At 38.8% G+C, this 121020-nt stretch overlaps 3 protein-coding genes and 1 long non-coding RNA gene across 6 annotated transcripts; 1 reads left to right on the top strand and 3 right to left on the bottom strand.

The window, feature by feature from the left end:
- Positions 1-2028: 2028 nt before the first annotated feature.
- On the bottom strand, positions 2029-62465 carry gsk3ba (glycogen synthase kinase 3 beta, genome duplicate a). 2 transcript variants are annotated; one of them, XM_077216744.1, is made up of 11 exons: positions 61613-62465; positions 37469-37662; positions 25494-25577; positions 14109-14219; positions 12100-12230; positions 10994-11100; positions 8933-9030; positions 7416-7523; positions 4194-4380; positions 3996-4094; positions 2029-2618 (listed from the first exon to the last, which is right to left on the bottom strand). In XM_077216744.1, exons 1-11 carry the CDS (start codon positions 61698-61700, stop codon positions 2551-2553), a joined length of 1275 nt encoding a protein of 424 aa, XP_077072859.1. In that variant the 5' UTR covers positions 61701-62465; the 3' UTR covers positions 2029-2550. The 2 variants fall into 2 exon arrangements, with proteins under 2 accessions (XP_077072859.1, XP_077072860.1); XM_077216745.1 differs by having other exon boundaries at positions 7428-7523.
- A 9972-nt stretch (positions 62466-72437) lies between these two features.
- Positions 72438-81232, bottom strand: gpr156 (G protein-coupled receptor 156). The gene is made up of 9 exons (XM_077216659.1): positions 81108-81232; positions 80308-80435; positions 80045-80168; positions 77467-77577; positions 77254-77379; positions 76814-76909; positions 75523-75759; positions 74777-74938; positions 72438-73935 (listed from the first exon to the last, which is right to left on the bottom strand). The coding sequence occupies exons 1-9, from the start codon at positions 81222-81224 to the stop codon at positions 72646-72648; spliced, it is 2391 nt and encodes a 796-aa protein (XP_077072774.1). The 5' UTR covers positions 81225-81232; the 3' UTR covers positions 72438-72645.
- LOC143723844 (uncharacterized) lies at positions 75330-80535 on the top strand. 2 transcript variants are annotated; one of them, XR_013197179.1, is made up of 3 exons: positions 75330-75701; positions 80056-80179; positions 80328-80535. It is a non-coding gene; the product is annotated as an uncharacterized LOC143723844 (long non-coding RNA). The 2 variants fall into 2 exon arrangements; XR_013197180.1 differs by having other exon boundaries at positions 80052-80179.
- A 21430-nt stretch (positions 81233-102662) lies between the features above and the next one.
- Positions 102663-111120, bottom strand: lrrc58b (leucine rich repeat containing 58b). Its single transcript, XM_077217121.1, has 4 exons — positions 110413-111120; positions 105964-106092; positions 105342-105619; positions 102663-104006 (listed from the first exon to the last, which is right to left on the bottom strand). Exons 1-4 carry the CDS (start codon positions 110865-110867, stop codon positions 103813-103815), a joined length of 1056 nt encoding a protein of 351 aa, XP_077073236.1. The 5' UTR covers positions 110868-111120; the 3' UTR covers positions 102663-103812.
- Positions 111121-121020: the final 9900 nt, after the last annotated feature.

Here is a 121020-nt window from a genome sequence, read left to right as displayed (position 1 = left end):
AGGTAACTAGTCTCTGAATCCAAGTCACACCAAGGACCAAAACGGACATATTTACAAGGAGAGGAGACATTTAGCATACCTTCACAGAAAAAGAATATATTTCAAATAAAATAAAAATTTCAGTCACAAACAGAGGCATTCAAGTAATATTAATGTTATACAGGTTGCTTTTTTTTCTTTTTCATTTTAAACCAAGACAACTTTTTTTCCCCAATAAGTGTATTTAATGCGATAGTCTGTAGCCCGCAGTCCATAAAACATTTTTTTTTTGTCTTTTGGTAATTGTTTTTAACCCTTGTGTCTTTACATTTTTACTCTAACTTTAGTCACGAGAAGTGGTCACACCATTTGTGGAAAGCAACACATCTATGAATGCGTATCTTACAAGCAAAGCTTTACATTGAGGGTGCGGGGATGAGGGTCCGGCGGCTGCTACGGGACATCTCTACTGCGTACTGTCAGCTGGCCAACGAGCCAAAACACCGAAGAAATCATTATTGCCCCTGGGATGTGTCGCAGTTACGTCACAACACGCTCATAGTTGGTTCGCTTTGGTAGTGGAACGAGTGTAAGAACGTACATTGTGATTGGCTCCACAGGAACGTGACTTCCTCCACACACAAAAACATCTTTGTGCCAATAAGTGAGTGAATCCAAAGCAAAAAACAAGGAAAAACATGACAGAAATGCCATCGAGTGTGGTTTGTGACGGAAAATGAAGTCGGCTGTCAGTCATTCTGACTTGACCAATCAACAGCACCTGCAGAGGGTCACAGGAAGGGGTGTGGCCTGTCTTGAGTGTAGACAGAAAGGGGGTGTGGCCTAGGGACAGGAAGTGTGTGGAAGCAAAGGCACTCCAAACTATAGATACACTATACATTACTAGATATAGTTACAATAATATAGCTGGCACCTACTGTACAGATAAGATTGAACTATATGGCTGGAGAAAGCTCCTTGTCTACAGTATCCAACAAACAGGTCATTCTTACCCTGATCTTTTAAATCTGTTTTTAAATGTTTTTTTGTTTTTTCTTTGATCCATTTTTCATTTAATCCCTCGTCTTTGTTTCCGCTCATTAACAGTTCTCAGGTCAGCATATATATGTACATAGCAGAACACACGCATGTACACATTCACTCACACATGCTTACAAATTATACAAAAGTAAAATAAAAGTGTAAAAGCCAGAATTTGGTGAGGAGCAACATTTCTGTACTGTATATACATGTCTGCCATTTTCATGTAATGCTATACTTTGCGTATTAAGACATTCCGGATAAAGAAAAAGTACATTTTTCTGTAAGCATGTTGAAACGTAAATAGTGGTTGAACCAACACAGCCACTTCAGTTTAACATCACGAGGGTCGTCTCTGTGAAGTCTGCGTCACGTCGATGAGTTGTCTTCATCTATTCTTTATGTTTAGCTGTAACTCGCAGTGTGAACATGAACAATTAATCTGAGCGTTACAACACTGACCCACACGCGACAATAAATAACGGGAGGAAATCAGGACAGAAGGTGAGTGTAATTCTACCACGCGAACAGAAAACAGCACAAAAGAGCCAAACGCTTGCAAGAAAGGAGCTCCAGCAAAATGTGTCCAAGTTCTTAGTCATAAACATACTATTATTTTGGTCAGCGGCAAAATTTGCCACTGTCCTGGCAATCCGTGATGGATTCTGGACCGATGATGCTAGATATAGATCTATATATAACTATATATATATATTTATTTTACATAATGCAAAGTAATATATAAACTGTGTATGTATATATCATACAAGAACACAGAGATGGAGACGCACGTCTCACTTGCCAATCAAAAAGTCTGCACTTCCCCTTAGACCGCCCATTTTATAAAACAAAATAAAACATTCAGCAGACTTAAAAGTCCAAGATCATCTGCAACAGAGAATTTCTGTTAGCTTTGTGGTTGGAACATGCGGTTTTTACATTTATACCTCTTGTATACAGCTTTGTGAGTTTTTTTAGGATACAATTTTTTTAGGATATTTCCTTTAGTTTTGAATGCTGCATCATTTTCACCCAATACATACATATATACATAAATATATATATATATATATTGGGTAGCCATGCGCTATATAAGAGACCCAGAAAAGTAAAAAGGGACAGAACGTGTAGCTAGAGACAGTCCAGGTGAGAGAAGGGGAGTCCAAATGGAAACGGAAGTGGATGGATCTGGCTACCGGATTGCTTAAATAAGATTGTCCTCTGAGAATGAAAAAGAAAAAAAAAGTTCCGGCTGGTCACAGACCAGGTTTTATGGTTCAAACCCCTCTCCCTCCCTCCCATCCTCACTGATTTCTCTGTCGCTCTTGTGAATTACACCCGACAAGGCTTTTCCAAGTATCATTTTGAACTCTTTCTGAACTCCGTTAAAAAAAAGACGTAAATGAAGGTTGGCTCTTCTAGTCTGAATAAGAGTGGTGGTTACAAGACTCAAATCCTGCCCAATAAGCTGGTGAGCAGTGGGGTGGGCGTGGCCCTGGAGGCCAGGTCAGTTCCGATTGGCTGGGGCTCTCAGGTTGAGGTGTTGGAGGCGGAGGCAGAGGCTGCAGTTGTGGTCTGACTGCGATCACTATTGGCATCTGCACACAAAGAGAACAAATTTTCATTTTTATTAGTATATATTGTATGTTATGTACTGTCTTGATGTCATAATAAAATAATAATAAGTCACATTAAAAGAATTCCATTTTAATCAGTAGTAATGAGTAAAATAAATAACTTATACATTTATATTTGTAAAACATCCATAAAATCTAAATCATGTGATTCAACCAAGTCATGTTGTCTTTGGACAACATGCTGTAAAAAATGAACTAGGAGTGTGTGATTGTAATTGTTATTTTAACAACGTGGAAGCTGACATTATCGTGTACGTCACTTACTATGCAATAACCAAACGGAAAATGCCTTGAGAGTCCACTTATTCATGATGTTGCCTAGTAGAATACTTAGTATGCCTGCAAAATTCAGTATATGAAGGCTAAAAGGCCCCTGAATGAGTTTTTGTTTTATATTTCTTTGTGATATAGTTAAGCAGTATCATGAGTTAGAGTGCTGTTTTCCCCAAAAATCGCATTTTTGTGTACAAAATGTACAATCGCAAATGTGATATTGATTTTATACAACAGATCTACAAACAAGAAGTTAATATAGTGAGTTACATTTTGGACACAAAATTGTCAACATTGTCTCTTTTTGTTCTATTTTGCCAATGGAAATATTCCCAAACAAAGCTGCAGCAAAAAGGTGGGTGTTTCAACCCTGACTTAATCAGTGTTGCTGATGATCCGTTCATAAAGAATGGAATTTGACATAAAAGATGATGCACACATCTAGTAAGGTAAGAAAAAAGACCTAAACCAGTCATGGTACCAGCACAAGCACATTTAACCAGTCCTACTCAAACCGTTTTGACCGGGATTCGAACCGGCGTCTCCAGCATAGGATGTGGGCGCCCTAACAAGGCCACACTCTTAAGATCACACTCTCTAGCATCAGTCGCTAGTGCGCCTTTTGAGGCCTGGAGAAGTGAGTTTTACTCACACAGCTCTTACAAGCTGGCCTCCGTTACACTCACCCCCCTAAACCTCACTCCCACACGGGTCACGGCACCAAATGTAACCAGTCCTAACCGAATCGGCGTCTCCAACTTGGAAGGCAGGCATGCTAAAAAGGACACTAACAAGGACACTAATGAAAGCAGTCACTTGCTAGTGCTATTGAGGCCAGGGGAGTGAGGTTTACTCGAACAGCTCTTACTAGCTGGCCTCCGTTACACACACACACTCAGCAAAACACAATCTAACTATATTTATTCGACAAAATCCCAGAAAATATCGAGGTATCATTTTTTTCAATATGGCACGCCCCTAATATGGACATTATATCAAAGTAAGATATATACAAATAATAAGGGATGACAGATGAGCACAAAAGTGTCTAAAACAAGAACTGACCTGAAGTGGTAGAGGTGTTGGTGGGAGGAGAAGCTCCTGCCTGGTTACGTGCATGAGCGGGAATTAGGATAGAGGCCAGGGATGGGTTACTGGACAGCTCTGAGTGAAGAGAAAATAAAAACATATCATCAACAAATGGCTTGTCTTGCTTCTGACAGAACATTTCCTCATAAAAGCAAATGCTGAATACTGCCTTACCTTGAGTTGTGAAGTTGAATAAGGACGGTTTCTCACGCCCGTTAGGAAGCTTGACGTTTGGATCCCGCAGTTCATCGAAGAAGGAATGAGCGCAGGCCTCTAGTGGGGTCAGTCGAGCGGTTGGTGTGTACTCCAACAGCCGGGAACATAATGCAATGGCTTCCGGAGGCGTGCGTGGCCGGAACACCTGCGGAGAAGTTTAAGAAGTTTAGTGAGAGAAGACGACGGCCTCCTTTACATATTTTGGTATCAACAAACAGCAAGGGCCTCATTTATAAAATGTAAATATAATCTGAAATGATCAAAAATTCCACGGATCTAATGCTGCCTTCATGACGTGCTATCGGAATTATCGTAAATGCAGTATGAGTTTCCTAGTTTAAAAAAGGACATGTACGCCCTCTCAAGTGTTATTTACCACTGGGAAGCTCTGGGATGATTTTGGGCACGTCTTAAACTTTAAACATGGTATAGGGGCTGTGAACGGCTGTGACTGCAATTCTTTACTCGTTTTTTCCACAACAGCTACATCATTCCACAGTCTTGTTGTTAAAGTAGTGCATATTTACATATATGAATAATCATTTAAAGTGCAGTGTATGTATTATACACAGCAAAAATAGCCTGGATTTGATTGAAATCCCAGAAATCTTGATAGTGAAGTGAATGGGACACTAAATGTCATGTTGGCTTTAATAAGATTTTCAGGCAAGAATAAACCTGGTGTTCTCCGTGATTCCTGTTCTTTCCGACAACAAAGCACTTGAATGTGACAAGCTCGTAATTATAACTTCAGAAGTAGAAAGTAGGAACATTTCCGATAGCACATAAAGCCAGCATAATTTTGTCCATTAAAAATGAGGAACACATCTTGATTTGTTAAGGAGAAACTGTGTGATAATTGGAAAGCTTGCTTTCAAAGCTTTTTTGAATTAATAACTGCACATTATGAATGAATAACTTTTACATACGTTTTATATTTCATTCCGTCTCACCGTAATTCACATGGCACGCCTTTAGGGAGTTTTTTTGTTCCTATGGATGTTTTATGAATCATTAATAGGAAATTGAATCATCTATGAATCATTTAGGAAATTATTTAGGATGATTACACGCACATCTTAAGAAATGAGGCCCCAGGTTCCCATTGTGGCAACTTGTCCTGTATAGGCTGACATCATGTCCCATTATGGGGTTTTAAAGGAACTTTTTTGCCCCTGGGTAATAAATGTTCAAATGCTTTTTGTTGACAAGTCTTTAAGGTGCTTGTATATAAAGAAATTACCCATCCTAGGAAAACATCAACTGACATTAGCCTTGTTCTGACAGAGAAATAGGAAGGAATATTTATCTTTTAGAGGCGTTTGAGTCGCAGGCGTTTGGGCATATCCCGTGCAGAAGGTAAGACTGTCTTGAAGGGAGGGGTCTGATTGGAAGCAGGATAAGACTAAACACACCCTGCAGCTCAGTCATGTACTATACACAATGACCACCAGGGGGCATCTGAGAGATCCTGCCATTATGCTTCATGTGGACTAGCGTTGGGTAAATGGCCAGACACATTTAATCGTCATATCTGCATAATACTATTCAAGCATAAAATGTTTTTTAAGCAATAACTTAACTGGGTCACAATTTAGATTAGGGTCCAATTCTCATTGTTAACTAATTATTAACTACACCTTTTGCTTCAATCAACTCCTAATTAATGCCAATTAATAGTAAGGTAGTTGTTAAGTTTAGGTATTGGGTAGATCATGCAGGATAAGGCATTAGTATGTGCTTAATAATTCCTAGTAATCTGCATGCTTATAAAATACTAGTTAATAATGAGAATTGGACCCTAAACTAAAGTGTTCGCCTATACTGACAATTAGTTCAGGTAAACTTTAAAAGTAAAAAAATCCTTTCTAATCATACAATAGAAAAGTAGCAAGACTCCATTACCAGTTGAAACATGTCCATCCAGAACAGTTTAGCTGTCCTTCAACTGCAATTTTCAAATAACTCCGCAAGTTCAGTTTAATGTACATGCTAACAGTTTCAGTTGCATGGCAAAATCTACAATACCGCTTAAAGGTTTGGGGTCAGTGAGATTTTTTTGTTGTTGATGTTTTTGAAATTGAAAAGTCTCTTGAAAAATCTCTTAAGCTATAAAATTACAGTACATATTGGGAAGTGTTATTTCAATTAAAAATGACTGTTTTCAATTTAAATATATATTTTAAATGCAATTTATTCCTGTGATGGCAAAGCTGAATTTTCAGCATTATTACTCCAGTCTCCAGTGTCACATGATCCTTCAGAAATCATTCTAATGTGCTGATTTGATGCTCAAGAAACATTTCTGAAATCAGTTGTGTGGCCAAAAAAATTGTTTCCTTATTAATGCCACATTTTATCAATTTAATGCATCTTTGCCGAATAAAAAAGTATTATTATTTTTTTTCAAATCTTACTGACCCCAAACTTTTGAACAGTATATATATCACAAGCACAATCTAAACCAAAAACAACGAACACATAGCAAACAACAATTAAGTGCAATGAAGTCAGTAAGCAATGCAGAGCGTATCTGGTGAGGTCATTCGATTCAAATGAACATGCGGATGTGACATCACTGGCTGACAGTGGTTCTGCTCCAAAACCTAGTGAAATGCCATCCTGACTAATGGCTAAATATGCAGCTGCCTTATTATAATACATAGAACACAAATACTGATTAAAATATATCTTTATTTAATTTAGTATTGAATGAATTATAATTATATTGATACATGATGTATATTTACATATTTATTTGCCAGCATCTTGGATTATTATTATGATTTTTTTATCTTGACATTGTGCATTATGGAATTGCCTTCTCTCTTCTAAATCAAGCTATTTTGCAAGGCAGGATAATTATCCGCCTACCTTTCTGAACAGGATTCTTTCATGGGCAGCTCACTAGAAATCGGAACAGTGCGACTGTAATGTCACTTGGCTAACCGTCACAACAGAGCTCAGAAAGAGGACGACTAATGGAAAATGTTTCATCCTCTTTAATCAACTAGTTGAGAAGCCGTGAGTCCGAGAACGATAAATGAATTAAAGTAATGTCGGCGAGCCCTGTATGGTGCAGACGGGATGTGAATGAAATGGAGCCAGGATGATGAGTCGAGCTGAGGGCTGGAGGTGGAAGGCGGCTGTGCTAGAAGTAGTAAAACAGTTGACCTGTACCTGTTTACTCACCTTAGTCCATGGATGGGCCTTAATCTGGGGGAATTTGAACTCGGTGTAGTTTGGGTTCATTTCCCGAATCTGCTCACGTGTGGGAGTGCCAAGCACCTGTGACCACAAACACAGAGAAAGACCAGTCAAGATAAGATAATGCTGTTTCTTCAGCAATAGCCAACTTTATGTTCCGGAGGTCGGTTTTTATTAAAAAGGATTTCACCACTTTCTTTTTGTTATATGAAGATCACATGACAAAGCCAATGTTTTACCAATCCTTTTTTAATTTTGTTTATTTGTTTGTTTTAGTTTTCAAAAACAAGTTTATTGTTTTGCACTTTTCATATAAAACAACAACAGAACTTTCAAATGATAAAAAATAAAAATAGACTATTTCAATATTTATTTTGTGAAAATTATTTTTTATTATACATTTTCTATAAAATGATGTCTGTTCCACATCTGTATTACATGCAATTATCACTTAAGTAGGACTCTTTAGTTCACCCAATAATGAAAAAATGATCATCATTTACTCACCCTCATGTCGTTCAAAACCCGTATGACTTTCATCCATCATCGAAACACGAATGAAGATATTTTAAATGAAATCCGAGAGATTTCTGTCCCTCGATTAACCGTACGAGCCTCTACCACTTTGTCACTTCAAAAAAGTTCCCAAAGAGTCATGAAACTAATCCTCTTTTCTGAAGAGACTCGATTGCTTTATATGATGAACAGATTGAATTTAGGCTTTTATTCACATAAACATTGATCAGTGAACATAAACAGAAGCTCAACCGTACTTGCTTGACGCGCAAGAACTCTTGCTGAAGCTCAAACACGCTGCGTAACACGAGAATGAACCTCATTGGTTCTCACAAGGCAAGCGAACGCGCTTGAGCCTCCGTTTATCAAATCTGATATGCGAGTTGAATAATGTTTATATCTGAATAAAAGCCTAAATTCAATCTGTTCATCATGTCTTGTCAGAAAATTTAGACTAAACCACTCGATTCAAATGGATTAGTTTTATGATTTCTTTATAACATTTTGGAAGTGTCAAAGTGTTGCACGGACTGTCAATGGAGGAAAAGAAATCTCTCAGATTTCATGTAAATATCAAAAAAATGAAAGTCTTACAGGTTTGGAATGACATGATATATAACTTTATATATAATTTCATAATTACTTCTGTTGTTTTTGAAATATGTTTAAAGTGTATCGCAGAATATACCGACAAGCATTTATGGTAAACTAACATAGACCTCAATGTCAGTTCTATTGAAACTTGGGTGGCATGTAATTAAATATATGTGTGATTAACACATTAACTAGTACGAGTGTGAAAAGTTTTAAGAGAGTTTACAGTACCTTCTAAAAGCCCGCAGGGTCAAACCTGCCTTTACTTGAACTAACCATCTAAACCATCTGTGCAACAGTCAGTTCATAGGTCTTCCCACAAACTCATGCAAACATAGAGATTAAATCAGACAGAAGTGCTGGTGTAGCGGCGCCAGTACCTTGATGATTTCCACCAGCTGATCTACTCCACTGTCGCCGGGGAAAATCGGTTGCCCTAGCAACAGTTCCGCCAGCACACAGCCAGCTGACCACACATCTGCAGGGAAAGGGGGTCAGAGAGATGCTGCGAGTGAGCGAGGGACGTTCTTATTAGCCAGAGGTCAAGGACGCATAAAAAGCAAAACTGTGCAGAACACATCCTTTACACTATGAGCCTTCTATTCTTCTATGCTCAATGCATGTCCTTGCAAAATCACAAATGGCACGTAAAAGAAAAAAAAGCATAAACCAATGCTCAGAATATGAGCTAAAAATCCTTGAGCTGATAAGAGATACTTAAAGGGTTAGTTCACCCAAAAATGAAAATTAAGTCATTAATTACTCACCCCCATGCTGTACCAACCCCGTAAGACCTTCGTTCATCTTCGGAACACAAATGAAGATATTTTTGATTAAATCTGAGAGGTGGATCACTGCTACATAGGCTGCCAGAGGGAATGAAACTTGACGGCCCAGAAAGTCATTAAAGAACATGTTTAAATATTCCATGTGCCTTCAGTGGCTCAACTATAAGTTTATCAAGCGACGAGAATACTTTTTTTCCGAAAAAAAAACATAAATAACGACTTTATTCGACTATTCCTTTTCTTCCTTGTGGGCCTGAGACGAGAGTTCAAGAGATTTCCACGACGCATGCGTGAGAACTGAGAAGAGGACGTTCTTCTTCTAATACTTCTTGTTCAGTTCTCGCGCATGCGTCGTGGAAATCTCTTGAACTCTCGTCTCAGGCCCACAAGGAAGAAAATGAATAGTCGAATAAAGTCGTTATTTTATTTTTTTTTTTCGGAAAAAAAGTATTCTCGTCGCTTGATAAACTTATAGTTGAGCCACTGTAGGCACATGGAATATTTAAACATGTTCTTTAATGACTTTCTGGGCCGTCAAGTTTCATTCTCTCAGGCAGCAGCTATGTAGCAGTGATCCACCTCTCAGATTTAATCAAAAATATCTTCATTTGTGTTCCGAAGATGAACGAAGGTCTTACGGGGTTGGTACAGCATGGGGGTGAGTAATTAATGACTTAATTTTCATTTTTGGGTGAACTAACCCTTTAAGCTCCATATGAGGTCTATTATCTGCAAGAATGGAAAAAACACTTTATTTCGATTGTCCACCTTAGACATTCCACTAACTATAAGGAACTTTGCAACTACATATCAACTAGCAGTCATTATTAGAGTATTATTAGACTGTGCTTAACATCTGCTAACACTTTAATACTGTTTCGAAGTAACTGCATGTACTTATTCTACTAACCCGAACCCTAAACCTAACAATCTACTAATACTCTAATGAGAGTTCTTTATAAAGTTATAAAGTTAAAGTTATTTATAGTTGCAGTGAACTGATGACTTTTCAATTCCTGATACAATATTTAGTAATCAAGGTGGCCACTATAATGTCATGTATAAAGCTAATTGATTCATAGTAAATTTGACAGACAAAATTCATTTAATAAATAAATAAATAGCAACTAAAATTTTACACAATTATTACTCAAAATGAACTAATCTGAAATCAGAAATTTCCAGGCGGTAGATTTCGGAGCTACTGTCACTATGAATCGGACAACCTGGTATGAGTATTGCTAATCCCACAACAGCCAAACATCAATTAAATATTTACCCTAACTGATGCATCAGTGAAGTGTGCTTAATGTGCACATGTAGTGTACTTCAAATCTTAAAAGATTTTATATACATTAATAAAATAACAGGCCACTTAATATAAATTAAAACTATAATACATTTGTATCTAATTGCAATTAACATGCAATTAAGTGTCCAAAAACATTACATTCAGTTCGCACTTAAGTATATTATTTCCGTAATAAGGAAATACTCTTATCATAGTACTCATGTAAAAGTATGCTTTCACTATTGGTATGAATTTGCATATTTTTCATGATAAAAGGTATTATCCTAATGGAAGAGTAGTTTATAGTAGCAGAAATGATTTGCATGGTAGATGTGGTTGTAGTATGATTACAGCTCATATACCTATGCTGGAGGTGTAGTCGGTTGCTCCAAAGATGAGTTCAGGGGCTCTGTAGTACCGTGAGCATATGTAGGAAACGTTGGGCTCTCCACGTACTAACTGCTTAGCACTGTGAACAAAAAGACATATTTTCACTGTAACTCTGATCCAGTACAGTCTCTGAACACACTCATCACAATTTTAATTGAGTATGTCTATATTTTTATGTAGCTTGTTGGCAGTATAAATCACCATTCAGTTTTTTGGGCCACTCCATGCATTTTCTCTGATTGGATATCTATCCGATGTGTTATATATGTGCTATATGCAAATTGCACAGAGTTCATATCAACAAAAGCAACGGATATGAGCTCCATTTATTTTATCATCAGCTAATTTCAAGTCTCGAAAGTGTTTCAGAGGAGATTTACACCTGGTCTTTTCAGGATCGGATAGTAAAAACGTATGAATTGGGCTTAATATGAATAGACCCTTTGTATGGAAAATTACTTTTGTGCTTCACAGAAAAAAGAAAGAAAGAAAAGTATTTGTAATAACATGAGGTCAAGTAAATGACAAAATGTTTACTTTTGAGTAACTCTAACCCCTAAAAGTGTTTGGGCTAAACTTTTCCTATATTTTAGCTGAGAGCTATAAAGTCAAATGACATCTAAAGATGTCTAGATGTTAAGTTGAGTTGTTAACATCTCAAGTTCTCTTCCAATATACACATCCTAATCCTAATTCAAGGAAAATGTGCATTCTTTTTATCCAAGTGATCAGTAACAAGCAGGAGAATCACGAGCCCTCTTTTCAGTCAACCCACTTAAGGCAAGTGAAAAATGGATACTCGAAATATCACTTCACCTAAATTCTCCACTAGTATCCTAAAGCAGAAAAAGTGGAAAGCAGGTTAAATGAAAAAAGCTGAAGTCAGCACAGATATCTCAGAGCATAGCGAGACCATCTGGAAGCCTCTGGCGAGGTGTAATATGGGATTATCAGGTTAAATGCAGTAAAGCGATGCTTTCGGTTCATAGATCCACTGGGGCCGGCACTAGACCTTTGAAAGGTAATCAGAAAGGGCATTGACTCCTATGAATTGGCTGTCAAGAGATTACCAACTGACCTGCCAAAGTCACAGAGTTTAAGCACGGCTGTGTCCGGGTCCAGCAAAAGATTCTGGGGTTTTATGTCCCTATGGCAGATCCCAAAGGAATGGATGTAGGCAAGACTCCTGAAGAGCTGGTACATGTACAACTGCAGTGAAGACAAAAGGAAATATGCACAGGTCATTAGGTTAGAAAAGACGTCATAACAGGTCACAAATAATGCACACTAAAAATGTAGAATATAATTTTGCCTTCATGGCTTGAAATATCAAACGATTTAAGGGAATGACCAAAGGTGAAAATTTTCCAAACCCATTGTTCCAAATCCAAATGACTTTCTTTTTTTCCCCCATGGAACTAAAAACGTGAATGTTCGAACAATATCATGACTGCTCTTTTCCATTTAATGAAAGTGAATGGGGACAGGTGTTATCAAGATCCAAAATGGCATAAAACCACCATAATAGCGTTTAATATCATGAAAAAGGTTCATATGACCCTTCTGAAGTAATACAATAATTTTGTGTGATGCACACACTAATATATGGCAAATATGGCAACACTAACAATGGTGTTCCTCCATTAGAACGTTGATAGAGGAAAAGATTATTAGAGAACTATTATTGCGATGTTCTTCACCAAGATTTATAGTCTTGACTTCTAGGAATATAGTTCATGAGTCATAAGGACTAATTTTAGGATTCTCTTATGGTGCTTTTTTTGTCATTTTGGATCTTGAGACCCCAGCCCCTTTCACATTATTTGGAAAAGAGTGGCCACAAAATTCTTTAGAAATTCCCCTTTTTATTGTCATAGATAAAATAAAGTAACATGGTTTGAGAACAATATAATGCTAAAGAAAAAATGACAGAATTTTCACTTTTTTGATTGAATTGAACAGTGGTTCTTAAACTTTTTTGTTTTCCTCTAAGACCCCTCATTGTCCACATTAATATTCAAAGGCCCCATGACTTTGACAATTGTTTGTAATTTACTGGATAAGTATTAAGGATAACGTTTTTTTTATTTATATTTTATTTAAAAAAATCTACCCAATAAAATATTTTAGAGGTTGACTAACTAAAAAAGTAAATTCTTTATATTAAAAAAAATGTCCATGGAGTTGAATATTGTATCTATAATATAGATTTTATTAACCCTATAAAGCATACTGTAACATATTTGATATGCAAATTTCCAAGGCCACTGCCAACGTGATGAAAACTATTGTTCTTGGAAATGCCCTTTATCATCTGATTGATACTTTTTAGCAAGTAAAAGGTCTTTTAGTATAATTGTAAAAATGTCCCCCTTCGGGTCATGGCACACATGTCTTTTTGCTGTGAGATCTTAACAGATTTTTTTTTATAAACTAAACGCAAGAATAACTTTTATACTCTTAGTGATATTTCAAAATGAACATTTACTGGACTAAAGCAACTTAGATTTACCCGATTATCCAAACATTATTTTAAAAAAAAGTTAAAATTGTGTACCAAACATATCAGGCTATTGAGGAACATTTATCTGTACATCTTTTACCATTGTACATAAATACCATCAACTTCACAAAATTGCATATTTTTGATAAGTTTGGGCCTCTGAATAAATATTGTATTTACTATAAATATAATACAAAACATAAAATACATATGTAGAATTATATATGGAAGTTTCGCTTTGGTTGATAACCACTGATTTAAAATCTATGTGGACGGTCTTCGCATATAATTGTATCGGTACATACGTGTGTGTGTGTGTGTGTGTGTGTGTGTGTGTGTGTTTCACTCTTCATGTCACATCCTGCCAATAGCAGGAAGGATATAGCTCAGGACACAGCACAAAGCCATGATGATGTCATCACAGCAGTCAAGACACTGGTGACGCAAAACTGCACAGGAGGAGAGGGAGGAAATGCCAACATAAACTCGGCTGACCCGAAACCTCACCAGTGAGAAGGTTTTCACTCAGGATGTACACATCATTCAGAGGACACACAATAGAAACCATTAGGAATGATCCGCACCTTGACATAAACCATGGGAAGGGTCTGCTTAGCGCGGCTGTAGTGTCTCGCCACTCTGTACACGGTCTCAGGGACGTAGTCCAGAACCAAATTCAGATACACCTCATCCTTCTGTGGGCAGAGTGGGAAGAAAGCAAATACTTTAAGTCACACAGTTAAAAGTGTCAGGCTTAATAGCACATACATATATAACTTTAGTGAATCTATATATAAAGTAAGCTCGGTATGGAAGAGGATAATGACTCTGAGTCAAAGTCTACACTATAAATGTCCCATATGCCCCATCCCTCCATATATATCCATGATTGAACAGCCAGCTTACGAACTATAAAAAAGCTGCCATGGAAACGACACAAAACAGCGGATTCTCTGGCATGATGTCATTGGGGACGTTGACTGCCATGCATTGTGTGGAACTGTGCCTGTAAGCGAGAGATAATAATGCCCGCCATCTTTACATAACATAAATGCTCAGACACTGAAGTCATATCTTCCTGAATAACCAAAGGAAAGGAAGTATAAATGGAGTGGCCTACAGGGCCACTCTGACCCTCATTTGATGTCACATCCTGTCTTTTATCCCCTTCTTCCTTCCTCCACAAGTTCAGTTGTGAGAGAGTCCATTTCTGCTGGACTTCACATGCCTGAGATCATTTACTTTAGGCATGACCCAAAAGGTCACGAGTCAAACTGACATTGCATATTCCGCTTAACATGTGAAGATAATTCAATCTAAGAATAAGATGTACAAATATAAAAGAGATATACATAGAGCTATAAAAGATTTAAAAAGATTCAAAATATCGACAGCCTCAATTCACATTACAAAAAAATAGCACTCCACATCAGAATTGGAAATTAACGGGGCGATGGGGCAAACATACCACTAAAACAAACAAAAATGTCCCCCAAATTCAAGATAAAGGGGCAAAAATTGCCTGTCCACAATAAATCAAAATCTATTATGACTGTTGCAATTAAAATGAAATGTAAAAATTAAATGAAAAGCGTTGCCTGAATCATTATATTTATATTTACTCACGCTGCACCAAAGATTTATTTTTACACATTGTTTTTTGCAGCCTTGAACATTACAACCAACCACATACGTATCTGTTGAGCATATGAATGCAATGGCCAATAAGAGGTATTTAGATTAGTCACCGTTCACAGCCTACTTTATATAGGCTGAGATAAATAACATTAATCTCATAACATTATGCAATTGTTTTATGCCTTTTGAGGAGTGTTAAGCATGCCATGTGATTTAATTTAATATATTGCCAATTAACTGAATATATTATCAAGTATTTGACATAAAATACAACACAGACACATTTAATGAAGGAATTCTAAAAATTGCCCTTATAAAAATTTACCCTTAATTGAAAAGTTTATTTTTAGACCCTGCTCCGCACATTTTGTAATATATCTTATTTGGTGTTTCACAAGAGCAAGAAAGAAGGTTGGCAACAACATGAGGGGGAGTAAATGACTACTATTCCTAGAACAAAATCTTGATCAAATATTTACAAAAAAATAAATAAAATTAAAACAAATCTGGTTACAAGCAGCAAACTATTTCTTCACAAAGAGAGAACACACAATGAATTTGTTAGAACCACTATTTTTCACTAGCCAAGTGTTTTTCTCCAATAACGGATGTTTGATTTCCAAAAAAAATGTGGGGGGAAAAACCAACCCCCTGACTGTGCGGTGCAGCTAAAATTAGTCCTAGCCATGACTCACTCTCCTCCCTCGCTACAGCAACAGCAACACTTCCTCATTTACGGCCGATCGGAGGAACTCTGAGGCGACTGAGATGCTCTCGCCAGATTCTGATTGGCTGCTGCTCGGTGGTCACATAACTTTGTGATCATGTGATTGGTTGATCTGTGGCTCACGGCACAGTATCCAACATCTCCCACAGGTAGAGACTCATCCATCCCCAGGCCTTGCTATTACGGTCTCTTTCACAATATCAGCTCATTATCACATGGGTTAATGAGCTGATGAGTTGAATCAGGTGTGTTTCATTAGGGAGACAAAGAAAACGTGCAGTGTCGGGGGTACTCCAGGAGCAGGGTTGGGAACCACTGCTCTATAGTGTGTTGTAAATACTAAACAAAACTACCAAACAGTATTATTATTGTAAACATGTTCTAATGTTTTTTTTGTATTATTAAATTTTCACTCCAATTGATTCATTAGACCGATCAAACACTCGAGAAAACTCTCGAGTTCAAGAGAGAGACTTTTTGACTAATTCATTAAAAATAACTTTATTACTGTTGCTATTAAGGGGAATGAATGTCACGAAAATCATTTGGTTCTAATTCTGAATAAGTACTGGTTCTTGATTCCCAATCCTATTCATCAAGTCTCATACACTACAGTTCTTAAGATTTTTAATGCTTTGAAAAAAGTTTCTTACGCTCAACAAGCTTGTATTTATTTGAACAAAAAAAGTAATATTGTGAAATATTATTTGAACTTTAAATAACTTTTTTCTATCCTTTCAGCAGTCATTGCTCTAGTTTACTGTCACATGATCAGAAATCATTACAATATGCTGATTTGCTGCTCAAGCAACATTTCTTATCATTTATTATAATCAATGCTTAAAACAGTTGTGCTGCTTAAAGCTACACTGTGTAACTTTTTTAGTTTATTCTTAGCTAAAAACACTTAGTTCTTTCAAAAATATATGTGCTCATTAATGTATATTTACTTCGTTCAAGTAATAAAGTATTCTCGTGAGTGTATAATATGCCATTGAAAATACATACGGGTAAGGGGTTCTAATGTCGGTTGTCATGTTGCCCCTCCATCTTGAAAGTACATTAGCCAAAGAGGGACATACCCGTTAATTCAAGCTTCGCCTTTCACGTTTTAACACTCGATGGCACCGTGTCGAATGTCAAGAGGGGGATTGCTTGAGACTGATATATAAAAACCTGAAAGCCTTTTTGAAAGTCTGTTGCTGATGGAGGATCACTCTTATTCTCGAGGATACGTATCAGAGTCGCCAAGGAAGCGAAAAAGAGAATTAAGACGGCAACGCAACAGGCAAATCAAGAGTGGCCTTTCCAAGATGGAAAGAGCTCATGACGAGCAACAATTTTAAAAAGGACGCCGACGTTGCCTGCTTTCTTCTCGACATGTAACGTTAATTAAGCCTATTTGTGTATATTGGAAGTTTCATTGTTGCTTGGCTAATTATATCATGGTGTGCTGTGCATAACGCTAGAACGACATCTAGGATAGGTTTCCTCGCGTCAATGATGAAAAGTATTGTTTACCTTGTGACATAAATCCGTGTTCTATTACAGATAACATGTGATTAATATTTTAATGGTATAGAAAATGATATAGCCTACAATGTAAACTTTGCCTTACGCTAGTGATGTCGTACAACATACAGAATAACGATAGCACTGATAAAAGTTACTTTACTAAGATTAGCTTGCATTCGTCTGGGAACTTGATAACTGATGTTAGCAATGAAATGGTAAAAAAATAACGAAAACTTAAAACTATATTCATTTTACACGGATGTCATAACCTATAAGTTACCTGACAAATTAAATTACTGCAAATTATAATAGTTTTCTAAAATAACCTCATCACTTGAAGGAACACTCATGGACGAGGTCGAACTGGAAGCCATGTTAATCTTGGACTACATTGGCCACCGTAGGAGTTAAAACGAAATCGGAATTGACCCTTCGCTAAGCCCCGCCCTCCTTAGTTACTGTTGCTACGCCTGTCAAGCTTTCGCGTCTAGCACATCTATTACAGTGTGTATGCACCGCTGTCAAACATTCCCAATGAGATAATTAGTAATTTTTGGCGAACATGTGAAATATCTGAGAGAGCAAGACAAAAGGGACTTCAGTGTGCATTCGAGGGATATATCCACGACATAATATGCAACAGATTAGAGAATAATTTAATAAAAATTGAAGCTAAAGCCTATAGTCGCAGCAGCCGCCGCCTCATACGCTGACCATTCACATGGGAAACACACAAATCGAGGAACAGCTATGTTCGTGCACAGCAGGGTAAGTGAAATGTGAAACTAATCTAATAATTATAAATCAAACAGTTTATCCATAAATCTTGTGGAATAACACTAACACCTGGAGAGCCGCGATCGGATTGGGTTAACCCAGTCAGGGGTAGTAGGCCGTCGATTAACAAAATGCTGAAATATATTTTAAGTATGTCAGTGAGCCTCCCTCTTGTCTTTAAATGTCATATTTTACGTTAAAACATGTGCATTATGAACAAAGAACCGTAATTATTTCCAACTTCCAAGCAATATGTGTTTTTGTCAATCCTGTCGACACTTAGTTGTGAATGGGGTCTCCCACACTGCTTGATCCACGCACATCATTTCTCACCTTGGCTTTTAGATTTTCGGGAAGGAAAAAAATTCCCCTCCCCCGTCCAAACTTTTAGGATACCAGGTATCAGATTAGCACAATCTATACGCCCAACGCTTGGGCATGTTTCCCTCGCTCGAAAGCTTGCCAGACCTCCCGCGCCTAGTTACCGTTGCTAAGACACGATTGGCACGTGGCGGTTTTCGGGCGTGGCTTAGCGAAGGGTCAATTGAGAGGAACATCAACTAATATTCACTGGATGGTCATATACCCTTTCATCGCTAGATGGGGGTAAAAATCACACAGTATAGCTTTAATATTTTTTTAATATTTTTTTTTTCTTTGATGAACAGAAAGATGCAAAATAACTGCATTTATTCGAATTAGAATTATTTTGTCACATTATGTGTCTTTACTGTGTCACTTATCACCAATTGAATGTGTCCTTGCTGAATAAAAGTGTGAGACAAGATACATATAGCTACAGTGCATGAATAAATGAGTTTGTTTCACACAAATACAAAATACCATGTGACACAACCTAGAGCCTCTTTCTCTACCACTCTCTCTCTCTTCCTATTTTCGTCTGAGTCGTCTATGTAGATGTATTTTTTGACTCATCCGTGCCGGTCTTATGTGGCTCCCCTGTGAGGAAAAATCAGCGGGCACTAAGTATGGGAGAGAGAGGGATCATGGGTAATGGCTGGTGGTTGTCAAGACCCAGCAATCTCCTTACGTGTCAGTATACAAGCACCTGTCTCTGTAGACTCATACGACATTCATAAATAGATGCTTTCAATATGTTCTGTTGGTTAAGTCTTTGCTCAATCAGCTGAACATGCTAACTCAACACTGAGACCACACACACTCAGACACATATTTCTCTGTTCCAAAACCTAGTGACCTACTATGTAAGCAGTATTTTAAAGCATCAAATGGACTTCAGACATTTAGACTGTTCCTAAAGACAATAAGCATAATGTTTTTTTTTCTTTTGAGACAAAGGGACTGTCAGAAGACAATCCTTCAATGAATCTAATCAAACATACACCCAAGAGGGTACATAAAGTGATAGAAATGTTGATTATAAATATGAATCATTAAATACTAAACATTATCAATGAAGATAATTAAATTTAATAAGAGACAGACTATTTTACTTTATGCGTATTACAGTACTGCATTGTTATCTAAGCAAACATGCTAACAGAAAACTATTGCTGAAATCAATTGTTGCATATGTAAAGTTTCAAATCAATCACGAAGTGACAAAGAATGCCTTTGAAATGGATTCAAATCAAACCATCTATTATATAAAGCATCTTTATAGGTTTGTATAGGTTTTATTTTGGAAGTTTTTTTTCTCTATAGTACTTCATGCGTTAACACATGTGGAATATTCCTCATATTAAGCCACCAGAAAAAAGGAAGAAAATAATATCGTATTCAACGATAGTGTAAAAAATATTCACTTTAAATGTACTGTATTATTGAATAACACACTACAGTTAATATTAGAATCAAGTACTTTGTGATTTAGTATGTTAGTCAACAAATCAAAATAAGTGTACAACAAAAGTTTATTAAAACATAATGTACTTTAGAGTAAAACTTTTAATTTGACCCTACCAAAGTGCACTTTTTAAAAGTTGCACTTTATAAAACAAATGCACATAAAAGACTTGCTTTGTTTCTCAATAATATTTTTTGCAAGGAAATTAATACCTATATAATACCATTGTCATAGGTCCAAAAATATATTATGAATAAAAAAAATGTTCACTGGCGTAACTTGTGAGTGAAGTGGGACAGGAGTGTGTCTAAACTAAACCAATAAATCAATTTCAATAGTACACTGAGTTTAATTTATCAACATAGAACTCATGTTTAATGTGATCGGTTCACCCAACATGTACCATATTTAGTCCCGAGAGTCTTGAAGTCATTGAATAAATACATAGATCTGCATGTGTTGTTTATGTGTCCTAATGGGCTGGTGGTACATGGGCTTTTCGTTAAGCGTGTCAGAGGTTAGGAGTGAGGAGTCGGATTGAAGAAGGGATGCAGAAAATCTGTCGAGAAACATAGGTGAGTCGTCCATGTATATACAGTTTAGGCCTCCTCTCGATAGATCATTTGAACGTGTTCATGTAGTCAGAACAGCAAGGCCACTTACTACTGTATGTTTTGGAACAGCGCCTGTGGCTGTAGGGAGAGTTGTTTAAAGGGGTCTGGGGTCAGGCTCCAGTGTGCAACAACACTTCTACTAAGCGTGCCACTTTGCTGAAGTGGAAGTTGTTTGGAGGGAGAGCAGACCACGTCCAGACATGACGCCACCTCATCATTGTTGAACGGTCTCTTTTCAAGCCTGATTTTAATCTCTTTCCCTCTCTCCAAGCCTACGTCATCCATCTCTCTCTATCTTTGTGTTTTATCACTCCATGAGATGCTCTGGGCTCTGATTTCATGTTGGTTTATACTATAGGCAAAAAACAGAACAGCTACTAAAATTACAGTAGAGAGAAGCCAACCAGTCTACTGGGCGGTATGATGGTGCACACCATGCGACGGTAGAAATGTGTCACTGGTAGAGATTCTGCTAAACCTTTTATGGCACTGTTCAATCAGACAGACATTTACAGTGATGGCTTTATTGATTATGATGGGGGCGATTTAGTTGCGAAGTTCAAATTGGGTCTGGTGTAGGCGCAGTGTTAAGGCTTCTTCACACCAAGAACGATAACTATAAAAATAACTATACTAGTGTCCACACCAACGGACTTAACTTTATTAAAAGCACATGCAGCAATTATGTTGTCTGCCACTTTAAATGCTTGAGCTATTTGAAGTCGAGTGGATTCTGTTTGGCTGTCAATGTTTTTATTGTTCATCAGCTGGGAAAAAAATCATTCTGAAAGTGATATCAATGATATCGTTCCACTGTGACGTTATCGTTATAGTTGTGGTGTGGACTTCGCTATTCTATGGAAGCTTGTTTCCGCCACAGAATAAAATAAAAAAGCTAATTGCAACTTGTTATCCTACTATTCTGACTTTGTTTCTCATTCAATTATGAGTTTAGATCTCGCAATTCTGGTAGAGTTGATAAGTCTATAAAGAGTCTATAAAGTCACAATTGCAAGATTGCAGTCTACACATAACACAATTGCAGTCTTTTCCCCTCAGGATTGGACTTTATAACTTGCAATCGAAAGTTTATATTAGGGCTGTGAACCTACACTGGTCTCACGGTTCGGTTCGATTATCATGTCATCGATTCAGTTCAATTGGGTATCACAATGCATTTCAATGCAACGCATCCTCAATTTTCAAATTTACTTTAAAAGTGATCCGTGCGCGTGCGTGTGTGTTCGTCTGTTCGGGAAGTCGCAGTGACAGAAACAGTGACATTCCAGTTTGAATTTCAAAGGCCTGTTTATGCCATTAAGAAAATAAACTTTTATCAAATCAATCTTGTTTTAAAGAAATGTTTATTTAAAAGTAGCGCTCATTCATCAGTGTATATGTCGCCATTAGAGGCGCGTGCATCAACCGTCGAGAGTTCACTGTTAAAAATGACGATCATTTATAATCACCCGTAACAACACAGAATAATTGTAATTTCACCATCGGCTGGCAGCGAATACTTAAATCAGAGAACAATATTGAGGCTGGTGGATTATTTGTTTTGGCTGCGGATTCGGGTGACGTTGAAGCTCATTCTCTTACTCTAAAGCAGTCCGGCTCTGCCAGGCGTAACAGCTCGGGGTGAACACGGCTAACATTGTTTATCAAGTTAATATAGCTATTACCTCCTGCCTATTCTATTTGTAAAGTGGCATTTTTGGGTTATGGAAACGACACTTACCATGGTGAATTCACAATACTAACAAGAACTGTTAATGAAACAGCTCCTGGTGAATAGAATGAAAATCATACCTGCATGTAAATCCTTCTCAGCTAACACGTGATTTATTGGTATTTTACTTTTATTCCGTGACTTACTAATTTACATTGTAACGACGTTGCTCGTAGTTTCTTTTGCACTTTATACAGTGAAGCGATACACAGCGCGCGCCGCCGCATTTGCGCGTGCAATTGAAGAGTGCGCGCTACGAGCACAGTATAACGGCTGACAGGACAGTAAAGTCCGTTTTTCTGAGATGAAAGACTTTTTATTTCAGCGTACACTTACGTCACTGCCTGGTATGTCATATTGTGCTGGGTTTTCTGAAGTAGTCGTGATTCGCCTCTCATAACATAATTATGCTCTAAACACACACACACGCAGAGTGGATTTTCTTTTGTAATCGCGGCTTTGAACGATTACGTAATCGTGGCATCCGTAATCGTAATTAGAAAGTCGATTAATTGTGCAGCCCTACTTTATATTACACAATTCTGACTTTTTTTTCTTGCAATTGCAAGAAATAAACTAGCAATTCTTTTTTCTCACAATTTCGACTTTATATCTTGCACTCCTGCTTTATAACATGCAATTGCGACTTTACATCACACAATTCTGACTTTTTTTTCTCACAAGTGCAAACTCTCAGTTGTGAGATAAAAAGTCTTCCATACGATCTCTTAGAGTGAGAGTGATTTTTAAAACTTTATGGTTATAGTTATCATTATAGTTATCATCCTTGGTGCGAACAGGCCGGATGTTTACAGTTGCCAAGCATTGTCATAATATAAAATAGAACGTCTGATCACAGGTGCTGGTGGTTATCATCAGACAATGAAGAAGAAAATAATTACACATTCACCAAAGAAAAAAACCTAGATTTGACGAGCCAAATGTTTGTGTCTGGTGTGAATAGCTCCATATGAATCCACCAATTCTATTCAAAATCTTCATCGCATTTACGTTTGTGGTGTGAAAGGGCCGTAAAGTTTACGATTCTCTGAAACTGCGGTAACATAGTCGCACCTCCATCATTTTGGTTCAACAAAATAGGACTGATGTTAATGAGGTGGAGTAATAACTTTTGGTGTTTAATCAATTCGAGAATGCAATTAATGTCATATTATTATAGTTAATTTTCACAAACAACAACAGAAAGCTGTTCAATCAGAATCATTCAACTGTTGGCAATGATGGAAAATGTTACCAAAGTTGGCTAATAATGCTTTTGGGAAATGCACCCCAGTTTAGTAAAGCACATAAATTACACACTTCACTTTTAAACTCGGAAAAGAGAATTTTAACATAAAAATGATCTTGGAATAATGTTAAGGGTTTGTTCTCAGTGAACGAATGGACTGTTGCCGTATCACTACCGCCATGGACATGATTTTTCATCTTCCTTCCCCTTCAGATCTTGTTCCAGTTACCTAGACTATTATCATTATTATTATTTTATGGACCTGTTCTCCATGCACTCCCTGTTAGCCTTTACCCTGGTGCTCTGTGATTCTGGGTTACAGAGGGGTAGCGGCGTTCATGTGGGTGTGTGAGCGCAGAAATCAGCTGACATTTCGAAAGTATGTTTCTCAGAGAAGAAAAAACGGTGGTCAGGCGTTTTTGCAAAGTCATGGTGTGTGGGCAAGAGGTCGAGTGGTTCTGTGCGTATGATGTGTGAGATAATCGAGACCAAGAAAGACTGAGAGGCAGATATGTGGTTGGTGGTCAGACGACGTTGCAGTGTTGACAGTATTTATGTGTGTGTGTGTCTTAATATCTCAGTCAGAGAGTGTCAAGCCTACGTACTGTATGCCTTGCAGATACACAGATAATCACATGGGAAGAAGTTCTCAGAGTCGATTTATCTCCGGTCAGCATCTGGCCACCATTAGACTCCATTAGAGATTAATAAAAACACAGAGGCTTTTAGACAAGGGCTGGGCGATATAGTTTAAAAAAATCTCTTATACCCCTTTTCCACCAAAGCGTTTTGAGAGCCGGTTCGGAGCCGGTGCCTGCGCGCGAACCAGTTCTTTGTGTTTCGACAGCCAAAGAACCGGTTCTCGGCCAGGAAAACTGGTTCCAAAGCGGCACCAACTCTTTGCTGGACTAGAACCAGAGAACCGTTCTTTTACCACCATGCTTACGTCGGGGGCTGGGGGCGGGTTTAGATGTGTCCTAAACATCTTTTCTGACCGCAAAGCCAGGAGAAACATTTGCAGAAACACGATGTAGTCCGCCATTGTAATTGTTATGCTTGAAGTTGGCGCAAGCGTTTCTAGCTTTTTTTAAAAAAAAATTTATTGAAAACATTATGTAAGCAAAGAAGAAAACAGTCACAAAATAGAACAAATAAACGGAGAGAAAAAAAAGACAAGACAGGTGTACATAACTAATCAGAAAAGATTACATATCAAAGGAAAAGATTAAAAGACTTACATATTTCAATTGTTTTTAAAGCCTTCTTGGTTCACGAGTTAGAGATAATCCCAAAGTAATGTTGTACTTGCAAGCGTTTCTAGCTGAGACGTAAAGCGACGTACACAGTGACGTAACGACGTCGTTCGCTGAGCACTCTAGAAGTGGAAAAACAAACAGGTTCTGAGGAGGTTCGCAAGTTGAACCAACTCCGAACCAACTTTGAACCAGCACCAGTTCCGAACCCGTTCTTTTTTGGTGGAAAAGGGGTATTAGAGGGGTGGTTAATTATGATTACATTTTTCTAACTTTAGCTAGTGTGTAATGTTGCTGTTTGAGCATAAACAACATCTGCAAAGTTACAACGCTCAAAGTTCAAAGCAAAGGGAGATATTTGCTTTAAAAGAAATTGCTTTTCAATGATTACAACAAACAGCAGGTAAGGGACTACACAACATTCCTCACGGGTTATTGAGATCACTAACCCTAAAATGTACATAAACCCCGCCCCCAGGAACAAGATTTATAGATTATAAAGACATTGTGAATATATGTATTTACTATATTGCCTAGTTCAGACATATGACACTGAAAAGGGCACAGCATAAAAACACACTGTGATGTAGCAGGAGATAACTGCACAAGATGAAGTGATACAAGAGAGGCACTTGCCTTATCTCCACTGGAGTAGAAGAAGTAACGGAGACGCACAATGTTGCAGTGGTCCAGTTTCCTCATGATCTGAAGCTCACGGTTCTGCAAAAAACACAAAAAGGAAAACAATTTAATTAATGTATAATAATGTATTAAATAATATTCTCAGTTGTGTAGTACTCGGACACAGCAGCACTCTCAGCTAAGTTTAACAAGTTGATGTCACTTTTAATCCTTGTGATCCAGCGCAAATTATTTGGAAGATGAGTAGAAAGGCAGACCAAGTTTCAAATTTAGGGGACATTATTTAAGTAAATAAAGCAGAGTGCCTCTCCAATTGGTCATTAATTGATTGATTCATTCATTCATTTATTCAGGAACTGCAACATTGAGTGTTTTCAAACTTGGCAGGTTTGATTCGTTTAAAATGAACCCTGGTGCGATTGGTTTGTTAGTGCAGTTCATTCGAATAAGTGTGAAAGCTGCCACCCAGACCCTGGTGCGCACCAAACAATTGGACCGAGACCCACCTTCCGATTGGCTGAAATATGAACATAACATGGACATCAAGACATCTAAACTAACGAAAAACAGGATGTGATGTCACAAGATGCAACCTTAAAAAAGGGCAAAATGCTCAAGCATACCAGCTTTTCCTCGTCATAGGAGCTAAACTACCCATTACAGTTTGGTACAGGCATCAGAACTGGAGTCTAGTTTCCACATTTTCTAAAAACACCCTACATTGCTGAAATTAAACTGTAAGACTGTGATTGAAATTTCAATAATCAAATTCTAATTCCAATTCCAAAAGAAATACAAAGCAACAACAACATAATTTTTTGATAGCCTTTAATAATAATTACATACTGCATGTATGTATATATATGTGTGTGTGTGTGTGTGTGTGTGTGTGTGTGTGAGAGTGCTTCATTTCAGCTGTAAATAGCAGGTATGGCAAAAGCTTGAATAAAATGAACCTGCAATAGTATTCTCGACAGAATTCTTCGCTTAGAGGACTTGGGTCAGTTTTTGACCCATATCTGACCAGAATAATAGATCAAAAAAGAAGCTACTGAAATGGCCCGTAACCATGACAACCAGTGTCATCTGGCGGCATCCACAAGAGAAATTGGCTAAGCAACAATTTTATTTAAAGCACCACCCACATGGTGTGCGTCTGAGAGAGATGTTTCCTCTATTTACAATGAAAGCAGCAGAAGATGATGGAAGGGCATTAAATATAGGAAGACTTCATTTCTAATACAACTTTAAGGCTTTTGAGGATTGTTTAGTCAGGACAACAGCAACTTTGGAAAACAGAAGGGCTAGTACATTCAGTGTCTGTTTGACATCAGTGGTCAGTTCATTTGGTTGGTGTGAAACTTATTTTTTTTTTTCCACTTGAAAGTTCCACTTGAAGTCCACTTGAAAATGTGGTCTGGGTTAACTGGCCACTTCAGTATGATTTACAATCAGTATGAAAATAATCTGTACAAATTGTGAACCACTACAGACGACATATAATATTTTAAAATATATAAAATTATAAAATAATGCCTTTATTGTAGTTGTTTCTCTCTGAATAGATTGCCTTTGGATAGAAGCCCACATTCTTCACATCTCTTAAAATGCATCCGTGGCAGACAAGTTAATGTACAATTTAAGAATCTGAGTGATATATATATATATATATATATTGTCTATATTGGAGTCTTCCAGTATAAATGCACCCTAATAGATCTGCTGCTGTGTATTATGTCATGAATATTTAGCAAACAACAATATTGACAAGAAAAATAGCCCTTACTCTAAATAATTTTAGTTTGTAATTACTTTGTTTACTTAATTGGGAAATGTGTGAATTTTTTTTCTAATTTAAGAGTTAATATTTGCAGTTTTTAAGGTGTGTTTAATGGGATATTTATTCTTGCTCTAGTATCAGGGATTTATTGCTAATGTTATTGAGGGGTGTAGAATCAAACTTGTGTTCGTGTGTGTGTGTGTGTGTATGTGTGTATGTGTTTTGTGTGACTCTGTTAGACTGTAACTCCATCACAATCACACAGTGGGTGGTAATTTGTGAACACACAAGTCACTGCCAACTCTGCATACAGTAACTCTCATCAGGTCGCTCCATTTACACACACAACTTCACATCCGGCTTAAATCAACCAAATGATGACCTCTTTCACAAAGAACAATTCACGAGTTCACACTTACAAATAATCAGATAAGAGTAAAAGAGACTGCTTAATTTGGCATGCTGTCCGAGGAGAGCCTCCGAGCTCAGGATTTTGGCCTGAACCCAGGGTACTCCCCCGTATTCCTGGCTAGGATAGGAACCAGGTGAGTGTGAGGAGACGGGGTGGTGGAGGGATGCTGAAAACTGAGGAACATACAGTAGGTGAGTCGGCTGGGTATATATAGGCCTCTTCTTGTGCTGATTGGATAGATCATTTGAACGTGTTCCTTCCGAACTTTGTTAAAACATCATTCGGCATTTTTTGTGATTCTTTCATTCTCACGTCTTTCTCTTTCTGTAAACCCAAAGTGAAATTTGATTTTTTTTTAAGCGAATGGTATTGCAATGGTATTTTTTAAGCGCATATGTACAGTCGAACGCGTATCCTTTCCAAGTATACACAATTCAATTCACATTTATGTGTATAACACTTTTCACAATACATATTGTTTTCACGGAGCCCCTAAAGGGACAGTGATGGGGGGGAAAAATTAGATGGGAGAAAAAATGAGAATGATCAATGATTTTGTGTTCTCACTTCTCTCACAAATGTTTTGCGTTCCCCTGAGAAACTTTGCGTTCGCTCGCAAAACCTTTTTAGCTCTTTGCGAGCGAATGCAAAGTTTCTCGGGGGGATTTTTCCTCAATTGCATTTTTTTTTTTCATTCACCATGTCCCTTTAGGGGCTCTGTACATTTCAAAGTAGCTTTACAGAGAATGCATGTGTCTACATTACAATTTAGAGTGATCTGTTTTCAGAGGTAATAATCTGAAGTAAGGCATTTCAGAAATGTACACATAAAAATCACGCAGTTAGCTAACATGTTTTAATTTTAGGCGGAAACAATGAGCTCATTGAAGTAATTATTACAATATATAGAACATTTTGCATTGGTGCATTGGTGTATATATCAGGTATACATCTTTAAAATCAATTCAATCATCTAATTAGCCGCTTTTCCAACCGTTGGGCACTAACGTTTTTAAAAGTTGAACTTCTTTTAACCTGTCACTAGTAGGGATGCTAACCGATGACTGTTTGACCGATGGTTGACCGTCTCAACGTTAACCGATCAAAGTTGTCGGTAGTCGGTTAAAAAAAAAAAGTGATCTCTAAATTAGGCTATTATAGACAGTGGACTAAACGCTACTAAAGTTAGCCATCTTATTCGAAGATATTTTTGTGTGAAGTGAACAAATCCCTCACACTAAATTTTTCATAACTCGCCTGTTTGTACTTAATAAACCAATAAAAACATTTGGCGCGAGGTCACAGCGTTTGGGTTCGCGCGCTCACAAGGTTTGCGAAAAGTAAAGGCTACAGGCTAAAACACTGGAGGTTAGAGCCAGGGCAGACGACAGGATGAAGCGTGCAAAGAAACGTAAGGTTAGTGTGTGGGACCATTTCACCAAAAATAATGATACAGTAAGTTGCAACTTGTGTGATACAGTGCGTAAATACAGTAGTAATACTGTAGAAATACATTACATCTACATTTCAGTGGTAACAGATAAGGTGATGATCATCATCTTTCTTTATTATTGTTAGCACTAACGTTACCTCAAACTAAGCCGAGTCTCTTCGGAGCTGTCATTTTCTTAAATGAGACGCTGCAATGTTTCAAATGAGCTTCTAACGCTAGACTAACGCCTTTATTTTCAACGCGATCACCTTGTACCCAAACCATTTCAAAACTAAGGAGCCATTTGTCCTCCGATTACATACAAGCTCCTCGGCGCCGCGTTTGCGGGACTCATGTTTCGCGCTGTAGGGGATTTTAAAAAAGTGACGTGAGTGGAAGCGCGGCGCCGGGGCAGTGTGTGTGTGTGTGTGAGCGGGAGGCAGAGAGAGATGCAACAGAGTTGCGAAATTGCAGGCGCGGCTCGAAATGGCTGTTATTTCAAATAGCGTGGCATATTTTTTAAACCAATCGGTTAATCGGTTTCAACCGGCTAATGAGGCTCGGTGGTCGGTCAAGAAAATTTTTAGTTTTCGCCATCCCTAGTCAGTAGACCAAAAAACGTCAGCGCAATGGTCAAACATGTCCGGCTAGCGTGTGGATGGCCCTTTAGTTAACTCTTTCCTGTGCTTTCACTGTTATACGGTAGGGGGCGCTATTATGCATATTCTGAAAGATAACTGAATCTCCTGATCAAACACAGGCATAGATGAAGCAGAAACAACCAATAGCATATGTTAGCAGATATGTATAAATAATCAAAATTATCAGCATCATCAACATTACACAGCATATAAATAAAACTGCCTAATTTTACTGAATGAAATGTCGACCCAGGACTAGATCTATTCCATCAATGTTTTGTTTTTCGTTCTGAATCCAGTCTGGATGAAGCACTGATTTTCTAAATGTTGCTTTTTTATGAAACTTACCCACATTCAAGAGTTGATAAAAAAGGAATGCATAAAGCTAGAATAAAACGGTTTTGTTTTTGTTTGTTTAAAAGCAGAGGCTCTGTTCTTTCTTTTGATATATTGCATATTCAGATATTCGTACAATAAAATATTCTGGGGGCCATGAAACTTTTGTGAAAATGATCAAAAATGCTGGCTAGCTGGCAACTTTTTTCAAAAACGCTGGCGGGGGAAAGGAGTTGTGTATGTTTTATTTCCTTGAATCATTTCAAAACCTCCTTTTTAGTGAACCAATTCCATTTACTAAATATTGTATTGCTCCACATTGCTATGTATTTTCATATTGGTGAGTATGAGTATGGGGTCTGAATGTTATAGTTTGTTGAGATCATTTAGTGAACAACAGTGTGGAAAACAGTTCTTGACAGTTGTAAATAGGACTATTTTTTTTCTTGAATAAAACATATTGAATCTACTTGGTTACAATGGCTGTTCCTCTCATTGAAATGAAACCACCATTTTAAGCTATTTTAGAGAAAATGCATGCATTTTGAGACAGAATACCTTCAAAAGGCTAAACAATATCAAGATTAGAATATGGAAAAATAACTACTGTATATCTCGCAGCCCTATAAGTGGTTGATAGAAATAAGGCTATACTCGGTTAAGTAAAAAGCAAACAGAACCTTTGCTTCATGCACATGGCCAAGTACACATCCACTTCATGGAAAATCATTGATTACTGTGAAAAGCCCCCATTACATCACTGTACTACATCTGCGCTATTACATTTCACAAGCATTAAAAAAGGCAATGTTGATTGCTGTCTTCTGCTTACCAAATCAGCATATGGATATATATCACTTATCTAGGTTTTTCTCTATCTTTATACAAATAATAGAAATATCCACTGATGCCAAAGAAGCCTACGCTTATAGGATAATGAATAGTACGTCTGTTCACACATGCTAGTATTATATATATGCAAATATGTGTGTGTTTGTTGCAGGACAAAGGTTAAACAGATAAACACTCCCACAGATATTGACACACTTCACACATACAGATCCTCTCTCGGAAGAGCTATGAGCAAGAGAGGGAGCAAACTCCATTGAAAGGAATGTGGCAAAGAAAATGACAGAAATAATTGCAAGAGAATCACATGAAGAGAATTAACTTCACAGATGACGCACACAGCTCACAACACTCTACAGGTATTTAAACATGACATTTTCACTTTTGCCCAATTCTACAAAACAACATGTGGCAGCAAAAATTAACAAGTCTCACTAACCAGAAATGATTAATTTGCCAAACTTTACTTGGCAAATGTTACTGAGCATGACCTAGGCTGTGTTCAAAATCTCTCACTATTCCCCTAAATAGGGCACTATTTGAGGGAACAGCCATTTAGTGGTGTCCGAAACCATAGTAAACATTATCGTGTGCACTCATTGAATCCCATAATGCACCGCAATAACAAGTGTACAACCGATGTACACGCAACAGCAAGACAATACCGATAATGCACTGTGAGGGTTGCACCGAATGAATTACTGCATCTCGCCTGCAAATGAATCATCCATCCATCCATTTTCCTAACTGCTGGTCCAATGTGGGTACCGCGTAATATCATACAGGTATAAATTCATTTTTAATCGATTATTTAATTGTTTGAGTAAGTACAGTTTCGCTGACCGTTCAAGATAAATCCAGTTTGCTTCCGGCGCACTCAGTCTGAACTCGTTTTTATTCACTGCTTCAAGTAGACTATGTTAGTGGACTAATTTAGGGAATATTGAATGAGTGTGTAGGGGGCGATTTTAAACACAGCCCTGCTGTTTTTTGGCTAGTGGCTGATTTCAACAGAGGCTGGAGTTAGCATGTTGTTTTAGCATGCTATTTTAAAGGTTCCTGGTTTTGTTTTGGAAGTCTCCAACAACAAGTTTACATGCATCAATGGTAAAAAAAATATATGTATATTTTCTCATAATATGCATTGCACAGTCCTCAGTCCTCAGCGATTACACACACTATAAAGACGACGACGTCAATTTTACCATATCAATCCGAGCGCGAGTCCAATGATGAAACATTGGAAGAACTATAAAGTTCTTTGCAATTCAACTAGTTATTCAGTTAGTCAGTGCATGTCTATCAACAAACCGATGTGTATATTTCTAATTTATTGCAGTGCACATGCGAGAACTGTATCAATAATGGTGCATATGTTCGTCCAACACTAACATGAATGACTGATGTAACAAACGTTTGTAAAACAAATCTTGCTCCATCCTTTACCTTTACTCAAAGTAGTAAGAATGACAGACAATCTGCATTAATAGACACAGTTTTAGGTAATAGTGGCCCACAGATGCTTAGCAGAAGTATTCCAGTAAAACAGTAGTAACGCGAGTTAGCCGGTTAGCCGGAAACTTACACAATATAAAAACACCCAGCAGGTATATAATATCAATGATTATTCATACTTACAGGTTGACTCTGAGGAGCAAGCTGTACCAAATAAACTGGGTACTGACCCACCTTTCAAGAGCAAGCGTTTGTGAATCCCGCGTTGAACTGAGATTTGAGAAGCAGCCGTCAGTAAAAGGACGTTTTAAGTTCTGGTAATAGAGCTAATATGAGGTGGGAGGAAAAACTATATATTTCAATGATTTTCTCGGGGAAAGCAATACTTTTGTGAGAGAATTCAAAGGTTTTGTGAGTGAACAACTTTTTTTTCAAGGAAGCGCAGTTTTTTTTTTACATCACTGTTTCTCCTTAGGGGCTCTGTATATTTCACATTTTTATCAATGCCTCTTAGTATTGAATGAATTATATATTTATAATTGATTTCACAGGTTTCATATGGTATCTTGGATGGATTTTTTTACAGGCCTTCTCCTTCAAAATACATGTGATACTACCTTGTGATACTTCTAGAACTCAGTATAATGCCCTCTACCTTCTGGAACAACCTTCCTGTTCGGAATGTGCCAGTGATGCCTTATCACCACTTTCACCCTAGAGGACCCGACAAAGTGACAATGGAAATGGTGCAAAGCTTCATAGACAAAACACACACACATCAGCACACGGTGTCAATATCTCTGTCAGGTCACTGTACACATGCTGTCCTTCACATGTGACCCATTTCTGTCTCACACACACACCAGATAGATACACTACATCTCTCTGATGTGAATGGCTTACTGTCACAATGAGACGAGGTCAACTTTTTCACACAAGCAAAAATTGCTCGCTGACATGAGTGACCTAAATTTCATTCACACCACCATCTGATCTTCGTCATTCTCAGCACGACTGCATTTATGTTTCGTTGCTCAGGAAAGGTGACATCCTTCTTCTGTCAATCATTCTTCTCTGCTGCAGTTTACGAAAAAGATGATGTCTGTCATCTGTCAGGAAACACCGTAAAATCCCCTTCAGTCATATTATGGTGAGCTTCTTCTCAATATTAAACAAAAATGTACACAGATGAACTTATCAGAACATGAAATTAGGGCCTGTAATTAAATGGGAAAATATGTTACATTTATCCTTACATTCCTTATAAATTAGTTTTTTTCTTCAATAAATTTGTTATTGACTCAAAAAGATGCATAAATTAGTATGGCTGTGATTTTTTTTATTTCATTATATATTGATATCATGTTAATAATACACATTTGATAATATCAAAAATAGCCGAGACTCTCGGGTAGGTTCTATAGGTTGTCGCAACATTTAGCTACTGGGGTGCCTCAGGGCTCAGTGCTTTGACCAATTCTCTTCTCCATCAACATGTCATCACTAGAATCTGTGATTCAGAAACGTGGTTTTTCCTATCACTGTTATGCAGACGACACACAACTCTACCTCTCATTACAGCCTGATGATCCGACGGTAGCTGCTCGAATCTCAGCCTGCCTGACAGACATTTTATTGCAGGATGAAGGACCACCACCTTCAACTAAACCATGTGAAGACAGAGTGGCTTGTGATCCGAGCCAACCCAACACTACACCACAACTTCGCCATTCAGCTAGGTTCGTCATCCAATACTCTATCAAGGTCAGCCAGCAACCTTGGAGTTGTGATTGATGATCAATTGAACTTCACAGACCACATTGCTAGAACTGCCAGGTAGTGCAGATTTGGCTTATACAAGATCTGGCGGGTCAGGCACTTCCTATCAGAGCATGCTATGCAACCCCTTGTCCAAGCCCTTCTTCTATCCAGACTGGACTATTGTAATGCTCTCTTGGGAGGTCTTCCAACTTGCACTATCAAACCTCTGCAACTGATCCAGAAAGCTGCAGTTAGAGTGGTCTTTAAGGAGCCAAAGATAGCACACGTCACACCTCTCCTCACAAAATTGCACTGGTTGCCAATTGCTGCTTGCATCAAATTCAAGGCACTGATGCTTGCCAACAGAACAACCACTGGCTCTGCACCCTTTTACCCAAACCCATAACTCCAGAATTACGTGCCATCCAGAAGCTTGCGTTCTGCAAGTAAACGAAGCCTCATGGTGCCATCTCAAAGAGGCACAAAATCGCTCTCATGGACCTTCACCTTGACTGTTCCCTGCTGGTGGAATGGCCTGCCGAACTCAACCATTTTCATGAAATGGCTGAAGACGCATCTTTTTTGGCAACACTCGATCCGTTTATACTAACTATTTTATTTTATTTTCTCTTCTATTCGATATCTTCATTTTTATATTACGTATACTGCATTAGACTAAACTAGGAAGGGTCACAGCACTTGCATATTGTTGTCCTCCTCATTTGTAAGTCACTTTGGATAAAAGTATCTGCTAAATGATTAAAAGTAAATGTAAATGTAAAGCAGTAAGCGCCATCTTGTTGACACTCCAACACTGTAGGTAGCGGTACAGCACTTTAATCCTTTCATAAAAAAAGAAATTAGCTCAAGAGTAGCTGTGTCCCAATTCAGGGGCTGCGTTTAACTCCACTTTTTTAGACACTGGCTGCATCTGAAATCGCATACTCTCTCGAGTAGGTACTTCACATGAAGTAATTACTTCACGACCACTAAAAAAAGTATGTTTTATATAGTATTAATGTGTGTAATATGAATGTAATCTGGACGTACTACAGTCACCATGTTGTCATTATGTGACCTACCCGCGTCAGTTACGTCATTTCACTGCCATTCATAAATCCTCTCCTTTGGCCTCATGGAATAGGAAAGTGTCCATCATATGCACACTTCAGAATCCCACCGGAAGAAGTAGGTCATTTGGATACTTTTTACCTTTTTATGAGTACTGTGAATTTGGACATACTTCTTTTATCATATACTGTTTTTTGCCTACTAGTATATAGTAGGGAAGTATGCGATTTGGATACAGCCAATATATACACTTAAGGCAGATCCATAGACCACAATGCAGCACAATTGTGACATCACTGCAGATCACGCATAATTTACCCCACCCCACAGACTAGAGGATGATATTAGAGTTATTTTGGCATTTATCCGCTTTAAACACTTGTAGCTACCTTAAGCTTTTTTACACAGTTATAGTTTATGGTTTTGTTATCATTTTTGCTTGTGTAATTGTTTATATTTTCACCAACAGCCCAAGCATACATACAGGCCTACAGAATAGTGTGTAAAACAAATTCTTAGGAGAAAAAAAACTGTAAATAGTTCCTTGATTCCAATGATCAAGGGTTAAGCCGACTGAACAAGACAGAGGGAAGGGCATAAAAAAAGACTAAATGCAGCTCCAGGCTGCATCCTTCGAAGGCTGCATTTGAAGGCCGAATGCGGACAGCCTACATTGAAGGCTGTCTCATTTCGTAGGCCCTGCGCGAATGCAGCCAACAAATGTGTCCTTCATTTCTCGAGCTACGAAGGATAGAATGAGTGGATCCTTTTGGAGCCCAACCTATCCCAAGACTCTTTGCGCGCTGGTGACGACTGGATTTTTATTAGAGAAAATGCCAGATTACACTTTTAAATGCAAGTAATGGGTTTCAACTTACTAAAAAATCCAACAATATAAATGTAAAAAACACACACAAAAAAACAATTAAAAGTGGTTCAAATGTTGACATCTGTCAGCGACTGTGGCTGAAATGAAGCGCACGACGAGTATAAAAACAAATAGCCTTTAATCAAGATACCACTAGGAAACCGCAGGAGAACAAAATAACTCAACCGTTAAAATGAAATGCAAACGTTGACAATACCAGAAAGGAAACTAAGGAAAACTCAGGGCTTAAATACACATGGGAATCTAATTAACAGAAGCAGGTGTGTAACTCAAATCAGTAACCATAGAAACAAACTAGTGGCGGGAAAATTAATACAAAAGGAAACAGGTACAGGTACTACAACTAAAACAAAACAGAACATACACGTGACAATATCTTACTAAGATCTGATTTTATAGATAGTTTATACTCTTTATTATGTACATGAATGGACCAAGGTTAACATATTTAGACAGGTTGCTAACCCTGTTTTGTTTCAGACAGTATAACTTGCTAAAAAAGTCCAGTACAAACGTTACTGCCACTTGTCAATGGCAGCTGTCACAGTTGCATGGCATCAAGAGCAATACTCTGTAGGTAAGACCGTCCCATTTAACAATGCTCGGTTCGAACTTCATGGACTATGAAGGCATGGCCTCTGATGTCCGTGTCCTTCGAAGGATGCAGCCTCTGAATTAGGAAACAGCTAGTGAGGGAGTTTTTTTGGATTCTGTAAAAAAGATGGGTTGTTAAACACCCCAGTCTACAGGAAGTTCTTACTGTATGCTTCTGTACAGTTCTGGTTACAAACTCTGACTCTACCTCCCTTTACTCGTACTTTGAGTGTGATTCATTGGCCAAAAAAAGAGAAAATACAAAAATGTTGATTCTAAATGATAGCATTAATTTACCATTATTTCTAACTGATGCCATTGTTTATTTATTTATTTATTTATTTTATTTATTCTATAGATGTCGCAATAATATCACCCTCTAATTATACGTTGCGTTCATAGTGTCTGGTATGGACAATATTTGATTTACTATGGCCATGTGAGCACATCACTATAGAATTCAGCTAAAAGAGTTTTAAGAGAAATGATAAACCATAAGAAATTAGATCAAATATAAGAGAACAGAGATGAAACATAATAGTATAGCAATAACACTGAAAAACTGAAATAAAGGAACTGATCAAAGAACAGACATACAACAAAAAATATAAGGATATAGGAACAAAGACAAAAGCACTTTGATGAGAGAAAAACTGTATGAGCTGTTCTTAAGAAAAGCTACAAGGCTCAAAGCATTATATAGAGTCAAGGGACCAAGAAAGAATGAATGTCATGTTTCTCAGTCTTACCTTAAATCGCTTATCCTGAAGGACCTTCTTAATGGCCACCAGTTCTCCTGAGTCACAGAGCTTGGCCTGATAGACCACGCCAAAAGAGCCGTTACCAATGACCTTGGTGTCAGTGTAGCTGACCTCCTGCGGCCGGTCAGGTCCCTGTCCAGGAGTCGCCACAACTGTGGTCACTTTACTGCCATCTTTATCTCCTACAGACAGATAAAAAGAGATGGGAGTTAGAGGAGTTACACACAGGCAATAAAAAGGCAATCGGAAAACACAACGTCTCAATAGTAACAACTTCCTGTGCAATACACCTGGCATCCTCGTTATTAATAATTGAATGATGAGTACTTTGGTTGGTCCAAGAACCATTTTCTCTAATTAATAAAATATAATACTGGTTGAAAAACTCAAATTCTGATATCAATAATAGAAGTGGTCTAAATATTAAAACATGTACATATATCTTCTGTGGAAGTCTCAGGGCAAAAACATATTCTCCCAATCATTGCATTCAGTCCGAATGCGATGATACAATGTCCTACCTGCCTGTAAACATATATATTTCCATACCTCCATGACCCTGCTTGCAGACATTACACGTCATCAGCGTATTGCATGAGGCAATGCAGTTGAAGACAGACAGTCACAGGGCACCGCAAAATAACCGTAACTACAAGACAGCAACCCATGTCGTTCTACCCAGAGCTGTTCACGTCCTCAGAATCAGATCTGTGAGTTTCTATGTCAACACTATCAACACAGAAATGAAACTGCAGCAGTCAGGTGGTAAGTAAGAGCTCTGTAAGTTGTTTACGTTTATTATCATTGTAATGTTAATGCTTTAAGACATGAGGTCATTTAACTCTGTCCCTCGTCTCGTGATGCTTTGCAGACTCTGCTCTGGCTGTGTGTGTTCACGTGTTTTGAAGGAGGCGTGGCTTTGGAGACGCTCTGAATGGAGGGTGGGATCTTATGCTTTCAAAGCTAGCTTGCTATTGCTAGCCTCTCCGAAACTGCCTACCCTATTTTTAATATCAAGGAATTTCTGATATATATATATATATATATAAATTGCTTGCAATACTGAGACCTTGGCATTATTGGCACCAAAACTGTTTGAACTACAGGATACGTCGTCAAACCTTTGGACAGACAGTGAAATGTACAAGGTCAACAGTGAAAACATCAAAAACAAATCCTTGTTGGTGAACAAATCCTATACTAGGCTACTCTATATTCTTCCCCTTCATTGAGATATTAACCACTGCAACTGGATAATTGAGTTGAACCAGATCAGTTCCATTCATGAACGAATAGTTCAGCAAACTTCACCCGTCCTAATTCACTTTTGTTATAGGGTTAGGGTTAGGTGTGTGGCCAGAATGTTTTGAGAATAGCTTAAATGAAGACAAAATTGGCCATTTTGACCACTATCCCTTTAATTGAAAAACAATGCAACTAGTCTGTTCTGTAAATTAGGACCAAATTGGAATATTCTAAAAGGCAAAACCTGGAGAGAAAATCTACCTTGAGCTTATGCATTTTTCATTACCATTCTTGGCAGATGTGTTCTCACCAAAGCAGCATAAAAGAAAGTGCATATTTGGCACTTGGGTGACTTAGGATGAAAGTCGATTATATTGCTTACAATGCAAACATAGCACGTGAAATATAATCCTCAGCATGATGTGGAGAAGTTTTCAGAGAGCCTATACTTTCTTTCAGAGTTGTGAGGGGTAATAAACCAGAGAAATGAGAGAAGCATAATTCCATTCGTTTATTAGGGACAGATTTAAAGAACTCATGAACATTTTTATTACAGTGTACGATAAAATTAGCACTCAGCTGTATATACTATGCTATGCACCAACAGATTCAGCAATATTAAATATTTCATTCCCATTATTAAAATTAATTTAAAATTACTCATATTATGATGAGATGTAGGTCCCTATGACCAAATCACATCATGCGTGTGTGTACAATGATGTGTTTGATCTGGTCCAGTATTAGTAGACGGTAGTGACTACTTGGATTAGCTTCTTTGTGGTCCAGACTAGCGTTCAAAGTCTGTTAACTTTGTTAAAGGTTAACTGGATAGATTGCATTGTGCCTTTTCAACCCCCTCATACCCACAGAACCCCCAGAGAACAAATTCTCGAACAAGTCTCAAATCAGGCCTCCAGAGATCCAATGAATCCCGAACTGCAATTATTGGCAGTCTGTGTTAAAGCAGTGAGGTTTAGAGCAGAACCAGAATCTGGTCTAGAGAGCAGCTCCTCGCTCCCCAACTGAGACTCTGACAGCCAATGCCAACCAAATTGATTTGCTGCAAGGACTGGGCAAAAATACTGATTTGCCGATTAACTGTGATCTTTGTTTGAGAGTTCCAATATCGAGTTTAAAAATCTCAAGATTTCTTTTAATCAATGTCTTTTTCACATGTAATTTTTCCATTAATCATTATTTGAAACATGCCTCTCAATCTGCAGATGTCGCTGAGTCAGTGGATCCTGACTGCCGGCCCCTGCACAAAGCTCAAAGATCTCAATTCTGTGAATGTCAGCTTGTCTCAATGAAAATAAATGCATCCATCCATCCATTTATCTATCTATCTATCATCTATTCTCCATCCATCTATTTTTTGAAAAAAAAACATTTGAAGCCTATATTATTCGTTCTTCTTTATTTGAGAGTACAGTGGAAAAGCAACAGGAAAGTTGAGGGAGAAAGAAGGGGAACAGGACCAGGACATGAGCCAGGCTGGAATTTAACCCAGATCATTACAAATTCAACAGATCTTCATGTCAGGGGCAACGGACTACCCTCTGTGCCGCGCATCTGGCGGTACCGTCCAGTTTTAATGTGCGAATCATGATATTAAAATAAATACACACTTACAGTCACTTAATACGTCACGTCTTGACTATTGCAATTCGTTATACTGTGGCATTTCCAAGGCCCAAATTGCCCGTCTCCAGTTAGTTCAAAATGCTGCCTCAAGATTTCTGTTGAAAAAGAAGAAAAGGGATCACGCCACTCCACTTTTAAAGGCCCTTCATTGGTTGCCAGTGCAATTTAGAATACATTTTAAAATGTTGCTATTTGTTTTTAAATCACTGCACTTTCAGTCACCTGGTTACCTATCTGACCTGCTGCATCAGTATATCCCCTCAAGAAGCTTAAGATCTGGAGAACAGAATCTTATTTTAATTCCACATTCGAGACTTAAACGCAGAGGTGACCGTGCCTTTTCGGTAATCGGTCCGCGCCTCTGGAATGACTTGCCAGTGGAAATTCGATTGGCTCCGAGTTTGACCATTTTTAAGTCTCTTTTAAAAACTCATTTGTTCTCTTTGGCATATTAGGATTGTATTATTGCTTAAATATGGAAACCTTGATGGAACAAAAACTGTATGTCTTAAAATGGATAGTGTTCACTTTATGTTCTTTTGTTCTGTTCTTTTGTTGTGAAGCACTTTCGTCAGTCTGCGACTGTTTTAAATGTGCTATATCAATAAAGTAAACCTGAGAAGTCAACACCATGAACTGTCTTTGCAAATCAAATTGTTTCCATAATTTGATCCAAATTAAACTGGATATTCATTAACAAGTCTTTTAATGAAAATTATGTATTATTTATTTATTTTTCTTTTATGCTGCCTTTTATTGTTTTCTCTATTCAAGTGGTTTACAGGAACATTTTTACGTTTTTGTGCATAGCCGATAACCTGTAATGGCCAAAATTATTTAAAAATACCTGAATATGACAATAAAATTAACCTGGACTGTGTTGCAGTCGTGTGATCGTGCCATTATTATCATGTTGTCAAGTAAAATATATTCCCAAATGAATCAATATAAAGGATAGCATGTATTCAGAATTGAACCAGGAAATCAGTGCTGATACCCAGACCCTTTCTCTCCATCTCCATGGCAACAGAGACGTCTCTGAGCCTGAGAGATGTTGTGGCCCACTTGCTAAAGACTCACCCACTCATCTGCACAGATACACACTCGCATGCGGAGAGTGTGTCAAGGGTGACATTCACACACTCCAAAAATAACACCATTAAAAAGCAACTGAGCCAATGCCAGCACAAGGGAGAATTAAGATCTGCTGGAATGTCTAACGTAGTTCTATGACGATCTTCGTTACAATGTGGAACAATTCGCATGTCATCCATTCAACATTTTGAAGTGAAACGTATGCTACAGTTGAATGTGATCTCAGAACAAACATGTCATCAAAATGGTTTGTGGGGTTTTCCTTCATTCAGGACAAGAAACCACTTCAAATAACCATTCTTCTTGTTTGAATATAGAGTAAACTAGGTTCCCTATGCCCAATTCAGTGAGCACTTTGACACTGCTAAATAGAGGACTTTCATTTCCTGCAAACATTAAAAAAGCCAGGGGTAATCAGGCAGGCCATCTAAGATTCCTGTAAAGGAACCAGAAAAAAAAAATGAGTAAAAACTACATTTTGCTCAGTTGGTCAATTAAACCCAACAGAACGTCTTTTCTTTATTTTTTTTGCTGGACATTTAATAATGTTATTAACTTTAAATGACACACTTTAAAAATAATGACACACTAAATGACTACATGCAAATGTATTAATATTGCTTCATATTCCGCTTTTTCGTGACAAATAGTACCACTGATGGGTTAAACAATCAGTGACTGAAAAGTGATCCGTTCAACCACTTCTCCTCTCCTGTTTTCCATTGACGTAAACTCTTTATCACTCTTGGCTGCGGTGAGGCATGTTTAGATGTTACCTCAGAGGTATGAGATGTTGAGAGCGCTGGAGAAGTGAAACTAAAGGACACACACAATAAAAGGAGGGCTCTATCGAGAGTGAACAGACACACACCAGAAATCAATTCACATGTGCACACATACTAGATTACAAAGCCACAATAGTCATGGGCAAGAGTTTAATAATGTGTAAGAGGAATTGCAGCTGATATACTCCTGCTATTGCTCTTTGCGCTGTGACCCGTGTCTTGACCTGTGCTCACAGAGAGAATCATATACTGTAGCACTTTCATGTCAATCTCAGCCCGTGTTCAAATTACTGTTGAGCAGTCTTTTTGATCATTTTATCCAGCACACCATACAGAGCCCGGGAAGTCATCTGTAGGAGGGAGGGGGGGGGGGGGGGGGGACGCTATTCCGTAGCTACAGTTCTACAATTCGTCCCCTTAGTTTATGAGCCTTACTCACAGTTTCTTAAATTGTCTCCTCGGTTTAACAAATCACCGATTTGTTTGCTTTCACGGAATCTGAGCACACAGGAAATTCGTAGGTACCGTTTTTATTAATCCTTTGAGCGCGATTTGTAAAGGCCGGGTCACACCAAGCCAACGATCGGCGTCAGGCCGTTGGTGAGAGAGAGAACTCTGATTGGCTGTTCAGCTTAGAGAACGAGTCAGTGCACGAGAATAAAAGCGAAAGTGATGAAAGCGAATAAAAAAGTAACGACGGTACAAACAGAAAGCCGTTTTAATTTTATGTCATCTTACCTGAGCATCCGATGCACAAATATTTTCATAATAACATGAGCCGACTGCAATGAAAAAGTGATCAGCGTGATTGTTTACGATTTGTATATCTGCAGTCGAGTGTTTATGATTTGTATATCTGCAGTCAAGTGTTTGTTTCTCTTTTTGAATGACGAAAATAGATTATTGATACCTGCTGATATAGACAGATGTTTACTTGCACACAGGTGCAGAACGCATGTGCTAGTTGACAGTCGCCTTTAGTCCTTTTGGTGTGTTCAAGCGCAGCTTTATTTTGCCGAGACGCAACCGACGACATCCAGCTTTCGTCACTGCTAGTTCTTTGACGTCGTCTTGGTGTGTCCCGGGATTTAAACCAAGGGAACAATTTAATAATCTCGGAGTACAGTATATAAACTGAGGGGACGAATTTGCGGCTCCTTTTTTTTTTTCTTCTACAGGGGACTTCCCAGGCTCCATAACACCACAATATCTCAATAGTCATGAAGAAATCTCTGCTGCACTGGCTTCAGGGTGAACACACAAACAGTTGATGGGTAAAACACTGTTTTAAAAGTGAGGTTTTCTTTTGTTCATAGTTAAAAAGAGTTGGAAATACTTTCATCTCAGTATAAAAAAAAACTGGAAAAGCTAATAAAACATGTTATTAAGCCAAAGTGAGACACTAAGGCTACGTTCACACTGCAGGCTGAAACGACCCAATTCCAATTTTTTTGCCCCTATGCGACCTGTATCTGATCTTTTCACGACAGTCTGAACGACACAGATCCGATCTTTTGAAATGCGACTTCAAACGGTACGGCCAGGTCACATGTATCCGACGCGCACGTCATTGATATGCGACAAACGTCATAATTCTGCGTTGTAGTAGGCGGGAATGAGAATATAAACAACAACTATGGTGGCCGATGCTGAGACCAGTCAATGGAAGCGAAGCGAGGTTTCTGATTTAATATTTGGGGGGACAGCTCTATTCAGGCCATGTTTAGCTACTTCTGCAAACAACAAGTGACGTCGTTAACCGTTGAGTACTCTTCTGCGCATGCGGGTCACTTCTGGGTCATTTCACGTTCACGTTCAGACAGGAAATCACAAAAGGTCGCATTTAATTGGAAATGTGAACGGCCTTGCAAAAAAAATCGGATTTTTTCAAAATATCGGAATTGAGCATTAAACCCCTGCAGTGTGAACGAGGCCTAATACCCTAATATCACAGGTGGGAGTCAAAGACACACACCCAGACTGTGCACATGGGTAAATGTGTGCTATTCAAGCACAGTAACTAGGAATCATGTAACATGTAGGCTATTTGTACCAAAAATGCTCAGTACGGGTCTTTCAGTTTGATGCTCAGATGTGGGTCAAACAGACGGAGCTAGGGGTGTAACGATATTGGGGTGTAACGAACCGAAAAAACATGATACAGAACCCACGATACGTATCGCAATACTCTCAAGACCTCCCAAACACGGCCCGCCCGTTACACCCGCCCAGCGGACCTCATGTCTTATGTGTACACAACGAATTCAGTTTTGTAGCCTAACCACCATTATCACCATATAATAGCAAGCTCCGTGTTTTCTTACTTCCGATAATAAGCAAGGTGTAATCTTTCAAATTCTGTCTATTTGATCACGAAATTCAAACAATAAATGCAGTTTTGGTGCTCTTTGATGAGGCGTGACAGATCTCTGCTCTAGGCTCCTCATTTCAAGCGGCAGCGCGGTGCGCGAGTAAAAGCGATCATCTCTTCCTCAGTTACAGAATAAACATGAATGGACACCTGAAGGTATGTTGAAAGATACAGTATACTTACTGAAAGGCATCACAACTCGTGTAATCGCTCAATCAGTGTTTCAGCAGCGGAAAGACGTCAATAAAACCGCTTTGTCAGATAGCATTATATTTACCTCAGCAGGCAAGTCATCCAAATGAACTCTTGCACTAAATAAATGCATTATATTACCCTATATATTAGGCTATATTTTACTTAGCCTGTTAATGATATCTTGATGTTTTTTAAAATATCTTTCATGAAAATGACAGCAACTGTGTAAATTATTATATTTCAATAATGAATTAGAGTAAAAACATAAGTTAATGCAAAAACTGCCTTATGTTCAGTTTACATGTTTTAATACGATGTGTTGGGTGTTGATTATTATATCTAAAAAATAAATAGCATCTGAATTTAGACTGAAAGTCTCGGCTCTGTTGTTAACCTTTAAAGTCCCTGTAAAGGCAATTTAAAAAAAAAATTCTAAACACATTATAAATGTTAGAAATGTATTGCTAAAACATATTACAAAGACTGTGAACTGTGAAGTACTGAATTGTGGAGTTAGACCGTTAAACAGTTTTTCACCATTGCTATTTTCCGGATTTTTTGGGCGGGTCTAAAACGGGGCTCGATGACGCACTGGAGCCCCTGAGCTCCTGGACACGCCCCTACTTGATGACTCACTAGAGCAGGGGTGTCCAAACTCAGTCCTGGAGGGCCACTGTCCTGCAGAGTTTAGCTCTAGCCAGACTTAACACACCTGCCTGGAAGTTTCTAGCCTATAAGACCTTGATTAGCTGATGGTCCAGGTGTGTTTAATTGGGGTTGGAGCAAAACTCTGCAGGACAGTGGCCCTCCAGGACTGAGTTTGGACATCCCTGCACTAGAGCCACTGAGGCTGGCTGCTCCACTAACAATATAAATAGAGCACATTCCCATCAGTTTGGCGCTCAATCGCAAGTTACTGTCAGTACTATTATTTGTTACTACAACGTACAGTTCGCTAGTTAGCTATGTCTTCGTCACGGAAATGCGTACTACCTGGATGCGTTCATGTACAAAACAGATCAGTGTCTTTATTTAAATTTCCTAAAAACGATCACATCAAGAAGAGGTAGATTAATTTTTTGAAGAGCCCCCTTGATGGAGAGCTGAGGATCACCACCAAAACCCGCCTATATAGTGATCATTTTACACAGGATAGTTTTATAAACTTTCATCGAAGACAACTAGGATTCACTGATCCGCTGTTACTGATGAATGGGGCCAAACCGACTATCTCCCGCCTCGGCCTTCATCCTCCTGTCGCGCGACAACTGGTGCCATCATCGGCAGTGCGTGTCCACCAATGAGTGTAAGTTGCCTCATGCGCTTATGTTATAATTAACCTAATAAGCTGCTAGGAGCATCCATTCCGGCTGTAGCGGGTGACAGTTGAGTGTGGCAACGGCAGCTTTAAAACGAGTGGGCGTGGTTTCAGCGCAGCCAGCGGACACGCCCCCAGCGTTTGAGAGCAGTAGTCATTTTTTCAAGATTTTGATAGCTTATTTTATGTACTTGCCGGCCTTTTAATCATTCAAATTTGGCTGGGTGGCTAATAACACATTTTTCTGTGATTTGACAAACTCACAACACATACTTCATTTTGACTTTACAGTGACTTTAATGTTATAGTAATGTGCGGGCTCCTTATAGTTCACAGCATTAGCAGATCTTTTTTTTTTTTTATCCTTGCGAAACGTTTAATTGTAATTGAATTAATTTAAAAACAAAGACACAATTTTTTCATTAGACCACCGTTAAAAAAAAGAGCAATTTTAGCTTTCTAAACCCCACCCCACCGAACCGAGACGTCAAAACAGTGGGAAGAACCGAACCGTCAGTTTTGTGTATCATTACACCCCTAGACGGAGCACACAATAACTCTAAAATATTTTGCATCCATAAGCATTTCTGACTCTAAATTCGGATTCACACCTATCGCACATTATACATTAAAGGGAAAGTTCACTAAAATATTAAAATTCTATAAAAAGAAGATATTTTGGTTACACTTTATTTTGACGGTTCCCATTAGACATTTTGTTGACTGTAAGTACCAAGTATCGAACTCCTCGGGACTGACTTGCTTTTTAGATATTTGTTTCCATTTCATTAGTGCGAAACAAGAAAAGGATGCAGCAGCGTGTGGAGGTTAAACCTGTGGTTTTAATGCCCCTCGAGCAGTCAGGTCTTTAACCCCAAATAAAGAGAAGAGGAGGGTCAGTCAGGACACCTTCAAACACATCACATGCTTTAGCGCAGGTAGAAATCCCTTTCTTTCACTCGTACACTGCATTTAATTCAGCAGATATGTGGCAATGATTCGGTGACCACAACCACTCATTAATAATCTTCCTGTCTAAATTAAATTACCACATTGTTTTATGTCTAGTGTATTTATTGCATTCATATAAGAAGTGTACATTTTTTTAAGTATTTGGATGTCCTGTATTTACTCTAAAATGTGTACTATATTTGTGAATCATGTATACTTTGTGTATTATATGTAATCGTTTTTGTCTGAGAACTGTCCTAAATGTAGGCTGCTATTTCTATCTATCACATACAAACACATTTCCCATATTAGTGTCTAATTTAGGGCATAGCTTTTCACTGCAAATCAAACGAAGAAAAATCAAGAAATCATATTATGAATAAAGTTAATAACTAATTTAAACCCCTTAAGGCTGACTCAAGACCCCTATGCTTCACATTGGGGTCCTGATCCCCCTGTGTCAGTTTATTTGTTGATAATGAGCAGCTGACTGTACATTATCCCTTACATAACTCCTTCAATTGATGTTTTCTGTGAATTCAGCCCTTTGTCATCACCCATGACCTCACTACCACCCAAGCCAATGGGAGCCCAGCATCTCTCAGTGAGGGCGCTGACATGTCTGCATCACTCTGTTGCAGATAATGTTTAATCCTGCTCTATAAATAAACTCAGATCAGCCAGAGCGGAAGACGGTGTCTGCATATGGCATGTGGGTGAATTGATGATCATGTGTGCGTTTGTGTCTGTGAAACGCTGTAGGCGAATTCGGCATTATAGCAGGGTCTGTTAGTTGAGCACACTTATGTGTGCAAGTTCTCCATCTGTTTGCCAGATGACCTAAATCTCATTCTCAGGGGGATACATTTTACTATCAGTCCCATTCACACCGCTAGATTTGCGGGCTATGGTTGTTCGCTAGTAAGCGTTTAGTTCTGCTTGCACAAGTAACCAAAATGTTATGTATTTTGGTAACTATTTGTATGTTATTTATTTGTTCTTATAGTGTTTTCTTATAGTGTTTTGATTGTTTTGTCAATTGTGGCGCATGTATGTTCTTTATATGAGCGTAATCGGGAGGTTTAATTTTTGTCGCGTGACCTACAGTGCCAGTTGTGGCGCTTCACTATCATTCTTAAATCCTCATGGAATGGTAAAGTATCCATCGTATGTGTATCCATCATATGAGCTCCAATAACAAAAGAAAAAAAATCCACAATATAATTTCTATGACCTTCTAAAAGTGGAAAAAAATATAGAAAGACTGATTACGTTCATACGCTGTTGTGTTTAAAAACCTACACCGCAGAGTTAACTAGTTGTCTGACATTTAATGGTAAGGTAATATAAAAAAGTGTAATAAATGAAATGTATATATATATTTTTTTGTTGTGCAAGATTTACAATGTTAATAACTGTGTGAAACATGTCATCACAGTCAATGCATCAAATCATTTGGCAGACACTTATCAAAAGTGACTTACATTAGATTCAAGGTACATAGTTCATGTATTCACTGGAAACCTATTCCATGACCCTGGCGCTGCTAACACAATGCTGTACTACATGAACAACAGAAAAATCACTGCTCAGTTGCATAAATTTACACTTTTCTCAACTTGCTCAAATTCTTTCCACACCCTTCCACTCATATCGCCAAAAATCTGCAACCATCGTTGAAAATCAATGACTTTGGTCTACCTTGCCACTACAGAGAACTGTATGTGTGAAGGGCCCTTAATGGCTCTAGTCTGATGTGAGATTTTTGGTTGAAGTTTATCAGCGAGCCGGTGTCTAGCTGCGGGGCAATGACACACAGAGAACCAGCGGGACACAGCAACTAACACTCACAGAAATGCACGCAAAACTTTGATCTGAACCCACTCACTACTCCCATGCTCCAGACTGTCCGTGACAACTATCGGTATGTACCGCACACACAGTAATCAAACCTCTGGCCACCCTGTCTGGCCAGTTACTAGAAGATTATGCTTAAATTCCAATCTATCTCTTTTCTTTCTTGCTCACTCATGTAAAACACGCGCGCACACACACTATACAATTCAAATTGGCTATTATACAGGGTCATCCAATGGTCACATATCAACACGTGACACAAGACAAAGCCACATAAGAATGATACAGGAAACCTCAGCGGTTCAGAGAAGAGGTCCTGTAGACACTCCACAAGCCAACATTACCATAAAGAACAAAAAGTACAACAGCAGAACCAACAATCAGAGCTGGAGGAGAGAAATATCATTGCTCTATTGGCTGTATTGGCTGTATTTATATTCTCAGTCATTCTGATCAGGGTTTCTCCTAAACATCAACTTCTAGGTTTAACCAGAAACACTTAAAGGGTTGTTCACCCTAAAATGAAAATTCTGTTATCAATTACTCACTATCATGTTATTCCAAATCAATAAGACTTTTACTCATCTTCAAAAAAAAAAGAAAGAAAAAAAATACTTTTAATACTTTTAAAAGATACTTTTAATGAAACCAGACATTTTTGTGCCTCTACTGAAGTTCCAGTTAACCGATGTTTTCATGGTTCAAAAAGTTCATAGAGAGATGTAATGTATATGTAATCCATATGGATTGAGCGGTTTAGTCCAAGTCTCCCTAAGAGACACGATCACTTTATATGATGGAACAGATTTAATTCAGGCTTTTATTCACATATAAACATTGATCAACGCACATACAGCTAATCAATGGAAAGGGGACAACCTCACTGGTTCCCATCCACAGTGAAACCTCATTGGCCCAACATTTCACTCAACTTAACTGTAAATTAAGCATAAAATAAGGACACTTAAGTACAAATTTTACTAGTTCTTGTGTTCCTGCAAATCAAACACATGACCTTGGCGTTGCTAGCACCATGCTCTATTGTTTGAGCAAAAGAAACAAGCTTCCCAATTGGCTGTTATTACACATCATTTTGTCATTCAGCATGAACAAACAAATTACTTGATGCTGAAACATTTCACAGAAGTTACCTATAACTTTAAAGCCACTGTTATACTGTCTTTGCAGTGCAAAACTGGTTTATTTTATTATTAAATATTGTCATTACACATGTAACAGTGTCTGTATGCTACTGTTGTTTATATATTGTTTATATATAGAGTGAGTGTATGTGTGTAAAGGGGAATGAAAAATATGGAAAATTTTCCACATAAAAAGTGCAGCTTTGATTGGCAACTCAATCAGAATTTTTGTCAAGCATAAGTAAACATAGCTTCAAGGCATGATAAACTAAACGGTAGCAATCACCCTTTTATCCCGGCCGAAGTGTGTGTGTGTGTGTGTGTGTGTGTGTGTGTGTGTGTGTGTGTGTGTGTGTGTGTGTGTGTGTGTGTGTGTGTGTCAGCCCTGAGCAGATAAGAGAGAAACATGTCAGAATGGAAATGATCAGGTAAGTGGAATGCAGACTCTGCCCTTTAATAAGACGCAGATAAAGTAACACACTGCTGTACCTCTGGAATAAGAAGTCTAACTCAAGACCTGTGCTGCAGATTAACATCATAAAGTGTTCTTGCCATCAGGAAGGGTTGGAGAAGATATCTTTTTTAACTGCATTTCATAAAGCTAAAAGTGACTCATATGATAGCTAATCTACACTCGTAAAAATTAAGGTTCCAAAAGTTTTTTCTTTTTTATTGTCGTGACGCCATAGAAGAGCCATTTTTGGTTTCCCCAATGAACCTTTACCGAACATTTCTTAAAAGAACCTTTTTTTCTTCTTCTTAATATTATAAAGACACTTGCCACTATAAAGAAACTTTTGTGCAATAGAAAGGTTCCATAAATGTTAAAAGTTTTACATGGAACCATAGATACCAATAAAAAAAAACTTTATTTTTAACAGTGTAGTCTTTTTTGAAAAAGTAGTCCGCTTCAATGCAATCTACAAACAAAAAGTAGTTAACTACATGAAACTACGTGCAGTTAAGCATGAGATAGCCTAGCTTTAGAAATAATTAACTATCAGATGATTAAGATGATATAATCTATTTTTGCAATTGGAGCAGTATTTATCTGGCACAAAAACTGAGGACCTCAGTTAATGGTGAAATGCTGAATGATTTATGTGATTAAAATTAGAGTGCTGTTGGCAATGGAAACAATGACATCTGCAATGCTTAATGTTGCAAAATATAGAATGTAACATGAGTAAATGTTATGGGCAAAGGCAGGCAGCCAAAGATATATATATAGGCACTGTAAATTGTGAAGATGGGCCAACATTTTTTGTAAGTTTATTGTAATATTAGCCTTACTATGCCTTGCCTTGTATGTTAATGTAATAGAAAATGTATTATTAAGCCCAAAGTATACCAAAGCATATTCGATGACATGATAATCGTAATCGAACCGTGAGACCAGTGTAGGTTCACACCCCTACTCAAAATGGGTACCAATGTTTCCAAGTCATTCAAGGAATTGTGTGAGGGGGAAGTGAGAGAGAGAAAAAGAAAATGTGTGGAATGTACCGGCCCATAATTTGGGTTGCTGCAGAAAATCTGTGCTGGAAATGCAGACTTTATCAACTGGTCCATCTCAGTGAGAAAGAAAACTTCCTACCCTCCATTTGAACATGGATCTTCACATACCCAACACATTTAAGCCAATGCGAAGAGATAGCTCAGCTAAACATGAGGATGTTCCTATGACCTCATGCCAGACGTGAAGAGTTTTGGTGTGTACAGAGATGTACAGAGGCTAAACGGACAACAGGCATGTACATCCAAGTGCTTCCCGTGTAGCTACTGAGATCAAGCAGACATTCCTGAAGTTAGTTGACCAGTTATAAAAAAAAAAAGGCAAAATCTAGCTGTAAAGCTAGCCAAACATAAGACAATAACCTGCTTCACTATCCCGAGTCCTATAAAACTGCATTTCACAGAAACATATTGACTTTGGACAGGCCAACCTATGCAATAATTAGGTTTTTTAACGCAACAGATGTTGCTCTATGATTTCATTCCTCCATAGAGCCCCGAAGCACTCACACTTTATTGACTTTTGGGAAACATATTCTGTGATAAGACTAAAACATCATTGATAAGATCATCAATGATGAGAAAAACATCTCACTTCTCTTTAACCAGAAATATACTATCAAAGTCAGATCATTTCTTTTTTTATCTCCAGGCAGCAGTAGGAGCGTTTTCATCTTTGTACATGACAGTCAGCATTACTAAAAACCTGGACTTTGCACAAAGACTTTATCTTAACAGAAAATTCAATGACAGGTCCCACTCCCTGGCATAGTAACTTGAACTCAGTACATTCAACTCTCATCCAATTCTGATCCATCACCAGGCATTCATGCATGGCACAAATTAGTGTCATCTCTGACGATCTAGCTCAGCTGGGATCAAACACATACTACACTCTTATTGCAGACCACAAATCTGCTCTAAAGCTGCTATTTTCTACTGATAATCATGTCATTACAATATTATTTTCTTTTTCATGAAAAACAAAAATGGAGAAACACTGTTTGTGGTAGGCAACTTTTTTTTTTTTTAGTTTCTGGATGAAGTCTCAAGTCTGAATCAAAATAAAAAAATTGGATCAAAAATACAGTAAAAACGGGAATATCGTGAAATATTATTACCATTTAAATGTAATATTTTCTTTTTTAATACATCACAGCCATAAACAAGTTGTGTTCCAAAATTTAAGTTGGTTCTTAAAAAAAAAAAGAGCTTTCAATAAGATTTTGGGTGCAGTACCAAATGTTTCCACTAGATGAAATTTGTTTCCAATTTATTTCCAATGCAGTGAAAAAGTGCTGAGTCTATTTTTTTCAGGACCATATAACTCATCTGCATGATTTTATTTATTTTTCCCTACGTAGCAAGTGCCAGAACCTTTACCATGTTTCGTAGTATTCCAATGAAGTAGAAAATTCAAAATAAACCATAACGTAAAGTTTTTCGGTCAGAAGAGTTCAAAAGGTGGCTATATAAGTGTTGAACTGGGATTATAGCAATCCCAATTTTAATTTCTTGTTATTTACAGTTCAAGCGGGTATCGAGGCGTTTAACAAACATTAAAACAGGTTGTACTAAACTCTCAGTTGGGTCGGGAACTGAATGTGAACTAGATTGAAATTCTGCTGCTATTAAAATGCTCAAAAGCAGTAAATTATGCATCAAGTTTAGCATCACCCAATTATTGTATATCTGTCTGTCAAATCTCTAGCTAATAGGTCTTTCGGTAAATGCACTTGACCTGTGAGGTGACATTATGTAATTGCTTTTCTGCGCACAATGCACACTAGAGTTGTTTTTTGAACTAAAGACATGTCATCTTCATGGTCTTATCAGTGAGACCATACAACTGCCTAGAAATGAAGGCTATCTGGTCATCAACACAGTAAACATGTCTCTGGTAAAAGTACACAATACTGTTTCATCACATGACCTACATCATTTGCATTCAAATCTTGCCATTTCATCACTTGTACCGACTTTTATCTCACAAAACATGTTATAAGAAAAACATTGCAAGCTTGAATGGCAATTTTTTTAAACATTGTTCATAAATTGAAAAGAACAAACCATGTGGAATGAGAACACGTGTAGAAAATAATCAATATAGAGTACATACTATACATGTAGATTAGTGAGCCACACCCTGGAGCTGCTTATGGCTCCCTCTTCCCCCTTTTCTTCTCGGCCCCCATCCCCCAACTCTCTCTGTACTCAAGGTATAGGAAAGTGGTGAGGGGCCCCTGGATGAAGATTTCGCCTGAAAGGCTCTGATCCTTAGCAGGTGGCTTTTACTTTGGCTAAAAGGGCATATTTGTGGAGTAAATCTGAAGTTGCAGCTATAACTAACTGTATAAATTCCATACATTTTTTGTAAATCAGAATTTCTGGTTTCAAAGAATCAACAGCTCCTTTCACACAGTAATCCCAATAAATTACCGTAAAATTACCAGAATGACTACCGGTAAATACACAAATATGCTGTTCAACGGTGTTCTGGCTTTTTACCATTAAGAGACCATTCACACATGAAATACCAGTAAATTCTGTGATGTCAGACATCAAAAATGATCTTTAAACGCTGCGCCTTTAGTTTCACTATCTGTTCAATTTGACAACATTTTAGACTTATGCATGACCGATGTGAAGGGGATGATCACACAGAACGCATATTTGCTCTTAAAAACACAAGACATGCATAATAGTATACAACTGCAGAGTCAAAGCGCAGGGTCTCGAGCACGCTGAAAAAACTGTAAGACGTGGCATAATAGTCAAAGATGTCCCTCTGGCTCAGTGGTTCTCAGCTCCAGTCCTCTGCATCCACAGCTCTGCACATTTTGTATGTCTCCCTTATTTAGCGCACCTGATTCAGATCATCAGCTGATTAGGAAAGAGCTCCATGAACTGAGTGTGTCAGATAAGAGACATACAAACTGTACAGAGCAATGGGTCCCGAGGACTGTAGTTGAGAACCACTGATCTGTCACATACAGTACTTGCATAGATATCTATTAAAAAGCAGTGGAGCTTACTCCAAATAGTATGGAGTAATCACGTCATTTCAATAAGAACTTTATGATTGGCCCAAAGCAGACTTCTGGGGGGGCAAAGAACGACAGTAATTTTGTTGACCTTGGAACAACATTCTTGTCCCAAAATGTTATCCTAACCCTATCACTAAACTAAATAGGGCAATGATAGGTGAATAACACTGATGTAGAAGCACCTGACCCTGGTTGTAAGGCTAAACTTGACATAAACTGTAAACTCATCCCTCAAATCTGATTGCCAGTTTGAAATGTTGTTCCAGGATCAACAAAAATGTTGATCCAGGAACATGTTGTACTTATGTTCACAGTGAAATGGGCTAGTGATTCATTTGTTTTTTCACACATATGTTCCTGGATGTCTCCATGTGGTAGGCTATATATATATAGTCTTAGTAAAATTGTAATTACTTAAAAACTGCTCTTTACTACTTTGTATGTGTTGTTTGGGTGGTCATTCTTTCATTGAACATTTAAGAATCAACTTCACTACAATAGCTGCTTGGGTAGACCATAAGTTATCTGAAGAAAAAAGGCACCCAAAAGACAATTAACAAACGCTCGACTTTATGCTGTAAAAATGAATGTTGTGTCCATTTACACAACAATATGGTCGGTGTGCTGCCTTTTAAATGCCAAACAAGGATCTCATTGTCCCTGGACAGCTGCCTTTTCCGGAAAACAAAACTGAGAAGAGGGGGTTGGGGAGGCGGTCTGAAGAATCACACGTCCCACTTCAGAACCAGCTGCTACGGCCGACCACTAACGCAGTCTCCTCAGATCAACTGCCAAGTCAAACACGTGTGCACGCTTGTAAACGAGACAAGCCATGAGCAAATCTCTTCATGTGCAAGAGCACAACACATACCAAGTTCTGCGAAGAGGTGGCCTCAATGGAAATTCAAATATGAAAGAGTCATTGTATTTTGTGTGTGTGCAGAAAGGCACACACAAACTCTTACTGGTCTGAACATACCCTGAAATAAATCCTACCATGTCATCATCACAGCCTAAAGTACTGCCACATCCATCTTTCTGAAGAACACACCCTTCTCCTCTCCCTAGGTAATATCTGACTCAAGGGTTTCCTTCTTCCAAACTACCACTATAATTCATTGTCAGTGAGTGAATCATTTGGTTTCAGTGTATCTGTCCAAACAGAAACCCTGTTTAAAACCTGTTGGAGCACGTCTGTTGAGACTGACAGCAGATGTGTGACGACATCATTGCTGGCATGTGGCGTCTGGCTTTTCTCATCCTCGAGATCTCTGCTGATGTTACTAAGGTGACAATGTCACACATCAATAGACTTTCCTCAGATTAGACCCAACAACAAATCAAAGCACATGGATCAAAGAACAAGATTTTAGGTCGAGTCACTAACCCAAATAGGAATTAACAAAATGCTTATAACAGCATGTGAATTATTAGCATGATTGATTGTTGACCAAGAACTTAACAGAAGGAATAAATAAGAGATCAGATGAATTGATACTGTGTAAGAAAAAAGTGTGAGACTGCATATCTGTAAAGTAGCATTAACTCCCAGCATTTCCCCTCTTTGCCTTTGAGCAGTCTGTAAAACGGTCCTGTGGGAGCCTGGTATTTTTTGACTCGCTCTCCTCTCCTGATACAACACTCAACAGAATTTACCAAGAGGGAACTCGTTTAATCTTAAACAATCCTGCAAAGACTGGGAATTAATTCAACAGTGAGAATGAATCTCTGAGTGTAGTAACTGCAACAATGAGTAAGGCCTCAACCAAAATACAGTTAGTGTACAAGGAACAGCTGAGAGGAATTTCTATAGACTCCAGTTTTCTTATTGTGTTTCATGGAGTAGTAATAGTAGGGTTTAATTCCATTTCAGACCAGCCAGTTCAAGGCAAGAGCGATAAACTCAAATGCACTGTGCCTAAAAACCCCTTATCAAACATTGTTATTTCCAAATTCACTTGTAGAATTTGATTGATTTCGGCATGTTTTATTTTACTTTATAGTATAAAATGTTACAAACATCCATTTATCAGTTATCAGACATAGCATTAAAATGTTTATCTGTATACCCGTCTCGGCCACATTCTTAATCAGAATTAAGGCAGAAACTATAAAACTATACTTTTTTAAAGTATGCGACCTATAATGTTTTAACAGGAAATGCATGTGCATTGTGGAGCTCATGCCACAATGTATGGAGCACTTATGCTGGATCTATTGTTAGTTCTTTGTTCCTCCGAGGGAGTAAACCAGTGAAATGCGCTATTTTCAGGTGATTGACAGTGTGCCTCAGGAAGTTCACTGCAGTTCCCTTTGATGGCACGCCATTCATTCAGAGAAGCCACAGTTCTCACAGTTTATATGATTAACTTACCCCTTGTTTCACACATCACAGGATACCTTGTCTCTCAATCTCATGAAACCATCAACAGGAAGTAACTGTGCCGTACAGTCTGATCTCTACCAAGTATGATGTAGGGAAGCTCAAAAAACAAATATGAGTGGTTACGCAGGGCAAAGAAAATGGTCTAAAGAACAAGGTACAGTTCAGTTCAGTACCTTAATTGAAAGTTAAAATGATCTCTTTTTGATATGTCAAGTCTTTGTCGTAAAACGATTGTGGAAAACCTATAGGATTTCTATTTAATTAGCAAGTCCACGTTATTTCCAGCTTTCACGCAACCAAAATGCAAGGGTTATAATTCTTCTGTTTACAGGCCGCATTAAAAGGTTTGTCATACACAATTTTCTTTACAGTGCTATCCTATTTCCTTTTAAAGAAGGAAGTAAAAACATTAATAGGCATATAAAAAAAGGCTCGTTTTTTTTAAATAACCAACAGCCTTTTCATTTGCATATCTTATGCAGTTGATAATAAGATGGGGGTCATTCTCATGCTTGTCCAAAATTCAGAACGTTTAACTGTAAACAAGGCAGAAATTGGACGTATATATTAAATCAAATCCAATTTCAATAATGTCCAAGTTCTATGCGTGCCTTTCTCTTCTAACATTCTGCTAATAATTATGAAATACCAATACAAAGTGCCACCCACAGGAAAAAAAAAAACGGGGGAAAAAAAGGGATTGACCAACCTATTGTGTAGAAGACATGGACCAGAATTTTTGGTTTTATGAGGTCTTTAAGTCAATTTGTCTCTTGAATCATTTACACGTGGTGAGAAAATGGTCAATATATGGCAAATTTGTTTAAGTAAAAAAATATTGTTGGTTAGGCATTGATGCCTTCAGCCAATCAGTTACTGCTGAATGCTACTTGTGATTCCAAAAGAAGGTATGGATGTACACATGCGAAGACGCAGGGAATTGTGCTGAGGCTGCAGGAAAGCTTCCACAGACACATCCACAGAAGCTGACAGAGGCAGATGATAATGGAGCGGGGTGAAAGGTGACACCCGCCTTACCAAATCCAGATAGAGAAAGACACAGTGTTTTGCTGCTGGACGGAGCTTTGGACAGCAAAAAATCAGCTCAGATTATTGAACTGCACAAATCTGATCAATGAAGATCTTCTTGAATATCCTCAAGATCTTAGATGATGAACTGCATGTGCAGCACAGAATGAGGATGAAAAATAAAGTTGGAAAAGGCCAAAAGAAAAAGCATGCGCTGAAATTCTGGTTAGATATGTTCATTGAACTTTATAAGGTAGTCTATTCTTTGATTTCATTCCTTAAAGTGCCCCTATTATGCTTTTTTTTAAATATTCATGCAGTGTGAAATAGCGGTTTGTGAATGTAATAGGTCTGCAGTTATAAAGATCAAAGAGCAAGACAAATAAAGCTATTGTCTCCTAAAAGAAACAACTGATTCGGAACTGCTGAAATGAGTCCTCAAAAAGTTCATGTTACATACCTACGTAATAATGTGACACATTTGCATAATGACAGCCTATGGTCTTCATTGGCTGACGGCTAAAACGATGTCTACTTTGACCCGCCCTGCAAATCCACTTTACATGCATTTCAAAAGGATGAGGACTAGCGCTGAAATTGATATGGAAAACCCGACGACATCGTTGCTGTTTGTTTATCAAGCACTATGGATATTCAGATATGGTAATGTTTCTGACTCGTGCTGTAAGCGGTAGACCAATCACAACAGACTGGGCCATCGGACCAATCAGAGCAGAGTAGCTCTCGGAAAGGAGGGGTTTTAAGAGACTGAATCTTTGAACGAACCGTTTTCAGACTCTTTGAGAAACAAGGTAATGTGCAATGTATATTATGAGAAAATTAAAGTGTTTGTTGACCTTGGTTGCATGTAACCCTATTGTAGGAGACATCCAAGACAAAAAGGGATCTTTAAAATAGCCTAATACTAATAAATTCAGTGTAAAATGCTGTTTTATTTTCACAAGTTTTCTTCACCCTTTCTTTAGAAAGTGAATAGGGTCTATTTTAACTTCATGTTGACTTTCAGTGAACAATACTACATTATATCCCAAAATAACTCACTATTGTCACACTGAATGAACAAATAAGAAAACATTAGGCTGCAAAGATAGCTTTAAGTCTGAGAGAACAAGTCTGAATAGGCACATTCCTATCTCTATTAATATGACAGAAGAGGGGACAAAAAAGCATCTGTCTGAAAACAGATGGCACAGCTGTAGTGCCACAACAACAGCATCCATCACATTAAGGTTGCAATGGGTTGAGAGGTAAACTAAAATTAGCTATTTATAGTTGACTGATGATTCCTGCTTGTGAATATTTTTGGGTCAAGAGTGTAGTTTAGGTGGTAGGATAAACCACTACTTAATTCAACCCAGATTCAAAAAGAAAACCTCCAATGCTGTCAATCTGGACACTTTAAGGCAATTTTATCGAAGCATTTCATGCAATTACTGTTAGTCTATAAAAACAAATATATAGCCTAAACAACATAAAGTTCAAGCAAGTAGGGTAATGGAACTAAGTGAGCTGGGTCTGAAAAGCTAAATAAATACTCTTTACGTCCACATGATCAGAGGGTCCCACAACCGTTTTTGAGTTTTATTTTCAAAAAGGTAAGGGTTATTATAAAACAAGATGTGTACGGCAAGCCATTTCAAAACTTACTCTTTTAAACTAACTAGTTTTTGTTACCAGTACTTATTTAATTACTAGAAAGTAATCTAATAATGACTAGGAACTTGTTTACCCATTTCATTAGTAACTATTCATTAGATAGGACTACTTATTCCAATTATAGCTAATATTTATTCAGTTAGTAACTGGTACGTATTCTTTAGTTCTTTTTTTTTTGGTACTTGTCCCAAATTTTAGCCATTGAATTTTATGAAGATCTGAGGTTTACTTTTCTACGATTTACTTTCGACAATTAAGTTTTTCATTTGTTGCTAGCACCTATTTCAGATTCACTATTAACTACTTATTAAATATTAGGGGTGGGCAAAATATTGGTAGACATGATAAATTAGAAATGTGTCAACCGGTGATGATTTAAGTCTCTATAGCGGTTACATTGACATGATGTAGAAGTGTTGCGTCATTATGTAAATGTATAATTTGTATGGGTTTTTAAGTCTTGCCAGTTTTTTCTATTATGAACATTCATGCGCTATAAGCCGCGAAAGTGAATTAAATTCTGTACTCGCACCCTGTCAAACCATCTGAATTACACACAAAAAAATATGTCAAATATATTTAAATCAATTCATGTAAACCCAGTCGGTGTCTTGAATAATCGTAAAATCATGTGTCAATATATTGGATCCGTATATTAATCGCTACTCTTGACTGAATAGCTTTTATAGTTTTAGTTATAAAAACAATTCAAACAGTGAACACTATGCCGTTTTCTTTTTACATTTGATTACTTTATTCAGTTTCTCTAATATTTCTGATAGATCCATCTGAAAAAGAAAATCAAGCATCGTTTATATGCATATTTTTTCTACTGTTTTTTATTTGTCCTATTGCTCGTAATTAGTTTCTTTGTTCTAATTTGATTACTGACTGTTTACTTGTCCTCAGTTGTAAAAACTATTTCAAGCACACTAAAAAAATATATTGTGTTATATATTGTTATTGTGAAATATCGTGATATATGATTCTGATCATATTGCCTATATACCAATTATGCAGCAGCATCTACATAATTGCATATATCTAAATATAAAGCAGCAATTCTGACTAGTCATTACATATCACAACATCTGGGATAGTTAGGCTACTAATACAAGTATAACACATAGCAATAAAGCTGGGTGCAACAACTGGAATACACAGTAGTCGTAGGCGAATAATTAATATTGAACCACAGATTCAATGACGAAATTTACAATTTGTTACAAAGACCACAAAGGCATAAGTACTAGGCTAGTAGTACGTAATAAAAATCGAATTAAATAGATACAATTAGAAAAGAAACAAGTCATTATTAGCTTACTCAATAATAGTAATTTAAAAATAAGTGCAAGACACAAAATGTATCTCTAATATATATGTATATATATAGCCTAGTACTAGCCTAGCCTACTATCAGAAAAGATGTGCTAGGTAATTTTAAGGAATAACTTGTATTACAGCTATTGTCAGAGGACTATTTACAGCCCATGGCAGGCAGATTACATATTGATGTGTTCATCTCCAGGCTGATTCAGTCTCCTGTAATGTCAAGACCTTCCTTACAATAAACCGCACAGAAAGAGTTCACTCGCCACCCACCTGCACTGAATCAGTGCCAGCCATGCCCATGTAACCCATGGCAGGGCCCTGGTATATGTTCAGCTGTGGAATAAAGCACGCGGGCAGATTTAAAATGGGGCACGTCATATTTCACCCAAAGGTGACACTTGAAGGCACTTAAATCTCAGCTAATGTGCCTGACTGTGCACCATTCTCGGTTATTAAAGCGAGCAGGTACGGTCAACAGCACGAGAACCCTCGACCAAAGCACTAAAAGTAGATTCCCCGGTGTCCGAAAATGATACTTACTGCTGACTTTCATGCTGCCGAAAGCCGAGGGCTGCGGCACGGGCTTGCAGCTCTCGGCGAAGGAGGTGGTTCTAGGCCGACCGGACATTTTCCAATCCGAAATCCCACGCGTCTCTCAGAGTAATATACGCTTGTTTGTCTTGAACGAATCCGTTTCGACCCACAGGAACCAGTTTATCTCCTACTTAGCTGCTAAATAATTATGAAAAATTGGCGAAAGCCACTCTCGACTGTCCGGGGTTCCTTCGCTGTGGTTTTTCTTCAGTGAGCTCTCAACCGTCTCGCTTTCAGAACATTTCCAACCGGATCGTTTTTTCTTTTACGGTTACTATTATCTTCCGTGATGAAACCTCGGATAAATTCGCTCATGAATGAAGGTGCTCATGAAATTGGCCTTTTCCCCGTTTCCCTCGAACCCCACCGATCCTCGTCTCTCTCTTTCTCTGACTGGAACAGAGATTTACACAAAGAACATAGTCCGTATTCCCTAATATACCCTCAAATCGCTGAGAAACTGGACTGGTTTTTCATCACCATGCAGTATTTTTCATATACTGAGGTGGAGACTCAACGATCCAGTAGCACCAGCCATGGCGGCTTCCTTGCTCTAACCAACGAAACGAATGAGAATTTTCCAATTGCCCAATTTCAAGACTGATATCCTCGGCCGTTCCGACCCACTTAACTCCATGCACACGGACGACGTAATAAGAAATCCAATATACACACGGGTAGTTCAAGAAACGAGCCAAAAAGTGCGGTTCCTAAAGGGAACGGTGATCGTAATCCCCACGGTAATTCAGAAATTTCCTTTTTTTTAATTCTTCTCCGTCGGTCTGTGCTCGTTCTCTTTGTCACTCCGACCGATTAACGTAAACTACGTAATGTGGGCAATGGTGATAATGGAGTTGAACGGGAGCACAGACGGGGTTACGCCACATAGCGGCGTCAAGAATCGGAAACTGTGAACGCGCAAGAAGGCCTGGGGAGCTCGGAGCCAGCCAATCCAACGCCTTTCTTTTTAGATGGGCGGAGCAAAGGCGAGCTTCTCCGCCAATCGAATGATTTTGTCCGCAGAACACATGGCGTAATTTGCCAATCTGTCAGAGTTCTGCAGCCATGGATGACGGGCGGAAGTCGAAAGTAGGCGGGCGCGTTGGAAGACTGATTGTAAAATCATCCAATAAGCGTAACCGAGGAAAGGAAACCGTCCAATCCTAAAGAAGCATCAAAAGCGAAAAAGTAACCAAGCTGCACTGTTGCTAGTCAGCTGAGCTCCTGTGATCTTTTCTTTCCTGATGCTTTGCCATTGGTACAGTGTGATTTACAAATCACTCATGTTTTCCACTGATTTTTGAATAATTATGTAATTAGGTTGTCAGGATGGAATTAAAGAGACAGAATTATTTCATATGAGGGTGTCAACCTACATGTAATTTTGATATTTTGGAATTTGGAATTTTAAAAGTATCAAATGTGTTTCTGGATATTTTTTTCAAACACAATTTAATGTTTTTTATAAATTTTTATACAGTTTTTTATGTTTAATATTTGTATTAAAGAAAGGAAAACAATGAAGAAACACTTATCATTTGTCTTACACTGCCAATGTGAGGACAGGACAAAATGACGATATTCACTGTGATGATAAAACCTGTGATGCATGCATTTTTTAAAATCATAAATAAAAAAATATATATGTATATATTAGGCTATATATTTGCATCAGTGTTATTTTAATATTAGTTATATAACCTACTATTAACGTGTTTATTTTATTATTATATTTTCAGTTTAAGTTTTAGTCATTTTGTGATTTTTATTAGATTTTTTAATATTTTAGCTTAAATGTATTTTCAGTTTTAGTAATTGTACTACTTGTTTTATGTCAGTACGTTTCCAAATCAACATTTCTGATTTATGTGTTAAAATTTTCATCTAATATTTACATCTTATTTTATTTAAGGTTTATTTTATTTAACAACAGCCATTCTGAGTAGCTGTTGTTTTAGTTAACAATAACAACACTGATCTTAATGTTTTGGAGTTTTTTTACACTTCAAAACAGGAACACAATGATTCAATATCGAATATGGATCATTTAAAATGATTAATTCTGAGAGAGTTATGCATCTGGTCACCTTCAAAGGGTTAAAATTGACCTTTATGTTCACTTAACTGTGAAATTGTGATTAAAAAAACTTTAAAAGTTAATTACAATAATTTCCATTTTAATATGGAATATTAAGGAATACAGCATATAATGGGATCATGAAAATGTGCTTCAAAGGAAGAATGACCCTATCTTTTACAACAATATTTTACAATCCTCCAAAGCAAACGAGTGATTTTCATCCAAGTTATGTCAATATTGTCAGGTCAGCAAAACATTGGCAGTGAATGTGCATCTTATACAGTGCAGAAAAGAGAGGTGGATGCTGTAGTGTCACAGTGCTAAGACAGCAGAATTACTGACCTTTTAACTTTATAACAAAACTGCTGTCATTTGCAAGTGTGTCTGGCATTTACTTGCAGGAGTTCCATTTACATGTTGATAAAACACTAAACGTGGAATTGACATTAGGCTGATGACAGATGTGGCGCAGTGCCATATTACAAATTGTAGTCAGTTATTGGTTGTAAATTGCATGACAAAAATTGTTAGTAACATAATCCATTATATTACACATTTAAGTGTAATAATATAATTACGGATAATATAATCCGACTACTTTTTGATGACTTTTAGATTACTTTTGACCTAACTCGTTTTCTACATTGATTTGAATTGGATAATCTTGTACCATATTGATATATAAACATAGACAAAGAAAATATATTCCTATCTTTGTTTTCAACCACATGAAGAGCATTGCATTTTACATTATGTCAGTGTTTAATTCATGATGGAACTGTGTTTAATGAAAACCTATAAGTAATTAAATCATACAATTTTACATTTAAAATTATTTAAAAAAAAGTCTAAATAAAACACATACTAAAAAAATATATATAGTATAATACAGGGATGGGCAACTTCGGTCCTGGACGGCCACTGTCCTGCAGAGTTTAGCTCCAACCCTAATTAAACACACCTGAACAAGCTAAGCAATCTTTCAATGTTTTCAGGATTACTAGAAAAGAGTTTTTGTCAGGATTGGAGCTAAACTCTGCAGGACATAGCCCTCCAGGACCGAAGTTGCCCATCGCTGGTATAATATATATATATATATATATATATATATATATATTAATTGTTCCCTTTCGTTGTCACTCCGAGTTACGTTGGATGACGACGAATGGGGTTTCGCTTAGAAAGCCTATCAACTTCGAGTATTACTAAACGAGCCAATGGCAAAGAAAAGCCATGGGTCTGCGGAATTTGCATAGCGTAACACCGCCCTACCTCATGGGTATAAAAGGAGGACGCTGGCAACATGCAGATATGTTTTCGCTTCGGAGCCAAGTGTAATTCTTCACTCCCTAAGCTATCTCTGATTTTGTCAGCTTCTTATGAGACGAGCAAACGCTCCAGTGTTGGTGTGACGGCGATCTCCCGGCGAGTGCACACTTCCTGCTTATCTGTGCTTCGTTTGCCAGTGAGTGTGTTTCTCTGCGGGTGCTTTAGCACTCGACTTTTTCTTTCACAAAAGAACTTGCACGCAGCGCGTCTTTTTAAAGATGCCTCGCCCGTGCACTTCTGGTTGCGGTCGACTTGTTTCTGACTCTGATGGGCATGAGCGCTGTCTAGTGTGTTTGGGCATTGTTCACGCAAGAGCAGCGCTCGTGGATGACTCATGTTCTCTCTGTGGGAACATGACCATTGCAACACTAAGATCGAGACTCAATGATCTCGCAAGAGTGAGAGTCCCCTCATCCACACCCCGATCTAGTGACTCCACGTGAGGCTCTACTTCGGCTGGTGGCCAGGGTGATCTGAGGGTGACTGTGTGGAACAAAGCACCGACTATCTGTCCGTGCCCCACAGCACCTTCTTCAGTGTTGCAACCCGCGAGTGTTCAGGGGATTGCCGCGGGACCATCTTCAGATGCCCCGCGGGTTTCCTTTGGCGCTCCAGAGGAAGACACGATGTCAATCACAGGGTGTGATTCGTCTGGAAGTGCACTGGGCTCCCCCCGGTTGAACGCTCTGTTGCGATGCAACTGTGTCCTCAGAGTGTTTCTTCTCGCGGCGAGCCTAAGCACCCATCCATAGCCTGTAGGTTTTTGTCTACCTTAATGGCGAAGTCCTACAGAGCGGCGGGACAGGCGGCTGCCTCTCTGCATGCCATGGCCACTCTGCAAGTCTACCAGGCCCAGATGCTAAAGGACATGCACGAGGGTAGGACAGACCCAGGGCTCTTCGATGAGCTGCGCGCCGCCACCGACCTCGCTCTCCTGGCGACGAAGGTGACCGCACGGCCCCTGGTTTTGGTGATGTCCACAGCCGTGGTCCAGGAGAGACATCTGTGGCTGAACCTGGCTGACATGCGGGATGCTGAGCGGTCCCGGCTGCTCGACACCCCCATGTCCCAGGCCGGCCTATTCGGTGGTGCGGTCGAGGATTTCGCCCAACAGTTCTCGACCGCCCAGAAACAGACTGAGGTGATTAAGCATATTCTGCCCCACCCAGCCGACCGGGCAGAGTACTCAGTCTGTTCGCCGCCGAGGGCGCCCTCCTACGGCTCCCGCCCCTCCCGCCCGGCCCAAGCAGCAGTCTCCACCCTGGCCCGGTCACAGGGAAGCCGCAAGAAGGCGCCCCAGCCCTCTCCAGCCCCACCCCCCGCTAAACGCCAGGGATGACGTATGTTACTTGATGATGTATGTTACTGCTCAGGGATGATGTATGTTACTTCTCCGGAGGTGGTAGCAGGACCACTCCTTCCCCCGGTGGAGGGCCGGGGGAGAATATTTTGTTCTCCACACCCCTCTCCTCACCCCCGGGTGAGCAGCACCCTAATGTGGTTAAAGAAAGAAGTAACTTTCCATCTCTGAGCACACAGAGTTCTCGGACGACACGGTGTGCCGCCCCTGGGCCGTGCAACCCTCGTCCTCCTCTGTCCCAGAGCCGGATGACAGTGTGCGCCGTCCCTGGACTGTGCCGCTCTCATCCTCCTCTGTCGCCAGCCCCCTGGCAGAGCAGACCCCTGTGGAACGTTCGTCCTTCCCTGGTCTCCTCTGTCAGGGCGCGGTCAATGACTGTGCCCCTACACCGGGCCGCTATGCCATCCACGTCTGGGCCAGTCATTCCGCCTCGCTGCACCACCAATGAGAAGTCTGTGGTTTGTATGACCCCGCTGGTACAGTCGTTGGGAGCCTGGCTAGAGCTTCCCAACCTGTCCCGCTGGGTCGCTTGGACGATCAGGCTCGGCTACGCGATTCAGTTCGCGCGGTCTCCTCCCCGCTTCAGGGGAGTCCGCTCCACTATGGTCGGTGGCAATGCCCCTATCATGAGAGCAGAGGTTGCTACCCTACTGGCGAAGGGTGCGATCAAGACTGTCCCTCCAGCCGAAATGAGGTCCGGCTTCTACAGCCTGTACTTGATTGTCCCGAAGAATACCGATGGGTTGCGGCCAAACCTGGACCTGTGCATTCTGAACCGCTCCCTTCACAGGCTGCCGTTCAAGATGCTCACCGCCAAACGCATTTTCAAATGTGTGCGGCCCCTGGATTGGTTTGCAGTGATCGACCTGAAGGACGCCTACTTCCATGTCTCCATTCTCCCTCGACACAGATCATTCCTACGGTTTGCTTTCGAGGGGCAGGCATATCAGTACGCGGTTCTCCCATTCGGGCTAGCCCTGTCTCCTCGCGTCTTCACGAAGGCCGTCGACGTAGCCCTTGTTCCCCTACGGGTGCCATGTGAAATGGACGTGCTGCCGCGGGCTCCTGTACGTCTTGCTATGCACCGCTTCTGGGCCGTGCTCAAGGGTCAACACGTGCTAGTCCGATCAGACAATACCGCCACTGTAGCGTACATCAACCGTCAAGGTGGTCTACGCTCCCGCCGTATGTCTCATAACGCTAACTCGCCCGCCACCTCCTCATATGGAGTCAGAAGCATCTGAGGTTGCTTCATGCCATTTATATGCCCGGAGCCCTGAACTGTGCAGCCGACGAGCTCTCACGGCTTCAGCCCCTCCCGGGAGATTGGCGACTCCATGCCCAGTCGGTTCAGCTGATTTGGGACCAGTTCGGGGACGCACAGATAGATCTGTTTGCCTCTCACGATTCGACCCATTGCGCTCTGTATTATTCCCTGACCGAGAGCACGCTCGGCACGGATGCACTGGCGCACAGCTGGCCGCGGGGATGCAAATATGTGTTTCCCCCAGTGAGCCCTCTTGCGCAGACCCTGCGCAAGGTCAGGGAGAACGAGGAGCAGGTCATTCTGGTCGTGCCGTACTGGCCCACCCGGACCTGGTTCTCCGAACTTGTACTCCTCGCGACAGCACCTCCTTGGCCGATTCCCCTGAGCAAGGACCTCCTTTCTCAGGGACGGGGCACCCGGTGGCACCCTCAGGTCAACGAGAAGACCCCCGGAGATGTTTTTTTTTCCTTCCTTCAAGAAGGGTTGGAGCGAAGGCTGTCTCCCTCCACCCTGAAAGTCTATGTTGCCGCACACCATGTTCCTGAGAGGAGCGAGGAGACTGAATCCTCCTCGCCCTGCTCTCGTTCCCTCTTGGGACCTCTCAGTGGTTTTAACTGCCCTGCAGAGTGCTCCCTTTGAGCCTTTGCAATCAGTGGAGCTTAAGTTCCTGTCAATGAAGACAGCGCTCCTGGTAGCATTGGCCTCCATCAAGAGGGTAGGGGACCTGCACACATTCTCCGTTTACGAAGCGTGCTTGGAATTTGGGCCGGCCTACTCTCACGTGATCCTGAGACCCCGGCTGGGATATGTGCCCAAGGTTCCTACCACTCTCTTCCGGGACCAGGTGGTGAACCTGCAAGCGCTGCCCCTGGAGGAGGCAGACCCAGCCTTGGCACTCCTCTGTCCAGTACACCCTCTCCGTGCCTATGTAGACAGGACGCAGTGTTTCAGGACCTCAGACCAGCTCTTTATCTGTTATGGTGGGAAGCTGAAGAGAAAGGGTCTCTCCAAGCAAAGGTTGTCTCACTGGATAGTGGACACCATTGCTTTGGCATACCAGCAGCAAGGTCGACCGTGCCCCCTTGGTGTGACTGCCCACTCCACCCGGAATGTGGCGTCCTCTTGGGCTCTAGCGCATGGCGCCTCGCTAACAGACATCTGGAGAGCTGCAGGCTGGGCGACACCTAACACATTCGCCAGATTCTACAATCTCCGAGTGGAGCCAGTGTCTTCTCATGTACTCGCTTTGAACCAGCTTGTACTGGACCCGCTCAGGTGTCTTCGCTTGCTGGATACGTGCGATATTCTCCTCAGGTGAGCTTCTCCGAAAGCCATGAGTTCCTCCAGCACTCCTGACGTCGGCGCCAGTGTCTATACATACGTAACCGAGACATTTTCCTGCATTTCATGTAGCTAACCATTAACCAACATCAGAAAACTGAGAACTTAATTTTATTCATTATTAGTAGTAGTATTATTAGTATTGTATGACCTAACTTATTAAGTTAAAATCTCAGGTGCTAATATTCAAGTAAATATTAGGTCAGCTGTCAAAAAAAATTGTGGAATCCCTGCATTGTATGTAAATATAAAATGACATGAATTCAGCTCATGGCTGTTGTGTGTGTGCAATTCCACAAACCTGGAAGACCTTCTGAATGTATACGAAAGCGATAGCATTTTTAGAAAGGAAATTGTAAAAGATATAAAATAAGTAGTAGGGAGAATAAATGAATTTTGAATAATTTACTTCCATTGTGAGAATGTAATCATGCCATTGTAAAAAAGTAACTGTGGTCTGATTACAAGTATTTTAAAACGTAATAATGAGTATCTGATTGACATTTTTACATTTTTATTCATTTAGCTGACGCTTTTATCCAAAGCGACTTACAATTGCTATGTATGTCAGAGGTCGCACGCCTCTGGAGCAATTAAGGGTTAAGTGTCTTGCTCAGGGACACATTGGTGTCTCACAGTGGATTCGAACCCGGGTCTCTCATACCAAAGGCATGTGTCTTATCACAGATTACATCTTACTCAGCACTGGAAGCCTGATTATTGACTGATGGCCCATTACTGTTGAAATGTGTCACTATGAATTTGTCCTGTATCACACATATGAAGGCACGTATTCTTGTACTTTCATAGTGCACGTTAAATTTGATGAACAAAAGGCTGATACACTACACGACTTTTGCTCAGATTTTAAAAGTTGTGCAGTGTATTCCAGCCTTAACTTGATGTATTCTTTGACCTGTGACGTACTGTCATTAATTGTGAAAACAATGTAATGGGGGTGTTCTCTGCCCCTTTTTGTTTTACTTTAATCAGACTGCTTTTAAATGCATTAGTAACATTTTGTTCATTTCACACCACTTTTTGCCAATAGCAGAGAAGTTTAATTATCCAAATACAGGGATGGTGTACATAACATAGGCATGTTTCAGCTAAAAATGTTTGCACATTCCTGCAGTGGGCTTACATAACGCAGCCTAGAACATAATTGTTTATTTACATTTATGAGACGGGCAGATTCTCCTTTACCCCGCCATCAACATTATTGTGGTTTAGATCTACAACCTGCGTGGTTTATTACTGCGCAGAATATTTCACAATGTCTGTGCTTCTTTTCTACTCTTTTCTGCAATGTGATCGTGTTGCTTTGAGCACATTTTACAATGGTGTTTCACAAATAGCCCTATCTGCAACAGAACAAGTGATGCAAGTAATGCAAGTTGCGATTTCCTTTTTGCCTTAATGCAAATACTTCCTGGGGCAATTGTGTATGCATGTTTGCACACATGCACAGATGTATACAGTTGCACACATGTATTCACATGCACAAACACAAAGATAATCTCATCACTTACATTCAGTCTTTTGCGATCATGTTCATGTACACTGTAAATAATTATATGATCAATAAGTTATGACAGCATGTTTTTTTAATTGCTTTAACTCATCAAAACAAGTTAAGCAATTTTCTACTTTTTGATGTTATACAAGATTCAACTACTTTAAGTCAAGTCAAAGTTCTTTAAGATGTATTTTTTAAGTAAGTTGATTGTACTTAAACAGTTTCTTACAGTGTATTTGTTTGTAGATGTTCATTGATGACTAAGACTGATTCAATAAATTGAGTTTTGTAGAGAAAACTTGTTTACAAGAGGGACACATAAACACATCCTTAAGTTTTTACACAAATGCAATAAAATAATTTGTTTAAAAAAAAAAACACTGTTTGGACAAATAACAAAAGATGCAGCTCAAGTTCTTCAGTCACATTTCCTGCTCCTTAAAGTTTAAATTAGATAAATAAGGAGATAAACACATATTTAACAGCCTTGGTAAACATATTATCTTCTATCAATGGAACGGAACACACCAAAAAGACACCAAAAATAAGTATGTTGTAAAGCATTCTGAAAGAGACAGACTTACATTCAAACCAGTATTCACAAAATCCATCTTCAAAGCAATGACTATGGAATGTTTTATGTAGCACAAAATAAAGCTTTTTAATATTGCATGAAAAAGATTTATCAATTGGAAAGATTTAATTGATTGAACTGTAAGAGCAAATTAAAAAGATCAAGGCACTACATCATAAGAATTCAATACAAAACAAATTAAAAGCTAACTTCACAGCTGATTGTTTTTTTTATTCTTTCCTTTTTTTGACAATATTTGCATATTCCTTATCTAATGTCTTTTAGGTTTTGCACAGTGTGTCTAAATTCAAATGTATGTAAATATAATTGTAAAAATCAGTCATAACCTATTTTAGTTATTGAAATGTATAAAATGTGTATGGATATGGATATAGCTTTCTTAAAGAAATAAGTGTAAACAAATCTCTTTTTTAAACACACAGGAATTGGCTCTTGGCTCTCACAAAAAAATGGCTCATTTTCATTTAGTTATGCTGTAGTTATGCAGAGAATAGGTAAACATGAACATTACTTTTATGACGCAGTATATTATGTGCATTTGTTCCCCATTTCATAATATAGCTTTTATGAGCCTAAAAACTTTAAAAAGTGGTTTGACCATAAGTAAATTAATAAAATGTGTACATATATTTGAACAGTTTTCAAACATGTTAAAAAAAATTGGATTTCTTAGAAATCATTGATTTTATAATAAAATATTTTTTTCAGGGATTCCATTTGACATTTGTAAACCAGAACTAACCATTTATAACTATTGCCAAGTCTTAAAGATGTGAATCATTTCAAAACATTTCATGTTTTTATGATTTAGTTAAGAAATAATAATAAATTATACCACTTAATTATACTTAATAATCCACTACTTAATTACATTTTTATCTACAATTTTTTTGTATTATACAACAGAGATATTTTTGACTTTAAGCACCATCAAAAATATCTACATTTTTATGTAAGTTATAAATAAAACATGTCAATAATAATAAAAAAAAAAGTGTATTCAAGTCTGCATTAAGTGCATTTTTTAATGTACACTGGTCGAAAGTTTGGAATAATGACGATTTTATAAATAAATAATACAGTAAACGCAGTAATAATGTGAAATATTATTACAATTTACAATAACTGTTTTCTATTTGAATATATTTTAAAATGTATTTATTCGTTTGATGGCAAAACAACATTTTCAGCATCATTACTCCTTGTGCTAAAAATTCAGCTTTGCCATCAGGAAAAAAAAACATTTATATATATATATATGTATATATAAAAAATTTATTGTAATCATATTTAACGATGTTACTATTTTACTGTATTTTTGATCAACTAGATGCAGCCTTGGTGACATTAAGAGACTTCTTTCAAAAACATCAAAATTGCAATTATTCCAAACTATACTGTATATCTCAATAACTTAATAAGGTTCCGACAAAACAAAAAGAGCATCACATCACTGACCCATATATAAATAATGGATGTGCATTCCGTTCAGACAAAGGTTGGTTTAAGGTCGACTTTAAAGTTCACGACAGGACGTGTTGAGCGATAGAAGCTCTCGTCCTCGCTGTCAGAGGTCCCTGAGGTGAGGCTGTCTGTGGAGTCGTAGGGGTGATGACAGGCCCTGCAGAAGGACCGCTGGTAGTAACAGTAGTCCTCTGAGCTGCTGGAGTCTGAGTCTGAGTAGTCATACGGCTCCCCCTCTATCAGCCCAGCGGGGGCAGGCTGAGGAACCTGCCCCGTGAAAGGAGTAACGGAACATTTGTGAGAAGAACATTCCCAACTGTCCTGTCCACTGCCACGGCGAGTCTTTGCTTTCTCATTCCTCTTTCTCCTCTTTCCCTCGTGCCAAAAGTCATGTCTTTGAGGGTTGCTGGTGGGACTTGTTTTAGAGTCATCATCCCTCAACTTTTCATGGTCTGATAGTGCTGATGCCCTACTGCGCCCTGGAGGTACCGAGCCTGGAAAATAGTAAGGGGGGGGTCCACCTCTCGAGGAGTAAAATGGAGGTCTGCGTTTACGCATGAGATAGGGTGAGATGGTGGGGAAAAGGAACTGTAGAGGAGATCGAGGAGAAAGAGTTATGCTCAGGTCGTCTGGATTGATGGATGGGCTTCGAACACGGTCGGGTGATTTGACAGAACTGCTTATGGCATCCAAACTCAGATCCTGCAGGATCTCCGCCAGCTGCTCATTGGTTACGAAACCCAGTCGTCCTGCTGATGACATAGCTGGAATCTCCATGGAGGCTGATGGCTCTGGAGACTCAACCTGAGGTGAACTACACCGAGCAGGACACAAAGAAGAGGAACCCTGTGTTAACTTTTCCTGATCCGAAAGCTCCTCCAAAATTTCTCTTCCAAGACCTGGGTTTCTGATATTGTTTACGGCTGGAATTGCATCTTCTGTGTTTCCATTCAGACTCACAACCTCAACTTTAGGAGGTGGAAGCCTCAGGTGTGGTGGAGAAGAGGGAACATTTGTAGCTATTGAACCTTCAGGGAACGTTTGCTTTGAGGTAGTGTGAGTGGGAAGCGGTGGAGGAGGTATATAGGGAGGTGGAGAGAGAGCTCTGGTGGGAGAAACTTCTGAGTATTTCTTGAGAAGAAGGGTTGGAGAATCAGGAGATACCACTGTGGTTTGCGTGGAGGTGGAGTTGAGGTTAGTGTTGGAGGAGTCCATTTCTCCCTCGTCCAAGGGGTGGCTAGCAGTCATCAGTTTGAGCAACTTGTCCTTGGCATTGTTCACTTGTTCCTGTAGGCTATCAATAACAGCATTCTTCTGCAAATATGGAGGAAAATTGGGTTTAAACCTCTTCACCTTAATCACAGTCATTATCTAGAATGGCTCACTTCACTAAGTAGGTGTATGGGATAGATGCCAATTTTACAGGATGTGAGATCATAAAGCGGTGCCTTGAGGAAATATAAAACAAAGGATCCAACCTCATTTGTGGTGTAGTGACGCAAAACACACTGTCCACACCCAACACATGAATTCATCATCACACTTAACCAAACCAGGAATCACTGTGTGGACATACATCCATCCATCCATCCATCCATCCATCTATCTATCTATCTATCTATCTATCTATCTATCTATCTATCTATCTATCTATCTATCTATCTATCTATCTATCTATCTATCTATCTATCTATCTATCTATCTATCTATCTATCTGTCTATCTGTCTGTCTGTCTGTCTGTCTGTCTATCTGTCTGTCTGTCTATCTGTCTGTCTGTCTGTCTGTCTGTACAGCACGGATGGATGTGTTCACTGCATGCACATTTTCTAGTGGACCTTTGTTTTTGAGGAGCCAATCACTTACACATACGCAGTTTTTCTAAACAAACAGAAAGATTAGGGTGTATGTGGATATTAGCAGACTGGTGCTTATGATGAAAATTACATCATGCGTGAGGTCTGTGAGATGGCACAGAACGTGGATAAACAAGTAAACTTTGAGCTTTAGAATAGCACATATTCCTCTACTATGCTGTTCGTATTTGTACTAAAGGTAAAAATAATAGGCCTAATTATGCAATACCTCATATTGTCCCTTGAAAAGAGCATCACTTTGCTTGGAATAACACAATTTAAATGTAATAACTATTGGTACCTCATTGATGAGTTTTTTCATGGAGTCATTTTCACCAAGTAGATAATAGATCTCATCCTCGCTGTACATGGAGTTTGTGGATTTACTAGGACTACTGAAGTATTTGGCCATTTGACTGGGATGTGAGTTTGTCTCCTCTTCAAACTGTCTCCATTGGGTCAGCTGTAGGGAAGAATAATAATAATGATTAAGTAGGTATGTACAGGTACAGCAGGGGTATTCAATTACATACATTTACTGAGTGTTTCATGCTAATGTTCAGTTATTAAATTAATTATTTATTGCGCAATAACTTCAGTTCAGGCATTATCAGGTCTGTGTGATTCATTAACCAAATGTTTCCCTTTTTTATGGCAGTCTTTTTGACTTAAACACACACACACACACACACACACACACACACACACACACACACACACACACACACACACACACACACACACACACACACACACACACACACACACACACACACACACACACACACACACACACACACACACACGATCTATGCTCAATCACCATTATAAAGAGCTGACATTAGCAGTGTACTCTCCAAATGTACAGGACATATTGCGTAACACATTTGATGTTGAATGCTGACTCATTGAGTTATTGATTGGTTAATCAGAGTTATTGATTGGTTGAACCTCAACATAACCCTTTTCAGATCCAAAAATGTGAATGTCCGGACAAAGACTGACGGCAAATCATCAGATGTTGGCTGTGAATTGACCAGTACGTACTTGAGGGACGAACAGCAGGCAGTTTATGGCCATTGTACAGATGAAGATGGCTCCAGACACTACACTGTAGACCACATTGGGCCAGGCATACAGGTAAAGAGAGATGGGCACGGCCACAGCGGTCGACATGGTCACCAGGCAGACAGCACCCATGATGGTCATAGACTGGTTTACTGGAGGTAAGCTGACATTGCTTGTCAGACCGGCAAGATACGTCCCATACAAGAGGAGGCTACCCTGTAAAAAGAGAGGGATTTTAGTGTGAAGCAAAATAGCATATAAACTATGCTTTTTATCAATACCTGTATGAATATTTTGTGAATTCCAAATGAATGATGAGAATGTAAACTATTAGGCTTGTTTGTGGTGAATCTTATAGGAAGCATGGGCATAACCCAATACCAAAAGATAAAACAGAATGTATATGATTTCTAAATAAATCTATTAGTGTATAAGATTATTATGACAAATCATTTCATTACTGTAACAAGCCCATTCGTGTTTGAGCCTTTTTTATTCTCGTTAGATTCTTATGGTTCCACAATGCATATTACTGTTTTAATATTTATTTACATAATTTTTATAATATGCTCCACCCCAAATTGAAGTGTTCTTTGGGCTTTAGGGGTCTAACTTAAACTAAAACCATTAAAAAAAACATTTTAGTTTCTTGAAATAAAATAAATATTAAATGCAATAAAATAAAATTAATAAAACTTAATTAATCAATTTGTATTTTTTTTATCTATTTGCCAAGGCACAATTTTCATTTTGATTTAGTTTAATTTGATATACTAAAATAACTAAAACTAAAATAAAACAATAAAAAAACTATACAGACCTATTTAAAAAAAATAATAGAAATGCCAAAACCATGTAATATATAAATATTAAAATAAAAACTTAAATATGCATTTAAATAGTATTAAAATATCGAAAATAGTCAAAATAAAAACAAAAATAAAACTATAATAGTATTTCAATGATTTAAAAATAACACTGGTCACATTGATTTTTTTTTTATAGTCCTACAAAAGGCTTCACTTTATCTCAAGCAATTATTCTACAGTACATTATATATATAAAATACACTATTCTGTTCAAATGTATGGGGTCTGTAAGGTTTTCATTTTTTTATGTTTTTGAGTATCTGCATTTACTTGATAAAATACAATAAAGTAAAAACAGTAATATTGTGAAATTATTAAAATACATATTAAAATTTTAAACATTATTTTAATATATTTAATGTAATGTAACTCGTTCCTATGATGGCAAAGCTGAATTTTACCTTAAGCACGGAGAGCAGGATTACCCACAGGTCCGAGAAGAGAGAAGAACAGGAGTCTAGCTGGGTCAGAGAATAGGATGCGTCCAGCTCTATTACCTGACATAAAGAAGAAACAACACAAAATACTTCACATGCCATAAATCATTGGAGCTTCCATCAGTTCTCCTTTTATGGCTCTTTACATCCCTATATATAGGAATTATGGCTGTGGCTATTCAAAAATGAAGTTGACATCATCACTGCTTTAAGAATGCAAGTTTCTCGCACAAAACTTCTACTTCTATAGTGCTTGTATGGAATGTATATGTATGTATTTTTTTTTTTAAAGTTTTTGTGAAGCCTGACAGACATGGTCCATTTGAATTGTCATTGTTTAGAAAAGAGCTGTGTGAAAATTCTCTAAAAAAGCTGTTCATAAAAACCAGGGTGAGTAAGCATACCTTCACCATAGCACTAACAGACCGAGAGCACTTGATCGGATCCGTCAGACCCCATGTTGACAGAACAAAAACATCCACTAGGACCAGCAGCGCAACCAAACCCATCAGCTGGATGTCTCTAATAATCTGAAACACAACAGAACACTATTATGAAGCCAGTGACATCAACCAATAATTCATAGCCTATTCGTTCACAGACATATCATAACTCACCACTCTCTTGTCGGGCACACGCTGAGTGAACACTCTGTAGAGCCGCCATGTTTTCCCAAGAATGGGTCCAAACACCAGAGAGCTGCCGATACACAGTGTCCACATCCGCGCCTGAGATGGTACAGAAAAAGATACGCACATTTAACATGAGAACTGCTTTTAATTCTGCTCTGGTTGTAGTGACTTGACACATTCAGTCACATTAGTCACATTTGTATTTGTACATAACCATACAAATCATGACAATGTTTGTTTGTTTGTTAAAGTAACCATGAAATCAAATTAGGCCATTTAAAAAAAAGGAATATTGCAGTAGCTATTTATTATAAATTATGTATCTGTGCACATCATTATTATTGTGCCCTCATAATCTTTAATCAAAATAACTTCCTCTAACTAAGGCTAGTGTGATAACTAGCTAATTAGAAACATACACAGTAGCACTACCCACTAATTTGCATGTCGGTTCATTCTCAGTTCTGCATGACAGAGTTTGGTTCTCGGAGATAATATCTCTCCTTGACGGCAGACAGAGGACAATATCCCCAGCCCGAGTTGTGGAACCTTCATGTTTGGCCCCTTGAAGGGTACCAACTGAGGGACACTGGGCTTTCACCTGAAGTTATAGAGACCATACCCAGTGCAAGGCCTCCCTCCACTTGCCAAGCCTTGATTGACGAGGTGCCACTCGGGAAGCATCCTCTGCTCGCTCGCTTTATTCGTGGGGCCTGGCAACTGAGGCATCCCGCAGGAAACAAGATTCCTCCATGGAAATTCGGGACGCTAGTCCTGAGGTAAATAGCGTTCGTCAGCTCCAGTTTGTATCCAGCCTCTCACGGAGACATCAGATGCCCCAACACCTGCGATGAGATGACTAAACGCCTGTGAAGAGACGACTCGACGCCTGTGAAGAGACGACTCAACGCCGGCGATATGTTATGCCCTAAATTACTACATGATTAACTAACTGTATTTTTTCTATGTACATTTCTGAAATGCACTTTTTGTAAAGCTGCTTTGAAACAATATGTATTGTGAAAAGCGCTATACAAATAAATTTGAATTGAATTGAAATTAGCTATAGTCCTTGAGGGGCTGGTAGAGACCCCCTTGGGGTCAGTGTCTGACAAGCTTCTGACTCTAAAAATGATTTTTCTTATGGCTATCACCTCACTCTTGAAGCCTTCTGCCCTCCGCCGTTGACAACGAGAAACTTCACCAACTGTGTCCAGTCTGTGCTCTGCGGGCCTATGTAAACCGCACTAGCCAGTGGAGTAAGTCAGGGCAAATATTTGTTTGTCATGGGGGCTGAAACAGGGGGGCGGCTGCCACCAAGTATACAATTTCACATTGGGTGACTACACAACCGTGGAAGGTCCACACACCCTCAGTGCAGCGGTTGGGGTAGTCTTGTTCCCAAAGCGCTTCAGCGCAGTATTGAGAGTAGCTTTTGAAAGGGAACATGTCGGGTTACTCGACTGTAACCCTGTTCCCTGAAAAAGCGGGAACGACATGCTGCGCTACATTGCCGCACTGAGGATGTCCAAGGACACCTCTTTAGACAAAATGATACCTGAGGACATGTGGCACAAATATAGCATCTGACCAGAGCGCTTTTCGATGACGTCGCCGTCTGAGGCTGTCAAGTTCAATGTCTATTTCATTGACGTGTTACATGCATTATTCACAACTGGTCATACAAAGATGCTTCAGCGCAGCATCTCGTTCCCGCGTTTTCAGGGAACAGGGTTACAATCAAGTAACCCGAGAAGTTTTCGCTCAATATATTTTAAAATGTAATTTTTTCCTGTGATGGTAAAGCTGAATTTTCAGCATCATTACTCTAGTCTTCAGTGTCACATGATCCTTAAGAACTCATTCTTATCAAGACACGTATCTTATTATTATCTATGTTGAAAACAAATGTGCTGCATAATATTTTTGTGGAAAAATATGATACATTCCTTTCAGGATTCTTTGGTGGACAGAAAGTTCAAAAGAACAGCATTTATTTGGAACTGAAATCTTATACATTTCTTTACTGTGACTTTTGATCAATTTTATGCATCCTTGCTGAAGAAAAATTTTCTTAAAAGCAAAAAATCTTACTGACCCAAAAGTTTTGAACACTAGTGTTTCTTTCTCTTTTTTTTCTCTCTCTTTTTTAAACACTGCTAATCTATCCAAAACAGCAACACACAATCAACACACTCAAAGAACTAAATCCAGAGTCATTTCAAGTATAAACAATGGATATGCAATCAATCACAGATGTAGGGTTTGAGAAGCTTTACAGCTTAAAGTCAACAAGAATTCTGTTAAACATGTTTGGTGCATTAAAGGAGATTTATGGAGTTGTTAAATGTAAACAGGTCTTTAGCAATTCAGAATAATAAGCCAGCTGTGTGATTTATAAGACCGCTTTAAATATACTAAAGTAAAAGGAGGTACAAAGAGAAGGGGGTCTTACTTGTGTAATCTGATGGAGTTGACTTTCAAAATCTAAATAACGAAGTGTGTGTGTGTGTGTGTGTGTGTGTGTGTGTGTGTGTGTGTGTGTGTGTGTGTGTGTGTGTACCTGTAAGACAGCTCTTGACAGCGGTTCTCTCTCCTCCACGGCGAATAAGAAGCCGCTGCTGTATGTGAGGAGACTGCCACAGAGAGTCAACACATTCAGATTGGGACTGGACATCTTCACTATCCTGTGTCAGAGGTACAGAATCAAAGTTCATTTCATGACTTTAGTTAGTGGACAAAAAGACCACCTGTAAAGTGATAAATTAGTCATATAAGTCATGATTGAGAGCTATGAGTACAAGAAGAGATCCAGCCATTTCATACCTGTTGTTTTTGAAGCGCAGAGTGAAAATTAGGAAGAAAAGAGCCAGCAGAATCCCACAAGAGAGCAGCGTCCAGACTACAGCCCGAAGAGTAGGAGACAGAGAGTGACTCTGGACAACCACACCGCTCTACACACAGACAAACAGCAAAATACTTCATATAAAAGTTCAAAAGTTTGGGAAAGAAGTCTCTTCCGCTCACTAAGGCTTCCTTTATTTGATCAAAAATACAGTAAAGACAGTAATACTGTTAAATAGTATTACAATTTAAAATAACTGTTTTCTATTTGAATATATTTTGTGTAATTTATTCATGTGATCAAAGCTGAATTTTCCAGTCTTCAGTACATGATCCTTCAGAAATCATTATAATATGCTGATTTCCTGCTTAAGAAACATTTATTATTATTATCGATGTTGTAAACAGATGAGCTGTTTAATATTTTTGTTAAAATCGTGATTTTTTTTTCAGGATTCTTTGATGAATGGATCAAGTTCAAAAGAACAGCATTTATTTGAAATAGACATTTTTGTAACATTAGAAATGTCTTTACTGTCACTTTTGAATAAATTGAATGCATCCTTGACTCCTTGCTAAATAAAATTGAGGGCTACTGACCCCAAACTTTTGATTGGTATAGACTATAATGAACATGAGGCTTCTGCAGTCTTACATTTAAATTAAGAAGATAAAATAGAAGCATTTTCACTAGTGGTCTCGGTCAGACTGTTTGTAAATGTAAATGTACTTGTCTTTGAGTGTGTTGTGGTGCACTTAGGTCGGTGAGTGTGTGTATGTACCGCTGAGAGCGCACAGAGTCTCTGCAGGACGTCCCAGCCCAGCTGACTGTTCAATCCTGGGTCGATGAAGCAGACGCCAGACTCACAGTGAGAGCTGCAGTTCAGTCCTGCCTCCATTACTGGCCTGAGCTCTAGCTCAACTCATACACACACCCTGAAAGATAGAAAATAAACTTCATACAACGTTGTATTTCATACAATGACACAATGATTACACAGCATTGTAGTCGAGATGTAAAATGTATGAAACAAACTTGCTATCAAACCTCAGATCTGTTTTTAGGTACATTGTAGAAGACTGAACACAAGGTGGCGCTGTTATTCATAGTTTCAATTAAAAAAAAGCTCTTCTGTCTGGAATATAGTTACACTGAAATATAAATTATTCCTAGTTCGGTCTGTTTTTATAAGAATGTAAAAACGATATAAAATGATCTATGATAATTAATGACTGTTACTAAAGGAATGTTTATTTGTTTTTTTGTCATTAGATTGGCTTCTTCGGATGAAGATAAAAGGCACAGCAGAAACAACCCTCATGTTATGATGAGATTGACTTTGAGTTTCCAGAGATCCAGTTGATTTTTTTGTAATAATAATAATAACAAGCCCTACAGTTTCCTTCAGATTTGTTTGCTCTAATACCTTTTTACTTTTAACTTAAACTTAGTATTAAAACTTTACATGCTCAGAGGTATTTTTCAGAAATGTGACAGTTATCTACTATAGTGACATTGTTTCTGTTTGTCCCTGTGACCCTACATAGAAAATGGAAGGATAGATGGATATATTTCTGCTATTATGTAGAGAAATACAGTAAAACAAATCCAAACAAAACAATTGGTAACGACTACATGAAGTATAAAAATAAGATCTTGTGGCATTCCTTATGTTTAATCACATATCCGAGCTTTTTGAGATCCAAATGTTTTCTTTTTAATAGAGGGCGTTTAAAAGTGCAGTAAGCAATTTCTGAGAAAAACGGTTGATATTTCAACTCAAACAAACACACCTCTCTTTATTACTCAATGCACGAACACGCAATGCAAGAGTGGATGTCTCTTTATCACAGCTGAAGCGAAGCAAAATAATGCTTAGTGAAAAGAAATGCGAAGACAGCAAGCAAACAACAAGGAAAAAAAAATGAAAATACAGTACAAAAGTGTATAAGAAAGAGTTGGTTGTTCATCACCAGCACCTCACCAGTCAATGGCACTCAAAACTGTCCTGTTACTATAGCTAAAATTACAACAACAGCATATCTTGGTTCTGTGTAACACAGCAAAACCAATGTTGGTAACCAGACGGATGACAGTAGCCGCATTGACTTCCGTAGTATTTGTCCTGTCAATGGCTACTGTCAGCTGTCTGGTTACCGACATTCTTCAAAATATTTGTGTGTATTTGTGTTCTGTTTGAACAACAGAAGAAAGAAACTCATACAGGTTTGGAACAAGTTGAGGGTAAATAAATGATGACATCATTTTAATTTTTGAGTGAACTATCCCTTTGACGCGGGTCCTAAAGCTCTGGGCTGATCATAACCTTCCTTTTTCCAGTGATGTTCCTCTGATCTTTTCTCTTGTAATGTCTCTCAGCCATCTCTCTTTCTACAGTCTTTCTTCAAATAATCTCCCTCTTGCTCTCTCTCTCTCTCCTCCCCCATCATGAGTAGACACGCCCTTCTACTGCTGATTGGCTACAAGTGTGCTGTACTGCTCTGTCTGATCCACTTTCAACAGCATTCACACTTGTTGATCAGTTCCATTGGTTTTCTTTTGGTCCAGACCAATAAAAAAAAATACTAAGAAACATTTAGTTCTTGTACGCTTAGCGTTCACATTGGCATTTTAACACAGAACCTAAAGATACCGAACCTTAAAGGAGCTGTATGTAAGAAATTTATTTCAATTAATCATAAAATGGCCCGGATATGTCACTAGACATTAAGAAATCATGTTCATTTCAAATACTTATATCACTGACAACAATAGTCCGGCCAGGATATTGTCATTTGAAAAGTGAAGTTGCAGCCCTCAACTGATGTTGATGTTGTCATGTTGTGTTTTGGTCTGATGCGCATCCCTCCACCTATCTACCAATCACAAAGTCAGTAGTGTTGCGGCATCCGGATTGCCAGCTCTGCTAGTTACCACAGCTGCAGCTACAAACGTGTCGGAATCGGATAAAATAATGTCCAACGTTTCGAAACAAAAAAAACTTGTTATGAATCCAAAATACTTTGTGACAAAGTCCGAAATAAAACAAGGATCTTTATTGGAGATGCCTTTGAAAGATGGAGACGGCTGAAAACGGAGAAGAATTTCTGGACTGGTAACTAAGATTCATCTATGTTTGGCTAACTTGTACTTGATGTAAATGGACATTTCAAATATTCATGACAGTCGAACAGACAGTCGAACAAAGTTATGCATGTTCGTGCAAAGTAATAAAAACGGTGAGTCGTCTTTACTGTCATTAGCAATGCATTATCAGAGCCCGTTTCTCTTTCATTATGATGAGACGCTGAGGAAAACAACATTTCTACGCCCATTACTGTTTATCATGCAAGTTCTACAGCCAAAAATAATAGAATGACATGTAATCTTTCACATCACATATTTTACCGTTATGGACGTGTACTGCAGGGTAAGTTGAAAAATACAGCTGGTCGCTTTCACTTATAGCGTCATCTAAATGAATAGCTGTATCTTTGATATCGTTTACACACAGTGACAGAGGCACTTGTACTTACGTTAATGACAGACACCTACCGTTACAAGTTAGACTAACAGCTACTGTTCTAACAATGTACTGTCACATACGAGCGTATGTGAGCGTGTCACATATTTCGCTAATCGCCATTAGTAAATTTTTAAAAATTAGTAGCCTATGATGGTATTAGCTGAAAACTTGTGAAGAGCGCATGATTAAAAAAAACAAACAGGTATGCTTGAGCATTCTGTAGTTTTTAGAGGCGCATCTTGTGACATCCTTTCCTGTTTTTGGTTCGTTTACATTTCTTTGGTCCGTGTTGCGTTCATATATCATTCAAGCCACACCAGAGTTAATTTGGAAGCGGACCAAGACCCATCTTTTCAGCGGTCTTGGTCCGCTTGTTTGGTGTGCACCGGGGTTCGGATGGCATTGTTCACACGTTTTAATCGAACCAAACATGCCAAGTGTAAACACACCCTAAGAAATCCACTTCTCTGTGGGCCTCGAGTCAGTTCACTGTAATAGCGTAATGCTTCTGTGTTGTACGTCACACGCATCACACACATGACCAGTGTGTTGACCAAATCTAATAGTGAGCCAACGTGTGACGTAGCTCTACTCAATCACACTAGTCAAATGACTAGAGGTCCACAGAGAAGGAAATTAATAGTTGAAATAAAGTTGTTATTTTTGTTTGTTTTTGCGCACAAAAAGTATTCTCGTCGCTTGATAAACCTAAGATTGAGCCACTGTAGTCACTTGGACTATTTTAACGATTGTCTTTAATAACTTTTCGGGGCTGGCAAGTTTCAATCCCTGAAGAAGCCAATGGAGGAGTGATCCAGCTCTCAGATTTCATCAAAAATATCTTAATTCGAATTCCGAAGATGAACGAAGGTCTTATGGGGTTGGAACAACATGAGGGTGAGTAAATACTGACAGAATTTTCATTTTTGGGTGAACTATCCCTTTAAGGCATGTTAGGAAGTTGAAATATTGCTTAGTAGAATGTTGAGTATCAAATGGCCTTTGGATCTCTCAGACCCCAACAGAACACAAGGCATCAGTGTATGGCAAGCCATTTTAACATTTAATCCTTAAAACCTACTAGTCTCTATTTTCATGCTACTAGTACTTATTTTTTTAGATACTATAGTATATATTCCATTAAGTACTAGTACTTATTCATTAGCTAGTGCTTATTCTTTAGGTTCTAGTGCCTATTCTTAAGATACTAGTACCTTTTTAAAAGACACTAGTAGTTATTCATTAGATTCTAGTGCCTATTAAATTGACACTAGTAGCCTACTTATTTATTAGATACGTATTTGTAGAGCCTAGATAGAGACTAGTAGGTTTTAAGGATTATATGTTAAAACGGCTTGCCATAATCAGTGAACGGAACAAAGCGACAGACCTCACTGAAATCACAGCTGCCTCCCATGTGACAGTGAACATTAGAACTTAAAAAGTACAGGCTCATTCTCCTCTTCATTACATAATTATACCCTTGATGTTCAAAAACTGTAATCATCTTGCTCCTCAATCGCTAATGAAAAAAAGGAGGGAAAAGCTCAGGCTTGCCTCCACAATACACAGTTGCAAGTAAGACAGTAAATCCTACATGGATGCACCGATTACCACTCACAATGCAGCGGTGTGCGTCACATCGGCAAAATAACCACATGTATGAGCCTGAAAGGGCAGACCACATTACCTGTGATGTGTTCTTCACAAAGTCTCAATGTCTAGTAACACGTCCCATGTGCCGGTTTGTTTGAGGCATCTGAAGAAGAATAAGCCTGTATTATGCAATTTCAAAATGATTTTCAATGCTGTCTTCACCTGTTAATTTATTTATTATGATGAAATCAAGCCTGCCTTTTTAAAGGTTTTAAATATGGGTGTGTTCTCTGTAATGCATGTGGATAATTGACATGAAATGCTTTTGGGAAATTAACATATCCTTACTAATTCTTTCAGCTTTTACGTCTATTGAGACAACTAGACAATTTGGGGTCAGTAAATTTGTTGTATTTTTGAATACTTTTATTCAGCAAGGATGCATTCCATAAAATTGATTACAAGTGACAGTAAATAAATTTATAATGTTACAAAAAAATGAAATAAATGCTGTAGCCTACTTTTGAACTTTCTAATAATCAAAAAATCCTGAATTTTTTTTATCACTGTTTCCTCGAAAAAATGAAGCATATCAGAATGATTTCGTAAGGATCATGTGACACTGAAAACTGGAGTAATGATGTTGAAAATGTAGCTTTGCATCACATAAATAAATTACATTTGAAATATATTTTTAAAAAACAGTTGTTTTAAATAAAATTTTAATATTTTACAATATTGCTTTTTTACTGTATTTTTGATCAAATAAATGCAGCATGAGACTTTTGAACAGTTGTGTATATTGAATATTTGTCCTTTAAATATGAAAACATAATTGGTCACAGTACAGGAACTAGGAGAGGCAAAAATCAGTTTTAAATGGTGAAAACACAGAAATAGTCAGACTTCTATTCATATAAACTTTCATTTAAAATACTGGTGTAGATAAAAATGTTCATGGGCATGTTATGCGTCAACCCACTCATCCAAATTTGGATCTCCTAACTTTCATTATGTCATATTTTATTAGTAATGTCATAAATGTCAGTTTCATATTATCTCATTTGTTTATGAATCAGTACATTTGTGACTGTGTGTTTGAAGTCTGACCTGATGCCTGACATGCGTGTGACTAAGCTTTGGAGTGAAGTTAATGTATCAGTGGATCCCTATGACTGCACAAGCTCTATGAGTCTATTCGAGAGTGCCAGCGTCTGCTATGATAGTGTGAATGCGATTGAGACTGACTATTCTGGAGTTTTCACGGCCCCGAACGCCCGAGGCACAGACATTATACAAGCGCCTCACAGACACACGGTTACTAACAAACAAACGTCTCTGGAAACAAACAGCCGCCACACATTAAAACGCTCAAACTGTCACACAGTGGGAACCAGAAAATTTGCACATCAAGTATGAAACCAATTAGCCTTAAAAGGTGAATTCAAAATTAGTTATCCAAGAAGACCCAAGATCAACCAACATGATGTAACTAACACTAAAACAAAAAAAGCAAAAAAGGAAAGCCTCTTTAATATTTTAAAGGCTCCTTCAATAGGGTTGCATGCATCCAAGGACAAAAATCACATTAATTTTCTCATAATTGCAGCATTTTTCTCTCAGTGTCTAAAACGGTTTGATAAAGGATCCGGTCTCTCTAAAATCCTCCTTTCTGAGAGTCTATTCTGCTCTGATTGGTCAGATAATCCCAGTCTTGCTGCTGTGATTGGTCAACTCTGTTCTGATTCGTCAGATGGCGCAGTCTGTTGTGATTGGTGTGTCGGAAACAAAACAACCATATCTGAATTCCAGCTCTGGGGGCTTCCTCAGCAAACACAGTGATACGAACATAAAAATGGCGTCGGTTTTACTGTATCAATTCAAGCCCAAATCCTCATGCTTTGTATGCTTTCACAGCTCAGAAAACAACATCTTCTCGACATGTCGACAACACAAACCAAACTCTTACAGGCCTCAACTACAACTAGTTGTTTGCAGGCAGCAAATGAAGACCATCAGCATTATGCAAATGTGTTACAAACCTGCGTAGGTTTGTGCAGGGGACACATGTAATAACTTTGATTACGACTTTGTTTTTTTCGTTTGGGAGAGAATAGCTTCATTTATCTGCACTTTGATCTTCGAAACTGTGCAAACCTTTAACATTCACAAACGGCTATATTGTATACTACATGAAAAATGCAATCCGAAAAAGCAAAATAAGGGTATTTTAAGTTTGTTACAGCATTTTTTAAACAAAGAAAGCCTCTGTCAAGCAACTACATATGTAATTTAACTTATATGCAAGCCTAGGCTAGTCTCGGAGATGTGTGAGACTGAGACTTGTTCTTGAGTCCAAGAGAAAATCATTTTTACAAATGCTAGTTGTGACTTTGCAGACTTGAGCTGATGAATCAAGATGAGTCACCGACAGAGCCTCAAACTATATCTGGCGCTTAGTACACCGGCAGTGAACTGATTTATATGAAGAAAAAAAACAACAACAACAACAATCCCAGTCTATGATGTCACCATATCATACATTTAATCTGTCATACTTGTGTTGTCATATACTTATCACACTAAGTTTATCATGTCTGTGAAACTGAACAACAGATATGCAGACTAAACATTGGAGCCAAGCTATATCAAGCTATAAGACATACTGTTATACACATTAATAATGATAATCAAACATCATGGACATGTAATCCTGAATGATTTAGAAAATAGATTCATTTAGACTATTATTGTGTTTTTCCTCAGAGGTACAGAAGTTAAAAATCAACATGCATATTAAGTGATCATTTATTAAAAAGATTTAGAAGCCTAAATCAATGTATGGCTCCAATGAGACGGATTTGACACTTATTGTCTTGTCATAATGAATGCAAATAAGCATGTGCTTTAATACAAATATCTCTGGCTTCTTGATTTCTACTAAATGACTTAATAAATCTGATGTACAAACAGATATATGAATTTGTTTGTTGAGGTATAACACATTAAAACATTTGATTTAACTTTTATTTTAATCAGCAGCACAAGTTTTTTTTTATTCATTTGATACATTTCATACATAGATTTTGTTTGGGCATTAAGCTGAAACGGCAGTTTTACATTTAGCATTTTCTTAAAATGATTGGTGTAACGTAATGTTTTCAGATTGATGTACTCATAAAAAGTTAATATTAAAAAAATATTTGTGTCTTAAATAAATGTTACCATATGCAGCACGTTCTTTATGCTGTCTGACAAAACATTTTTACAGTGCAGTTTCCTACACTTTAGTTTCTTAAGGTGAGGATAATCAAAGCCAGTATTATTTCAGGCATTTTAGAGTTACAAAAATTAAATCTTTTGGGCTAAAACATTGTTTTATGTGTCAATGACTTTGGAAAGGCAGTGCATTATAAAGTCAGCTGACTTTATAAAACTTTAATTCCTTCTGGGAAGACCAGCCAGAAAAGTGTTTAATCACATTTAAATCCACTCAATTTTTTTAATTTTTTTTTTTTACGTTAGATGAGTTTAAACATGCATGCATTTTAGTATTATATTCATGACACATCTCTTTTCAGGGTGGTGTGGAAATTCCTGTAGTTCCTTCCTAAAGTTGTATTGTCATCTGTCCCAATATAGATCTGTAGTTTACAGTTTCCTGCAGGCACGACCGGCGCAGAGAGGCATTTCCGACCATTTTTCACTCTTCAACATGGAATAAAGAGATGGTGTAAAGAAAGAGCAGGCCTGTCCCACTACTAGGCTATATGTTGACCTGCCCATGACTGGACAGTTAAGAGCATCTTAACCAGCACATGGAGTTCATGTGAGCTCTGCTTCAATCAAAACACACGACAAAACTCTTCTAGGGGTGTGTCTGCTCTATTCTCATTTGAAGTGACCTTATCGCTCATGAACGCGAGAACACTGTATTCAATATTCCCTAGTGAAAAAATACCTGTACAAAAGATTTATTTAAAATACATTTATTTCATACTTAGTATAATACAAATGCATTACCATATCGCTTACTTGAGATGTCGCTTACTGATATAAATATTATTATTAAACTATTTGGAACGCCGTTTTATTGCACAATGCACATTTCTTAATATTAAGCCTACAATATGTTCTAATATCACTATTATTAAGGACAATATGTTTAATAGCAGTCTTTAAATACAAGATATTTAAAGTGTACCTAAAGTAAACTTGCAATAGTTCCATTTTAGCACAATCAAATATACTTCGGTATATCTTTATTAGGACCGATCAGCACTATTTCCGGATAACTATAGTGCAAAATTAGTTGTTCCAATTTAGCAGACTCAAAGGTACAATTGCAGGGTATTTAGATTACGTACATAAATACATGTAAATGTATAGTATAGCATAAAATAAATAAATTTCAAATACATTTTGACAGGCTACTTATTTTTCAATAGGGTTCTCTTTAAAAAAGTGATTACAAAATGTTCTAAGCCTTTATTTATTCATCACAGCAGGTCTAGGTCTTTTGTCTCATTGGCATAAAGCAAGTAGACTTCAGAGAAGGGAATGAGACATTGACGACTAAAAGCGCAGCTAGTGTGTTTGGAGATCATGTATGAACAATCATACCCCTCACTCTGTCTTAATCCGTTTAGCAACTTAATACTATAAGCTGATCAAGTAAGAATGCCAGTTATTATTGGTTTACCCCCGCCGGCTCAACGCCCACTGAGAGACGCCAATAACCCGACAAATGAAAGTAAAATAGAATGAAATGGAATGAACTGCCTTTCGTTTTAGAAGCAAATTTAAATCTACTCAGATAACTTTGTTTTGTAGTCGATTTCTTTAGCATAGGACGTGGAACATATAAATAGCTCACTTATTAAATGAATTGTAAAAACTATTATTTAAAATAATACAATTAGCCTAATACGTAACAATAAAATTCATAGATGTAAACCATGTATTATCGCTATTTTTATTAAATTTTATATATATATATATATATATATATATATATATATATATATATATATATATAACAAACCATAATACAAATATTTTATATATGTCGTTGCATTATAGGCTACCACATTTTTGTGATGAATTTCCATTTAATACTGTTTACGTAGCACAACATTTGCAACATGAAATTGCCTTATGAAAATAGATTGAGCAAACCTGCGATCCATGTCCTGATGTCCCCACATGATCCATCCGATAGAAAACGTCCCATATAACAAGCGACATCACATCACAACAGCAAAAGTAATCACATGTGATCCAAAGCCTCAGTCTGTAGTTTTTGAGTATTAATTGGCTGTGCATCTATGATGAACAGCAGACTCATAAACTCCTGAAACACTGAAGTGAGTGTGAGGAATGAGTCAGACAGAGAAAGAGGAGGTGGCTGAGAAAGGGAGGGAGAGAGGGACAGAGAGAGGTTTATTTTTACTGTAAAAAGTGGATATGGTAGGCAGGTGTACCCTAAAGAGTTCCAGGTCGATTAAGTCATTTTAAATCAGACTGCATTGATTATGTTACCATTTTTTGACTTTTAACCATTTTAACCATTTTTGTCTATTACACTCGCCACTTTAGATCCAATGCAAAAAAAAAAAACACTGTAGGATAGTAGGCTAATGAATTATTTGTCTAACGTGTTAGTTGACTTAGCCGAGAGGTCTCGTGGGACAGGGTGGAGTGGGAGATAGGGTAGGATTCTTTACGGCATGGGAGTCATTATAAAAGCAAACCAAAAAAATATCATAAAATTACAATGGAAAGAAATACACTCATGTTTTTCACACCTGCTGCTGCTCCATTACGCAGTAGTGTGCCCGCGCATGCGTGTTAAGATAGCAGACTGATTTGGGGGTTCGGTGAGTCGATGATGTCATCTCGCTCCAAGCGCGCAAATAATTACGCAGAGGATAGAAACTTGCTGTGAGCCATAAGGGGTCATTAAAATTTCATGGGCTCTTGCTGTGTGAGTCTAGTCATGCTGTTTTAGCTATTTCTTGAAAAGGAACGACAAACAGACTTTGTTTATGTAGTCAAATTGTATGTAGGCTACAATAATACTGTTTTTAGCATTGGTATTGTATTCCATGACCCACTGTTGCCATCTTGCAATAATCGCAAATTGTCTATTATGTATCGTTTTTATTAAATATTTAAATATTTACAGTGTCAGTTGGTATTGTCAACAGCAGATGTCGCTGTCGGGCTCGGTCAAATTCATACACTCACGTCAGAAAAAGGGTTGAAACATTAAGGCCCGGTTTCACGGACAGGGTTTAGATTAAGCCAGGATTAGGCCTTAGTTTAATTTGGACATTTAAGTTTCTTTTAAAAATTTGCCTTAGAAAAAAATATGACTGATGTGCTTCTTGAGACAAAACAATGACTGAGATATTTTAAGATATGCCAGTGCAAGTTGCTTTCAGTTAAAACAGCTCAAACATGCATTTTAGTCCGGGACTATCTTAAGCCTGTGATACCGGGGGTACACATTTTGTCAAATTAGGCCCAGTATTTAAATTGTAGCTCATATTTAAAAACATTAAACTCATTTACAATACAAGTTACAACTAAAAAAAGTACAAATGGGTGAGGTGTGTAGACTTAAAATGTGTTTAAATTGTGCAAATATTTGGGCAGAATTTGTGCAGGTTGGCATCAGATATTTAATAGTTTAGAGATTAATGGTTTTAGGGCTGTTAAGTTCCTTCCCCTGAATGAAGATGCTGTGAGTCAGAACCAGGGTAACCTCAGGGCAGATGCGATGCTTCCAGGCTCATGTTGCAAAGATCTGCTAAATTTTTCATCCACACGAGGCAACAGTAGATGGCTGTCTGCTAGTAGGGAAAGAGGAGATGGTGTACAACTAAAAGGCCCAATGACAAATGCATATGGGCAACGATGGGTGGACACATTTAGCAAAACCTTGCCTTTCAAAACAGATACCAAAGGTGCATACAGGCCAGAATCCATTATTACTTTGTAGAGTGTCTCAAGAAGGAATATGGAAAACATGCATTTAAACGCTGAATTTATAGGATTCTCACAGCACGCATGCCAAAGTGATTTTTTTCTCAAAATAGTGAGAAATAAAGTCACAATTGTGTTAACTCGTAGAGAAAGAAAGTCCAAATGACAAGTATTAAACGCACAATTATGAGAAAAAAGTCTGAATTGTGCCATGTTAACTCTTTCCTTGCCGTTATGAGACAGTGCTATTACACATCTTTTGAAAGAGATCTGAATCTGCGGATCAAAACACAGGCAAAAAAAAAGAGCATTCCTTATGTATGTTGTGGTCTTTGAGGGGGACGCTATTTCTTCAGCTTTTTGTTCAAAATGTTGCTTTTCATGACTCTTATCCACATTCAAGTGTTGATAAAAAAGAATGCACAAAGCTAGAACGAAAAAAAAATGTTTAAGGGGCTCTGTTCCTTCTTTTGATATATTGCATGTTCAGATATTCATACAACAAAATATTCTGGGATCCATGAAACTTTTGTGAAAATTATCAAAAATACTGGCGGTGGCTCAGGCTTTTTTGTTCAAAATGAATAAAATTAAGTTGATAAATCAATTCTTCTCCCAAGACGTGTTTTTGTCTTACTCTGATTCCTATTGAATTCCTATTATAAGTGTTTTTTAAAATTTACTTTAGACCTGACTAGGTGGATTGCATACATACATCAACTTCTGGGGATCACCCACTTGAATTTATTTTCAAAAAGCATGTATATTAATGGGTTAAGCAACAGTAACGTCTTCAGCTAGTCAGTTTGAGATCCTTTCCTTCAAAACCGGTAATATCTCTTAAGCCTAGAAGTGAATGTTTTATGTGCATTCCTTACTGTTGTTGTTTTTCTGGAGAAATGTGTTAAGCCATAAAACTACAAAGTGATCCACATTGACCTAATTGCAGTCTATAACTGATATCTCCGGTGAAGGTTACATTTTATATTATAGAGTAATGATTCCTCTTGACTTGGCCAAAAGTCATTAAATAGCACTATCTTTATTGGCCGAGCTTGATTTCAAGCTATAACTTGTATCGACCAAAATCACTGGTGACTCTACACCATGATGACAACGCTCACCTTGGGAAGTCATAAAAGGTCCGTATTGTAATGGAAAAAACCACAGAGTAATCCTAAGAACACAATTCCTCATTCCATCCACCCACTCTAGTCATGGCACAGTTATTACTCACCTCCTGTGGCAGGTAGTCCTGCCCAAAATGACAGGTTACTGATGCTCATATGCTGCTGTGTGAATGTGGGTCATATTCCAGACGTGCAGAAAGACTGTTATTCCAGAATAAGGTTCTGTCATGTGTACTCGACAACAGGACTGTCTCTGTCGAGTGAGTGCAGGACATTTGTTCACAGCTCTCAACTTACAACCATTTAAATGTGAATGCTTCAATTTCATCTTGGCGTCTTTCATGCGTCTCATGTTGCAAGTAATTGCAGCTTTACGGACACACACACACACACACACACACACACACACACACACACACACACACACACACACACACACACACACACACACACACACACACACACACACACACACACACACACACACACACACACACACACACACACACACACACACACACACACACACACACACACACACACACACACACACACACACACACACACACACACACACACACACACACACACACACACACACACACACACGCTAAGTACAACAACTAGCTTATCCCCAGCCATTGCTTAATTGACTTTACACAGATATGTATTTGGTTTTTAAATTAGCCACACACATTTTCAGTTTCACAAGGAATGAGGAAAAAGTTCTGGATTTTTTAATTATAGAGTTAGGGTTTCGTTTATATTTCCTTAGAAAAATCCCTCATGATGTGAAGACCTTAGACGCCCACACAGATGTCTATTTGCACATTCCTGTGGTCAGGTAGCTGCACACATATATGGAGTGTTCAAATGTGTCGTGTAAGGTGCATGTATTACACAGCTACGTTTCAGCTAAGGTTTTTTTATGCCCTTTGACCTTTAATCAAGTCTTTTATTACTGCCCTCAGAACTCTGACAGAGAATAATCAGATACATTTTGTAAAGAGTAAGTTAAATTGATTACATATTGTCATGCTTCAAAGGGACAGTTCAAACTAAAACTGTCCAAGAAAAAAAAAAATCAAAAGCAACACAGGCGACCATTCACACCACACAGAATACAGAGGCACACATTTTTAAATATGAACTACAGATAAATCCTTTTGTCCACAAAATTGGTAGCCCCTTAAAGGTGCAGTAAGGGATTTCTGAGAAACGCTGTTACGTAAAAGTGGATCAGATCCGAGCAGCACAACACAATAAGCCAATCAGTAGTAGGGGGCGTGTCCACTCATGGTGAGGGAGGGGAGAGAGTGAGCAAGAGGGAGATATGAAGAAAATAGAGATGGCTGAGAGAAATTACAAAAGAGAAAAGCTCAAAGAAATTGTGACTGGAAAAAGAAGGAAAATGATCAGCCCATAGCTTTAGGACCCACGTTATTAGAAAAGCTTTCCAGCGCTGGAAAGGAAGGCCTGAAAACGAATGCAGAGGTTGCTTTGTTTCATATGTGAGTAACATTGGTTTTGCTATGTTTCACAGTACCAAGATTTGCTGTTGTTGTAATGTTAGCAATATAACAAAATAGTTTTGAGTGTCAGTAGCTATTTTGGGATATTGCATAAAAAAGTCTGGATGGGAAAGCTAAGATGCATTTTTAAGCCCATAAGAAATCTGAATAAATTATAATGGAAACACGTTTACTAAATAAATCCCTTGATGTGCAGCAAAAAAAATGAATGTGGCTTCGCCTCAACAGTGGATGTGAATGGATAACTGGACAAAACAGCGGACCAGTTTTGACTGCACAGCATCTTAGATGTTTAGTCATTCTGAAATGCCTGAGCCAAAGTCTGTCATCAAAATGATTTGGTTTAATTCCCTCCCAGAATCGATTGAATCAATGCGTTCCATGACAGTATTTGTTGTGTTCCTTCTACGCGCTCTGAGACGCACAACATGTATGATGGAGGAAAAATGAGCAACAGTGACTTCCCCGATTGCAGCAACTTACATTTTATTACAGATATTTTATGCCAATTTCACAGGAAGTGATGAATATGTTCTCTTGAACACATGGGATGGAAATGGTGCTTTATTCTGAAATTTGTATGCAATATTCCATATATATTTTTGTGCATGTTAAATTCACAACTTTGGATGGAACCATAGCTGTTGTTTGTCTGGAGCTGGTGCTGGCAAATAACACCAAACTCTTGCTTGTATATACTCTGATGTACTCTGTATGTTAATTTTTTATTGTCATTCGTTCGTCATCTGTGCAGCATTATTTTGCTTCGCTTCAGCTATGATAAAGAGACACCCCATCTTGTATTGCACGTTCATTCATGCATTTTAGGGGCAGAGCAATGAATGAATGGGTGCGTTTGTTTGTTGATTTCAAATATCAACAGTGTTTCTAAGAAAATGTTATACTGCACCTTTAAAAGATATATAAACTCAGAAGTCAGGGGGACAAGGTCCGAAATAGGAGAAATGAACTCAATCTGAGGAAAAATATAGTCCAAATTGCAAGATTAAAACTCGAAATTGTGAGAGATATAGTCAGAATTATAAACTTGCGGTTTTGAGAGAAAAAGTCAGAACTGTAAGATAAAAAGTAATTTACCTTTTTTTAAATGTTTCATGAAAACGTACCATTTTTTTAAAAAAAGCATGAAAGTTCTAAACATAACCATTAATGCGGCATGAGCAGATTGCACAAAATCATACGAATGAATACGAAATCTAAATCTATACGAATACAATATGTCTTATGGTAATGTAATGAAGTTTTGGTTCTATGACAAGGAAAAAAAACAAAAAAACAAAAAACGAAATAGAACAGATGCAAAACTCTAAACCTTTTGGTTGGTCTCAAGATTGATCATACAAAAAGGTTTGAGAATCTCTGTTCTAGCCAGTGAGTCAATAAACATTTAATGTAGTATAATTTTGAGCTAAGAGATCTTTTGTTCTCTAAACTTGTAGCAAGACATTTAGAGGCTTTTCTGAACTCCAGTATGAATATGAATCACTTGCTCTCAAGGTACCAAATTATGGAGGAAAGATAAAAGATGTGAAAAGAAGATTCAGCATTAAGCAAATGTGCAATCTATGAAGAAAGAGACATCTCAGCATTCACAATACTATATATTGAGGTGCACTGAAGTGAGGAGAGACACTTTCGTTGTGCTGTCAGTAGGGTGCCATGGGGCTTTGAGCTCCTAACAAGTGTTTAAGAAATGGTCAAACAAACTGCTAGACAAATAACAACACATCTGTCCCTCAAAACCCATCAAGGATCAGACAATCCTCACAGAGAGTGAAAGCAAGAGAGAATGAATTGGAAAAAAAGAGTGCCATCAATTTGTTACCAGGTCTTTTTCCTTCAAAGAAAGAGTGTCCCGTATAGTAAAACTTTGAATTTGGGAGGTGAAAAGAAAGTCCCTCTGTATTCAGTACCAGTGATGCTTTCGGCTTTCATATGCAAATGGAGGAACTCAGTCCTGTATGTTCACTGGCCAAGCGCTGAATCTCTCTCTGACCGTCTGAACTGACAAGTGTCTGGCTAATGGATTCTGAGAGGAATCAATCTTGCCAACTTAAACACATTTAAATTTCAATGATACCTTGAATGCATTTTTTCCACAGAAGATAGAGGTTAGTGAAGCGTTAAAGACAGGTAATCACACTGAAAATGTTCAGAAAAGTGCATGCTTCACTAGCATTGACAAAAATGTTAGCCAGGAGCAACAGGACCCGCATGATCACCATCACAATTTAAACGAATTAACGATATTGGAGAATGATGCATGTTCGGACCCCCAAATGACATAAGCATGGCAAGCTTTATCAATTTGTTCCCTCGTTTTAAATTGTGGCCATATTGCAATTATTCATTCCCCCATTTTAGTTTGAGAGAAACATTTTAACAAATTCAGTTAAAAGTGATCAACTTGGTTCTCTTAAAATTAAATCTGTCAAACCTGTTCCCAAAGAGGTGTGAATGATTCAGTTTGTGAATCGAAATCTGGGCCGTGCACTCTTATGTCTTTGTTTTAGTGTTCGGGGCATGATGTCTGGATCCTTTCTGTCTCATTTTGGTTCTTTTCTTGTCTTGTGTGTGTTTATGTGTTACACAGCTTAGAATGTGTTACACAGCTTAGAAGCAGATCTCCTAGAAGTGGTAAATGCCTCAATTCTCTCTGGGAGTTTTCCGAACTCCCTGAAAACTGCAGTTATCAAGCCCCTCCTGAAAAAGAGCAATCTGGATTAAGATTTCAATCTGAGCCAAATAATGAGAAAGAACCAAATCGCTTACCACAGCTATGCAGACGACACACAGCTGTACTTAGCCCTATCACCTAACGATTACAGGCCCATTGACTCCCTGTGCCAATGCATTGATGAAGTAAACAGTTGGATGTGCCAAAACTTTCTTCAGTTAAACAAAGACAAAACTGAAGTCATTGCGTTTGGAAACAAAGATGAAGTTCTCAAGGTGAACGCATACCTTCAGTCTAGGTGTCAAACAACTAAAAATCAAGTCAGGAATCTTGGTGTGACTCTAGAGTCAGACCTGAGTTTCAGTAATCATGTCAAAGCAATAACTAAATCAGCATACTATCACCTGAAAAATATTGCAAGAATTAGACGCTTTGTTTCTTAGACTTAGAGAAACTTGTGCATGCTTTCATCACCAGCAGGGTGGATTATTGTAATGGACTTCTCACTGGCCTTCCCAAAAAGACGATAAGACAATTGCACCTCATACAGAACGCTGCTGCTAGGATTATGAGCAGAACCAGAAAATATGAACACATCACACCAGTCCTCAGGTCTTTACACTGGCTGACAGTTACATATAGGATTGATTTTAAAGTATTATTACTGGTATATAAATCATTCAATGGCCTAGGACCTCAGTACGTTGCATATATGGTCACTGAATATAAACCCATCAGATCACTCAGATCATTAGGATCACATCAGCTAGAAATACCAAGGGTTCACTCTAAGCATGGCGAGTCTGCTTTTAGCTACTATGCCAGCCGCAGCTGGAATCAGCTGTAGCGTCTGGACCAATCACACATACAACTTATCCATTATATTTAATGAATAGTCTGGCAAACTCACTCTCCCAACTAAGATATGTGGCCAACTTCCCCTGAAACTAACACCACTGGCAGAACTTCGTGTCCTGTTACATAGATAAGGATTTTTACAACCTCAAAAAGGAAATTCTTGAGAGATGTGACACTCACTTAATTCTGCTGAGAAGGAGAAATAAACCCTGTTAATCCTATATATTCTATATATATAACCACTTGAAAAATGTATAAACATGTATCTAATTTTCACATCTCATGATTTTCCTTCTGATGTTGTTTTGATCTATGTTTTCTTGTAAACTGTAATGGGTTAATGTTTCAGACTTTGCAAACAAATATGTGTGGCATATTTGATATCTATAAACTCCAATCTTCGTTCCCCATTTGTTAATTTACATTACATTTTGCTAACTTTGTGACGCATGGGTATTGTAAGAATCTTGAAGATTCTTTTTCTTAAACACCCAATGAAATTACAGATCCAAATGTCCTGCTCTAACACAAAGGGTTGTAAAATTTTCCCTCCAAAGGAAACACTTCTTATTGGCTCACAGACCCCCAGAGGGTGTGACATCTTCATGTTAAAAAACACTGATCACAAGATCAGTGCCCTCTTGCTCCTGCTTCTCGACTGCTGGTTGATATCTGGGGGGGACCCCCACCGGGGCCCATGGGCCCTGGCAGGCTGTGACCACACTCTCCTGCTATGCCTTCACTCTCCTAACAGAGTCAGACTGTATTTTCTTCATTTCAATTCAGAAGAAAACTACCACTGTTTTGTTATACGTTTGTCACTGAATGGGCAACCAACTACGCCGACTTCCTCACTCCTTGGTTGCCTGCATGGCCTCTCCGGCCCAGGGCCGGCAGGTCACACAATCTGCATGTGCTTAGCCATATGCTCATGGAGAGAGAGAAAACCTCCAACCAGAACAGAGTCGAACTACCCATGCAAGTTCATCATCTTCTTCATCCAACGGAGAAAAAAACGATTGCAACTTCAACATTTGACACTCACAGAACCATCAACGACTTCAATTTCCAACAACTTCAAGAATTGTGTCCACTTTAAAGCCATGCAAGTATCAATTTATGAAGGTGCTTTGAAAATGATAATATTGATGGTTCTTTTCATTGTTCCCTTTCCGGTTTCCTCACCCTTTTACCTATACATGTATTTATGTATGTATGTTTGTTTAGTTTAGTTATGTTTGTGATTTAGTTAATAAAACTTGTGCACAATATGTATTTGGTTCTGATTCACTGCTTACAGACAATGTCTCTTTTACGATTTTGATCTTGTTACATGCTCAAAGCGCTGTACATGCTAAGAAAAAATTATTTTCCGTAGCCATGGAAGATACCCCTTTTCTAAGAATAAATGAATAATCAAAAGAGTTCGTTGGACGAACTGATTCATTTATTGTAATATTAAGTTAGCTACATCAAATTAATACCATTAACTGACCCAAATATTCATAATTAATCATAACCAGTTATTTATGATTATTAATATATCTCCTCTGAGCTGACTCGTTACACAGCTTCCAGAAGAGATCAGATGTGCTCCTACAGTAGTCACATTCAAATCCAGACTAAAAAACACATCTGTTTAGCTGTGCATTTACTGAATGAGCACTGTACCACTGTTCGTCCGGCTGTTTTTAAATTATTCTGATTTCTTTTAGTTATTTCTGTGTTTTATCTTTTATTCTAAACTGTTTTAATTATTCGGATTTCTTTTTAGTTATTTTAATTTCTTCTATGTAAAGCACTTTGAATTACCATTGTGTATGAAATGTGCCATATAAATAAACTTGTCTTGCCTTGCCTATGAGCACATGGCTTCAGTCATGTTTGTTTGCTATGTGCCTGTTACACATTTTGTTTCTGTGTGCAATTTCCTTTCTGTCATTCTACAGTCTTGTGCCCACCCCTGGTCATGGGTTTATTTGCCCCACCTGTCCTCCTTCATTACCTGCATTGTTTCCTTCCCTTTTTATTCTCCTTCTGTTCTCTGTCCTGTGCTAGATTGTCATCTATGTTCCTTTGTGTGGAAGCCTAGCCTGTTTGTTGTGCCTAGGACTGTGTCTTGTCCCCATTTAGGGATAGGGAGGGACCACTTCTCGAGCTCTACCTGGAAGGCTGTTTGCGTGGAGGCCTCAGCAGGATGAGTCTCTTAAGGGAGAGGAGGCCTACCATACCTTTAAGAACCAGCTAAGCTCTAACTATGCACAACACAGAGCTGAAGAAGCAAAGGGCCTAAACACAACTCTCTGAATTAAAGAGAGAGACCTCTTCCCTATGCAGAGACCAGATCTATCTGCATGGAGCTTTGGAGGATGGAGGCCTCAGCATGACAATTCTCAAATAAGAGGAAGCCTACGACATCTTTATGTGCTCAGAAATATGGCCGCTGGAGACGCACTTAGCATAACGACCCTAGACTAAGGGGAGTACTGGAATCTGCCGTATGAGGGAGGCTAACACTGGAAGCCTGTCACCTTAAAAGGTAAGTTCGGCGTTTTACTCGGCGACCACTCACCGAGTGGTCTGGGGTGTTCACTGATCATATGCTCATGCAAAAATCGCTGCAAAAGATGCTTTCCAACAGGTGTTTTACCATTCGTTGTAAAACTGTGGATATATTTTTCCAACGCCTCACAACCAGACATTCTTTCAAAAACTACGATAAAACCTGTTGGAAAGCATCTTTTGCAGCGATTTTTGCGTGAGCATATCAGTGAACACCCCAGACCACTCGGTGAGTTTCACGTCTTTGTAAACTAAAGTTTAATGCGTTTTTATGAATGATTGTTCCAGTGCCCCTATGAAACCATTATATAGGTGGGGGGGTGCGAACACAAAAACCAAAAATTCTTGGGACAGCAGCATGTGTCCAAATTTTAATCTTAACCGTTCGATTTAATCAGAAACGATCTTAAAACAGGGCTTTACTTGTAAAACGCTGAACTAACCCTTTAAGACACCTGCCTACTGGGATTATAGAGGATTATAGAGGCCCAAACTTTTTGAGGGCCTGCTAAAAATTCAACCAGAATTCAACCAGCGCCCCTTTTTTACTTCCTGGTAGCACTAGAGAATGACATCATGGCTGACACCGGCCAATGAGGCGATTCTCGCTGAGGCGTTCCCCAAGCACTTTGACGCAGTGCAAGTTCCCTTTCGAAAGGGAACCCTGTTCACACTGCCAGGCAGCCGCACTTAACAACAAAGCAACATGATCCCATTCATTTTCAATGGAGGGCTGGCGACGTCAGGCAAAACGAGCGACATGTCGTGTTGAGCGACAAAAGTTCAGAAATATAAATATATATACACACTTTATTTTAAGTTGTCCGTGTTAAGAGCGTTTATTCATTTAAGTAGCCTACTGTGTACTAATAATTAACTACATACTTAACATATGGATAGGGTTATATGGATAGGGTTAGGTTTAGTTGCGTGTAATTATGCATAATTTATCATTATTCCTACAGTAACAACATTGTAACGTGTAACAAGGACACTGTAAAAAAGTATTACCATATAGCCTATATTTCTTTATTTTTGTATGTGTGATGTCAAAGATTAGATGTCAAAGAAGAAATTATCAGAATTAATTTTTTGTCATGAACTATGATCCTAAAAAAAAAGTTTAGTCTGACCACTGGATACAACACTACAAAAATGTTCAGAACAGTAGGTCCCCGACCAGAGTTCAGAACCACTGCTATAGACCAACAAGTTCCCTTGCTTTCTATGCCATTTACCACTTCTCCAGTACATATATTGCTTTACAAAGCTAGTTCTAATCACAGCAAATCTTGTTTGAGCTTGTAATATTTACAACAGCTTGAGTATCATTCAAAAGCACATCACAGAGATTTGTACTTAATAGGACTGTAGAAATGTTTCTAAAGCTCTGGCTTTATTTCAAAAGAACATGGAATATTCGTTTGAAAAAAGTGACCAATACTCAAATTAATATTTTTTATTATAGTTCTCTATGTAAGAAGTGCAAATACATGTTTATAAACCGTTAGAGGAGTGAATGCAATCCAAATCGACCTTCAACATCTTAAATAAAATACATTCCATCTTGTCAATGATATAAAGAAAATATAATAAAAGATTATTTAGTATAAAAGCCTAAGATATAAATTTTTAAACTCTGAAATAATGATTGCATTAAGTATTTGCATTAGTCAGTACAGGTTAAGCCTAAGAGTGTAAGACACATGTGAAGAAACTAAAGAAAAGTGAATACAAACAGAAAGTGTTAAAGTTCTGTTTAAAAAGAAATACCAGAATCACTTCACGATTTTGTCCATTGGCTCTGTAACAATATCACATATTTCCTATTGTTGAAAAAGTGGTCTACATGAAGAATTAACCTTAACAAAAAGCAACTGGTGACCTTTGTCACAGTTTATCTCAAAATTTCAAACGTTGCCCCAGGTTTTTTGAATGCAACCACAGGGTGTCAGCATATTCAATGCAAACGCAAAAGCTTAAACAAGATGTATTGCAGACATGTTAGCACATGTTGGTGAAAATGTGTAGCACTGTTTGAACTGTGAGGTCTGTAGCCCATTATGATAGGCCTTAGGCCACAATCACAAACAAGAAGAAAACAGTCAAATATTTAGAAATCTCTCAAATCCCAAAAGAGCAAGTATTCTCAAAGCTTAGTTTTTCTTAATTCACAGTAAATCTTTGTGCGTAATGTGAAAATCTGAGTTATCGCTCTCCTGTGAGAGACAAAGCAACCTATTGTCAAGCAAAAGACATGAGTGTACCTAAACTGCATCCTCTATATATTACAAAAGTGCAAGAGCTAAACAGATTGATGACCAAGGCAACTCAGTTAATATAAAAATGTATAAAACAACTATTCTGAACCACCAGTGTTTTTTGATTTTGCCTTTGCAAGGCAAGATCTTTGTAAGAGAAGCTATCTGGAGATGTCTTTCCCACAATGCAGCGGGATTCCACTTGCTCAATCCCTTGGCAAAAAGATTTGGCTTCAGCTGAGAGGTTTTCAGGCCAGCTGGCTGTAAAGTTCAATGTTCTTGCTGATAACACTGTAAGCCAGAGAGAAAGAGACGTGTGCGGGGTGAGTGAGGTTATCCCAGCAGAACTCTTTGAAGGCGGTCGGCGGGAACGCTGTTGTCATCGTCCGAGTCGGCGTCACTCTGAGGGTTGGAGCTGCAGGGAGAGGTGCATTCTGGGGAGCACAGGTAGTGCATCAAGGGCAGGCGATACTTCCCGCAGAAATCCACAAACTTAATGTGACGAACGCACGAGTCGAAGTAAACGCCTGGGAATGAGGTGGTGAGATATATTGTGGTTAGAAAATTTGACATTGAATAAAAAGTTAGTTCTGTCATCCATTACCCTCATGTCATTCCAAACCAATCAGACTTACGTTCATCTTCGAAACACAAGTGCAGCTACTTTTAAAGGATTAGTTAACCCAAAAATAAAAAATGAATTATCCCATAATTTAATCTCCTTCAAGCCATCTTAGGTGTGTATGACTTTCTTCTTTCAGCCAAACACAACCAGAGAATTTAAAAAATATATATCCTGGCTCTACCAAGCTAGCTTTATAATGCAAGAACATAAATCTGAACATTGGATAAAGCTAGGTTGAACAATTTTTGACAAATTAGATTTTACAGATGTTTTACAGAGGTTTTTGATATCTATTTTTATCACTCCATAAATCAGAAAATATTGTCAAAAGCCAAAAAAACAACAACATATTTTTAGGAATAAAATGTTACATAAATCAGTCGAATTATATATTTGAAACCTTCAGAATATAGATAGGAATAAACTAAAGTTTGGTGTAAAGTGTAGGTTTCTGACTCAGTGCCGAGAGGAAAAAAAAATTTTTTTTTTACAAAACATCATTTAAAGATACAGTATGTATTGTAATGGAATTATAATTAAATAAACATTGAAATGTGTATTTTGGACGTTTTCTTTCCATTAGTCTGAAAGCCGTGGAAGCAAAATAGCCCAAAATCGAAATAACTTTTTTTTTTTTTAAACGATGGTTTTGTTTCATTGCCTCAATGACACCTGAGAGAGAAACAAAAGTCCATTCCAACATGTAAACTTAATCCATATCACTCCAGCAGTTTAAGCACATACATTTGAGGTTCTGTTTACCATATTTGATGTGCTCTATATATGAATAGAAGCCTAAATTAATTTGGTTCATCATTTAAATTGTGTCATTTCAAATTGTGTCATTTCAGAAGACTTGGCTGTGCTCGATTCATATGAATTACTTTCACAATGTCTTTATGAACTTTTTGAAGCTTGATAATTTTGGATGCGTGGATTTTGATGGATGGACAAAAATGATGAGAGAATATAAAAAAATAAAATAAAATATGAGAGAATATAAAAAAATTAAATAAAATAAAAACTTGATTTGTGTTCCAAACCAACAAAAAAATACAGCTTTGGAATGACACACGGGTGAGTAAATGATGAAAGAATTTCCATTTTTGGGTGAACTAACCCTTTAAATGAGAGCACATTCATCTATATAAAGGACTTTCATTGATTCTGAACTCTCTAGATACTTTTAGGTTATATCTATATAAACTTGTATTTTGTATCATCTTTCTTCTCCCACCTGCACACTTGGGGTTGGGACACTTGCTGGCCATGTCTAGGTAGTTGACTAGATGGCTCGGGAGGTCTTTATGCGAGTACAGAAGGTTCTTGCTTTTGACGGTGCGCCCAGCCAGCTCCAGCAGGGACGGGGGGTCGTATGTCATGTCCTTGATGAAGCGCACCACCAAGGGATTGCCTCGCAGACTGAGCTCCTGAAGTTGTACCAGGCTCAGGATCTCTCTCGGAAGATACGTCAGCAAGTTATTATGCAGACTAAGAGAGCGCAGGGAATGGAGCCTGTGGGAGTGAAAGACAAAGCAGGAAAGGCAAAAACATTTTTAATATTCATTTGTAAATAGACATGTTGTAAATAGATAGACACGAGAGCATTTGAAAGCATGCGTCTATCACGGGATCCCTAATGCATGATCCTAGCATGGTGTACCTAATAAACTGGCCAGTATGTGTATCATAAGTAATAATGGAAGAATATACTATTAGAATAATAATGGTTATAATTATTTTTTTGTTTATCTTTTTTTGATTATACAAATAATTGTTTTCTTTATGATGTATAAATATATATTGTTTTAACTGCACACTTTATTAGCAAGTATTTGCACTGCACATCTGAGACTTACCTGTTGAGTGTAGGTGGGACGCTCTGGATACGATTATCACACAGAACTAGGTAACTGAGGAAGGGCAAGTTAGCTAGTTCAGCAGGGATGGAGGAGATCTGGTTACCACCCAGATACAACAGCTCTAAGCTAAAGAGAGAAAGAAGGGTTGTGAAGCAAATGACTAACAAAGTTGTGCATGGCAGTATGTTAATGGAATCTTTCATGGGAAAATAAAGTCACATACTCTGAAACACACACAAAAAGAGCATCTGAAAGCATAAAATGTGTTTTCATCCAGTTGAATAGCATGTATCCATTTTTTTGTTGTTTTATCAATACTAGAAAATCATTTGTATGCACATTAAAGCAGTGCTTTGCAACCTTTTCGACTCCAAGGCCTCCCTTTGTCTAAGACATATTTGAATGCTCTCCTATCTAAACTATTAATGTACCTCTGGTATTTCTATTGTAATAAAAATAAATAAACTCAAAAATATGATGTCAGTTTAATGTTGTACATCTTGACTCCCTGGTTAAAAACCAATACATTAAAGTACATTAAAAACAAACAGGAAATCTTCCACTGAGCAAATGCAGACGTGCAAAAAAGTTTAAAAAAATAGATCACTGCAGAAATTGGTCATGAGGAAATCACCCTAACTTCTGCTGTTGTTAAGTCAATACGGATCAATGCTTCACGATAACTAAGATATTTATATATATATATATATTCAGCAAACATCCCTTTTGTTGCGTCACAAACACGTCCAGTGCTTCATGGGATGACTTGTTTAAAGAGATAGTTCACCCCAAAAATTAAAATTCGGTCATCATTTACTCACCCTCCTCAAGTCAAACCTGTATGAATTTCTTCTGCTGAACACAAAAGATATTTTGAAGAATGTCGGTAACCAAACAGTTGATGGGCCCCATTGACTTTCATAGTATTTTTTTTATGGAATTATGGAACTATAGAAGTCAATGGCGTCCATCAACTGTTTACTTACATTCTTATATTCCTTTAAGTAAATAGTCTTGTACCTTGGTCTGCTTTGCCTAAAATAAAAGTTTTTAATGTTACGATTCATCTTAGAGCCAGTTCATTTAGTTCAAACCCCCTGGAGAAAAGGAATTATTCCTCTACTGGGGACAAAAATGAGCGAAGCGAGTGAGAGATGATCAACCATTTTACCCTACTTGCCACTTTCTCCATTTGCCGTCCTCCCTAAAGAGAGGCATCCATTTCTTTATTCCCTTCGCCTACCCATCTCGGCTTAGTCTCTATAATTACCACAGCAGTTAGAGATGGTAAAGAAGAAGAGGCCCAGATTTCTCGAAAAGGACCAACTCTGTGTGTAATGTGGGCCAACAGGGCACATCTCTTTATGACGGGATGGCTGGCAGCCAAGTCGGCCTCAGCAGAATCACGGTCATGGCTTCAGCACAGCTCTACTGAGACCACATGGCAAACTAATCCTGCAGCTCCACTCCTGAGAGAATCCCATTCACTCTCACTGTGAACCAAAGCTCAAATGAGACTATTATGTGGTGAGCTGAGAAGCACTTCACTGTCATACCAGCTGGATTTCAATACAAGCAGATTTTATTTGTTGCTCACCAAGTCTGCATTTATTGCATCAAAAATGCAATAAAAACTATATATTGTGGAATATTATTATTTATTTATTAGTGTGCTATAATGTTTTCTTTGCAACAGCTGCAAACTACAGGCAGACTTTGATGTTTGTCTACTGTTTGGCATATCAGTTAATAACGTACCGTAATCATCAACCTAGTAGACCGTGATTCACGTTCTGGGAGCTTCATTTCCTTGACATTGCGAAAGGACCGGTGTTTATTAATATGCACGTGACTAATAAAGACAACACTAATAGGGTTCAGAATGAACTTGACAGGATAAGGGAGCAGGTATTTGGTAAACAAACATTAGGCAGAGAAATGCATCTGCTAACTTGTGAGTGAGTGCAACAGCGTCCTACTTTCCCAATCACTTTCTCCATAGAGAAAATTCATCAGTAAACATTTCTGAGCCTTGAACCAGGTCCGAAATGAATCACAATATTACAAATTTCAGTTTAATAATATATATATATATATATATATATATATATATTACTGTGGTTCTCATTTACATGGTAACAGCGGCTTCTCAGTAGATCAGTGGATCTCTAATAAGCATTATGAGTAATGTAGTTCTTTAACAGGAATTTAATTAACATTCCTTTGAAAACACTGATTTTTGTATGAAAAAAAAATATTTAATAGGATCTTTAAAAAAAAGAAAAAAGAATGACTTTACTTGCGGGGTCGAGCAAATGAGCTCTGCCACACATATGGGCTAAGGGTATTTGAATGTGTACTCTATTCAGTGCCTGATTAGAAAACCAACAAATTTGACTTGATGTCGATAACTGTTGCCTTAACTATATAAATTTGACTATAAATGCTTTTTAAATTTTGTTACGTAATAATAATAATGATAAAATATTTCTTCATATGAAATTAAATATTTCTCTTTTTTTTTTCTCTTCTTCTCAGCATACTAGCTTAGCATACTGTTAGCCAGCTAGCTTATTAAAATATCTTATTACCTGTGATCATTTGGTAAGAAAATGCAAACAATACATTGTGAAACATTAAACTTTTTATATACCCAGAGTTAGATCACATGCAGGCTACGGTAGTGCTAAAGCACTGTAGCAGAGGACTGACAGCACACTTACACACGGCTGTCCCCTGGGTCCTAGTGCGAACCTATTTAATGACCCGATTGTTCATGACACCCAATTGTTGAGTTCAATTGGCACTGTGACAGAATTACTGTAAAAGAGCCCGGGAACACTCTAAAGAAGCTGACATAGAAGGTACAGGGCAAGATAATCGTCAACACGACCTCTTTTTGTACATGTTGCACTTTGTTCTGAGCACAAGCTATAAACAGGAAAAAAGGGCAGCATGACACTTGTCTTTTGGATTACACTTCTAAAGTTGCATCAGCCAGGACATATTGATGTACTTTGCAAAAGTAGAAGAACAGCATGCTAAATTCCTAATTTACTAATGAAAGTGTATGTTATATCATTGTGACAGGCCTATAGAAATTTTGTTCTGCCGATTTTGTTTTCTTGAACTTCATTTTGGTCCAGCATAGAAAGCATATTAGAATTGGACAGACATCCAGAATAGAAGCTTAGAGTCCATGAAAGAAAAGTCTGATTCTGGTTTAAAATGAGGGTAAAGTTAATAAATGATCTCATCTGTGTTAACGTAGATAACTGATTTCAAGTCAAATTATTTCAAAAGATGAATTAGTCATACTTTTAGATGAGTTGGGTAACTTATTCTGACTTCATATCCGGCTTCACGTACCTCTACCTCTTTAAATCCATGCTGTTGTGCAATCAGCTTTACTGACTTTCATAAGTCCATCTGGTCCATACATGCAAAAGTCTTTTATTCCCTATTTCCAACTTCCATTTCTACACTTACTGACATTTATGGTTGTTTTCCCACTTAAAATGATGTCACTTCCTGGATTGTGACGTCATTACGGGACAATTAAAGTTAGCACTTTGGTACATGGCCCACTTCAAGATTCAACATAATGACTATTTAACCAACTCCCAGATTTCTACTTTTGTTGATCTTTCTAATTTATGTGTATTTTGCAAAGTTGAGGGAAGAAACTTTGCTTTATTTATTCTACCATTGCAATCAGGTTTAATCTCTTTGGGAGAACTTAAATTATATTTCTACTTTTATAAAATATGATTTAAACTTTTCATTGAAAGAAATATTTATTTGTCTAGGAATGACTATGCTATTGATCTTGTTGTTAATTTCTTTGTGTTGCATTGTACATTTTTTATTCACAAAAACAAATTTCTCAGTACTTTGCCTAGATTTGATGTCTCCAACACTGAGATCTCCCTTATTGTAAAACCTCATTGCCAAACAAGAACAACACGTTTCTTAAGAACTATTTTCATACTGTTTGAGGTGTCATTGCTATTTCTGGGGGTTTTTCCCTTCTCTTTTCTTTTCATTTTATGTCAATGTTTTGAATGCAGAGATGTTTCATTTCTTGCAATAAAAACAAAACCAAAAAAACACTCATGGCAAAAAATTACAACATCCCCTAAAGGTAGTAAAATTATTAATATAATTACCACATTAACATACATTACTTTCATATAATTATATAATTTCCAAAATTAGTTTGATTGTTTCATCCAACATATTAGGACATGATCACGGGAATTGAGGGTGTTAATTAGTTGTAGCCAAAAAAATGAGTTTATTTAATCACGAGACTTTAATTACACCGAGTACATATTACAAGTGCAAAAGTATGGCAATCCTCCAACGAGTAGCTGCCTCAAACCCTAGTTCTCACATAGTTTTTTTTGAGACAGTCAAGGTGCAGTCAGGTGTTTCTGTAATTACCTGGTCAGACTCTCTATCTCTGCTGGGATGCTCTTCAGTCTGTTTCCTCCCAGTGACAGTGACTGTAGTCTCAGCAGCTGCAGACATTGGCTCGGCACCTCCTCAAACCTGTTTCCACTAAAATTCAACACTTCCAGCTGCAGAGAGCCAAACTCTTTCGGTAGGGAAAATTCAGTTAAACGATTATTCTTGGCTATAAGGGTTTTGAGTTTGGTCAGTCGGGTAATGTCCTCACAGATGACCGACAGCGTGTTGTTACTGATATCGAGAAACTCCAGGTTAGAGAATAAACTGATTGATTCGGGCAGAATCGTCATTCGGTTGTAACACAGAAACAATTGTCTCGTGTCTTTCCGTCGTTTCTCGCTAATCGTGTCCAAACTCTGATTGTTCAGATTCAACCGGGACAGATCAAAAACACCCTCGGCGCTGCTGGCTCCTTCAAAACCCTCCATTTTTTTAGGTGATAACGAAAAAGAATCCCCCTTCTTCTGGTTTAGGCTATTTTCCAACACCTCGACAGAGTTTACTTCCAAGTCAGGGCTCCCCGAACATCCATGTGTGACCTAAATTAATCAGCCTAACGGCAGTAGTCACGCATTGCAGTTATCAAAGAGGGTTTATCAAGCGTTCAATCTTTAACATTCATGTTCAGGGGCTCAACTTTCGCATGGCTCCGCCCGACCGTATTAACCCTTTACTAGAACTAGATACAACTATTCTCTTGCAACATTACATAAACAACTCGAACAAACTCTTTTCTCTTCCAGAACTAACATAACGTTACAGACTATTATTCTCTTTAAAATTCAGTCTTCAGTCTTCAACAAATTTAGTTTTCAGGGTCCCTTGCTGCTGGTTATGTAACCACAGCTGTTGCAAAGATTTTATTATGCAAGCAGTCAATGCGTTTTATTTTTTTATTTTTTGACCATCTATCTATTGTCCATTTTCCTGCCGCTTATTCGGGCCTATTCATAACTCTGGCTGTTTACATCTAACAAATTTCACAGTTGTGTGTAGGCTACAGGGTGCATAAAGCATTTGGCAAACAAGTCCTGTTTTGTAATTGGTTTCCCCCATAAATTACTAGTGTTGTTAATGTCAGCTAAAACTATTAAAACCTAAAATTATTTTGTTAATTGAGATAATACTGAAATAACATAAAATATAAAGATTAGATTAAAACCTTTAAACTTGGGGTTAGTTTACCCAAAAATTATGTCATCATTTACACACCCGTAAGACTTTCGTTCATCTTCGAAACACAAATGAAGTTATTTGAATGAAATCTGAGAGATTTCTGTCCCTCCATTGACAGTCCATTGCAACCACTACGCTTCAGCAAGAGCCAATAAGGTTCATTCTTGTGTGTTATGCAGCTTGAGCTTCAGCAAGCATGTTCGGTTGAGCTTCTGTTTATGTTCGCTGATCAATATTTATACGTTAATAAATCTGTTCATCATAGGCTATACAGTGATCGTGTCTCTTCAGAAAATTTGGATTAAACCGCTAGATTCCTATGGATTAGTTTTACAAAGTCTCTTTATGAACTTTTTGAAGTGGCAAAGTGGTAGTGGCGTACGCTGTCAATGGAGGGACAGAAAGCTCTCAGTTTTCATTCAAACATCTTATTTTGTTTTTCTATGAATGAAAGTCTTACGTTTCGGAGCGACATGAGGGTGAGTAATTGATGACAATGTTTTTCTTTTTAAGAAGAGTTTAATTATCCTACAAACATTTATGAATAAACTAAAAACGTATCAGTTACCTAACGTAACCTCGGTTCTCTCTAGAAGAGGGAACGAGTATTGCGTAAGTTAGCTTACGCTACGGGAAAGATTCATCTTCTCGAGATATTGAAATCAAAAAATTATCCTTAATTTTTGTATCCATTGTCAACGCAGTGCAGCAGCTAGCAGACCTAGAGCAGGCTGTCTAGCGTGCTCATAGGCTGCCTTGCGGGAACTGCAGCAGCCTACCACTGAGCCCGACGTGATGTCACGTCCAATGAAGAGCGCTTGCGCCTTCACAGTGTCAAAGCCCGTCAGAATGGGCGTGGCTTAGCGTATATAAGCAGGGCTCGTAGGCTGTATTCTCTGGTTTTCATCGACTGAAGCAAAAAACGCTTGTGGCGCAAGCACGGCAGGTTACGCAATACTCGTTCCCTCTTCTAGAGAGAACCGAGGTTACGTTAAGTACCCGATACATTCTCTTATGAAAGGTTCTCTCGTATTGCGTAAGTTAGCTTACGCTACGGGAACCATTTGTCAACGCCGTGCACGCCAAGCATCCACAATGAGTCCCAGGGTTTTCCGGGGAACCCAAATAAGTGGGAAATAAGGTGGCCAGCAACGCGGGCCAGCACTTGTACATAAGCACTCATAGGGAATACAGAGCGGCGGCGCCGGTCTGTATAAGCATATAGCACATACCCAATAGTGCAGCTCAACCAGAAGAGCTAGTATACGTGAGAGTAGCCTGCGCACGAACATCTGTGGACAGAACGTACATCTCACTTAAACTGACAGAAGTTTTGCCTGCAGAGCGGGAACTTCTAGGTTATAAAACCTGACAAAGGTGGACGGGGAGGCCCAGCCCGCCGCCACACATATGTCGTGAATAGAAATTCCGCTGGACCATGCCCACGAAGAGGCCATGCCTCTGGTGGAATGAGCCCTGATGCCCAGGGGGCATTGCAGACCTGTTGACGCGTAAGCGGCTGCAATAGCGTCCACAATCCATCTGGATAGGCTTTGTTTCGAGGCGGCGAGACCATTGGTGCGCCCACCAACGAAACGAAAAGCTGCTCCGAGCGCCTGAATGGGGCGGAGCGCGCAGTGTAAATCCTCAGTGACCTGAATGGGCAGAGGAGATTAACGTCGCTCTCATTATCGGATGAAGGCAGAGCCGATAGAGAAATGACCTGCGCTCTGAATGGAGTGCCAATCACTTTAGGAACATAACCGTGTCTAGGTTTGAGGATGACTTTGGAGTCATTTGGCCCGAACTCGAGACACGCGGCGCTGACAGACAGCGCGTGTAAGTCCCCCACACATTTCACTGATGACAGTGCTGTCAGGAAAACGGTTTTGAGTGATAGGTACTTTAACTCCACGGAGTCTAGTGGTTCAAAGGGGAAAGCTTTCAGGGCCTCGAGGACCAATGAAAGATCCCACATAGGAACCGACGGGTGGCGCGGAGGGTTCATCCTTCTGGCTCCTCTGAGGAACCGGATGACAAGCTCCTTTTTCCTTAGCGACCGGCCGCGCGTCGACTCAGCGAACGCTACAACGGCCGCCACATAGACTTTGAGCGTGGATGGGGGCCTCCCCTTATCCAACAGATCTTGTAGGAAACTGAGCAGCCGCGAGACCCCACACGTCCGTGGGTCCAGGTTTTTGTCAGTGCACCATTTGGAGAACACTGACCATTTAGACACGTGAAGCTTTCTAGTAGAGGGAGCTCTAGACTGCGTGATCGTGTTCATCACTCCTTCTGGCAGGGCAACGGGTACCCGTTGATTACCCATGCGTGCAGAGACCAACGCTCTAGATGGGGATGCCAGATTGAGCCGCGAGCTTGTGAGAGGAGATCCGTTCTCACCGGAATCGGCCACGGGGCTGTCAGCTCCGGGAAGCACTGCTGCAGCTGAGCCCATACAGCCCAGCATCCTCTGGAATCTCTTCAGAGGAATGATGCTGCCCTTCTGGAAAGACGCGGCTAGGTGTCGAACACGTGTCATGGCCACAGAGTCCAGTTCTATTCCTAGAAAGGAAATTGACTGACTGGGCAGTAATGATCTCTTGGCCCAGTTGACCGTGAGACCCAAGCTCTCCATGTGACTGAGGAGCACAGTTCTGTGAGATAGCAGTTCTGTCTCTGACTGTGTCAAATCAGCCAGTCGTCCAGATAGTTCATAATTCGCAAACCCTGATTTCTCAAGGGGGCGAGAGCTGCGTCCATGCACTTCGCAAATGTACGGGGTGCCAGGTACAGGCCGAACGGCAGGACGGAGTATTGCTAAACCTGACCGTCGAAGGTGAATCTCAAGAATGGCCTGTGACGGGGTTTTATCTGAATCTGGAAATAGGCACCTTTCAGATCGTACGAGAAAATAAAGGCTATAGAAGCCTGACTCGCTCAGAGAAGCCGGTACCAATTCTATGGCCCCTTTGCACAGCAGCTTCGCTATGTCTGCGCGAATTAGATGTGTTACTTCTGCATTCACAGTTGTCGCGGTCCGTGCTTGAAAACGCGGAGGAAGGTGAGCGAACTGTAGCGAATAGCTGTGCCTTATTGTGTTCAGCACCCATTCTGAAACCCCTGGAATGGCTTCCCATGCTTTTATATATGTAGCTAGGGGGCGAATGGTCTCCAGGTTCTGATCGAGCGCTCTGCGGGGTCGAGAACTGAACCGGATGTGTGGGCGCGGCATGCGCACCCTCGGTGCTTGCAAGCGGCAGCTCGCTGACAGCCGTGACAGGCTGATACATAAGAGGCGTCCTGATTTCCGTGAATGGGAAGCGCCCTTTATCACTTTGTAATGCGCGAGCGGAGCCTTGGGCAGAGTGTTTATTAGTAAGCGTGAGCGCTTTTGTGCGGGCACAAGACTTACACATAACTTTGACGTCCTGATCGCTTTGGATGGGGAGCGTTTTATGACAGCCCTGAGACGCCAGACGCGTGCAAGGCGCTTTGGGCAAAGTGTTTATTAGTAAGCGTGAACGCTTGTGAGCGGGCACGCAACTTACATACATATTTGACGTCCCGATCGCTTGGATGGGGATCGTTTTATGATAACTCTGTGACGCGCGCTGCGCTTTGAGCAGAGTGTTCATAAGTAAGCGTAAGCAGGCACGAGACTTACAGTTATATGTGACGCCGTGATGGGCGGCGTTTTGTGACAACTCTGGAATGCACGGGCAGCGCTTGGGAAGAGATGTATGTTAGTAAGCGTGAACGCTTGTGGGCGGGCACAGGACTTGCGTTTAAATTCTGACTGATATGAGTTTTAATGGCAATGTGAAAGAGCGGGCAGAAAGTAGGCGTGGGCACGGACTCGTGGACACATTTCCTACGTTTAACACTCGAGCGGCTATTTACCGCTTTATGGGAGTGGGCTCTTTGAGTGACGGGAAGTGTTGTGCTTGTGTGTAGGGGTGAACACTGAGGTGTGGGCACCTTTTCTACACAAAACACACCATCGGCGAGAGCCGGATCTGAATACGGCAGCTGGCTGAGGAGAGCCGCATAATTTTTATCTGCTGCGGGAGCCAGGATCGAACACGGGTCTCTGGCTCTAAAGCTGTGGATTTCGCCACTGAGCCACAGGGGGGAATGACATCAGCTTCAGTTAGCGCGAGCAGATAAAGAGAGCGTCATCACAGTTTCGGTGTTTGTTTGCAGGCGTGCGTGTTATATAACAGGCTCATGCTGCAATATTGACATTACCAGCCGCTCGAATTAAGAGGAGCTGAGAAATGTTTGAGAAATGGGGGATAGTCCGGCCTCGGCGGTACTAACACACTCTTTCCTTATTTCGCCGGTGACGCATGTGGGATGGGATAGCTTTCTTGTAACGTAAAGAAAGCTAGCCGCGATCTCAGAACTGCATAAAATGTATTATCCGCTGCGAGAGCCGGCAACGAACACGGGTCTCTGGCGAGAAAGCTGTGGGTTTAGCCACTGAGCCACAGGGGGAAACCACATCAGTTTCTGTTAGCGCGAGCAGATAAAGAGAGCGTCATCACAGTTCCTGTGTGTCGGCGTTTGTTTGCAGGTGTGCGTGTTATATAGCAGGCTCATGCTGCAATATTGACATTACCAGCCGCTCGAATTAAGGAGAGCTGAGAAATGTTCGAGAAATGGGGGATAGTCCGGCCTCGGCGGGACTAACACACTCTTTCCTTATTTCGCCGGTGATGCATGCGGGATGGGATAGTTTTCTTGTAACGTAAAGAAAGCTAGCCGCGGTTAGAACAGCTGTCAGCGGGGCGTCCTCATCCATTTCAAGCGCCTCGTCCCCTCGTCCGGGAGGGGGGTGAAGAGATAGACGCTCGAGGTAGTCATTCGGGCCAGCGTTTGCATCAGAAACGACGGCAGTGCGGCTCGTGAGCGGCAGCTGCACGTCTGTGAGGGGGGCGGGAAAGGCGAGAGCGAGGCTCGAGGGAGGGAGCCCGGAGAGCGCGTCGCTGTGGCCACCGGCTCCGGCGGCCTTTGAGAACGGCGCATCTTTGCACGGTCCTGCAAAGGCCAGAGTGACACCTTGAGGGTTGAACACTTCGAGCCGAGCCCGCAGGATCGACATCGGAAGTGCGTCGCTGAGCTCACAAACCCCCGAGAGGGCAGAGCTGCGTGTTCCTGGCCCAGGCAGAGAGCACAGATCACATGGCGGTCTCCGTCGCTGAGCGGGGCTCTGCACGAGCCGCAGGAAGTGCGAGGCATCTTGAAAAAGACGCTCGCTGCTCTTTTAGACAGTAAGTTTAGCAAGAAAGGATACGTTCCCAGATAGCGTAGCTCGCACGGATGGCTGAAGGTGGCGAAGACGGCCGGCTTCTTCAGGCGCTGTCCTAAGCTGGCTTGTCGCTTCCTCGACGGCGGCGGTTTCTCTCTAGATCCAGCGATGCGGAGAGCTTCGCTGAAGAGATGAAAAATCAGAGAATACAGCCTACGAGCCCTGCTTATATACGCTAAGCTAAGCTAACTGTCTAAGTGGTGTCCGCAAAATAATATAGAATTCATAGACAATTGGAAAAGTTTTTGGGGCAAACCTGACCTGTTGAAAAGAGATGGTATTCATCCCTCCTGGGATGGCGCCGCTGTTCTCTCTAGTAATTTGGCTCATAGTCTTAGAGACAAAACATTACGATCTTGGGCTCAGGTCAGGAAGCAGACAAACTGGCTAAACCGACCGTCTGCTAGCGGCCTCGCGTCACCAAGGTCAGATAAATCCCATCACATAGAGCCTCTTTCACCTAGATATCATCATATAGAGACTGTGTCTGTTCCCCGAATTTGGAAATCCAAAAAACGTCCAAACCGATCTAAGGTTAAAAATTTATTTGATATTCAACAAATAAAAAATAGATATAATACAGATGAGCAAACGAATAAAGCTTGGGTTGCTGAATATTCGATCCCTTACTTCAAAAGCGCTCATAGTTAATGATATGATTTCAGATTATAACCTAGATATGCTGTGTATGACAGAAACCTGGCTAAAACCAGACGATTACATTACTTTAAATGAGTCCACCCCGCATGATTACTGTTATAAACATGAACCTCGCCTGACAGGCAAAGGGGGAGGTGTTGCTGTAATTTATAGTAATATTTTCAAAACCAATAAAAAATCTAGTTTTAAATATACTTCTTTTGAAGTGTTGGTGCTTAATGTAAAAATATATAATGTAAACGATAAATCAAGTTTGAAATTCTGCTGGCAACTCTATACAGGCCACCAGGGCACCATAAAGATTTTATCATAGAATTTGCTGACTTTCTATCAGAATTAGTATTGACTGCAGATAAAGTCCTAATTGTTGGTGATTTTAATATACATTTAGATAATGGAAAAGATGCTATGGGATTGGCATTTAAAGACATTCTTAACTATATTGGAGTTAGACAACACGTGTCAGGACCCACTCATTGTCGTAATCATACTCTAGATCTAATATTATTAAATGGAATCAACGTTGATGCTGTTGAAATTCTGCAGCAGAGCGACGACATATAAGATCATTATCTAGTCTCATGTAAATTACATTTACCCAAGGCTGCAAAGCCAAATCCGTGTTACAAGTATGTTAGACCTATCACTTCTGCCACTAAAGATTGCTTTATCAATAATCTTCCTAATCAGATTCATCGTCTCAGCATCCCAGATAGCTTAGAAGAACTTGATATTGCAACAGAAACTTTTAACTCTCTCCTTTCCAGAACTTTAGACACAGTTGCTCCGTTGCACTTAAAGAATATTAAAGAAAATAGTCCAACGCGTTCGTACAACGAGCACACCCGGGCCCTTAAGAGAGCAGCCAGAAAAATGGAGCGCAACTGGAAGAAAACAAAACTAGAGGTATTTCGGATTTCATGGAAGGAGAGCTCGATTGCTTACAGAGAGGCTTTAAAAGCTGCTAGATCTGCTTATTTTTCAACCCTATTAAAAGAAAATAAACATAATCCAAGGTATTTATTTGAAAAAGTGGCTACACTAACGAAAAAGAAAGCTTCAAGCCCAGAAGTTTCAAAGAGAAACAGCAGTAATGACTTTATGAACTTCTTCACTTATAAGATTGATAATATTAGGGACAAAATTATAACTATGCAACCGTCTACTACAGCATCACATCAGGGACTGCATTATAGTCTCCCTGAGGTAAAATTTGATTCATTTGTTGCCATAGGAGAGGAAGAATTTTGCAAACTCGTTAATTCATCTAAATCGACAACATGAATGTTAGACCCTATACCGACTAAACTACTGAAAAGAGATGCTTCCAGAAGTCATAGATCCTCTTCTTAACATCATTAATTCGTCTTTGTCTCTAGGATACGTACCAAAAACCTTTAAGCTGGCTATGATTAAACCGCTTGTTAAAAAAATGCAACTTGATCCTACAGAATTAGTCAATTACAGGCCGATCTCAAATCTACCTTTTCTGTCAAAGATACTAGAAAAGGCAGTATCCTCACAACTGTGTTCCTTTCTTGAAAGAAATGGTATCTGCGAGGATTTCCAGTCAGGATTTAGCCCGCACCATAGCACTGAGACAGCTCTCATTAGAGTCACAAATCATTTGCTTTTATCATCCGATCGTGGTTGTATCTCTCTATTAGTGTTACTTGATCTTAGTGCTGCATTTGACACCATTGACCATAACATTCTCTTAAATAGACTAGAAAACTATGTTGGCATTAGTGGAATTGCATTAGCCAGGTTTAAATCATATTTATCTGACCGCTATCAGTTTGTAGCAGTAAATGAAGAGATGTCTTATCGATCACAAGTTCAGTATGGCGTACCACAAGGCTCAGTACTAGGACCGCTGCTGTTCACTCTGTATGCTACCTTTAGAAGATATCATTAGGAAACATGTAATTAGCTTTCACTGTTATGCTGATGATACTCAGCTCTATATTTCTTCCAAACCTAACGAAACTCACCAATTCACAAAATTATCGGAATGCATGGTTGATATCAAAAATTGGATGACTAGTAATTTCCTACTACTAAATTCTGATAAAACAGAGATTCTAATTATTGGACAAAAAACTTCCACACGTAATAACCTAGAATACCGTCTAACACTTGATGGCTGCTCTGTTAAGTCTTCGTCGTCAGTTAGGAACCTGGGTGTGCTCTTTGATACCAATCTTTCATTTGAAAGTCACGTGTCTAGTGTCTGTAAAACCGCATTTTTCCATCTTAAAAATATATCTAAATTACGTCATATGCTCTCATTGACAAATGCAGAAACAACTAGGTCATGCGTTCATGACCTCAAGGCAAGATTATTGTAATGCTCTACTGGGTGGTTGCCCTGCAGTTCTTACCAGAACCAGGAAGTAGGACCATATTAGCCCGGTTCTGTCAACACTGCATTGGCTCCCTATTAAACATTGTATAAATTTTAAAATATTGCTGATTACTTACAAAGCACGAAATGGTTTAGCTCCCTAGTACTTGAGCGAGCTCTTAACGCATTATAGTCCTTCACGTATATTGCGATCTCAAAGTTCTGGCCAGTTGATAATACCTAGAATATCTAAATCGACTGCTGGCGTTAGATCCTTTTCCTATTTAGCACCAAACTTTGGAACAATCTTCCTAACATTGTCCGGGAAGCAGACACAGTCTGTCAGTTCAAAGCTAGACTAAAACACATCTCTTTGACCTAGCATTCACATAACACTCTATAGACTTCTATAATTCAATATTAGGCTGCTTAGATTAGGTCAGCCGGAACTGGGAACACTTCCCTTAAATCCTGATGTACTCGTTACATCATAAGAAGAATGGCATCTACGCTAATTTTAGTGTCTTTGGTTATCCCGAGGTTTTCCCGCAGCCTGCTGGATACAGGCCGTTTCCAGATCTGACGAAGGACTTTCGCCTGGACCCGATGACAATGCAGTGCTGAAGTGCCAACTAGCCTCTCCCTATGGAGGATCCCTATACCACTCTACAGATAAAGCGTTGTGGAATTTTTCGGTTCGCGTTCCTACCCAAAGTGATAAGATAAACTAAAATTCTGCATCAAAATTTATAGACAAGACAAGTAGTTTGTTTAGGCATGGTTTGTAAGGAATTACAAACCTGCGCACATATATTCAAACGCACATAACTATAGAATCAATTCTTAATGCGCATGTGAACGCCATCAGCGTCTATCACAGGTTCACGTTTAAAGTCTGTTTAGAGAGAACGGTGTCGTCTTAGCGGCCCCTAATTTAATAACAAATGATCATTTAGACGGAAGTGAATCAATCAAAACTAACTTTAGCTGGAAAAAACATTTTTCAAGAACCACTATAAAACCAAACCAATCTCTGTTACCTTAAATTATATGTTTATCTCTGTAAAGCTGCTTTGAAACAATC

The sequence above is a fragment of the Siphateles boraxobius genome, unplaced genomic scaffold (genome assembly GCF_051911475.1).
Source record: "Siphateles boraxobius isolate OS27281-9 unplaced genomic scaffold, OSU_SipBor_1 7, whole genome shotgun sequence".
NCBI classification, from domain to species: domain Eukaryota; kingdom Metazoa; phylum Chordata; class Actinopteri; order Cypriniformes; family Leuciscidae; genus Siphateles; species Siphateles boraxobius.
Note: the sequence above shows the minus strand (reverse complement) of the source record. Positions and strands in the feature narration are given on the sequence as shown.

Bases quoted from the DNA above. Each gene is read 5' to 3' on its own strand.
- gpr156 (XM_077216659.1), bottom strand. From the start codon at position 81,224: ATGGAGGCAGGACTGAACTGCAGCTCTCACTGTGAGTCTGGCGTCTGC. The intron at 80,169-80,307 runs GTATGAAATGGC...CCTCTGACACAG, and splicing joins CTGCGCTTCAAAAACAACAG to GATAGTGAAGATGTCCAGTC. The intron at 73,936-74,776 runs GTACCAATAGTT...CCATATTTGCAG, and splicing joins TGAAAAAACTCATCAATGAG to AAGAATGCTGTTATTGATAG.
- lrrc58b (XM_077217121.1), bottom strand. From the start codon at position 110,867: ATGGAGGGTTTTGAAGGAGCCAGCAGCGCCGAGGGTGTTTTTGATCTG. The intron at 105,620-105,963 runs GTAAGTCTCAGA...TCACTCCCACAG, and splicing joins GTCCCACCTACACTCAACAG to GCTCCATTCCCTGCGCTCTC. The intron at 104,007-105,341 runs GTGGGAGAAGAA...CCTCATTCCCAG, and splicing joins TCCCAACCCCAAGTGTGCAG to GCGTTTACTTCGACTCGTGC.
- gsk3ba (XM_077216744.1), bottom strand. From the start codon at position 61,700: ATGTCCGGTCGGCCTAGAACCACCTCCTTCGCCGAGAGCTGCAAGCCC. The intron at 11,101-12,099 runs GTCAGTTGGTAA...TTTTGTTCACAG, and splicing joins AAACTCTGTGACTTTGGCAG to TGCTAAGCAGTTAGTACGTG. The intron at 4,381-7,415 runs GTACAGGTCAAC...ACTTCTCCGCAG, and splicing joins GGACTAAGGTGAGTAAACAG to GTGTTCCGGCCACGCACGCC.